Below are 144,179 nucleotides of genomic sequence, written 5' to 3' on the forward strand. Positions count from 1 at the left end.
CTAATGGTTGGGACCTATCTTGAATTTATTTTCATCATCTACATTCTTCCTAAATTTACACTTAACCCATGTGTTGGCGTGTTTCATTTTTGTACCTATTAATTTATTCTCCTAGGTTTTAAAAACATATATACTTAAATTTAATTGAGACCACATAGGAAAATTATTTTCTTTGGTAGTGTTATCACATTTTCACACTTCCACATTTGCTAGACATATAACATTATCAAATTTTCACCTTGAGTGGTTGTTACACCTTTGGTGAATGTGTCAAACTATCACTTTCTCGCCTTAGGTATTTCATAAGGCATCACTTTATGTATTATATCATAGATTATGCTACTTTTCATAATTCTATATCTTCCCATATATCATCTTGACCTATTTAACTAAGGGTTGTCCTATCTACATCATTCCATTGATATATTTAATTGAATTTTTAGGAGGATTATGCTTTTATTTCCATATTGATTCTCTCTTGTCATTATCTTTTCCACTAGGTCTTTATATCTTCAATGGCTATCTCCATAGAAAATTCTTACAGAATGTAAAAAATCAAGAATCTCTTTTAAATATTTTTGATGATGAATGCAAAAACTAGATTTCACTAGGAGAGATAAGAAAAAGACATGTTGGAGAAAATGATGCAAGAGCATCTTGAGTGTAAGAGAAATCTTGTGTCATCCAAAAAACAATTTTTATTTTTCAGTAAGGGTTGTTTTAGTCCAGAGTTGTTATTTGTGGAAACTTACTCTTTTTGGTATGTTGGTCATATGAGCACAAAATGTTTGTATTTCATAGGTGGAGGTTAATCTTAGATATATCAACCTACCAGTCTAGTTTCAATTCCATACTATAAAGTTATTGAGGGTTTCTTGTACAAAATATTTGAGCTCAAATTTGAAGGCCTTAGAGGCTCTAAAACAAGGTCAAACCCCAATTGACAATGCTTATGCAAACATGATATTGTATATTAGGAATTTGCATTTCCAAAAAGTGGTTATAATAGCCAATTTAAGCTATTATTTTAAATTAATGGCCTTCAAAATTTGGGCTACCTGAAATTATAATTTGAAATTATTTTGAGCTATCTCTAATGTAATTAAATGTGAAAATTAAATAACTTAGGGTTGGTCAGCCTCAAGGGTTAAGGCTGAATTCTAGAACCTTCCTAAGTAGCAAAAAATTGTCTATATAAGGAAGGCTCATAGGGTTGTCTAGGTAAGTTATGGGTAGTAGTTCATGTCTTTGTCTTACATAATATTGTATGCGAAATGCTCATGCGGCTTTGCATGCTATATTTCTTAAATATGTAATTACATACTCTTGGAGATAATAAGAAGCCCATTTTCTATCCTTGCAAATTGTTGTTGTCTATTTTTTTTTTGTGTTTGTGGTATTAAGGGGAATACACTTCATTAGGTGGTGTCAGAGCATAAGTTCCTGAGTGTGTAGACAAATCACTGACTATGAAGCAGTTTGCATCGAGACTGTGGTTGTGGGTTGAGTAATAAGTGCAAAAATGCTTCCATGAAAGGAACGTGGCTAAAGAGTTGGAGGTGTCACACCTAAGGGTTTTATAGCCCTCTAGAGACAAGTTCAAGTATTGCAAGAGGAGATCCATGGAGGAATAAGTATTGTAGTAAGAAATGAAAATGACGATGAATTTTAAGAAGGAGATGTTGATCAAGAAGGAGAAGGTGGAGCTAGGAACCTTGAGGATGAAAGGATTTTGATTTCCATTTCCAAGATTGGGAAGAGGCTCAAGATTGATGTTTCCACATTATTTGGAGCTCTTAACCCAGATGAATTGATAGATTGGATTAGTGAATTAGAAGAAAATTTTCAGTATGAAGGTATTAAAGATCTTGATAGGGTGAAGCTTGTGAAGGCCACTTTGAGGGGTCATGTGAGGATTTGGTGGTAGGAGATTCAATTGGAGTGAAATAGAAGAGGAATGGATAAAATCAAAAGATGGGATTAGATGGTGGATAAATCGAAGTGACAATTCATTCATGTTGATTATGAACTTGATTTAATAAAGAAAATGTAAGTGTTGAAGCAAGAAGGAATGTATGTGCAGAATTATACATAATATTTATATCGGGTCCTCATCAGAACATGTTGTGCAAAAGATGGAAAGGATAAAGTTTTATATTACCTTTATGGGTTAAGGACAAGTATTCAAGAGGAATTGAGTCTTGTTAGATTAACACTATTGAAGAAGCATATTAGTTTCCCTAAGAGTAGACAAAAAGTTAAACAAGAAGTCTGAGAGCAGATAATGTGGAAGAGGTCATGGTGGAAGATCCAGTAGACAATCTTATGAAGGCCAAGATAAAGATTAAAAAGAAGGATGAGGCTAACAACAACCAAATTTAGAGGGGAAATAATATTAATCATTTCTATGATCAGAATAAATGGGATTAGAGAGGATGGGGAAGAGGATAAGGACCTAGAAGAGGAGGTTTTTGTGGAACATGTTTTTGCTACAGTGAAGGTGGTCATAGCGCTTATGAATTTCTTCAATGATAATCAAGGACATATAAGAGAACTAAAGGTATGACAAGGTTGTACCTGTGGATGAAGATGCCAAATCATCATATTTTGAAGATTTTGAAAGAGGAGAAGTGGAAAGAATGAACCTAAGAAAAGGAGGAGGTTATTTCACACCAGGCACAAGCATGAGGATAAATGTTGTGATGTGATTATTAATAGTGGAATCATTTGCAATTTAGCATCATGGGAGATGGTTACAAAGTTAAAGACAAAGACAAAGAAAAATCCACATCCATATCAAATTCCTTGGGTGTAAGATGGCCACAGGCTAACAGCAAATGAATAGTGCCTAGTAACATTCAAGATTGGGAGATACCATGATGAGGAATACATGATATCATATCCATGGATGCATTCCATATGTTGTTAGGTAAGTCGTGGTAGTTTGACGAGTGTGTTGTGCATGATGGTCATGCAAATACCCATTCCCCGACAAAGGATGGAGTGAGACATAAGCTACAACCATTGAAGGACATAGAAGAAAAGGTATGTAGTAATTATGCTAGAATATGTTTTGTTGATGGAAGGAAGTTCCTAGAAGGTATGAGGCATGAGAATATTTTTTTTCCTATAATTCTAAAAGATGGTAAAGTAGAAGTAGAATATGTACCTATAAATTGGCTGATTTGTTGGATGAGTTTCATGATATTGTATCTAATAATGTTCCTAATACATTTCCACCAATAAGGAAGACCAATCATCAGATGGACTTGATTCTAGGAACTAGTTTCTTAAATAAGAGTGAAGAGTTGAATAGACAAGTACAAGAGTTATTATAGAAGGTGTTGACTTGAGAGAGTTTGATTCCATGTGTTGAACCAACTGTATTAGAAAAAAAGAATGGAGAATGGAAGATGTACACAAATCTTAGGGCTATCAATAAGATCACAATCAAGTACATATTTTTCTTACAAAAGATGAATGATATTATGGATTGTTTGAGCAGAACTGTGTATTTTACAAAGATAGTTTTGAAGAGTAGATATCACCATATTTAGATCAGAGATAGATATGCATGACTTTTGTCAAGGAAAAGGAAGGTTTGTATGGGTGGTTAGTTATTCCTTTTGGGCAACCAATGCTTTGATAACTTTCATGTGGCTCACGAATGAGGTATCGAAAGAATTTGTGTAAGTTTTTCATTGCTTACTTAGATAATATTTTAATGATCGTTAATAAGGCATTGAAGGAGCATACAAAGCACATTTGTAGGGTGTTAAGGGAACAAAAATCTCTTACTATTTTGAAGAAGTGTTGTATTGTAAAGGAGTTAGTATACCTAAGATTTGTAAAGGCTATCCTTGAATGGCCTAGAGAAAGGAAAGGAAAATTGAATCAGAGGCATTTGAAATGGGTTGAGTTTTTACAAAGTTATACATTTGTTTTGAAACATAGGAGAGGGAAGTCTAACATTGTTGCAGATGCTCTTAGAATGAGATAAATTTTATTGACAGAGATGCATATTGTATAGAACCTATTACTCTAGACAAGACCAAGTGGAACGAATTCATCATCCATGATGGTATATTATTCAAAGAAAGTTAGTTGTTCATTCCAAGGAGTAATATGAATTTCATCAAGGAGAAACATAGTGGAAGGTAGGATTGATATTTTGGTTGAGATAAAACCATTTCTCTGTTTAGTGAGAATTATTATTGGTTGCAGTTGCAGCAAGATGTCAAGAAGTTTGTACAAAGTTGTAGAGTATGTCAGATGGAAAAAGGGCAAAGAAGAATACAAGGTTATACTAGCCATTAGTATACTAGAGAAGTCATGGGAGGATATTAGTATGGACTTTGCTCTTGATTTACCAAGGAATAAAAAAGGGCATGATTCAAACTTTTTAGTGGTTGATAGGTTTTCAAAGATGACATGTTATATTCCTTAGTGAGAATTATTATTGATTGTAGTTGCAACAAGATGTCAAGAAGTTTGTACATAGTTCTAGAGTATGTTAGATGGAAAAAAAGGCAAAGTAGAGTATAAGTTTATATCGTCCATTACATGTACTAGAGAAGTCATGGAAGGATATTAGTATGGACTTTGTTCTTGATTTACCAAGGACTCAAAAAGGGCATAATTCAATATTTTTAGTGCTTTGACTAGTTTTCAAAGATGACATGTTATATTCCTTGAGAAGACTAATGATGTTCATGTGGCATAATTATTTTTCAAAGAACTAATGAGACTACATAGTCTATGAAAGAGCATAGTTTCGAACTGGGACACCATATTTGTGGGGCAATTTTAGCACACAATGTGGAAGAAGTTAAAGACATTTGAAGTTCATCTCATCACATCATATTCAAACTAATGGATAGATAGAGGTGGTGAACAAGAGTTTGGGGAACTCACTGAGATGTTTGGTTGAAGATAAGCCAATGAGATGAGACATTATTTTATTGCATGAAGAATTTACATATACTAATTTTTCAATAGGAGCACTGGTAAGTCACCATTCTAGATAGTGTATGAAAGTAGTCCCAGAAATGCTTTTGAACTATGGAAGTTGGACAAAGGGGACATAAGTAGTGTTGAAGCTAAGGGTTATACAAAATACTTGAAGAACATTCAGGAGGAGGCAAAGAAACACAATATCAAGATGAATACATAGTACAAGGCTAAGGTAGATGAGAAAATGAGGCATAATCAAGTTGGGGATGAATTCATGGTTCATTTGAGAAAGGAACACTTTTTCGTAGGTACATATAATAAGTTTTAAATGAAGAATTTTGGACCATGTAAGATACTAAAGAAGCATGATACAAGAAATGCCTATGAAGTAAATTTTTTCATTGAATTAGATATTTCACCAGTATTTAACATTTCAAATCTAATAGAGTGTCATGAAGGGGGATTTGAAGATGAGGTCATAGAAGAATGATGGATTATTTTGATAACTTATTTAGCTATAGAGAAGATTGGGGATATATTGGACACTTGTGTTGGCAAGAGCACAAGGAATATGACATATGAAGAAAATCTGGCCAAATGGAAAGAACAACCTATAGAAGATGCATCATGAATGACAAGGGGGGAGGTTAACTATCTTGGTTTCCCTATCAACATCAAAGACATGACAAGGTCACTTCTTAAATTACTCCAGGAATTTGATGTAGACACATTTTGGGTGTAAGGGAAATCTTGTATCACCCAAAAAAATTGTTACTATCTTTTTCGATAAGGGTCATTTTAGTGTAAACTTGATATTTGTAGAAACTTAGTATTATTATAGATTTTTATTGTCATACCATTTGTATTAGTGAAGTTATTAAGGAGTTTTGGTATAAAAACTTTGATATCAATTTAAAAGGCCTTAGAGGCTCTGAAATGAGGTTGAATCCTAGGTGATGGCACTTATGCAGTCAAGTGTTGTAGATCAAAATTTGTAATTTCGAAAAATTGGTTATAATAGCCAATAATAGCTATAGTTAAAATATTATTTCCTATGAAAGTTGGGCTACCTAGAATTATAAATTGAAATTATTTTGAGATGAATCTAATGTAATGAAATGTGAAAAATGAAATAATTTAGTGCTGGTCAACCTCAATGGTTAGGGATAAATACTAGAACCTTCTCGGGTGGTGGAAAATTGCCTATATAAGGAAGGCTTGTAGGGTTTTCTAGGGAAGTTTTGGGTAGTAGTTTGTGGCTCTAGCTTATAGAATATAGAAATAAAAAATGTGCATGTGTCTTTGCATGTTGTATTTCTAAAATCTAAAATTCCATGCTTTTGGAGTTAAATTGAAGCTCATTTCTTTTCTTCCAAATTGTTGTTGTTTCTCTATTTTTGTTATGTGTTTATGGTATTAAGGGGAGCAACCTTCATTAAAAAAGATCTTAAATAGTTCAAATGCCTTATCTAAAATGTTGACAACAATGATCCACATAAATGAAACCTATAAAACATCATGGAAATTGATACCTAAAAAACACCAACTACAACTCTACATAATTGATAAACAACCACAAAATCAATTAGCAATCCATAAATGCTAGGATTTCATAGCTTGGTATGACTTTTACATAGATTTGGAAATAAAATGCCCCAAAAACTTGAAAATGAATCTAATAATTAAAGGGAATAAAGCACAAACTTATCTAGGATGTACAACCATTAAGGAAACCTAAGATAAATTGTAGGACCTATTAGGTCTCATCCTTTAAATTGATTGAAATAATCCACTTGATGTAGAATGTTATGCCTTATCAATGCATATCAAGCAAGCTTAGACCACCTAAATCCTTAGAAGAAAACATAATTCATAAACTACATGATGAAATTGAAATCCCTAGACTTGCTTGGAACAAAGTAAGAGAAACCTTTTTAAGAAATTTTCCATTCTATAATAAAAAGGTTCTAAAGGGAATAATTTAAGTAATTTTTATAGTTCATAATAGGAAGTTTCTAAATTAACTTATCATGAAGAGTAAAAAATATAAATGGATAAATAACTTTAGAGAAAAAACTAGAATTTATTAACTAAAGAGAGGTAATTTTTGATTCAATGGCCTATTGTTTTCCTCTATTATAGTTATAATTAAGAGAATTTTTCTATATCATTAGGCTTTATGCATTACTAAATATTGGATATGGAGCTCAATAGAAGTTATCAAATCACATCAAGGATTGGATACAAATAAACTTGAATTCAAGTGGAAAAAGTTTACATAATGCTAAAATTATTCATTTTTAATTTATATGAAATTTTTAAGTGAAAAAAGGTAGAATAGATGCATCCTTATTTGTTTAGGGGTGTAAGTGCCTAGGAGAAATGCACTAGTGCAAATTTAGGGGTAGAAATTTAGTCTTATTTCTTTAATTAACTATTATTCTTTTAGTTCATCAAGTATAATGTCAAAGATATTAAATCCATTGAGTTTGGGTTCCTAAAGGTTATAAAAATAGGAGAAAAAATAGATATTAGCAACGTAGTGTAAAAGAACAATGCGAGTGCATGTAAAAGTCACAAAGAAAATATAAATTAAAAAATTTATATAACACAAAATGAAAGATAATAGGAAGAAATAAGTTTTATTAATCTACTCAATTAATTTGAAAGTTGCATGATGAATTCTACTACAAGGGAAATCATGTAGTTATACTAAAAAGGGTATTGTTTAGTGTCTAAAGAAGGGGCACTAGTGTCTTTCTTTAAGTCACCTAATATTTTTATGCATGGTTCTCCTCAATATATTTATGAAGACTTGAAACGATCTTGTCTATTTATTTTATTCCAATTCTTTGTTAAATCACTTTCATAACTTTTTTTTCTTTTTGAAATCGTACAAGGTGGAAAGGTCAAAGTGGAAACTACCTAAATCAATACCCTAGTGGGCAATTCAAGCACAAATCTACATGGAAATAGTGATGTCACAAAGTATTGAAATCATATCTAAAAATGATCTTATTAAATGAAATGAAATGAAAACTAGATAATATGTTTATCAATTAGAAGACTCTAGAAGTGAAACTAGGGGTTATGGGGAGAGGAAAATTGATAATAGTGGACAATAAGATGATATGGATCTAAAAATGTGAAAGCAAAGCACAAGTTTAGGGGAAAAATGAAGGATCAATAAATATATTTTAAGGGAGGAAGAATATAGGTTACAAAAGGGATTAATAAATGAACATGATCCAAAAACAATATTATATGACATAAGGATGGTGCATGAATGAAATCCAAATATTGATTATGGTACTATGATATTAGATTAATTCTCTTAGATAATAAAATAGTTGCAAAGTCTAAGTAGAAACTTAAGTATATGTTGTAATATACTCTATTATAATTTATTTTAAATAGTAATTTGATATTGATTCCAACTTTTATCTTTGTTGTATATTGAGATTTGGCTAGGTGAAGATTTCCTTGAGGTTTTCATTATCTAATTTTTGCTCAACCTATATTATTAACATGTAATGTTTATAAGTTGGCTTGGACATGGAGGACAACAAATTACTCTTCAAGTTTCTTGCCGATGACTGGGCCCAGATTCTACTTCATGCAAGGGGAAAAGGGGAAAAAGAAATCTAAGTCTTTTTCAGTTCTGTTCAGTTATGGGGATCTAAGGATCCAAAGACTTTATATACTTTTTTGGCAGTTATGGTTTTGCTAGTATTCAGTTGTATTTGAGTTTTTATTAGGCCTGGGTGCCTTTATGGACTATGTGGTTAGTAGCTAGGTTGTTTCCTTTCTAGTTCTAGCTTTCTGGTCTATGGTTTAAGTCTCTGCCTGCTAGTACTCCTGTTCTATTTGTCTGGTTTCGTTACTGGGTGGTAATGTGTTGGTTACCAACGTTTTGACTGTTAAGGGTCGACCCCCTTGTTTTTGGTCGCTTTTAATTTCAAAAACATGTAATGTTTATATACTTGGTGGGAATGTTCAATTACCTCTAACTCCAAATCATGTGAGCCATATTTTTTCTCATATGGTCATAATTTCCTATACTTTTGTGTGACTACCTATTCATCTTGCACAAGTACATGACTAAAACCTTAGATACTTTAAGGATCAACAATGAGTACAAAATGATCTATTGAATTGCGAACTTCAAGAATTGGTGCAAAAGATGGTCTCTCCTTAAGAATGTGGAAAGCCCCATTCACTTTTTTCCCCTTCATTAGGAATTAAGTAATGTGGTTGGAAATCCTTGGAAATTTTGAATAAATTTTATATTAAACCAAGCCAAACCCGATAATATATACTTTAGATAGAACTTTATGTGCAAGGTACTCCGTAATAGCTTTGATATTTGATAGATATATTGTAACTGCTTTGGTGAAAATAATGTCAACTAGGTTTTGTACCTTTTACACAATTAGTAGATTTTAACAAGTTTTCATCCAACTTATGTTCTCATATTTTTTTTTAGTAGATTGCCATATATTCCATTGGTTTTTCTTCATTATTAGAATATATTAAAATACCATCTTTAAAAAAAAGCATAAAATGTTTATGAAATTCATTAAAAAACTATCTATAAAATTAATTAAGATAAAGTGTAACATTATATCTTATCCTAAAATGCATTTTGTAAATCTATTTATTCTCAGTTCTCAATTGACGGTATCTTCTTCTTCAATCAATATTGGAAAATATGGTTGAACCAATTCTTTGATCAAAAGATCACCACTATGAGATAAGAGATATTTACTTTATCATCACTTTGTTAAGCATGTGATAATCTATACAAAAGTGCAAAATTGCATCCCTAGTGGTTTGACCATGAACATCGATTTCTCCCATACTTTGAGAATTCAAGACCATGATGAATCTCCTAATATGAAAGCATTCATCATGTTGGTAATGAGTTACATACTTAAAAAGTCCTATGAATTTATCTTAGTACTTTACTACTTATAACATGTCTCCCTCTAAAGAATTTTGGAAATCAAATAGTTTTTTTAATCAAACTATAGTTGACAAACAAATTCATCTAAATATTACCATAAATTGATCACATGTTAAACTTAGGGAACTTAATCCCAAATTTATCTTTTTTGTTCATCCACCAAGTGATTGCTTCACCAAATAATTGTAGTTATTTATTTGTAGTTTCCTATTTCAAAGTACTTTTATATTCTAGCGAGTCATTTTTCAAATCCATATTTGAAAAACATTCCATCAAAATTTGGTGAGGAATTTTCTTCATATCCCTTGCAAGTTTATTGGCTAGATTATCCCTTAAATCTTCTTAATCTTAGTTACCACTATTTTCTTGGAATATTCCTCATTATCTTTATCATTGTCTGCCCTTATAACTAATATGACATGGTTCCCTATATTTCCTTATATTTTGATAAAATGGAAAGAATTTTGTCCATCTTTACCATAGTGCCTACAAAGTGATGGTTAGATTAATCCTAAATATCAAAAATGTGTATTCATATTCACACCATTGCATGTAGTAATTCAATGTGGCTTAATTAGTTCTACATCTTTGATGTAATATGATACTTTCTCACAAAATACTAAAGTATACACACTAGTTAAAATCCACTCCCAATGAGTTCAAAACCCATAATTTTCCATTTATCAACTAAACACAATTACAAACAAAAAAATAATATTATTCATGTCTATTATTTCATAAATCCTTATTTACATAAGTTTTCTTAGACTTCTATATCACTTTTAGAGATAAGCTTTATCTTTATTAGAATCTAAAACACATATTTTGAGGGGGATAGACAAAGAGGTCCTAAGTAACTACCCCATCACCTTTTTATTACTTTAGTATTGTCATGTTGTGGGCACACTCAAAAGGAATACAAGGAATAATTAAAGCACTTTTTTTTGAAACAAAATGTAAACAAAAATAATGGAAGCTTTAATCTACTGTAAATTTGATTTCAAAGTGTCAAATTAATTGGAGTTTAAGTCATCATTAATAATAGAAAGTAAACACCACATATAACTAAACATATAACATTGTGTTTACATGGGAAACCCATTTAGGAAGAAGTTCCACAAGGAAGAGATGAATATGTTGTATTATTCACAAAATGTGATTACAATACAACAACTTGAACTCCTCTTTTGTCTTCAATCTAGTAGCACAAAATCTACAAATGAAAACTTGAATAGACTTGATATGATTCCACTTCCAAGCATATTTTTTTAAATAAATAATGTGTAAATGTACCAACATAAATTGTAACCTCTTACAATTTCACGCTTCATTTGAGCCCTTGCCTTAGTGTGTCATTTTATTAGTCATTCTAAGAATGTTTGTGCCCTATTACATCGTGCTATTATCAAATACTCAAATTTGAACATGATTTTACATAAAACACCCTAAAATTCCTCACCACCTTATGCAAATCCTAATTTGATAGGTCCATGGTTCTTTTTGTTAAACCTAGCATATTGGTGTTGGTATTGATTGTTATTGATTTCGAAACATCCATAATGATTATCAATTAGTATATATTATTATGTGACATGTTTTGGGATATGTCACTCAAATGGGTGATAGTATGGTCATACTAATAAAAGAATTACTCATAATGAAGATGCCCTACATCTTCTGCTCAGATTGGTCTTTGTGTATTCAGTTTCTTGCATCGATACTCCTAGTGCATTTTCCCTTATACAACTCAATTGGTCATCAACATGAGTATATCTGAAAGAGAACATAGTACATTTCCTATAGTTGGAGAACTTGTGTACCTCATTCTTTGGGTCTTGTTTATTGGTACACTTTTTGACTCTTGGATGGTTGATTAAACTCTCCTTTTCGGGATTGGTACTGATCAAGAGTTTTTTTCTTAGTGAATGACCACCGTGATTCTTGGTTTTGATTTCATCAACATTATACTTTAGGTCACTAGTTTATCCATTGATCATAAGGTTTCCATCTTTTGGTCTTCCTTGTGGCATTCTTGTAGTGTCAACAATTGTCCTACATCATGCTTTATCTTGTATGCGACCTATTTTTTTAATAATGTAACGTGATGATGTAGTTCCCATATTTAGTATGATGCTTATAATTAAATATAATAACTGAATTCATGCATCAGAGGCATCATACATTCTGTTTATTCTTGGCTGACAAAGGTAATCTTGAATATAGGTGTAAATAAAGAAAACTATTATGTATTCAAGTGTGTAAGAGAATATAATTACATGTGAGTATGCATATTTATATGCATGTTGATGTGCAATATATGACACTTATAAGTTACATGTGTTGATTGTGTAATGGAAGTGTGAACTATGTAGACAAGTTGACTAGGGAGGTGCCAACAGTTCTAAACTAGAATTTGTAGAGATGACTTGAGATATATAATACAAATTAAGTTCCTTATATAGAAAAATAATTGGCGATTAATCAACATTTGGTATCTTTATAAACTTTGTCAAGTATGTCTCATAAGATTATAATAATGTGAATCAAAACACACATGAAAAATAAGCATAAGAGAAACATAACCACAATGATAGATGATGAAATGTGATAAAAAGATAAATAGGTCTTCTCTAGTTCCATATTATCCTCAAGAGAAAGACTAGTAGAAAAATATCTAATAAAAGCATAGGTAAAAGTTGTAAAGGAAGCCTATAAAGTATAAGATAAATTATTGTAATGCTATCACTAAAGTATAATCTAATCTCACTAATTAATAAAATGCCGTCATCTCATGTCAACCTTAAGAAGAATGAATTCAATTGTAAGGATGCATCAATAGACCCTTTGTAGTCATTATTCAATCACTCTTTGCAAAGGCTTACAATATTTCTAAGCAATCTAGATCAAGGCAATGCATGAGAGAAGATATGTTATGAAAAAGTTGAATCTGCTTATATAAGCTTATCATGACATGTAAAAGGAAGATCATCATGGAACACAATAATATCATACTATTTCTATATCGTTTATGTCCATCTTAGAAGGTGTATCATAAGTAGTCCTTGTCTAGGCATATACTCATCACAATCACAACCCATATGACCATCAATAGCCCCATGGATGAATAATATGTGGATTCAATTGGCATTGATGAACAATAATAAACTCCAATAAGAAGATAAAATATGATGTAAGAGAGAATATAGTCTTCATAGAAAATATATCAATAGCTTTACTAACATATGTTATGAGAGTACCAAGGATAGAAGGATATTGCACAATTCAAGATAATAACCTATCCAAATATAAACTACATGTTTTTATATCTTTAAAACAAAAGTCCTTGAGTGGTTTCATGATGATGGAACAACCAAGTTTGAAGGTGTACCCTCCTATAAAGTTATCATCCATGATTAGATGCTCGATTAGGACTCCTTTTAGTAATTTCAAGATTTGATGTCCATTATGCTTTATCCTAATGACCTAATTCCTCTTTTCCTACATCTTTTCCACCATCCCAACACCCAACTTGAATCTGGGTCGAATCTAATGGGTAAAGAACATTTGAAACCTTCTATAACAAGGAACGTGACATTTAAAACATTATTTACACAGGAAAAAAAAAAAATTAAATATTTTGTTCCCACACTTTTTGGGTCTAATTTGGCCTGAGCACTATGCCAGGTTTCTAGTAGGTAATTAGATCTCATGGTCAACCTGGTTTATTTTTTCATCCCAAAATGATGGATGAAGTATATAACAACCTATTTATCCTCATTTTGATATCAATTACTACTCTCAAACATTTGTGATACAAATACATTAAAGCAATCAAGAGCAACTGGATTCAAGATTTGGAGAAAGGAATTCATGATCTATTTTATCCAATTCATTCAAGTCAATTACAAGACAATATTCTTTATTGAAGGTTTTTTGTTCTCCCATGATGGCTAATAAGAGGAATTCTCAATCAATAAAGAAGATCCTTTTTATTCGCATTCATCTCTCCTTCATTGCAATCGCCTAATATCTACATTGAAGATCTAGAATTGTTGCTCATAAATCTATGTATTTATGTGGGTATCCTTGATTGTTATTTACATTTCAAGGTTCAATCCTTGAATTTAAGCACATTTGAACATCTTCATGACTATGATTGATTTTTACATCTTTCCATGAGGGTTTATGCAAGTTGAATCAAACATATAGTTTTTTTTATGCAAGTCCCTTTCATTTTAAACCTATTTTACCCATTATCCCCTATTTTTCTCTATATGGGAACCCGTTATGGAGTTGTGTAATCATTTTCAGGATAATAAGAGTCGAAGAACTCCTAGACATTTTAGCCAAAAGTACTAGGTACACAATATCTGAAAGATTTTGTACCCAAGCACAAAACATCCAAAATTGTACCCTATAAACCCATTCCAAACCGAAATAACATGTTAGTACAACATTCTATGCCCTAATTCAACTTAGATCTGGTTTCTTGTGATTAATTATGAATGCGGTATTTCCAATTTTAACTCTATTAGCCTATTTTGTCATCTAAATTGCATCTTTCCTCTTTTCCATGTTCAAATTAAATATTTAGTGAATGATTACTATCACATTCAATGTTTAGGTCCTCACTTAAGCCTATTGGAACATCTTCCTTCTAACTGTACACTTTGAAAAAGGAATAATTGACCCTATTGTGTTGCTTGATTTTTCCTCATGTACAAAAGGGTAGGATAAAAGATAAGGCACAATTATGCATACTCAAATATTTTCAAAAGGTGGAAACATATACAAAATAGCCCTAAATAAACTTGAAATGTAAGAAAAACTAGAATCTCTATCAAATATGAGATGTGAATTAAAAATCCTAGTGATGAGATAAGGTTCTATAGGAGCTAACTAACTCTGCCAAAAATGCAAAGGAAAATAATGTCTCCCTGGCCTAATTTAAGCTAATTAAGTAAATGTAGAGAATTGAGAATAAATCAATCAAGATAAATAGTAATGTTAGCAAGGTTTGCTAACCTAACAATTTGATGCAGGAGCATCCAAAGGTATCCAAAGGTATAAGGGCAATCCTGTGTCACCCAAAAAAATGTACTTAGACTTAGTTTATGTTTCATGTGTTTTTATTTTTCGACACCCATTTGGGTCAAATAAAGGTTCCACCTCTCACAGTTCCACTATCAGTGTGCTAGAAAATTCTGAAAAATAGGAGCATGTAATTGGGTCATCATTTTGGTAAACTAGAAGGTGTGAATTGGCCAGATGAATGTAATTGTGATTTAGAACATTCCAAAAAAAGAATCAGGTCAAAAGGCCCCACGGTTTGAAAGTTATTACAGTTTTTCAAGTTTTGGAGACCTCCTAAGAATGCTTCAAAGTCAAGTTAGGGGCATTAAATGACCTCGAAAAGGGCCAAAAAATGGGGGACGAGCGAAGCTTGTCCATAGGGCTATAGAGCGTTTCGAGAGCTTTCCGAAAATGTAAACGGTTCGTCAATCAGAGCTACGGTTCAAAAGTTATGCCTCCTGAAAGTTCGGTTACCGTTTCTGAATTCTTCTACATTTGCGCCAACTTCTAATGCTGCTTCTAGAGCCTTCTATTTGATCAATGGATGCCTACTAGCACTTTCTAGAATGTATTCCTAGTCCTTAACCCTTCGGGGTCTATTTAAGGAGATTCCTGGCATTGTAAAAAGCAGTTCGGAGTGAAGTTTGAGAGAAGGTACTGAAAGGAGAAATTATCTCCAGATTTATGCTATTGTAAGCCCTTAGGGCATGTTTTGAAATTTATTTTCTCTATACTATTTGTACTAGCTTATTTTCTTAGTTAATATAATTTCCCTTTTCTGTTGTGTCCATTATGTTCGTGGGTTTTGTCCTCATCACAATTTCCAACAATAAATGTAGGAATGTAAATAATGACTATGGTACATAGGTCTCTATACGTAGGGACAATCACAACCATGGATCTATCATATACCCATGAACTTGTATTATGAAATATACAAATGTGTGCATTTCAACTGATCCACTATTTTGTTGAGTTTGCTTCTTTTGATATCTAAATACTAATGTCATTTATAAAAACCTTGGTAGGGTTGTTGTCATGTTAATATTCTCCTTGGTCAACTAGAAAAATGCATACACGACATAAAACAACTCTTTTAAAACATGCAAATGCTCCTATGTTAATCATGTAGATCCAAGTTCCTTTTAGTGCAACAAATGAAATGTGTAATACTAATCATATGCAAATATAACTCTCAAATCATGGACATTTGGAATGAATACATTGAATGTGTTAAACTACAAGGACATAAGAGTAGGTTGTACAAATTTGTGCTTCACGCAAGAAGATTATAGGTATGAGGTACCCAATTTGAAATTTTAAAAAGTGAATATGAGAAGGATGAGTTTCCAACCATGAGAACATCACTATGGCTATGAACATTTTTTTGGGAATAAAATGGGTACAACTTAGAGTAATAGAGCATGTGTGAAAATATGTAAAAACGTAGTTGTAATAAAACGTTAGTAAGAATGAATATTTAAGTGTAAACACATGGAAAATGATAGGTTGTAAGTGTATAGAAATATAGTTAATGATTAGTAGGTAGCATAGTACAAGTGACCCATCTTTATATATAAAATATCTTGTCTAAATGTGTTGGGAGTCAAGACCCTACTCTCAAAGACACAACACTAAATGAAAAAATACATGAATATGCAAACTTTACCGTTATAATAACATGATTGCATCATACATGTACGGAAGGGAGCAATAGGTGATAGGGGTACCAATACATGTCATGACATAGAAAAAATATATTCTATAATGATAAACAAGAAATATCATAAAACATGACTTAATGTATAATAAAATATGACTTAGTAGACACATTATTCTTCTTACCTTTTGATTAAAAATATGGTGATATGACATCATATTTCACTCTATAAACTTAAAATAATATTTTTAATTAAGAAATATGGAAAATTTATATGAAATTGAACATAATTTAACTTCCACACAAGATTTTGAAACATGCTAAGTTAGAATGTGCACTTATTGGACCTCCCCAACTTTTTAAAATTCTACAAATCAATTCTATTTGAAAAATGTCACGACTCTCTTGTAAGGATAACATTTTGTTTCAGAGAGATAATTAAGAAATATAGAGAATTTATATGAAATTGAACATAATTTAACTTCCACACAAGATTTTGAAACATGCTAAGTTAGAATGTGCACCTCCCAACTTTTTTAAATTCTACAAACCAATTCTATTTGAAAAATGTGAGGACTCTCTTGTAAGGATGACTGTTTCAGAGCAACGTGCATGCCTGTCAATCGCGTACGAGGGCTTTGAGGTTACCCATTCGAACATTTTGGCATAGCAAGCCAGATGACAATCGGGATGTGCATCCCTACAATGAACTTTAGAAGGGATTTGGCAGTGCCCATGTAAACTCGACACTATATATATAAGATAAAGACGTCTTGCAATCAACTCCATCACAATCGATCGCTAGCAAACCACCCCCGTCCCCGCCCCCTGCCGCCAAACTAAAACATTAAACAAAAAAAAAGCTCAATCCAAACTTCCAAAATCTTGTTCTTTGGATGCAAATTTCTGCTATGCGAGAAATGGACTTTTAGGATTAGATGCCAAGGCTTGACAATCCGCCCAAAACGATACTCAACCTTATCTCTTTGACGCACATCAAGGCTTATCATGCCCTTGAAATCTAATTCAATGGTGAACCACAACAAGAATATGGTATGCTGGATAATTGATGAGTAAAAAACAATTATGACAGTAACTTTTTTTTATCGAAAAGCTTGCTGGATTTTACCACAGATCACTCTGGAGATTTGGACATATTTCCTCACAAAAACATATAAAGAAAGACTATTTGAAACTACTGCAAAACAGATAAAAATGTTAAACTGAGATGTCAAAATACATGTGTAGGATTAAAAGCATCCAAGGAGCTGGTACCACAAGTCTCTATCTGGGTCCAATTACTATACTTCATGCGTCTCCTTTCCTCTACACTACGACTTCGAGGTGGCTAGTAGTGGCGTCAGATACAACTGAACTGTGCTATGGTAAGAATCTGATTGATACTCTTTTGGTTCTGAAGGCTTGTCATTTTGATCTTTATAAATTCATTAGTACCTATCAACAACTCTCTGCTTGTTTTGTAGATTTTGCCATCACACCAAAAGCACGTGCTAGTGGTGGAGATCGCTCATTCGGGATATAGTCCTACGCCAACACCCCCCACACACGATGGAGCCGGATACAACCATTTATCATGTGGGATTTGCACCCACTACATACCATGTTGATAATCCAAGCCTAAGCGGGCTAAGGGTCAAAGGGCTTGAGGGACTCACACCGATGCCCTGTGCTCTGATACCACATAGATTTTGCCATCACACCAAAAGCATGTGCTGGTGGTAGAGAGGGCTCATCGGGAATATAGTCACTACGCCAACATGTTTATGTTTACAAACTTCCAATAAGGCATTGGAGTGCTGGTCACCAACAATATTTGTTACTGTCTTTAAATTCATTTCTAATATTTGGATACAGAACCAATTATACTGTATGAAGTTTACGAAGTCCAGTATCAAGCACCAATTTATTGGACGCCATGAACGAACAGTCCTCACTCATACAAAAAATTGAAAAAATAAAATATCAAGGAATTTTGAATAAGATTCTGCACATTTCTCATATTGCACTGAATTTTAAAATTACAAGCAGAGTTTCTTTTTTGGTCTCGATTAATATGATATTTGCTCAGCATAAGCATTAGATGGATGCTGATTGTGCGGTGTCCCTATCATGGCAAATGACGACTGAGTAAACCATCAAAAATAACATATAAATCTTTATTATCCGAGCCAAAAATTTCATCTGCCTTGCGCAATGTTTCCTGCAGTGGTAAAATGTTTTTAGAAACTACAAAATGTTAAAAATTTAAAATCCATACCATGTGATAGAAAGTTGGTTTAACATATTACTTAAGGCGCTCATTTGCTTCATACAGTTAATTTCAACGAGAAATGAAAATACCTCTCTGGTTTGATGATGTGAATTAAGCTCTTTGATGTTTGCAAGAAAAGCACTGAATTGTTCAAAAGATAAGCGACTCCTGAAAGACACCACTGAAATCTGTCAGAATGTTTGTCCTTGATTCAAGTAATGATTCAGATACAGATTTTCAGCAATACATACCTATGCAAATCACATCATCAGATTTGTTCTATTTTATATGGTACAATATCTGACAAAGTTTTGTGCAGTCCGAATGAGGTAATAAATGATGGTTTCACAATTATATACAACGCTTTTCTGCAATATTCGGAGAATGCTTTGCAGTTCTAATCGATCTTGACAAGTATGCAATCCTTCATTTATAATAGCAATGTTTTGTTCCTAGTCTGCACGATATGTTAAGTTCAGAAGACGGAAATTTGGTTTTCAAATGACAGTGAAAATTATCGAATATAAACTTTGTTTCTTTCAATGATTAAAATCGGTTATGATATAGTCTTCAATACTTCTGTTGCAATCTGACTTACAATATATCCAATATTGTATACATCTGATTTCATCTCCATGTTCATAGTATTCATCAATTGCCCATATCAGAGAAAATGGGCAGGTTGTTTAATCGTTATCTTTGTCCTTAAGAATGTAACTTATCAACTGATGATTATCAAAGCACTAGAAGTTGTATATGTTTAGTTCTCTTCGGTGGTTTTTAGGTTAAGTCTTTGCAACAAGAAGTCAGTAACTACTTTGTAACTTCCTTAAAATGTCTTACAAACTGAAAGGACATTATTTAAGAATGCAAGGAAGTTGATGGCGGAGAGTTGTGAGCAATGAATGTCTGTATTGTTGATAAACAGTGTTCTGATTAAGTGTGGAGGCATCATTAACAAGAAGGCGGCATGTTTAGAATACTTTGACTAAGGCTGAGAAAGAGAAGCGTGTTTCATTGAGAAGATATATGGCTTGATGTAAGATAAATGAATGTTGCTGTCAAAAAAGAGTTGTTCTATTTATAATGGAAGTGCTATACTGATAATGAACTTTGCTGTGATTCAGATCAGGTATAACATTAAATTGTATTTATTTTAACTCTTCTCCATTTGTGTAGACAAGATTTTGAAGGGCGCTAATTATACACTAGATGTTCATCTGCAAGTATATAATAGAATAACAGTTGGAAGCATTCAAATTCCATTTGCAGATTTCTAATGTTATGACAGTTGACCAGATCCCTTGGAGTTGAAGCTAAAACTTTGTAAGCATTTTTATCTGTGATGTTGGATTAGCATGGTAGATCCTAGCAGCATTTCTCGCCATGGTTTTCCCTATCCTGAGTTTCCATACTTTGGTTTTATTGTGTGATTGCTTTCCAGTCAGATTCCAGATTAAGGTTTTTAAGTTCATCAGAAGATTTAATTGGTTGAGGATCAGAATTTTACATCTTCTACTAATTCCCCACCTCTCACCTTTCTCAGTAGAAAAATTATGTTCTACAAAATCTAGTTAGATTAAATCTTTGGATCTTCAAAATAGGAAATTCTGTAACTAACCATGGCTGCCAAAGACAATTATAATGTCTGACCCTACCATTAATAGTCTATACTTGAATTAGCATGGTTACCAGGAGACCCGTCTCCTACACCTGGGGACACGTCTCGGAGACCCCCAGTACCGGAGACACGTCTCTAGGTACCAGAGACGTCCCCAAAAATGTTTGGATGCAAAAGGTTTTGGTTGCCATCTCCAAAGTCCCCCAACCAACAATTGATGTCTCCCACCAAAAATATTGAGCATAAGGCATCATAAAACTCCTAAATCTTATCCTCTATCATCACCCCTTAAAAAATTGTTATTACTTATATCATATATGTTAGTAATTATAATGATAGCCACTATAGTTTTCCAATCAATTTGCTTAATTACCTCTAGAAAGACTTGTCAATGATGTATAATTATTTCTTTATTAAACAACAATTAACGTCTCCAAGTACCCCCGTCTCCTATTTTTGAAAATTAGCCGTACCAGTACCAGTACCAGTCTCCAAGGTCTCCAAGTACCCCAGTCTCCTGGTAACCTTGTGAATTAGGATAACCAAAATGTATTAGTGGAAATTCCCATACCTGGCTTGGCGAAAGAACTCTTTTCCATCCATTCGTTGAAGACGTCCTACAACACAGCAAAAATCAAAGTAAATCCATAAAAAAATTTGAAAGTAGACTCATTGAATCAACAGATTGACAAATTTAAAAAAAATCAGCCTCCCATACTTAAACGATTAACAGCTTTATATTTCAGGATTCGAGTTTCATGACAAACCAGAATGTGATCCAGAATGTGGAGGAGAGTTTGGAGCAGTTGCGTGGCTGCTTGCTGGCAATGAAGAATATGTTGGAACTCGTCCTTCAAATTGTCGTACTTCAAATTGGTGTCTTGAAGGAGATATTGAATGGTGCCTTGCTGAAGCAGAATATGAATTTGGAGAGTGGGTTGGAGATGATCCTTTGGAGGATCTGGTTGAATGTTGTCTTGGTGAGTGGGTTGGAGATGTTACTTTGGGACTTCCAGTAGGTGAAATCTGTGGCGGAGTGATGTTTGGCATTGTCAGTGAAGGCAATTTGGATGTGTTTCTTCGTGAGCCTGCAAAATCCCATCCAATTTGTTATTAAACAAGTGGATTCTATAATATCGTCACTTCAAACTTGAGGCTACCTTGTGGCCTATGGCCAAAGTGACAAGGACATGTCGTCCTAGGAATCCTTTGGTAGAATACAAATATTCAGACCTGGCAGGTTACCTGAATAGAATGAGTAAAAACAGTACCAAGTGAAACCAGGACATGTTTCATATAGCCTTCTCAACGTAAAAAAATAGAAAAAAATCAGTTCTTTGACCAACCATGTGCTCTACTCTGATTCTCATCTTCAACTGAACCTCCCGTCTCCAAAAATGCATTTGAATCCAGATTCTCTCCTCCAGTATGGATATTACTGTCCTCATCTGCTCAACCAGTGTATTTCTTAGTTGCTAGGAAATTTATATTTTCTTCACATCAGCAAGGGCACTATTTGAATGAATGGACTAGCATCTAGATCCACTCTTCGATTGGGACCACACCAAGACTACCAAAGATCAAAATCAATATTTTGAATGCTTTGAAGTAGTCAAAGTAATTGATTGCTGAAATCAGTGCAGTATTAAAACATAAAATCTCAATGCGAGACAGTTTCATATACTGTGTCTCATTCAATGCTTACTGAAGGCTTAGATTGGCCTCTGAGAGTAAAGTACTATCAACTAAATTCACCACATGGCATAAAATTTGTTAAAAGAAAAATTAACGATACCTTTTGAATATGTTCTTAAAGAAGCTTTGACAGTTTCTTGTCTTTGAGCAGCTGTACTCTGTGTTGAGTCCACTTGCTGCCGGAAGAAACAACCAATTCTAATAATATTAGTATTATAGACCTCTAAATACTAAAAGAGAACTGAAATTCTACTTTATCACATCCTTCATGATATGGATATGTATATTGCTCCACTCCTTAAGGAAACATAATAGTTTGTTTCACATTCTCAAACTTCAACAAAAAGTGAATATTCGAAACTGTTTTTAATATTTTTCTCTAATCCTACTGTTTCATTCATCATTCAAAAATTCAAAATATGATCCATACTTACAGAAGTTTCATCCTCCTCTTTGAGTGATTGCATTAGGGTCTTCTTAAATGTCTCCAGCTGCAGAAAAAGATGACAGATATTATCAGATTATGAACCATGTAAGATATCACTAAAAATTAACAATTTTCATTAAGAAGCAAGGTAAGGTAAACTAATTATGTATCTTGGAACCAAGCCAGGTTGTGTACATAACCTCCTTGAGGGAGCGAGGAAAATCTTATTCATTGTCCAAATCGTACCTCCTTTTCCTCTGACAAAGCTTGGGATAAGTCAGATTCGTAATTTGTTTAGTCTAAAGAAATAATGCTTAGAGCTTTTTCTTTTTTTACCACTGATGTTTAGTGAGATTTGAAATAGTGACTTGCAGATAATAAGATGTAGCTTTGACCAACATACGTTACTTTTGAGACAAACATGGAATATACAACCAATGAATAGACAATTGAGATGAGATGTACTAGAAAAGCAAAGCTGAAGGTTGACTCTGTGTCTTGAAGGTTGACATGGTAACAATTTTATGAATAAACTAATATTGTTAAATGTGACCTAGATTTCAAAAATAAACAAGACATCACCAGGATAGGCTTTTCCAGAACTGAAATAATCGTTATGTTTTACAAACAGGCCCAACTATCATCATTATTAGCATTTAATTTTCTTTCAATGCAAGACAGAATAGAACTGCATATTCAGTCTTTGAATTATGAAGAGAAGCTCCCTTCAAAAGAATGAAAGAAATGATATGTTTCCTTAACATTGAAGTTTATAAAATACCAAGGGTTGCTGGGGATCTTAGCATGCAATACAACCAAACTTAAAGTTAAAACTTATCTTATTGCTCTCAGTAACAAGCCGATTCAACACTTCTGCACTAGAAAAACTCACACTTAACAGCTAAACATGGTGACTGAAAATCAAGATATACTATGATTGAATTCAATAAACGCATAGACAAATTCCTATCAGAGTATACAAATATACATCACTTTAATAAAAACTGCAATATAAAGCTTGCAACAATTACCAAATTATACTTACAAAACAATTGAATGTGAAAATTAAAAGCCTCTTTAAATGACAATCTTTGCAGCAAGCACACAATTATTCTATGTGAAGGGTTATAATGATAGAAGATTCATCCTTGAATTTACCTTTACTCATTTAACTTGGATACTCGTGGTTCCTTTTTCCACACTACCATTCACATTTTTTAACACTCTTCAATAGCAGTTTCTTGTGTTTTATATTGTGGCAGAGTGAAAAGTAACTCTATTGCCTCCAAATAAAGGTTGCCCCTTTTTTCACTTTGCAGCAAAATGGATTTCAATCACCTTAATCCTCTCAAACCAAAATTTTCTCCTCTTTTACTTTGTTCCAAAATTGAATCCAAGCAAGTGTTAGAGATGAAGAATGATGAGTTGAGGCCAAACTGATTGATAACAAGGGAAATGTTGGAAACTGTTGAAGGGAAAGCCAAGTCATGTTTGGTGGAAATCCTCTGACCAAGGATTCCCACCGTGGAAATCCTCTCTCCAGAGTATTGCACCACAATACTCCTCCCAACTTGGAATTTCTCCCTTTCTCTTTATTTTCCTCATGCAAAATCAAAGACAAGTCAAATGAGCAAAACATAGAGCTGTAGAAGAAAGGAATTTTAATGCTAAGTAACTAAAATTGGGATAATGTTTCTATCATACTTGGCGGAAATCCTCTCTCTAGAGGATCCTTACTATAGGAATCCTCTTGCCTTGGGATTTCCATCCAAGATCTTTTTCTTCAAACCTCTAGAAATATCCGAGACATTTGTCATTGCAAGAAGATAGAAGGCTTTTTCTGAATCAGAGAAATCCATTTTGTTTATTATTGATATGATTTTATTTTCAGATATTTTTCATGAATTTAATGCTTTCCTCCTCTATTTTGCAAGGTGAATTCAAGAAGTTAAAGCTAGAGAGCAAGGTGATGATCAAGGCCTCAATACTTCGAGTGAATGCTACAAGGAGTTATCTCAAGCATAAGGATTCAAGGGAGAAGGAAAGATTCATGTTCAAGCTATCAACCCACAAATTCAAATTGGAATCAAGAGGAAATTCAAGAAAGCACAAAAGATCTAACTACATAAGGACATATTCAAGGAGAATCGAGAATCAAGTTCATGGGTTCACAAAGATGCAAGTGATTCAAGTCAATTCCATGTGGAAATTTCCAAGGAGAAAATTTCAAATGTTGAGAGATACTTTTGCAATTTTAACAAACATTTTCTCAAGCCAAGACTCCAAACATGTGATAAGAATGATAAGGTGGCATTTGTTTGTCTCCCCCAATAAGAAAGTTCCAATTCCAAACGTAATCAAATCATGCCAAGTGTTCCATTTTCTCATTGGTTGGAAAAATATTTGTAATTTTCTTGTTGGCCCATCAATCAGTGCCCTCATGTAATTGGTTATAAGTTTGGCAACCTTAATTAGGGTTTGTAAGATTAATTCTCAGCCCTTGATCTTAAATCGACCTTGTCCCTTCATCTTAATGGAACTACTATAGAAGGCCAAGGCCTTCTCATTTGTAGTTGATGAGCTTAGGAGATTAGAATAGGAGAGAGCTATTAATGGATTAGATTATAATAGGCTAGCTAAGAGAGAGACTTGATGAAGTTGTTGCTATAATGCTTGTCAAAGTTATTGATAATTCATTGTTGGTTCTTAATGGTGGATTACTTAATATTGTTTTGTAGTGTTCCATGGTTTCCTCAATCTTTCACTCGGAGTAGATTTCTTTCCATGTTGAAGTAGTTTAGTTGTTGTGGATGTTTATTTGCTTGACTCAAACAAATCCAAGCCACTAGCCTCTTGCTGATGGTAGAAGTGCCTTGTTTGGTAAGTCGATGATTGAATGCACTTAATTTCAATTGATGTTGAATCTTTTGTTTTCATCCATTTGATGGAATTGGAGAGGAGATATTGATTTGAAAACCATTCGAGTGTTCCTTAGAAGCTTGCACTAGGTGGGTGCAGTTGTTGGCAAGACTACATCTAGTAGAGTCTAATTCATCCATGATTCCTTGCATTCATAATTGGTAGTTAGAAGTTATCCAATTTAAGTTTGGGTTAAAGTGAAAAGGTTTGAAGATCAAAGCTATATTTTCATTGTTCATTGAAAAGACAAATATTTAAGAGAAAGAAAGGATATCCATTGAATGAATAGCGGAAGTCCCTTTGTGAACTAGCATATGACATCATAAAACTGAGTGAAGTCCACGATTAAGAATGAACCTTTAAGTCATTTCATGATCTTACTTTGCAAGCTTAGCATGAGAGATGACCTTATATCAAGATAGAATCGAGTGTTTTGTGTTTCTCCTTGAAACATTAAATTTGATTTTGTATGTTATAGTGCAACAAAACTCACATCAATAGAAATTAGAGCTAGAAGGGCATGAACAAAGTTCATTCATGGAATTATCAACATGAGTGAGATCTTAAATATATTTGAGATAGGATATCTTTTTAAAAAATTGAAAATTTGAAAAAACTTAAAATTAGAAAACTCAAAAAAGAAGAAAAGGTTCCAAAATGGACATGCAGGTGGATGCTATTCCCATTTGGTTTGTTTTGAACAAGAGGTTGCATCCATGTGGATTGTCTCAACTGGAAACATCAGGACAATGTAGGATACATGGTACAATTAAGCATGAAGAAATGCATTGTTTGATTTTTCTCTTGAGGGTGGACTTGGCATTACAAGGGAGAATTCCATTTTTACAAGTACATGAGCTTGTGGTGCTTGTCAATTCAAAAGAAGAGTTCCTTGATTTCAAAGAAGATATCAATGGAAAACAGATGAGTGGATATGGAGGAAATACTTTGTATGGTATGCATAGCTTTTCACATTTAGAATTTACTTGTCCATCTTGCAAGGATATCCAATGAAGGTTTTAGTCATCACTCAAGTTGGGAACCAAAGGTTAAACAAAGAAATTAGTCGTATCAATGAAGCATGGTTGAGTATAATGACAATGATAATCAAGAGGAAAAACTTTAATGCATCATGTCACAAGAAGATGTTGAAAACAAAATCAAGAACGTAATCAATTTCATCCAAGGAAGAGGAGACGTGGAAGACAAAGACCAACATCATGAAGAACTAGAAGAAGATCACTACAAGTTTGAAGTAGTCCTTGATGAACTTTCCCTCATGCTGCAAAGTCAAATTCTCAAAGATGACTTGCAACAAACTTCATGTATGCTAGAAAAGGAAGTAAGTTGGACAAGCTGAATGGGGAATTACAAGATGTGCAGAACGATTTGATAGAGCATTACACGCCATCACCACCACCAAATTCTTTGGGGAGTGCTAAACGATTTCATGAAAGTTTTTGATTCATTGCCAAATACAAGTGGCATGGTTCACCACCAACTTAGACCTCCAGAGATATTGCCACTTAATATTGAATTTGATGATAAATTGATGAAGATTTTGGATGCTATTCCTTCTAGTCACAAGGGTGCTATGCTTGATGGGATTCTACATAGAGAATTGCAAGATGTTCCTAAAGAGAAATCTGCATGCACTCGAACAACTTTGGAAGATATTTTAAGAAGACCTTGTCAAGGAATCCTTGATTTTTGAGGATGCACTTAGAAATAGACACAAGGATCTGTGGTTCATGCTATACAAGGACAGGCCACTTAAAGTAGTATTCCCAAGGGCTTGGTCTCAAGAGAAATCTTGCCTTGAACACCCATAAGTTCGATGTTGACACTAGAGGAGGAACCAACCACCAATTGCGACCTCCTGAAGCTATGGATAATCAAGAAGGATTTCATCATGAATTACAACTTGAGACATGCCCGATTGTTTCTTTCCTTTCTTCTAATGTTGAAAATTTTGAAAGTTATTATTTTGATTATGGAGGTCTAGGAAAGGAAACTTGCATTTGGATTGACCATGTACCACATGAATTGCCTCAACTACTGATCTTGCATGATAATTTTCTTGAGTTTGAAAATGGGCTAGTAAATTTTTTTTGGAGTACAAGGATAAAAATCCCAAACTGAGAACCCTTACACAAGCCTTGCTAAACATCTTGAGAAACCATGTCAGATCAAGTGTATATATTAGTTTGGTTTGCATAATTCCCTTGGGATTCTTATACATAGTTAGAGTAGGTTTGTCTTGAACCACTTGGTTCAAGAGGGTTATTGTAAGTTTCCTTTCCATTGGTTAGAATAGTTGTTTCCTCATCGAACTGGGAAGTCAATTTGCCCCAAGTCATTTGACTTGAGATTTCTTTGAGTGGCTCAATTAGTTTGCATTAGAGTGTCAAGCTATTTGTTTGACTTGAGTCATTTGACTCGAGTAGTTTACTAGTTATTTTCTTTTGTTGTCTAGCCTCCTTTAGTTTAGTTGCTTGGTTGGTTAGTTTAGCTAGAGGGATCCAAATTTGAAAGAAAGGTGAGGTGTTAGACAATGCACTCTGGCATTTCTCCTAGTGAATTTGTTTGGTATATTTTCTAGACATCTCTTTTTTAGGTTCCTTGAACTGGAGATTGGATTCCTAATGGATTTATCTTTCAAAAGGATTTGTATGGAATTTGGATTGAATCCATTCATTGGGTCTAAGGCATCCGAGTCTTTCAGTTACAACATTTTACTCACACTTAATTACTTTGAGTTCTTTGAGAGTTCTCGAGGTAAAATTGGGATTAGTAAAAAATATACACCTTCTTTAGCCCCACTGTGGTTTTCCAAACCCTCTATGAGATTCACTGCTCATAAGCCAAACAAAAAGGTAAAAAAGAGAGAAAAGAAAGCAAAGAGAGAGAGAGAGAGAGAGAGAGAGAGAGAGAGAGAGAGAAGAAAAATGGTGTGGCTTTCGGTCTGCAAATATTTCTGTTGAAGTTGATGAAAGTTCAACCCCACAACTCCCAAGAATCACCTGCATGCAAACACCTATCATAGAAAGAGAGAAGCAAAAGCTATAGAGGCTAGAATTCCCAAATCCACAGATGAGACATTCTTGATGTGCAAATAAGAAATTGCAATTAATCAAAAGTGAATGAATGTATTAGAAAGTGATCAATCCTTATAAAACAAGATCAAAATCCTAACAAGTAAAACCTAGGTTGCATGATAATAATTAATAAATTAATTAATTATTATATGCCTAAAGTTTAGCTTAAGTAAATTAGAGATAATAAGTGATTTAATAATTAAATCAAAATGATTTAATTAATAAGGCAATATCTTATTACTCAAACAATTTCTATTTTTGCTACTAAATAAAGTCACTAAAGGTAGAGCAATGTTCGTCGTTGACCACAATGATAACCTCATCGGGACTATGGACACCTTACTAGTAGCGATGCTCTATCCACAAAATACCTAAGTCCGATGGATCTAAGAGGCTTTCTAGATTCTTGTTGAGAGGGGAATTGAATACACTTGTACACATGTAATCGAGGATGAAGGCACTTAGTGTGGTTTCTTCCATTTTGAGTGCATTTTTAGTTATTTGGTAGGTCAAAGTGGAGTTGGTCAAAGGTTATTGATTGTGCACAAGTTTTAGCCTTGAAGTGTTCAAGAAAATTTATTTGGGTGGGTACTACATGTTGTGGGGTTTTTAAACCATCGCCCAATTGCAAATGGGGACCCCCTCTTTTTGCTTTAGCAAGTAGGAGTCAATTGTCTTAGATGGTTTTAGTTGGCAACATTTTCACATCTCCAAGTTTGGGGGCGATTTTGAGTAATTTTGGCTTGCTAGAAAGTAATATTTCTCTAGGGATTTGTGTGAGGGTTTTGATATCCTCTTGAGGTATTTTCTCAACCTAAGTCCTCACACAAGTGTAGAGTTTTACCTAATTAAGAAAGGTTTACATGCTTGGGAGATGGGAGAAGGATTGTGGGTAAATTTAGAAAGTGGTTGAGATCCTCTGACCAAAGGATTTTCCTTGTGGATAAATTTAGAAAGTGGTTGAAATCCTCTGACCAAAGGATTTTCCTTGTGGAAATGCTCTAACTCCAAGATTTCCACCAGCTATCATTTCTCCCAAATATCTGAAGGTTTTGCATTAGGACAAAGGGATGTGGTGCAAACTTGGTTGTGAGGAATCCTTACCGAGGTAGCAAATTGATTAATGCAATGTTAAAACGATGAAGAGAAGGAACAATGGTAATTATCTTAAGGACAACTGTTGCAGTCATGTTTGCTGGAAATTCTCTGACTAGGAAATTCTCACTGTGGAAATCCTCTCTCCTTAGGATTTCCACCAATCCCTTCATCAACTCAAAACTTATCCACAAAAGGCATGGAAACTTGAAATGAATAGCATGAGGGATGCGAGATAAGTCCTCACACAAGTGTAGAGTTTTACCTAATTAAGAAAGGTTTACATGCTTGGGAGATGGGAGAAGGATTGTGGGTAAATTTAGAAAGTGGTTGAGATCCTCTGACCAAAGGATTTTCCTTGTGGATAAATTTAGAAAGTGGTTGAAATCCTCTGACCAAAGGATTTTCCTTGTGGAAATGCTCTAACTCCAAGATTTCCACCAGCTATCATTTCTCCCAAATATCTGAAGGTTTTGCATTAGGACAAAGGGATGTGGTGCAAACTTGGTTGTGAGGAATCCTTACCGAGGTAGCAAATTGATTAATGCAATGTTAAAACGATGAAGAGAAGGAACAATGGTAATTATCTTAAGGACAACTGTTGCAGTCATGTTTGCTGGAAATTCTCTGACTAGGAAATTCTCACTGTGGAAATCCTCTCTCCTTAGGATTTCCACCAATCCCTTCATCAACTCAAAACTTATCCACAAAAGGCATGGAAACTTGAAATGAATAGCATGAGGGATGCGAGATGGCAAGTTTTGGGAGCTTAAGTAGCAAAATCATGTTTGGTGGAAAGAGGATTCCTACCATGGAAATCCTCTCTCCTTAGTATTCCACACCTTAATCCTCCCAAGCCCAAAATTCCACCACCCTCTAAGGCACTTAAATTTGGTGTAAGGCATGAATCCAATGTCAAGAGGAAAAATGGACCAAGAAATTATCAAGGAGTTTGAAATGGAACAAGTTTGGGTAATAACATTTCAAGGATAAATCATGTTTGGTGGAAATCCTTTTTTTAGAGGATTCCCACCATGGAAATCCTCTCTCCAAAGGATTTCCACCACATTAATCCTCTCTAACCCAAATTTCCCCCTTTTCACTTTGTACCAAAATGGATTTCAAACAAGTGTTAGAGATGCAGGATGTTGAGTCGAAGTGAAATTAATTGGCAAGGATGAAGTTTTGGAAGGAAATGAAGTGCTAAGTATATTTAGTGGAAATCCTTTGAGCTTAAGATTTCTACGAACAGATTCCTTCTACATCAAGAATTCCATTGCTCCATTTTATCATCCTAAACAAGAGTTGGAGATGAATGATGTCACTTGATACGAGATTTAATGATAATAATAGAAAGGTTTGAAATACTTAAGGGAAAAGTATATATCGTGTTTGGTGGAAATTCTCTCTTTAGAGGATTTCAACCACCTTAATATTCTTGAACCAAAATTTTCTCCTCTTTTAATTTGTGCCAAAATTGACTTCAAGCAAGTGCTATAGACGAAGAATAATGAGTCCCAACAAAATTTATTGATAACAAGGGAAGTGTTGGAAATTGTTGAATGGAAAGCTAAGTCATGTTTGGTGGTTTTGACCAAAGGATTCCTACCACAATAATCCTCCCAACTTGGAATTTTCCCCTTTCCCTTTAGCCTTATTTTCCTAGTGCAAAATTATAGACAAATCAAATGGGCAAATCAGAGACTTGTGGAAGAAAGGAATTTTAATGCTAAGTAACTAACATTGGGATGATATTTTTTTAACATATTTGGTGGAAATCCTCTCTCCAGAGGATTCCCATTGTGGAAGTCCTCTCGCCTAAGGATTTCCACCCAAGAACTTTTCTTCAAACCTCTAGAAATACCTAAGACATTTGTTATTGCAAGAAGTTAGAAAGGCTTAATCTGAATAAGCGAAATCCATTTTCTTTATTATTGATGTGATTTTATTTTCAGATATTTTTCACAAAATTATTACTTTTCTCATTTGTTTTGCAAGGTGAAGCCAAGAAGTAGAAGCTAGAGGGCAAGGTGATGATCAAGGCCTCAAAACTTCAAACACATACTACAAGGAGATGGCTCAAGCCCAAGGACTCAAGTGAGAAGGAAAGTTTCATGTTCAAGCCATCAACCAATGACTTTAAATTGAAATCAAGAGAAAATTCAAGAAAGCTCAAAAGACCTAGCTAGATAAGGACATGTTCAAGGAGAATTAAGAAAGGTCAGGTTAATGGGTTCACAAAAAAGCAAGTGATTCAAGTCAATTCCATGTGGAAATTTCAAAGGATAGAGAAAATCTCAAATGTTGAGAGATACTTTTGCAGTTTCAACAAACATTTTCTCAAGCCAAGACTACAAACATGAGATACAGATGATGAGGTGGCAATTAGTTATCTCCTCCAATAAGAAAATTCCATTTCCAAACATAGTTAATCAAACCATGCCAAGTGTCCCATTTTCTCATTGGTTGGAAAGGAAACTTTGTAATTTTCCTATTGGCCCATGAATCGATGCCTTTCTGTAATTGGTTATAATTTTAGCGACCTTAATTAGGGTTTATCTTGGCCCTTGATCTTGAATTGATCTTGTCCCTTCATTGTAATGGAACTATAATAAAAAGCTTTTTAACTCATTAACTTAGGAGATTAGAGAAAGAGAGAGCTATTCGTGGAGTAGATTAGAATAGGCTAGCAAAGGAAGAGACTTGATGAAGTTGTTGCTATGCTTGTCAAAGTAATTGATAATTCAATTCTGGTTCTTAATAGTGGATTACTTAATATTTCTTTGTAGTGTTTCATTGTTTCCTCAATCTTTCACTTGGAGTATATTTCTTTCCATGTTGAAGTAATTTAGTTGAATAAAAGCTGTTGTGGATGTTTATTTTCTTGACTAACAAATCTAGGCCACTAGCCTCTTGTTGATGGTAGGAGTTCCTTGGGTGATAAGACGACGACTTAATACACTTAACTTCGATTGATGTTGAATCTTTAGTTTGCATCCATTTGATGGGACTAGATAGAAGATATTGATTTGAAAACAATTGGAGTGTTCCTTAGAAGCCTCTACTAGGTGGATAGAGTCACTAGTGAGACTAGATCTAGGAAAGCCGTTTCCACGATTCCTTGCATTAACAATTAGGAATAGGAGTTAGTCTATTTAAGTTTGGGTTAAAGTGGAAAGGTTTGAAGATTAAAACTATATTTTCATTGCACATTGAAAAGCTAAATCTATAAAAGAAAGAATTGATGGCCATTGAATGATTAGTGTAAGTCCTTTTGTGATAACTAGCTTATCACGTCATAAAATTGAGTGAAGTCCACGACTAAGAAGGAACCTAGAAGTCATTTCGTGATCTTACTTTGCATGCTTAGCATGAGAGATGACCTTGTATCAAGAGAGCACTGAGTTTTTTATGTTTCTCCCCAAAACATTATGTATTTGATTCTGCATGTTATAGTGGACTAAACTCACATCAACAAGCCCTCAAGTCAAATATAATAACAGATGCTCTCGACATTAATATAGAATAGGAACCACACATTAAATCAACATGATCAAATTCTACTGAGGAGAAATGAGGAAACGATATTCTCAATAGCTTAATGTCCGCTAATAGATGAAGTGTCTTCAAAATAGTCGAAACAACACTCACTGACCGCTAAGAGATATAGAAGAACACAATGGCAAGAGTTCTTTGAGATACTCCAGCACATGAAGCGGATGGTAGACATTAGAGATAAAATAGTAGAGACGAAATAAACTCATCAGCGGCCATAAAAACGAGATAATCTGCTTAGTTGATCACATAGATGAGAATGATTTCTCACATTGCTTGAAAACACTAAAAGTCCCTCTTAGCAAGAGAGAGATCATTCATATGTCTTTCCATCTCTTAACATAACAAGAATAAGAAACTACAACCAAAAAGTATCAAAATCAAAATCTCATCACAAAGTCCCTCAACATAATATTGTCCTCTCAGTATGACATTCACCATGGCTACTCCCAGATGGCGAATAGACAAAAGTGCTACATCATGGAATTTATTTCATGGCATTTACCATGCCTACTCACAGAGGGTGGATCCACCATACCTACTCGTAGATGGTGGAGCAAGGAATTTGAACTCCAACTTCTCCCAAAGAAAAGAATGCATCTCCACCATGCCTACTCGTAAACGGTGGATCCACCATACCTACTTGTAGAGGATGGAACGAGGGTTTTTACCCCATAATTCTCCCAAGAAAGAATGCATCTCTACCATGCCTACTCGAACAGGGTGGACTAAGGGATTTTAACTCAAACTTTTCTAGCAAAGAAGAATTCATTGACAAGAGATTTCACCTTGAACTTCTCTTGCAAAGAACTGAGTAACACTATGAATAAGAATGAATGAGACTCTCAACATAGAGACTCCCTCTTAGGAAGAGACACACTCTCACTGCTTTGATTATCACAATAAGACAGTCGATTCCAAGTTTGACTAATCAAGGAGCTTTAGCAGGCATACTACTAGACGAGCTTGCAAAGAATCAAGCGTTCTCCCCCAATTGCATAAGCTCTCTCTGAATCTGATTTCTAAAGCTAAATATTCTCCCACTAAATGTCATTTCTTCCTCTAATGATAATCTTTATAGGGTCTTCCTTTGTAATAAAGTTGAGTAACCAATTCCGGCCTATCGTTGTTAGCAAGATTTCCCATGTTCATGACTTTGCATGTAATTTCACACCATCTCATTGCTTCTTGATCTATCGTGGACGCATTTTACGGAGATTAGTAATGGAATCAACAGACTAATGTTAGAAGCATACATGATTCCCTACTCTCAATTATATTGCATGAATTAGATATATAAAAGTCATGATCAATAAAAAAATACTTATCTCTTCATAGTTTAATCTTCCTCACAATATACCAATAGATCTTTCACCATCACACAATTATAGTGCTATTGAACCCGAATATAGAAGATTGCATGAGAAGCCTCACTAGATGAGATTGAAACACCCACAGCAAAACAACTTATCCAATATGCATTAGATATCATGATTCTTTTGGAATTCAAATGTCCTATTCTGGTTTGGATCATTTCCTTCAGCCCACTCCGATACCATGCTAATATTTTTGAGCCAAAATAGTATAAATGCAATATACAGAAACTTAGAAAAGTGTGAGAACAGATGACACAAATATTTATCTTGGGAAAACTCTTGCTTTAGGGAAAAACCCAGCCACAATAGGAAAATGTCACTTAATCGAAATAATAAATGAGTATGGATCTTTACGAAGTGCCCAAGTAAAAAACATTAACAAATGTTCTCAGCATTAAAAAATATTTAAAAATATAGAATAGGAATAACAAATTGAATCATCATGATCAAATCCCACTGAGCATATATATGATAAGCACTAATAGTCGCTTTTTGTAGCTTCTAAATCTCAGAATTGATTCATTTTAGATACAATGATTATAGATGCTATGTAGTCACATCTATTTTTTCTAGCATAACACCACGCGCTATATATTGTAGAAAATGACTTAGATGTGGAAACAAATATCTAAGTAATGTTAACTCAAGGGTCGCCCATTACACCTCTTGTGAACCGACTACAATTACTATAACAAGTTGATTTGATTCCTCAAGCAATCCAAAAGCCACGTGGTTAGAACACCATACACGATCATCACACTCCCATTCTGAGGAGGTAATAAATGACATCAAAGATGACTAAGGAGAAATGAAGCCTTGTGGAAATTGCAAAAGGTAGCTCAATAGCTTAATGTTCATCAAGAGATGAAGTGTCTTCAAAATAATTGAAACAACACACATAGTGAGTGCCAAGATTTATAGAAGAGTACAATGACAAGAGTAGTCTGAGATACTCGACACATGAAGCTGACAGTAGACATTAGAGAATGAATAGAAAGGATGGAATAAACTTGTCCACACCATAAAAACAATATAATCTGCTTAGCTGATCACAAAGGTGAGAATAATCTCTCATGCAACTACAAATCACTAAAACACCATCCTTCATGCCTTGTGATCTCCTAATCATCTTGGCTTGGCCTGCTTGAGGTAGTATTGGGAAATTCAATTTGAAGTAGGCATCAACTAGCCGTTCAGCAATGTCCACCACGTCTTTAGGATCGTCCTCAATCCACTCTTCATCAATGTCTAGGAGAGTTGGAACCTCATCCTATGCATCGCTATCGTTGTCCAACTTGAGGCCTTCTTTATCCTTGTAGACTCTAGTCAAGCCTCCATTGGGTTGAGGGATAATGTGTGCCAATCTCTATAGGAATTCCAAATTCTTGTTAGTATCCCCTAAGCGCTACTTCAATTCGTCCAAATCCAACATCACAATGAGATGGAACCTTTTTACCTTCTATCCCCGGGTGATTTAGTAGTGTTGTGGGATGGGTATCTTGTTCTCCTTGTTAGCATTTTCCAAGACAACATCTATTTCGTCAATGTAGGCATGTTTGAACAGCTTATGACATGGTAGCTTTGCCTCACCTTTGGTACACCTTGCACGAGAGAAAAGGACAAAATCATTGTTGGGATGTTTATATCAACCCTGTACCTGTGGTAAAACCACAAAAATTCTGTGACAAGCACCTCCTTAACTACAAACAATACTAAAGAATGCTTGATCAATAGCACCTTCCTTAAGCATTTTTCTAAACCTCTAAAGACACTATCGTCTTTGACTCTAGGATTGTTGGCATGTTCATTTCCACATTGATGTGTCTATGAACTATTGTTCTGTAATGTGACTCTATTAGCATGAATGTTGATGATATTCCTATAGGGGAGTATACTAGCATTTCTGAAGCATTTGGGAGATTGTTAGCATGACTATGTGTTGCATTCATGATTGTGTTTTTCATTGATGTCAACATACTAGTTATTCTGTGAAGATTGACAGAGCAACAAACAAAGATTGAGGTCGCACAGTTCCAGGATTGAAGATGTGGCTTTGCACAGTTGTGGACATGTTCTACAGAGTGTCCTCGTGATGTGGGTGTCTCTGCCTTTCGCGACTTCAACTTTTTTCAACATCCTTGCCTCCCTAAGGTGGATGATGCTTATACCCATAGCCTCAACAATGATGATGAAAAGAAAGGGGGTCCCCCTACCTAATTTCCTTGTTTGTAGGAGTGAAGCCATGAGTTGCTCCATTTAGTAGAATTGATATTCTACAATTCCCAATGCATCTTTCTATCTATTGTACCCATTCATTTTTGCATCCAAAAATTCTAAGTACTTCCAACATAAATTGCCTATCATCTAAGTCATAGGCCTTTAGAATATCCAATTTGAGTATCATACTTGGAGATCTTAATTTCCTAGCTATGTGTATCATTTCATGGGTGATTATGATACTCTACAATTGATCTCCCTGGAGAGAAGTTTCTTTGTTCATTTGATATTATTTCTTTTAGAATTTCCTTCACTTTGTTTGTTGCTATCTTGTTAATTATTCTATATGTTATGTTGCAAAGTGCTCTTGGTATAAACTCATCCATTGTTTGTGCATCTTTCTTCTTTGGGATGAGTGCTAAGAAGTTGTAATTTATTGCTCCAAGAATTGCCTTTCTTTTACTTGACTCCTCAACTGCCTATGTCATGTCATCCCAACTATTTACCCAAGATGTTGGAAAAAGTTAGTTGAAAATCTATCTTGCCCAGGTGCTTTACCTAGATTAAATTCAAAAATTGCTTTCATGACCTCTCCCTTGGAGATTTTTGTGTATAGTGATTTTTTCTTCACTTCTATGATCAAATTGGGAATTGTGCTTAAGATCTCTTTTCTATTTAGTGTGCTTGAGTTTCCGTGTTTAGTATTTCCTCAAAATATCTTAATTGCCTTGACATTGAATTCCTCTATGAATCTTGTTTCGTTGCCATCCTATTTCTTGATCTGTAAGATTCTTTTCTGGTTTGGTTTGTCACTGCAACCTTATGAAACAATTTTGAGTTCCCATCACGATCTTTGAGCCATATTTACCTAAACTTTTGTCTACAATTTCATTCTTCCCTTGCATGAATTTCAGTTAATTTTGTTTTAAGTGATTTTTCTTTTTCATGCTCCTCTTTCCTCATCCCATTAGCTATTACGATTTTATTTAGATTCATGAGCTCTTGTTCTATCTTTTCCTTTTCCTCAAAAATGTTTTTTAAAGTCTCCTTATTCCATGGTTTTAGCTTACTTTTGACATATTTGTGTTTTATCCTTATGTAGTCTTGAGTTATATCCACATCCACTTCTACCCAACACTCCTTAAGCAATAACCTTAAGAAGGAATCCCTTAACCACATGTTTTCAAGTTTGAAAGGACTACCACTCAGTAGAGTTCCTGAAGATAGAAATATCTCATTTAGACAGTGGTCTAAGCTCATAAGGGCAAGAATGCTTGCTTCCTAAACAATCATGCTCTGGTACCAAGTCCCTACAACTAGAAATATGAGTCTTTCTACGATGTTTGTAAAATCCTTTCTTCTGTTAGTCAATGTAAATATCTTGTTTTTGGTTTGGATATCCATCAAGTGATTCTAATCAATGAAGGCCTGAAAGTCTCTCTAGATGTTAGTGAATGTTGTCAGTCCTGATTTCTTTTCATTTTTTAGAGTTGCATTAAAGTCTTTTCCAATCAATATTTAGCTAAGTTACCATGGTACCTCGCCCCCCCGCCCCTTGCACCAAAAAAAGTTTGAACTGATCTGCGGCTCTGGTCTGGTTTGGACATGGTTCAGCCAAAGTTTGAATTTTGCCCTACGGATTCGAAATGGGTTCGAACTCGAATGAACCAGCACCAAAAATTTTGAACCCAGTTCAATTTTGCAATGAACTGGGCCCCATGGATAGTTGGGAAGTGCTTTTTTGGGGCAAAAATTAAATGTTTTTTGTTAAGTGCTTTTTTGGGCAAAAATTAAATTGGAGCACCTATTCTTTCATCCACTCGGTGAAGCGCAATAGGTCGCAATCAAAAAAAGTTGAGAATCTAGTATTTGTGCATAGCAACTTTCACCTTCTTTTGCACAAGAGTTTTTGTTGCTGATCCCATTGGCCTTAGCTCAAGTAATACCGAAGAAGAAGAAGATGAAGATTGAAGACCTTAGAATATTAAGAGTTTTTTTTTTTTTTTTCATTCCAGTAGTTGAACAATGAATGTGAAACAATGATACTTGATCTTGATATTTATTATGTTTTGAATCTTTGATGTTGAAGTTGATTAAACTATATGATGGTATGATCACTATGATTCCAAGTTTAACTATTTATGGTGGTTTTGTTGTTTAGACATGTTTATGCTACTATGCTACATTCTAATTTTAACCCATGCTTCATAAATACACACACACACACACACATATATATATACACATCTATATATACATGTGTGTGTGTGTGTGTGTGTGTGTGTGTGTATATTTACATGTTTTTGGACTAATGAACCCAAACCCCTTGCCAAAGTTTTGACGAACTTGCGAACTAGTTCTCAAACTTCGAACTTGGAACCGAACCCAAACCGGCAACTTAAATATTTAGTCATGGCCCATCTTCACAATACTTCTGCAAGTTGTGCCCAAACTTCTCTCTTGTCTCATGTAACTATGGGGTCATCGATATTAACAACGTAAAATGAGACATTATTTTGAAGTATTCTAAATCTCATCAGCATCCATTTATTTTCCTTTACAATCACTATGCCATTTCTTGTCAAAGGACATAGTATGCCTAGACCTTCATACACCCCCTCTGCCTGTACAAAGGAGCCAACCCATTGTCTCCATACTTTCATTCTTTTTTCACTATTGTTACTATCCCACTTTATTTGTTATTATCCTACAACAAAATAATATGCACTCTGGTTTGGTCAATTCAGCACTTGATTAAGTGTCATCTGTTAGGGGCCTTTACATTCCATCATATGCACCTCATTGCCCTCGGGGAAGGAGGATGTCCTTCCTTGATCTCAACTTTCTTTGGCTAGTTGCATTAGCTGTTGCTGCCAGTTTGGCTTTTGTTTATTTCGGTACCATTTTCCTCGTAGCTTTTATGTTTGAAGTTTTCAGTTTTGATGTAGATTGTTCCAGCATTTGCTCTTCCATCATGATTGTTTCAATATTCTCTTCTTATGCCTCTTCTTTTGAATTTGATGCATCATCCTTTAATAGTTCCTCATTTGTAGGTCGCCCTTATTCTTTTGGGTTGTTGGACTCTTAGTCCAGCCATTTGTTTCAATGAATGCAATCTGCTCCAATCGTATAGTTCGCATTTCCAATGTAGCTTTTGGCTCCTATTCTCCTACTATCCCCTCAACGCTATTATCTCCTTTTGTCTTTGTATGTGTGGTTGCTTCTTTGTAGATTTTTGTTTCCATGGTAAACCAGTTGGGTGTTATTGGTTCTTTTTTATTTGTTCCAACCAGTTGTGCCTCACCATCATTGTTTGGGATTCTCGTCTCATCCATTCTTCCTTCATTTACTTTGTTTGAGACTTCCTAGCTCTTTCCCTCCTTTTGTTTTTTGCTTCCTTGGGTTAGCACAAATAATTTTTGCATTCCTCGGATGAACATATTAGGCATATTTTATTCCATCTTCCCTTACCTCTATTTATTTCCAAATACGCCAATCGTATGTAGCTCAATTTCACTAGGGAGTTGGGTAGTAGGGAAAACATCAAGGCACTTCCTGGCATAATGTCCCCCAAATTTGTCATAGAAAATTCCTTCCATATGTTGTGGATCCCTTGTATTCTTGCCTATCTCAATAAGGATATCTCTCTCCCAATATTCTATTGGTAGGTTGTATAGCTGGATCCACATTGGTTTTCCTTTAGGGTCCGTTTGGTTCGTGGAATTGGAGAAATTGACATTTCTACTCGCCTCAATTTAGCCAAATCAAGGATTTGCAAATCTTGAAAATGATTTTCATGATTTTAGAACTGTTTGATTCACTTGGAAGATGAGTGGGAAGATATATTTTTATGTGTTTGGTTATTCAAATTGGAATTAGAATACAGAGCTCACTGGCACAACCTTCGACTGGGTTTTTTCTGAGAAATGGGATTGCTTTGGATTGAGAAAGCACAATACCTTTGATTCCAAACATAGATGATTGAAAAGGGATTTCTATTAATATAATTTATTTAAAAATTGTCTTGGTTCAGCCAAGGAAGATAATATTAAAATAATTAATGATCTTTGTCCAATCAAATTATCAACCCCTGTAGCACTCTATTCAACCACTTGAGTGAGTTCATATGTTAGTGGTTGGACAAAGCATGTATACAATGTGATGAATTTTGGCCTGTCCAAACAGCATATATTTAAGCCCTGTGTTGTCAAATGTCCATGTGTTCTAGGTGATGTTTACTATTCTGGCTCGAGCCTTTGGCAGAGCTAGCATTGTCATCAACAACTCTAATGACGATCTCATCGCAATTAAGTCCATGGCAGCGGGATTTCTTCTTTAGAAAACAAATTTAACATTCTCAAGTCTCTGAATGCTTCATACATTGTGAAATACCTCGAGAAGGAGTACAACAATGAGAATGGTAATTTGATGGTAGAGTTCATGCCAAATGGCAACGTGGGAGACCTGCTTAGTAAATTTGGGGGACAGTTGGACCGATCAATGGGAGACTTCTCTGTTAAACAATGTTTCATTCTTATGGGTGGACTCCAAAAAAAAGTCCAATGTCATTTTGAACAACTCACAAAAAGTAAAACCATGTTTTAATTTTCAATTCCCACTCTAGAGAGGGAAGATTGGAAATTTGATTTCGAGATAAAATTAGAAGTTTGAAATTGTAATTCCATTTTCCTTTTTTGAAACTAACACAAAAATATTCATATCTGGATTTTGCAAATGTCAATTCCACTCATCTTCCACCTACCAAACAAACCCTTAATTTTTTGTTGCCACAGGCTGAAATTGGATGTCCATTTTTCCATTTAAATGAAATCTTCCTAGCATAATTTTGCCAAAGAAAGTATTTCCAAGAAGGAATCATTGGAGAGAGCTTGTAACTAGAATTGATCCCTTTGGTTTGTCTAGCACCATTCAAATATTTTCTCATCACTAATTTTCCCTCCCTCCCATTTGATGATTATTTCGACCTCCTAGTTTTCTACATCCTGTTTAATCCAATCTTTATGAAGAAAAATGGAACAACTTGAATTTATGTCTTTTTTAAGGGGACTTACTTGGCCGAGTCTCCTATGTTTTGGCTCCTTGACAAGGGTGTGGTTTTGGGTTTTTTATTTTCTATATGCTACTCATTTTTCTTCTTAATTGGTGGGGTACTTCCTTTGCCAATCTATTGATGTGTCCACATTGAGTTCTTGCCAAAACTACCTATAGTTTTTTCTAAGATTTGAACCTTTTGGTGTTGTCGTTAAAATCTATTTTGAGTATGATTCCTTCTTGGTGCCTATGATCATAAGTTTTACACCTTAGAATTTGAAGCAAGCATTCTAGGCATGGAAGCAGAGGGAGATGCCTGTATAGGTGGATTCCAAGGTGGAGGCGAGTGGAATCCACCCGAAAAGTGCCTCTAAGGCATCTAGAGGCAAGCAGAAGCCTGTCACTTGCTTCCACTCACCTCTAGATGCCTGGGAAGTGCTTCCAGGTGGCTTTCATAGGCATCTGGGCACTTTTGGAAGCCTTCATAGGCCCAAGCCCTGCAAATGTTTTTTATTGTTTTTTGCCACTTAAACCTTAATTTAGCACATGCAAAAAAGACTTTCTAAACCTATTTTTAGCTCCCAAACCCTAAAACAACCCTCAAAGAGGCCACTCAACCACTCTTCATCTCATTTTGTTTACAGCTAGACTCTCTTCTCATTTGATTTCCATTTTGGCATTTTGAAGGGAAGGTGATTATTTTCAAAGAGGGTTGTTTGTTGGGAAAGCGATAGCTTCCACAAAGGATTTTTAAGCATCTAAGGTAAGAATTTGATCCGATTCTTAAGCTCTTACATGATTTTTTTGAGATTTGGATGAATTTTTCAAAAAAAATTTAAAGAAATAAATAAACAAGTTTAGTCATCTATTTTAGACTTGTATGCTTGATGTTCATACTTTTTTTCTAATATACATTTATTTAACCTCTTATCATAGGCATAGAAAGAAATTAGATTGTATTGTGCAAGAATGGCCACCACTAATAGTTGAAGTTCAGTGGGAGGGCAAGGAGTCAATAGTTTCAAAATTGATGTTCGATCTTCTTTATGGGGACATACCACAAGAATCTCACGAGTTTTCAAAGGTGGCTCACATATTTGTAATTGTCGTTAAAGTAACAAAGGCAAAGTATTCAAAAGCTCATATTCCCTGGTCAAACTTCATTTTATGGGCCCTGCTAGTAAAGGATTTGGAATGTGCAAAGACACAAATGGGAGGGGGCCATCTAATGGACAAATAGCTTCATTTGTAAAAGAACAAGTTGGTGATAAATTTGTACAAAGATCAAAACAAAGATTTTATCAAACCCCATCTGGAAATAAAACTATACAATTCCCCACCCAACCAATTTTATCCTCCAACCATCCATTCTTGCAAGTATATGTACCAAGAGAGGAAGAGGAAGAAGTAGAAACTACCGCCCACAAAAGAGGTCCATTGGACACCATATTCAAAATGGAGGCAAGAAAGCTAGTTGATCAAGCCATTGTATGTTGCCTCTATGCCAATGGTCCTCCTTTCAACTTCGTGAGATCACCATTTTGGAAGGAAATGGTGGCTGTCATAAATAAAGCACCAATTCACTACAAAAAGAGATGGCTTGTGTAGAGAAAGCTATTCAACCGATTAGAAATTCATGAAAAACATTAGGTGTTTCTATTGTTTTGGATGGATGGAAAGATATGAGAAACTGACTATTGATTAATGCTATTGTAGTGTCACCCAAAGGGGCAATGTTTTTGAAGGTTGTTGATTGTGACGGGGAAGTGAAAGATTCACAACTCATTTCCAAAATTCTTATTGAGGTCATAAAGATGGTGGGTAGTGAGAATATAGTCCAAGTGATTACAGATAATGCAGAAAATTGTAGGGGTACATGTGCTCTAGTATAGGGCTGGTATGACCATATTTTTTGGACACCATACACTGTACACTCCCTAATATTGGTCATGCAACAAATTGACACTCAAATAGATTGGATGAAGCAAATTTACCAAGAAGAGGAGGAGATACAAATGTTTGTGATGAACGATGACATGTCACAATCGATATTTAGATCATTCTTCAAATTGGACATGTTGAAGGTAATTTGTAATTGCTAAATGTAATTTATTTATCTAATTTGATTAATTTTATGTCATGTCAATTCAAATTGTGTGTAACTCTGCATTATATTTATTGACATATTGTTATGATTAACTTACTTAGGTGACTGAAACCCAATTTGCATCTGATACTATTATTATGAGACAAGTTGTCAAGGTGCAAGGGGCACTAAGCCAAATTGTTATTTCTATCTAGTGGGGTGTATGGAAGGATTCAAATTCAAAGGGCACAAAAGGTCAAAGAATTGATCTTGGATGACAATTGGTGGGCTCCTGTGTAATTTGTATTAGATTTCATGGACCCTATCATGACTATGCTTTGCGTTGTTGATACAAATCAACCTTGTTTGGGGGATGTCTATGATGAAATGGATACAATTGAAGAAAAGGTAAAACTTTCTATACAAACACATGAGAATGACCCCAAAAAATGTGAAGCTTTATGCAATCAACTAGGAATAATCATTCGCCATAGTTGGGAAAAGATGACCACCCCATTGCACCTCCTTGCATATACCTTATCTCCAAGGTACTATAGCAAGAAAGTACTTGGTATGCCAGATAGAGGAGCACCATATGTGCATGAAGAAGTTGCTATTGGGTGCAAAGCTTTTGCAAGACTCTTCCTAGATGATGATATTCACAAAAAGTTAGCACAAAATTTAGATTATTTGCTCTGGGAGAAAAACTTAGTCCACATGCAATAAAGGACCAATGTGACATAGGAGATATTACATCGTGGTACCTCTATGGTCAACCATTTAAGCATCTACAACCTCTCATAATCAAAATCCTCTCACAAGTAAGTTTTCTTTGTTTTTTTAACCACTTGTATTTTACAATTCTTCAAATTGCTTTTTATTTTTTTGTTTAATTTTAGTAATTAATTTTGAAATTGTGAACATTGTCCAAGTTGCAAGTTCTTCAGCTGTTGAATGGAATTGGAGTATGTAACGTCCCCAATTTTTAATAAAATATATTTTAATTAGGTTAATTAATTAAATGGTCCTATATTTAATTGATTTAATTAATAAAGGGGCCCAAATTTTATTAATAATCCATAGTGTTTGTCATGTCATCATTCTTTGTAAACCTTTAGAAGTTTTTTTCGAAGGGGTATTTATGTGCGGCATGTAGGAAGTTGTTAGTATGTGATTTGGATTATTTTTATTGTATTGCGAATTCTTGTTCGCGTTCTGTATCGATCGTCATTTCGGAAGTGGAAGATCTTCCTTATTTGGCTATTCTGATTTTGGTGGGATTCAACCCTCACACTATTCTATTATTGTATTACTTTGCTCGGATCTAGTAAGTTTGAGAAGCATCTATAGAAATTCTTGTTCCATTCTGGCATATATCTTGCAAACATTCTCTATGTCTGATAAATTATTATTATTGGTGGAATCAATACGATTGTAAAAATATATAAATATATTATATATAACTGTGCACTTAATCAAGTATTGGCGAACTCGTGGCATGAAGACAACTCTGCACATGACTTGCAGATTGTATGCCTCCTCTTGTCTGTACCATAGGCCCCTCCCGCCATCTCTACCCTCGCCATACGGCATATCAAATTCACCATACTACCACCCCATACGACAATCCCCAACACTTGTTTTCCTACCATAACAACCACCATATAAGCATCCCATTCACCTGACATACATCTTGTACGGCCAATCTTGACTACCATATGGTCATCAGGTAGACACCGTATGAACTAACTTCACCATTATTATACGGCCTGTTTCCATTGCCAATGGAGCATCCTCTACCTTCTCCTTTGTGTATGACATATCTTGCACATGCCCCTCCATACGACACACATAATTGGCCACTTGAGCAATCAAGAATCTCCCCTCCAATTCCTCACCTTCAATTTGTATTTAACTCCTAGAAAATTGTGAATATTATAGAGTACATACCTCCATATCCACTCAGTGAAGCGTAACTAGTTAATCTCTAAAAAAGTTGAAGACTTGGTTTACGTTCATACCAACTTGTGTCTTTTGTCACATAAGTAGGATCACTACAGGGAAGGGGCAGCCAAGCTTTGGGATGTAGAACCTAAATGTGCAAACTTGGATGCAATGATTCAAGATCTCACTACAATCATGGATGATGATGTTGATTACATCATGACACATGGTGCAACTAGTGCAAGTGGAACCATTTTCGGTTCAAATGATCTTAAACTTGCAGCAATTAGAGGAGTTGGAGATGATGAGGACTTTTTCATGAATCCGAATGATTTGGACTTAGATTGAAGAATATTTAATCATGAACTATATTTTGATTTTGTAACTTTGAAAATTTGCTGATTTGCATTGGAATCATAAACATAGACATATACAGTATGGTTTATAATCTTATTGAATATTTGAATTTCAATTTGAAATGTATTGGGGACGTTACAAGTATCATACTATCAAATGTTTTAATTTGATATGTTTCGTTCTTTTCTTTGCAAAACCAAGATTGCTTTCCCAGGAGCAAATCTTAAAAGAATTTGATGACTCTACATAGGCTCTAAAGGATAGACTAAAGAAGTTAGAAAATGGATACCAAAAACAGATGGAGAAATCAAAGTCTTGTGTGAGTACATCAACACCTTGCCTCATCCAATAAGAGGAATGTCCATCATTTGTCCCTCCAATAGGTGTTTCAGTTGAAGCAATGATGATATTGATAGGATCAAGCAGACTGCTCAAGGTGCAAAGGTTTGGGTTGAAGGAATTTAGGAGGAAGCATTCAAGCATGCAGATGAATTGATGCAAGTACATACTAAGGCGTTAGCTATACTCTCTAGAATCCAGTGCATGGAGGAATTATGGAAGGATTTTACATATTTACCAAGATGAAACGATTTCCGATATTCAAAATCTAATGGAGACCCCAAAGCAAGCATTGATCGATGGTCGAGTTATCAACAAGGGGGATATGTATGATTTTCTTCGATGGTATAGTGCAATGATCATAGCTAAAGAAATGTTTGAGAGCTTCATCGAGGAGTCTGCTCGATGGAAAAAGATGGTTGAAAACATCAAACAAGGAGTATCCTATATAGTTGCATCCTTGTTGTCACAAAAATTGGTGGAAGATGAAATGACAACTGAAAATTTGAAAGTAAAGTTAGAGGAATTCTTTCGACTAAGTGTCTATGAAAGAGATAATTTTGAGAACTTCTACATCTTCTCGAATACAATGCACACCACTCAGGACTTGCTACCAAATTGGGAGGAAAGCTTGGGAAAAGAAGAAAGAACAATTGCAATTCTAGAATTCAAGCAAGAATCGACACCAAGCATTAGTATAGAAGAGTTGGAGATAGTGTTGGACCGATTCCATGCCTTCAAGTGGGGGAAATCAAGGATAGATGAAGTTAATGCACAGTGGGTATTCTAAGTAGTCATTTATTGCACCCCACTCCCTTCCTAAACAAGCATGCATAGTGGGCATTTATTACCCACTATAGTAGTGGATTCCTTCTTGTGTTAATGTAGATTCCCTTTCTTTTCCCTAACCTTAATTAGGGCTGATGTGGGGCACTCTTGGCCATTGGTTATAGTGATTATCCAGGCCACCCATTGTAATCGAGGACATATATAAAGGCCTCACTTCTCATTTGTAAGGGGAGGATTTTCTGAGATTGTTTCTATGAGCTACTGAGATGATAAAGTGTTCATTGAAGCTTGGTGAGTACTTGATGTGTCTTGGTGCTTGCTTGTTCTCTTAAATTCCCTCATTTAGATTAAGTTTAGTTTAGTTTGAGTGTTGTGATTTCATTGGAGGATGTGATGGTGTATTGATGAATTCCTTTGGTTCATAATTTTGACAATTTAGTGATTCTAAATCATTGTGCAAAGTTAGCGTAAACCTCTTTCATGCATATGTTTAACTTCTATCATTTATATACATTGTTCTTTATGATGGTGTATGTGGTGGTATGAAAATATTTGGCATAACCCTTGAAGATTGGACCAGCTCACTTGTAGTTGTAGTACAACTTGGCGAAGTGTTGCTCGCTAAATTGAGGAATTTGTCCACCAAAGTAGCATCTATTGTCATCACTACCCTTAAGATTAGAATAGAATTCCTAAACCGTATCCTATTTCATTTCCACAAATTTCATGAAACCCAAAAAGTACTTTATTGCAAAACCTTTAGATAGCTCCCACATCTAGTATGCCTTGAAATGAATCTAAGTAAATACATGTAGGGCCTCTCATGATCATTAGCAAATCACATCAACCACCGAGCTTATCCACAATCAAGACCTAACATTGAAGGAACCTTGGAGTCATTGTATGATCTTCTAGCAATCTTAGCATACACAAGACTTTGTTCAAGAGAGGAGAAGATATTTCAGTATTTTGTTCTACTATTTGGTGGGTCATAAAATAGGCATCAACATATCCTTAATATGAAAGATGTCTTATAATTGGTCTGCACCTTGTACATTTTTCTTTAATATATTTTTCCATATTATTTCCCATCTTCTTTGATGTTCTTTGGTGCATTTTTCGGTAATGACACAACTATATTTATTATTGATAATGTGTTCATTGGTTATGAACTTCTCTTTTTCTGCCTTTTGACGCGGTAGTATTATTAAAGGGTTTGTGTACTAAACTATCAGGTCAAGCCAATAAAGGCACCCATTTCCTTTTTTAAATTTATTTTATTTTATATGCTTCCTTGATGACATTATATTTATACGCACCCAAAAGGTATGAGTCCATCAAATGCTATGAATAATATATTAATATTTTGTTAATATTTTACTACAATGTTGATATCTATTTATGATTAACAATTAGTTATCTAGTTTACTCACATTTATCTAATTATCACATATTAGTTGCTTAGTTATTTGATTAATTTATTTAGATTGAAGGTGTAATCTGATAACTATCTATTTTATTAAATTATTATCTAACATAAGTATCTATTTTCTTTGTTTAATTCAATATCTAATATAGTTTGATATGTTAGTAATTGGATTATTTATTAATCTATCTAGTGTTTTATTAGGTATTTTATAATATATATATTCTTTTGATCAATCATAAATAGGAATATTAGATTATTGGAGGGATATTACAACATTTCCCCCAAAAGTAACAATCGCGCATCTGCACATTGGCTTCTCACATCTGCACTCAAATCAGTAACTAAGGTCTGCGCCCTGGCTGTCATCCTCTTGATTATGTGTTTCCCATATTGTGTTGAGGTGTAGCCATCTAGGAATCATTCACTGTGTTCAATGGGAAATGCATTTGTCCACCCACTTTCCATTTTCAAATACCCATTGTGGATTGTATTTAGTGTTTGTTTTCCCTTGATCTTGCATTTCACCATAGGCCCTCCATTCACTATGTATTCTTGCCCTAAATTCTTCCATTGGTGCCTCCTCAATTTCTTCTCCTCATCTCTTTAACTTGTCTTGGTTCTTCCATGAATCCTACTCTTTTTGCACTCCTTCATTGTCCCTTTTGTGTTCTTCTCTTTGGTTCCCACCTCTGAGCTCCTGGCTGCACCATTGCTCCTTGCATCTCTGCTCCCCATGCCATTGATTCCCACAAATCTGTTCTTTGCACCCTTGGTTGTTGTACCTCTGCTCCCTGTGTGCCATTTTTTTTAAAGTTGATTAATTGTATAATTTTTTGTATTTTGTTCCATTTTTTTATTCTCATCTAAGTTCAAGTCTTCAACATTGCATGGCACAAACTGGCTTCTATGATGTTGGGAAATTAGTTGCTTGACCTGATTAAACATCCAATGTTTGTCATTGGGACTTCATTTTGAAGACCTAGGGTTTGATGGAAAGCTACTGTCTTGTCTTTTTGTAGATGTGATTGTTGACCAAAAGTTCTAACAACATTGTTGCAAATTTTTTGTATTGATGAAATTTATCAAACCCTCAGAAAAACAATCATAAAAAGAATATCTCAGTTAAAGTTGAAATTGGTTACTGTTATACTACTGATATTGGTTCGCCAGTTTCCTGAAATGGTGACTGAGCTCTAGACAATTCTGAAGCAGCAGAATAATGAGATTCTTGATGCAAATGAATTCAAACCTTAGGCACTGCATGAATATTGAAAACTACATTTTGAAGATGTAAAACCCTGCTGCAAATAGTGAAATCTTGCTGAAAACTGATCATCATCACTGCAATGATAAAAGTCTTTGCAACTTCTGTTGTTGATTGAAAACCTATCTAACCTTTGGAAAAGAAAGGAAGAATGAGAATGGAACAATGAAGATCGCTGCATTCTTTTTCCTTTTGATGTGCACCTATATATAGAGCAATCTATTTTTGTTTCTATTTCTTTACAATGAAAATCTGATTCTTCCTCAAAAAGTGTATCTATCTCTAGATGGTGTTTCTTTGATTTAAAAACATACCACTCACATTGAATCTTTTTTTGCACTAATACGCACATACATATTTCCGAAAAAAAACTAGTCAGCCTGTTCGATGATGTGTGCTTGCGTATAACACTGCAAAATTTAAACTTGGCAATTTTTGTGCTGGCCGTAGTGCAGTCCACTTATATGATTGCACATTTTGTTTTTTGAAAACACTATCCTTTGTATATGGCACACTCCTTTCTAAACATCTTCCATTTGAACTTTATGAATATCTAATCGGTCTTTATGTTGTGCAGACCATTGTCTGTGACTGCACCTTTCTTATGACTTTGCGTATCCTCCCTTTGTCATGTATAGATTCATATGAAAACCAATAAATTTTAATGTTCTGAGAATCTATTAACTATACCAATGATGTGCACCTCGATATAGGTTAGTGTAGAATCGAAAATTACGTACTTTGCAATTTCTAAATTGTGTTGACCACTAAATTTATCATCCATTCCAGTATTTTGTTTTAGAACTCCATCAACTTGTTCCTTGAGCCTATTAGCTTCACTATCTCACTAAATTAACTTCAACCTGTTTCTAGCTGGACTCTACTGGAAACACAAAGGTATCGACAATGCACCACATTTGTAGTAGCATCCTAAATGCTTAAATACAATAACTAAATTCCAGTCCCCATCTCTTCCAATGGACAAATCTAACATTCACATCATTTAAGTGTTTTCTAACAATTCTAATGAATTATTTAAATGATGCCTCTTAGTCATTAAAATAAATAAACTCTCAAATAGTCCAAACTATTCCTCTAGCCTAGATAAATTCAGTCTGCATTTCAAGATATCCTGAACAAAATCCATTTCCAATGTACCTGGATGATATTAGCACTCCAATTTTATCATTGTAATTGACCAAAGAGCTCAAATTTTCTCTGCAAAGGTCTATACTGCTTTCCTTATTGGCTTCTAACTTATCAACTGTCAAATCGCAAAACTTGTCTTCACTCTTTTGTCTCATTTATGCATTTCCCTTTCCTAGATTAGTCTATTTTCTGTACAAAAAAGCTATGTATTTTTTTTAGGGAATTGGTATAGTTTTTCATAAACATAAATATATTTAGATAAGGCAACTATCTATTGTTGCATTCTTTTAAAATCTACCTCAAACTCTGATACCATCTAAGAACTTGCCTAAGGCAAAGAATGAAAATCCCAAAATCTAGGAGCTTAAAATGGATAGTACAAGAGAGATAGGAAAAATGATATGATCAATTGATTAGTCAACAATAATCAACAATACAATGAATAAGATTCCCAATGATTTAGAATGTAGATGTGCCTGAATATATATAGGTAATGCATGATAACTAGGAGATATACAAGTGCTAACCTATCAGTCACACTAGATGTAATCACATGTCCTCCAAGGGTGGATCATCCTCCATTGTACAACAAGTATGTAGAATATGTGCAACACTGAGAGGATGTGTAATGTGATAAGAGAAATAGGTAGATCTCACATAGAAAGAGGCATGAGATGACAACTAACTCCACCTCAAGTGGATTTCTCCAACACTATTTGCTAAAATGAAGTCCAAACTCCCATGTGTCTACATGATAGACAACTAATATGCAAATGCACTATCCTGAGTAAAATTAAATGAAGTGTAATTAGTGAATATTTAATTACACCAACACCTCCCCTTAAGTGCAACTTAGGGAAACACCTGGCTACTAAGGCCATGTTAGGTACATCAATCAACACTAAAAAATAAAAGTTACCTGTCCCACATCAAGAAAAATAATTTCCTTTCATTTTACATAACAAAGGGCTCTATTTGAAAAAAGAAAGGAACTCCTATGATGAATTTGGATTAACTATCAAAGGCTAGAAACCACACCTTTGCCACGTCCCTGTTAAGCTTCTTCACAGTTGCTGCTAGAGCACTCTTCTCATTGGTAAGCTTTGCCTGCCAAGAATTAAACATTTTAAAGATGTTCCATGAAAAAAGAGAGCAACAAACTGTAAAAACTAAGAAAATGCCCAACAACTAAAATTAGCATATTTTAACCAAAACAGAGACTTAGATATAAAAGAATGGTACGGATATCGAAGTTGAAAAAAATAGCCAAACTAGAATTTGAACAAGAATCTAAACATTTTGCTGAAATTCCTTGAGGCGGTACTGCTAAGAGCATGTAAAGTGGTGGTTAAATCCAAAAACTTGAACTACCAAGATTAATAATAAAAGAAAGCTGATATATCTGGAAACATTGAGAGCTGACCTAGTATATAGAAAAAGATACAACAAAATGTCTGAAATTTCCAACTACTAAATATCACTAATGGAACAAGTGAACAACTCTACTGAATGCAACCATATCAACTATCAACAAGGAAAGAACTAAATAAAATTAGTGAACTATTGAGAAAATTGGGGGAGAGGAATCTAAGACATTAAGATATGTTTAAGGAGGTTGAACCACTAATTTACAAAAGCAGAAAATACAATTCGAGCTATTGCAAAAAGGAAAAATGAGATAACAAACTGGCCTAAAAATAGAAACAATTAAAATGCAAGTGAAATGGAAAGAGAATATAAGAAAAGGTACTTGTCAGTGTGTTTTAGAAATGAAAATAAATGCAAGTTTCTTTATCCGCAAAAATCAGAATGTCAAGTCTTAGCCTAACAGCAGTACATATGGAAACATGAAAAACAATCAACATTAACCAAACTATTCAAAAGGTTCAATTGCCTTTTCAATAAATAAATAAAATGGAAGGAGGTTAAAGAGGATGTCATTGATATACAATTTTTACTTAGATTACTAATCATCTACCTCAAGAATAGAAAACACACTTCAAATTAGTTTAAGAAGAAAAGTGAAAAACTAAAAGTCAGCATAAAATAATGAAAATGAAAGTGCAATGGAGAGAAAATCTTTAAAATATTGTATTGAGATTATTGGCAGTTTAGGTTCAGCAATAAAGATAATCAACAATAATCACTACAGACAACAGATATTCATATTTTGAAATGATAATTGGGGCGAAATAAGATAATGCAGCAAGTTTAAATTTTTTAAATTAAAAAATTAATATGAGCAAGCCAGGGCAGATTTAAAACTAGTATTCTAAAGTTCACTTTTTAAAACAGCACAGAAATATATAAATGTTGGAATCATCAAAGAAAGATGGAATCTTTCTTTAAATTAAGAAAACAGAAACAAAAATTCTGAGTTACCAGTTTGGCTTAGGGTTCAGGTAATGCTGGTATGGTGAAAATTTTTAGAGGCTGTGTTTTTTTTGGATATTTCCGTATAGTATTGATGGCAGTGTATAAGTATTAACAGATGAACTCGTCCAAAAGTTTTAGATAAGCACTCTGCTCCAATCCCAATTGCAGATGAGAACGATGGGAGCTGTAACAGGCCATCCTCTCTGCATAATTTCTCTACTGAACCAATCTAATCTGATATAATCAAATCAAGATTAGTCAAATTATAGTTAAAGTTGGTACTGCTCAAATTTTCAGTCAGCTAGCTCAACAAATCTTTAGCCAGGCCAACCCTCAAGAAAACTTCACTCAGGTCAGCCAGAATAACAGAGATCTCTTTAAAATTTATATTAGCCGTTAAAACTGTCAATAATAGGCAATCACTCAACCCTTCAAACAAACAACAAGCAGTTGTTCCTTCAAAAGAACAGCAGTTTCTTCATTAATGTCTCCTTTTAACAGCGGTTTTCAGCATTTTTTTCCTAAAAATGCCATTTGAACCCTTTGAACAACCATTTGATGCCAAACAAATTTGAGGATGATTTTTCCTTGCTCCTTTCAATCTTCATATTCATTGAATTGGGCTAACATACCCCACTCCTATGTTTTCCTTGCTTTGAATCAACTTACCCTTCCTATGGCATCCTCACTCTGATGCCATATGTTGGAAGAATGAATGAATAAAGTTTGAGAAAACTGCATGGCACACACTTCAACAAACATATGGTTGTATCTAATACTATCTATAGTACGGGTAAATTGCATTAGTGCTTCTAAATTATATTGTCTATTAGTAATTACTTTCTAGAGGTAACTAATGTGGTGTTATTACATCAACATAAACAATAAATGCTTAGGCATACCAGATGTAGTCTAACAGAATACTATGTATAACAGGTGCTGCCCCAACACAAGTTGGAAGTTAGTTATTGGATAATGGGATTTTTTGCTAGCAGATTGTTATTACCAAAACAACTATATAGCTAGACAGAAAGAGGCCCTTGGTATTGTATATGCCGTGCAATTTATGAATTAATTGCTGGCAACATCATTTGAGTTTTTTGTGGATTATCAAACATTATTATACTTTTTAGTAAAACTATCATTCAAGGTTGGTGCAAAGATGGCTTATGTTACTTCAAGAATTCACATTTAAAATGATTTTAGACTAGGAAAGAAACATATTATGGTTGACACTCTCCAGAATCAGGTCAGGTGAACCACCAAAAAGTGTGAATGAAGAATTTTTGGATACACACTTCAAATTGCTAAAGTACCATCCAAGACTATTTGTATATGTTCATAGCACTGTTTCAAAACGAATTACAGGCAAGCAAAAACTAAAGGTTACCAGCTAGTCAATGAATTGTTGTTCAAGCTGGGGCCCACCAAGTGTTAAAGTGTGTGATGTGATAGGAGATTGGGAATAAACTCCAGGAGGCCCATGAGGGTCTTATTGGAGGCCATATGGAACTGGAAATTCAAACCACATGTAATGTACTCTCAGCCAGCCTATGGTGGCCTTGATGCCAAAGAATGAGTAACAGAATATTGAATTGGCAAACCACTAAAGAAGACTTTATACAGTTTTGACCATCCCAAACACAAGAACTATTTGAAAGATGGGGATCGCAATTCATTTTGCCATTTAAATTCAGCCAAACATGTGTAAGTACATTATGTTCACACTTAAGTAAGTGACTAAGTGAGTTCAAGGAAAAGCCATGTACAATAATAGAAAAGCCAAGTCGAGGCTGCAAACAAAGCCCTCAATTTAATGATAATATGTGGATTATCTTGGTTTGGTTGAAGATTCTATTATCCCTGTTTTCTTAAATCTAGCCCATTTCCCATCCCCATTCCACTTAGTCTTGTGGAACAAGGGATACCAAGACAAAACACTTTGTCTACGAGAATAGTATTACCATCACTAAGTTCAATCAGGCTTGGATTTGAGGGATTTTTTATGACAAATGCATGAATGTCAAAGATCTTTTTCAGTAGATCTGAAACTAGATGTTGGCGACCTCTCTATCTTGAAAAGTTAGTTATCACATTACTTCCTCTATGTTCCAACCTCGTTATTTTTCGTACTTTTTTCCAATGTTCCCACCATGATGATGGTCATGTTGTCAACATGGCCTCTTGGGTTATAATTGTCCACAGAAAGATGAGGATGACATTAAACAAATTGTCTTCAAAAAATAAAATGGGTTAGGGTTTGGCCTTCTAAGAATGAGAATGTTATTCTATAGAATACCTAGTCTCCTAAACTTGATGCTAACTTTGACGACTTCAAACTAGGTGTTGATAGTCTATTATTGTGTCTAAGACATGTAATTGGTGCCCTTGTGCAATAGAAAGTCTTCAGAACCTTCACCTAAGTATGGTTATCCTTTTATGAAAGACAAGGTTTGCGATAAAGATCCTGTTAGGAATTAGTGTTCATATAGGGGTTTGAATTAGCTATAAAGTTGTTGAGAAACGACTTCATATTATTATTGTGGTTTGTTAGAATATCATATATAGGATATATATATTATTAGTTGTAGAAGAGATTGTAGGTATATGTCTACAACTCATCTTATGAAGAAATGGTTCCCATGATATGGTATTTAGAATCCTATATAAGTGTGTTATGTATTGAATGATATAAGAAATTTAAGAAGATATCACTATATGTTCATTCTAAAATTTGATTTAGTATCAAAGCTAGATCGGGTGTAATCCCCTCATCAAACTGCCCAAGAAGACGAGAGGATGAGATTTGTAATTTGTATGGGATAGTGTGGTCAAAATTTTAGGAGAACGAATTGAACTTTTTGTGTTGTCTATCTATTGAATGTGTATTATTTTGAAAATGCGATGGGATTTGTCAATTTGGATTTTAATTTTGTTTTGGTTCCAAATGCTATTATTGTGATGAAGATGAGGGCTCCTATGAAGATAATGAAGTATTTGATATTTGCAAGGAAAGCATTTCATGTTCGAAAATTGATCTTTTTATGCAGAAAGGTAAGTGCACATTGTCATGAAAATGGATAAAGATTATGTGCAAGAGTCCATTGTAGGTGTTTTGTCCATTCTCAAACACTTATGTTGTCTTGAAAATTTCTTCTTTCATTTTTGATCTCCCACTAGAACCTACATTTGCACATGATGATGTTCAAGGAAAACTCCAATACTAGAATCTATAACCCGCTACAAAAACCTTCATAGGGGAGAGAAACATTTCACTAGGTAGAATAAGTATTGACTATCGAGATTCAAAATAATATACAAAATCTTGCTTATAAAGGCAAGGAGAAAGAGTCAAAAGATAACAAGAAACTAACTATCAAAATTTTAAAAATTGAAATGCAATATAAAACTATGCCTAAGTAAACTTAAGCATGAGTAAATGAACACCCACATAAGTGCAAATTAGGGAGAAGAGTATTGTGCATAAAGAGCAAGATGCAATGTGGGTTCCAACTACAAAACCATTTAGGTGCCCATGTACAATGCAAATGCAATTAAATCTCTCACAAGTGGAGAAAACAAGAAAATCACATCAGATAAAACTCCTCTCCAAAAGAGAGAAAAAGTAATGCAAGACGATGCATGGATTCGTGGACTCAATTATAGCCCCCAAGGACTACATACATCGAGTATGTACAATCAATGATTCCCAATAGGAACGAAAAAGAGAGAGAATATGTCCCTCCCATAATGAAGAAGCTCTAATGTTGATGAAGAATTCCTCCACCCAAAAGATGATGCAATGTCTATAAGAAACACATCTCACCTTAGGAAGAAACAAGTCCACCAAATGATGAGGAAACCATTGAAGGTCCAACTAAAAAATGGAAACCTCTGAGAACTTACTAGGAGTCTCCAAACACAAAAAAGCCTCCACATACTCATGATCAAACTCAACCAAGGAATGTGACTCAGCAAGTGAATGAGGAAACTCATCAACACCAACCTCCAAAGACAAGGAATCAACAAATGTACTATCACCAAAGAGGAGAGAAAACCCCTCAAATATGTCTTCCTATCTATGAAACAAGACTCAACAAAAAAATGTGAAATACCTGCCAAATACTCATCCCATATAGCATGATTTGGAGTATGAACATGTGATGACCCAAACTAGACCCAAACAGTAATGCTGATGCACAAACTGATTTTTTTTCTGATTATTTTTTTTGTAATTTTCTGAATATATGTTTTTTTCTCCTTTGTAGAAATGAATAACAACTTCAAAGAAATACGAAATGGAAAATATGGAATTAAACTATAACTATAGAATCCACTTTGCAGCCTCTATTGAACAACTAAAATTGGGATTACAAATTATAAAATTGACACTTAAATAAGTCTATTTTTCTTGCAAGCCGTGAATTCCAAAATTTACCCTCCTTGATATAAGCGCTGCCTCACCAATATAGTTCTGCAGCCCGTGGTTTATTATCAACTCCCAACATAAAACCAAAACCCTTACTACTGCCAAATACGGATCAGAATAGGCTAATACAGGTTGGCCACGTGCAGGAATATCTTGGACAGTCAACATGGGCCTCTGAATTGTAACCGCAGGTGCCAACTCAAATCGCAGGATGGGGAAATTTGATCACTGGCCCTTGTGAAGAAGTCTGCAGACCCATAGTTGAATCGCTGCCCTTCAAGAATGCAATTCGATGCTTCCAATGACCAGACGCTGCCTGTAGGTATACAGCCCTTCAAAAATTATCACCAATCTCTTCAAATCAGAACTCACAAGCTCAATTTGATATTCTAATTTCCAATTCAATTGGAATTCTTCAGCAACCAATAACTCCTTAGCCACAGTAATACAGTAGGAGGACTTAGAAAATTGTATACAACAGCACAACTTGCAATGAAATTCTCAAAACGATCTCCAAAGCACAGAAACCCTCAGCCAAATGTCAAAGCAAATTAAATATTCAAGGACCCTTATCTCTCTCAAACGGAGCCATACTTATAATGCTTTTCTGTGCAACTTAGCTTCACCATGACACTTTTCACTTAGAGATTGCTTTATAATATAAAGTCAAACTACTTTATAATATAAAGCACAATAATAATTACAAATGCATTAAACAATCATAAAGTCTCATTATAATTGAAATAAATTTGACAGCCAAATTATTTCATCTGGAGTCCAAGAGCAAAGTGACAAACAGCCACCAGTGCCAGAACTGCCTTGCCAAAATTAGAAACTAGCCAAAAGTGACTTACTAAAAATAGTAAGTCTAAAAATAGCAAAACCACAACAAAGACCCCAAATGCCAAACGTCAACTCACAAGGGTCGCAATGATGAGCTAACGAACCCATACTCCAGGATCTTGCTAAATTGGGAACATTACACATCAACCTACTAAATAGAAGCAATCTCCAAATCTGAAGAAGCGGGTAGTGGAGGAGGAAGAAACTCAACACTAGTCTCAAGAATGCCACAACTCAAATAACCAAATTTCTCATCACTAACATAATGTACCCTTGGTGGAAAGATATAGACATCATTCAAAGGAACATAACTATTATAACGAGCAAAATGAAAAAAAATACAATCAAGATATGTGATCAACCAACCAGTAACAAGGATCTCTTTAGTCTCCATATCTCTAATGCATGATCAAGAGTGAACTCCACTATCTTACCTTATGCATAATGTGTAATTTGATAAACTGAAAGGAGATCACTAGTCAAGGAGGGTACAAAAAGAACATAATAAAGTTATATCTCACCCATATCCAACCCTAATACATGTATTGTTACCCATCAAAATCTTAGGTGAAGTACAAGGGTCAAACGAAAACACATCCATTAAAGATGTCATTTGTGAATCAAGAACCCATCTACCACTCTTAGGAATAGTGGAAGCCAAGAGTTCTTTACCTTTCCCATGTACAAATCCTCCAGTTCTTGTTTGTGTGGATGAAAGATGGAGAAGTTATTGATTGTGAAGCTGAAGAAGTAGACATTGACGAGGGCAATTGGATGTGGTGCATTTGAAGAAGGTATGAAGTTCATCAATCTTCTTAAGATAACACTATGCTTATCATGTCCTAATTTCTTGCAATGGGCACATTTCTTCTTTTGTGATGACTCCCCTTTGGAAGTGGGGCTTGGACCCAAGAGTAGGTTGTAAAGGAAAATCCTTAACTCTATCATCAGAATTAGAATCCTTATTATGTTTCTTGTCCTTGCCACTTGACACCTTGGGATTCAGATCTTCAAGTGTATGGAACATCAAAGGCATCAATGTGCTCATCTAAGCCATTTTTTCTTGTTCCCTTGTCAGTTGAGCTACAAAACCATCAAAAGAAGGCATTGTGTATGTACAACCTAAGCATCCATACTAGCATAAAATGTAGAAACAAATACTAAATAATCAAGAACTAGCTTAGAGAGAATGGGAAGTATCAATTGCACATCATCTTTTGTAACCCCACATTCTTCAACTACAATCTAAGAGACTTCGGCTTTGTGAAGAAATCTTGAATATTGTCAACATCTAAGTTATTAGTGGTGGTTTGGATTCAGATTCAGGTTTAGGTTCACTTTGGGTTCATCCATACCAAAAGTAAAAATATATAAGATTTTATTATTATATAAGGAATTAAAGATGCATTAATATAATTATATAAACATAATAAATATTTAATAATAATATGACTAAAATACTAACTCATGTTAATATTTAAAATAATTTAATATATTAATAAATATATATTTTAAAATAACATAAATAAAAGGAATAAATGTTCATATTCAAAAATAAATAAGCAATTTGAAATCATATAAAGTCACTCCACATCTTGTAAATATAATAATTAAAATGATGGGGATCAATGTAATACAAAAATTAACCAAGATACTATAGTATTAAAATTAATTGCAAATGGGGTGTATGAAGTTATTAGTCGAGGAATTCAAATTGGAGTTGCCAAATCAAAGATGGATAGTTAGAGGAGCAAGCTATATATCCGGACAGAATTATAGATGCAATAGAAGTATAGTGAGGGTGTGCCCATTCAATTAGGAAAAGGATTCATTGTGGGAGCAACATGCAGCTGGGAGTGGAGCTTCTGTAACTAAAAACATCAAAGATTCATTGTCGTTCATTAAAATTCACCTAGGGATACTAAAATAATTCTTATCATTCATCAAGATTCATCATGGTATGCTAGATACTCATCACTCACTCTTCAATAGAAACCAATAGGAAAAACGTAGGGCCCTATCTGGACCCGTTGCGGACCACATCTAGACCCTTATTTGAGTTGGACTAAACAAGACCCTGAGCATATAAGGAAGGATCTAGCAACTTAGTTAAAGTGCCTAGGATCTACACTCATTAGTTCATTCTCCAATCTAAAATTCCTCATATTATCTAGCTTACCAAAGAAACTCTCTAAGGTAGTCCAAAGTTCATTAGGATGTTTACAAGATATAGCATGATATGTCAAATCAAGACGAACAAACTTAATGAGTGTACCAAGGGCTTCATCTTTTCTATCAAACCAATTTCTCTTTTCTAAAACACCTGTTGATTCTTGATCTTGGCCAAAAGTTATTCTCTTCATTTTTAATTTTAACAATAAATTCTCTATATCAGATTTCCACTTATGATAGTTATGTGGAGTGAGAGGTTCTATCTTAGGAAAATCCATAATCCAAGAGAATGCGGAAAGTTTTTCCTCATATTCAACAGTCAGCCCCTTTGAGAAAAACTAGTAACTTCAATGAGTCAATGGAGTAGAAAACAGTAAAATTTTGAAAATATATCTCATCCATAGTGAATTTGGCAAAAAGAACTTCTGACAACATATGGTTTTCCAAAAATGGACTTCCTTTGCAAAAATTGTGCAAAAATGAGAAAAAGCCTGTATTAGGCACATTTAGAATCTATATAGCTTTTGAATGCAACATGTGACCACCATAGAAACAAGTGCTAAAAAAGGTAGCGCCCTTTGGGCCAAATGGACTTGATTGAGATAGATTTGTGGTCGGTTCCCGCATCACTTAATCATCAAGTCCATAGTCACCTTAATCACCAATCACCCTGTCAACACGCTTCAAGCTTCATAACTAACTTAAAGATTACTCATCACACGTTATAGAGTACTATATAGTCCAACATAGGAGCAATGTGGGATACATCCCAAGATCAATGTTCAAGCACTACACACGAAGGCGCCAATGTGAACTCTTAGGGAAAATCACCAAATCTTAAATGGTGATAAAAGAAATATTTGTGCAAAACTATAGCCAAAACATTCAGTTCACTTGAAATACGCTCACAAAAATGAAGATTACATTACTCGGCTGAATCAGCAACCTCCACACAACTTGGGCAAGGTATGAGCTTCCAATCAAAGCGATAGAAATGCTTGAGAAAACCAATACAATGCAATCTAGAGACCCACAATAATAACCCACATAAGCTGATAGAAATAAATTTTGTTTGTTCATATCTCAATGTCATAGGATGAAGAGCTCTAGCTGACAAGAAATGATGCCTTGCAACTAAGAGCCCCTCAAGTAAAGGAACACAATGCACAAAATAATACCACGAACAAAAGTAGAGACTTAATGTAATGAGCCTTGTTTTGAGATATATGATTTTTTTGCAATTTCCAAAATATATAAATGCTCATAAAAAATAACACAATTTGAAACTACTACAAAGTGCCAGCACAATGTTTTCAATTGCAATTATCAAGTTTGCAACTATTACAAGCATAGACATATAACCAAATTAATTATTAAAAAGACCTATATGCAATTTGGCGTTGGGAAGTTTGTATGAAGAAATAATTGGCGACTCCATGACAATCTCAGTAATTTGTAGCCTTAGTATCACACACGGCCAATATAGATTCCAACGCTGCCCAAAGTGCAAAGTTCACACATGAATTTGAAGCCTAAATACTGTTCTAAATAGGTAACCACAGCACAGAAAAGACACTATCAAATGGCAGTTATAAAGCCCAGCTTGAACGGCACTTCCCTTCAGCAGTTTAAGATCAATACTATGATCAATTTCCTAGTGCCAAATCTGTCCTTTCTCATATTCAAATCACAGCAGGAGTTCTGATTGTTTGGTATACATCAGCACCAAAACAATCCTTAGTAAAGAACACAGATCATATATTAAGTAGATAAAACACAATTCACATAGTGTTTCATGTTGATGTTGTAGCTTCAATCGGATCGAATTGACCTAAAGTGTTAACCATTTTTGCATTTGATTAAATCATCAATTCAGATCTGCACTTGGAAAACACATACATCCCATAGTGCCATTACATTTGCAGCGATCCTACAAAACCAACATCGTATCAGAGCCAGTTTCATTAATGAAAGAAACTGCAAATTTTGAAAAATTATAAATGCACCATGCAACACATGCTCCCATGATCTAAGGCAGTTTCCTGATTGTAGTGTGGTGATATACAATTCCATTGGGAAAAGATATGTTAAGATATTTGGAACATATAGAAGGCAGTCACACGATATACTCTAACTAGTTGAGAAGAGAAAGGAAAACAATGTATTTCTCCTTTGGAAGTTGGGTTTGATCGACTGTTAGTCTGTTAAGCATTAGTCGTAGGTGTTGGATTACTTGCTGGGCAGTCAAAACACACAGCAGATGTGCTGCCAAATTTGGAGATCTGACTATATGAATATGCATCATCATGGATAAAGAACAAGGAATAAAATTTTTTTTTACTCCATAATGTTCTTGCAATAAGGATGTCATCGTGGAGAATAGAAAAGAATGAACATTGCTAACTGTCAGCCAGCATAAATGGTAACACGTCTCTTATCTGGAGCTTGATCTATGACTACAGACACACTGCATCATTAGTGTCTGTGGTGCTGATATCATAAGACGTTGTAAGAATATTTTGGCATAATTACTAAGAATGAAACCCATATGCCAAATGGTCTGTGGAAGTATTGGACTCCACAGGCATGTGTTTAATGCAAAAGATAAAAAAAGAAACAAATAATAGAAAGGGTGAATCCATATGTTTGATCCTTACTCTATGCTATTTACACTCGACTATGGCCATCATAAGCAGGAATCAATTTAATTCTGCTCACAAATGAACACTTTCACGTGGATGCCTACTAAGTGGGACCCGGAGGGACGTATATCGAGAAACAAGGATTAAGAGTGCGAAATACAAGTCAAGGAAAGGTCTGCAAACAAAGTACAGTCAATGGGCCTTACATAGTACCCCAAGCATTGAACGTGGACAAACATATGAAAAGGAGGATTATCGAAGGATGGCATGCAAATAAGGGTAATAGCTTATGCAACAAACAGATTTTCATAACAAAATAAAGACAATTGATAAAGAGTTTTCCTGAACAAATTATTGAACAAATAAACTGAATTCCTTCTCATGGGACATTAACTGCTTTTAACTACCAACAGTTAACTGAAATAACCAAGCTCAACTAAAATAACTATATCAATGATCAACTAAAAGAAAGCTCAACTGTAATCAATATAATAACAATTAACTAATATAACTGTATCAATAATCAACTGTATAACTAGAATAACGATTTACAATCTTTCCATACATATAAGTAAAGTAAATGCTTAACATGAAAAAGAAGAACATACAAGAAATATTCGGTGAGTCTTTAGTTGGTTGTGAAAGCCTCAGCTCTCAATAAAAGGAGAAGCATTGACTTAGGCTTAACCTCTCAACCTCGGATCTTTTTATCCCCATACATTCTATTGATTAGAAAGGCCCTCCCTACCCCAGGATCAAGCTTGGGATACTTTTAGTCCAGCCACCTGAGCATACCGGTGTTTAGAATGTCCACACAGTTATAGACGCACATGTTTGAATAACTGGCTCTACTGACATTAAGTGATCATACATGGAAAACATGCCTTAAAACGACCTTGGCCAAAGTTTTCTTATGGGTTCAATGACCCGATCACCACCGCTCAACTTGACAATAGGAAAACAATAATATGGACGAACATGAGCTATTAAATGAAATTTATTTAGATTATTGTATCATGTCTAACTTTTATTTCCATGTCTTTGCAGATTCCATCTCACCTCTTCACCTTTTCCATGGCTATACAGCCGATGAATTCTAGGTGGTCGAATCTCAAAGAAATCGGCTTTGTCCACTAATCCTCAACTGATTCATGTATTTTTACATGTTTCAACTTATCACAATCTGTGATTTGAAAAATATGTTCTTAAAAGACTTACAGAAAAATATCATTTGGTTCTGACTATCAATGGCATAAATAAATTACGATTCCATGCCATGGATACTTTAACATTATTTATGATAAACAACTCCTTCTTAAGAGGATCTAATCGACGATACTTAAGCATAATGAACATATAACTATAGCTTATTGCTATGGTAATCATTATACAGTAGAAACTGATAATGAAATTCGTAACATTACTTGGAATTTGATGGACCACATAACCTGGTATAATTTGGAAATATTTGGGGTCCTACTAAACACTAATGATTCAGCTCTTCCTCTAAATGATCTCTAGGTGCATTCACAGTGTGAAATATAATCACATCTTCAGCAATGAAGAATAATACGAGGCAGAAAAGAGATTGGCAATGTTATAAATGTAGAGGTTTCGGATGGTATCTACAGAGATATAGGTGATAGAAAGGAAGTCGGAAATGAGTTGAATGTCCTCCGTCTTTCTCAAGCTCATGGATATATATAAAGGTTAAATGACTCTTTGGCTTCCAATAAACCGTAACATAAAAAGAAGAGTCTTGGCTCTTGGACACCAAATAAACATGCCAAGTATCATTAGGTTTTTCTAGCAAAAAGAATGAATAAAGATGGAAAAAAATTTGAAGGTTACAAATCGAAAATAATTATGGTTTATATCTATCTACATGCACGTAGATATACTTATGAGGTAGCATTATATTATTATAAACGAAATAATAATATTATGGTGTCACTTTATTCTTATATCTATGTGTACGTACATAGGTATTTATTATGATTGTGTGGTAGAAAGATCAATCAAAATCCTTTGAGGTACGTATTTAAATTAAATTAATTTATGTTTTAAAATGTTTATTTAATAGGTCATGCGTGTCCTTCAATTATATCCTGAAGTTCAAGTCACTAGGTCCTTAACAATGCAATTTAAGGTCATACCTGTCAACCTGATAATTGGACTAAGCTAGTATCCCATTTCGTTGATCCCGTTCAACAATGCTTCCCCCCTTCATCTTCTTCCTGCAATCACCTGTGCAATATTTCCATGATAATAACAAGTTCCATAATAATTTTCATAATAACATTTCATATAGATAAAAAAATTAATTATTAACCATAATTCCAAAATCAAGCAACTACTAAACATCACATGACAAATAATGAATAACGACCATCTTCACTAAACAATTAACCTAATGAATACAAGTATAAATAACTACCTACTTCACATGATTATGAAAGAAAAATATGTTCAATCTAACGGCTATAAATAAGTTTAAAATTAGGTCAAAATTTGGGATGTAGCATACCCTCCCCCTTAAATTTTTCATTGTCCCTGATGAATATCACAACAAAACTTTAACAATATCTATTCAGATCATTTCAAGAAAGTAAAGGTTCAGGATCTAGCCCTGGAGAAAAGATGAGGGTATTTTTTTAAAAATTTGTGATATCTTCCTAGGTAGCATTATCCTCTGCATACTGATCCCACTGGACCTTGCATTGAATCACCTCTTGATTTCGTAAGTGTAGCTTATGCACCTCGAGTATTCTGAGTGGTTCTATTTCCACCACTCCTGGCTCTCGCACCTGTAATAGGTTCCAATCAATTATATGATCATGGTGTGATGTCCCCTTCTAGCTAGAGATCACTTTAGCTGGTGATTAGCCTATCAGAGACCCTCGTAGGCTAATAAGATTGGATAGAGGGTCACCTTGGTGTGGAGATCCTCCAAGGACCAGAGCAGAGTACTCTTCTAGCTTGCCAGAGTTTGTTTATGATGAGTTTTCCTTTGAGTTTGGCTTGGTCAGGCTATTTTTAGCAGTTTTGGAGTTATAAAGATAGACCCCTGCTATTTTTAGAAAAGGGGTATGGTCATATGCAGTTCTATCATGTTAGCTCCCAGTCCAAACGACATTCAAAAATGTTGAGTAATAATGGAGATATTAATGTTTATTTAGTTAAAATAAACATTATTCGTTGTAAGCCTATATTGTTAAGTTATAATATATAACTTAAGTGAGGGTCATGATATCATAAAAGGGGCCATCGTTTCAATTAATTGTGAGTCCAAGCTTATGGAAAAATTAAAAGGAATTTTCTAAGAAATGTAATAACATTTTTTATGTTATTATTATATCTTTTATCCCACATTGAGCGTGGAGACTCATTCTGAAGTTGAGGAGTCCTTATAAACAAACCTTGTCTTCCTTCAAGAGGAGGTTATGAGAATTGCTTAAAAACTTTGCCTTGTGAAATTTCTTGAAGTTGTGGCAACAAGGGTTTCTACAAGTTTGAGAAGAATTCAGACTGTGGAGAACGTAGTATCTTCAGAGTTGATGCAATTTGAGGGTGTGAAATATCACTTGAATTTTGCCTGTGAGTTGACTTCATTCTGGAGTCAATATTGTGTTTCAGTAGGAAAAAAGTGGATGAATCTATTTACAGGTTGGAAGGGGTTATAACAGCAGCTACAGTGCTGTGAACAGTACAGCGCTACAGTGAATTAAAAATCAGAGATTTAATATTGCGGTTTTTGATAGGCGCTGCCCAAGGAGGAAGCAACCAGCAGCGTGGTTGCATATTGGAGACAAAAATCAGGTTTTTTTCAACTATTAATGATTATGTTTTTAATGTATTCTTCCAGCAATAAGTATTGTACATACATTAGGAGCCATCCGAATAAATGAATTTGATTAGCATTATAACCAAATTTGAGTTATAATTTTAGGTAAGATTAGTTTTCAATATTTGTATTTTCTTTTCATCAACTCAAAAACCCAAAAACAGCTTAAAACATTAAAAAACAAACCAAAAACAATCATTACACCCAGGGAAACAAACAGTGATCAGCGTAGAGCCTATTTGGGGTTCTTACATTGGTATCAGAGCCTCATTCCTGCCACCCTGAGGGTTTGGGGAGTCATATGCAGCCACTGGAAATTGGACCACACAGGTACCATACTCGTAGGAGAGCTCTGATTGAAAGAGAACAGTTATAGGAAACAGGAAATATGGAAGAGAGGCATGATGGTAGTCCACCTAGAAACAGGAGGAATAATGATGATCAGGATACCAGAGAATTCTACCGTGCCATGGTTACAGGGCAGCAGCAGATGGTACAGGCATTACAGGCACTCACTACTATGGGAGAAAGGATGAACCCACCTGTTAGACAAAATGGGGAGCCAGGAGAACAGGGAGATAACAGGAGTGCTATAGGTAATCAGAGACCACAACGGACCCATTCCAGAACAGCTGATAGGCCTACACGCCCTACATTTGTTCCGAAGGAGCCAGAAGAAGCTCCGATAGAGGAGGCGACAGGAGACCCCATATTCGCAGATGCACTCATGGCTGCAAATGATGAATGGGAATTATTAGCTCCGCAGGTTCGGGAGAGGATGACCTTTGAACGCTTTGTAAATCAGAGGAGAGAGCATTACAGGTCACTCAGACAGGATAGGAGGCCTAGAGGTCAAAATAGTGAGCTGAAGAGGGCTACAGGCAAGCTTACTATGCCTACATTTGATGAGAGTGGTAAGATGACAGCTCAAGCTTGGATTCATAAGCTTGACACATTTTTGGCACTGAGGCCAATGACAGAGATTGAAGTTATCAAATATGCCACCTTGCATTTGGAGGGAATAGCACATGATTGGTGGTACCATGGTATGGTAACACTTCAGCATAACCAAGTGACAGAATACCAGGACTTCATGGATAGGTTGGTTGAAAGATTTGACAAGAAAGATCCAGAGATTTACTTCCGGGACTTAGCACAGCTGAAACAAACAGGCAACTTAGAGCATTTCATTGGTGAATTTCAGCGGTTGGCAGTCATGGTGCCAAACATTTCAGAGCATAGATTGATAGTTCTTTTCATTGAGGGCCTATCCGAACCACTGAGAGGTTGGATAAAGGCATTTGATCCTATTTCTTTACAGGAAGCGATGAGAAAGGCAAGAAGTATGGAACATGCAGTCCCAACAAACAAATTTCAGTCCAAAGGAGCATCTTCTAGTAAGGATAACAAACCATTTTATAAAAAACCAGAGAGGACTGATTTTAGAAATGATTCTAAAGATAAAACTCCAGCACCTTTTGACAGGGAAATATTAAACGATTTGAAGAAGAAAAAATTATGTTTCTACTGTAAGGGACCCTATGATGCAAACCATGATTGTCCTCTTAGGCCAAAGGGAAAAGCTAACAGAGTTCTGTGGGCATACTATGAGGAATCAGAATCAGATAATTCAGATCAGCAGTCTGATATAGAGGAAATAGATGGTGAAAAAGAGGAAGACAAGGCTGAAAACTTGTCTAAAATGGAGTCCAAGGATGGGGAAGGAGATGGGCAACTTAGGGAAGCTCGTCTCACTAGTATTAAGCAAGAAGGGTCATTCCGGATGAGAGGAGTACTTGCTGGACAGCGAGTCATAACCTTGGTTGATACAGGTGCCACTCATAATTTCATTGATGCTAGGATGGTGGAGAAGCGTGGCATACAAACAAAGGAGTTTGGGGGAATTAGAGTGAGGGTAGCGGATGGCTATGTCCTCAAATGTGATCGTAGGATCACTGGACTCCCATTGAAAGTTAATAATTAGGACTTTAAGGCAGATTTTTATGTTGTACCTATGGGAGATACAGATATAGTTCTTGGAATGAGTTGGTTGCACGATATTGGTGAGTTCACTCTTAACCTCAAGGAGATGGAGATGAGGTTTAAAGTGAATGGGAAGACACATATTCTTAAGGCAATCAGGGACAGTGATCTCAGGATGGTCTCTTTTCGTAGAATGGCTAGATTGATTCGACATGATCAGGTAGAGTGGGCAGCAGAGTGCATGTTGATGCCATCATAGGAGGGACAGCATAAGATTGAATATCCTCCTGATATTCAGAAGCTTAGAGTTAAACACTCTAAGGTGTTCAGTGACATTCCACCAAGTAGACCACCAGACAGAGGTATTGAGCACATCATTGAGTTAGAGGAGGGGGCTAAGCCCATCATGATTACACCTTACAGGCATCCGAAGAGGTTGAAGGATGAAATTGAGAAAACCATAAAGGAGTTACTTGCTATGGGCCACATTAGACCAAGTAAGTCTCCTTTTGCTTCTTCAGTGGTGTTAGTAAAGAAGAAGGATGGGACATTGAGGATGTGCATTGATTACAGAGTGCTTAATAGAAAGACGATTAAAAACAGATACCCCATTCCCAGGATCGATGAGTTGATAGATGAGCTTCATGGAGCTTGCTTCTTCTCAAAGATAGATTTGAGATCAGGTTATCACCAGATCAGAGTTAGAGAGCAGGATATTGAGAAGACAGCCTTTAGATATCATTGTGGCCATTTTGAGTTTGTAGTTATGCCATTTGGGCTAACTAACGCACCTGCTACTTTTCAGGCAACAATGAATAGGGTTTTCCATCCTCAGTTGAGGAGATTTGTACTTGTCTTCTTCGATTATATCTTGGTATATAGTAGATCTTGGGAGGAGCACTTGGTTCACCTGGACACGGTGCTGGGTATATTGGACAGAGAATCCTTGTATGCAAAGGAGTCGAAGTGTGATTTGGGCATGACAGAGTTGTTGTACTTGGGTCACATCATCAGTGCAGAGGGCGTGTGCATGGATCCTGAAAAGATTCGTGCCATTGTGGAGTGGCCTTCACCGGTGAACCTTACACAATTGAGGGGCTTTCTAGGACTATGCGGTTTCTACAGAAGGTTTGTGGATGGATATTCCAGGCATGCGGCACCCTTGACAGATTTGATGAGAAAGGGAGCTTTCTTGTGGACTCTTGAGGCACAGGAGTGTTTTGAGAAATTTAAGGGGTTGATGACTTCTTGTCCAGTGTTAGCATTACCAGATTTCAGCAAACCTTTTGAGCTACATTGTGATGCTTCCGGAGAGGGCATTGGAGCGGTGCTTATGTAGGAGAAGCACCCTATTGCTTATGAGAGCACGAAATTGAGAGGGCTAGAGCAGAGCTTCAGCATATATGATAAGGAGATGTTAGCCATTATGCATGCTTTGGCCAAATTCAGGCAATATTTGGTAGGTAGCAAATTTTGTATCAAAACCGACCATAATAGCCTAAGACACTTTTTGGGGCAGCGAGATCTCAATGATAGGCAGCAAAAGTGGGTGAGCAAGTTACAGTCCTATGACTTTGACATTACATATTTTAAGGGGACACAGAACGTAGTTGCTGAAGCCTTATCACGTAGGCCCCATTTGAGCTTACTGACAGACATATCGGAGGATTGGAGACACTTGATCCTTGCAGAGTATGCAAAGGACACTTGGGCAGCTGGATTCATAGATGGGACTATTCAGGACATCAGATACACCCTTGTGAATGAGCTCATCATTTACAAAGGATGAATATTTTTGGTCCCAGGATCAGTAGTGAGGAGGGTGGTTTTGAAATCTTTTCATGATTCACCTATGGCAGGACATCCTGGTTACTACAAGACATACCGACAGATTAGAGAGCGATTCACATGGAAAGGGCTCAAAGCAGAGGTACTTCAGTATGTTAGGGAGTGTCCCACTTGCCAACAAAATAAGCAAGAACACTCCTATCCAGCCGGTTTACTTCAGCCACTTCCGATTCCTGATAGGAAGTGGGAGTGTTTGTCTATGGACTTCATCACAGGACTACCTAGAGCCCAAGGCAGGGACTGCATATATGTGGTTGTGGATCGCCTTACGAAGTTTGCACACTTCTTTCCGATCATTGCTACATACACTGCTACATAGGTGGCAGAGTTGTTCTTCAAAGAGATATTCAGATTACATGGCTTACCTCGGAGCATTGTAAGTGACAGAAACAGCAGGTTTATGAGTCACTTTTGGCAAGAGCTATTCAGGTTGTGTGCGACAGAGCTCACTCCGAGTACTAGCTACCACCCTCAGACAAAGGGTCAAACAGAGATAGTAAACAAATGGGTGGAGGGATATCTCAGAAATTATATAGCAGGGCAACAGAGGGCATGGGTAAAGTGGATTTATCTTTGTGAGTATTGCTACAATACCACTTATCACATGTCTATTCAAATGTCACCCTTTATGGCCCTATATGGGTATGAGGCACCCAATTTTATGGATCTTCTTTTGAGTGACAATAGAGTGCCCAGTGCAGGTGATTTGTTACAAGAGAGTCAAGACCTTGTTAAGACTCTCAAGGATAATCTAACTAAGGCACAAAATCAGCAAAAGCAGTATGCAGATCAGAAGAGGACTGAGCGGACTTTTGAGGTTGGAGACATGGTGTATCTTATGTTGCAGCCTTACCGTCAATCCACTCTCAAGAAGAGTGGTGCCGAGAAACTCAAGCCACGATACTATGGTCCATTTAGGATTATCAGGAAAGTGGGAGAGGTGGCTTATGAGTTAGACTTGCCGACGGAGAGCAAGGTGCACAATGTTTTTCATGTGTCACGCCTCAAAAAGGCACTAGGGCATCATGTTGTGCCTTCTACAGTACTACCACCCCTGGATGATGAGGGAAAACTTGTTTTGATACCGGAGGCTATCCTGGATTTTAGAGAGAGGAACTTGAGGAAACGTACCATCCGAGAATATTTGGTGAAGTGGAAGGATTTTCCAGTAGAGGATGCTACTTGGGAGAGCGAGGAGATTTTACAGCATCCAGAGTTGAGATTGCTTGAGGACAAGCAATTTCAAGGAGGGCGGACTGTGATGTCCCCTTCTAGCTAGAGACATCATTTTAGCTGGTGATTAGCCTATCAAAGACCCTCGTAGGCTAATAAGATTGGATAGAGGGTCACCTTGGTGTGGAGATCCTCCAAGGACCAGAGCAAAGTACTCTTCTAGCTTGCCAGAGTTTGTTTATGATGAGTTTTCCTTTGAGTTTGGCTTGGTCAGGCTATTTTTAGCAGTTTTGGAGTTATAAAGATAGACCCCTGCTATTTTTAGAAAAGGGGTATGGTCATATGCAGTTCTATCATGTTAGCTCCCAGTCCAAACGACATTCAAAAATGTTGAGTAATAATGGAGATATTAATGTTTATTTAGTTAAAATAAACATTATTGGTTGTAAGCCTATATTGTTAAGTTATAATATATAACTTAAGTGAGGGTCATGATATCATAAAAGGGGCTATCGTTTCAATTAATTGTGGGTCCAAGCTTATGGAAAAATTAAAAGGAATTTTCTAAGAAATGTAATAACATTTTTTATGTTATTATTATATCTTTTATCCCACATTGAGCGTGGAGACTCATTCTGGAGTTGAAGAGTCCTTATAAACAAACCTTGTCTTCCTTCAAGAGGAGGTTATGAGAATTGCTTAAAAACTTTGCCTTGTGAAATTTTTTGAAGTTGTGGCAACAAGGGTTTCTACAAGTTTGAGAAGAATTCAGACTATGGAGAACGTAGTATCTTCAGAATTGATGCAATTTGAGGGTGTGAAATATCACTTGAATTTTGTCTGTGAGTTGACTTCATTCTGGAGTCAATATTGTGTTTCAGTAGGAAAAAAGTGGATGAATCTGTTTACAGGTTGGAAGGGGTTATAACAGCAGCTACAGTGCTGTGAACAGTACAGCGCTACAGTGAATTAAAAATCAGAGATTTAATATTGCGGTTTTTGATAGGCGCTACCCAAGGAGGAAGCAACCAGCAGCGTGGTTGCATATTGGAGACAAAAATCAGGTTTTTTTCAACTATTAATGATGATGTTTTTAATGTATTCTTCCAGCAATAAGTATTGTACATACATTAGGAGCCATCCGAATAAATGAATTTGATTAGCATTATAACTAGATTTGAGTTATAATTTTAGGTAAGATTAGTTTTCAATATTTGTATTTTCTTTTCATCAACTCAAAAACCCAAAAACAGCTTAAAACATTAAAAAACAAACCAAAAACAATCATTACACCCAGGGAAACAAACAGTGATCAGCGTAGAGCCTATTTGGGGTTCTTACACATGGTGAGTAATGTATTTCTTAAGGTATGACACATGAAAGATGTCATGCATCCTTGCAAGAGCTACTAGTAGGGCAATTCTGTAGGCTATTGGGTTCATAATTTCCAATATTTCAAAGGGTCCCACATACCTTGGGGCTAACTTGGCATTTTTACCAAACTTGATGGTATTCTTCTGAGGTCTTACTCTTAGTAGCACCTTTTCTCTCATTGAGAATTCCCTAGGTGTTTTTTTTGCATCTGCATAACTGTTTTGTCTATCATTGGCTTCCTTCAATCTCTGACGAATTTGGATTATCTGCTCTTCCATTTCCTTAAGTTCTATCTTCCAATCGATTCCAACTCACAAGAGTTCTACATTTGCAGCCATATAGAGCCTCAAAGGGGGCCATTTTAATGGTGGATTGATAGGAATTGTTATAAGCAAATTCTACCAAGGGTAAATATGTTTCCCACTGGTATTGTCGATCCATACAGTAAACTCTTAAAAGATCTTCTAATACTTGGTTTACTCTTTCTGTTTGACCATCTATCTCAGGATGATAAGTTGAACTGATGTTTAGTTTAGTCCCTAAGCTGAAAATAATGTTTGCCAAAATCTGGAAGTTATCCTAGCATCCCTATCTGAGATAATTTTCTTTGGAACTCCATGTAATCTGAAAATCTCCTTTATAAATTTATGAGCAATTCTGGTGCTCCATCAGTTAGATTTCTTGATATAAAGTGAGCAACTTTAGTCAATCTATCTACTACTACCAGAATGGTGTTGTGTCTATTTCGTGTCATAGGTAATCCTCATACAAAATCCATGGTAATTATCTACTATTTTGAAATGTCCCTTTACTGATTTTATATGATATTTCACACCTCTAATCAGATTTTCAAGATCAAACAACTAATATCACAAAGATCCACCAAATTTCTCAAAAAACCCCAAATCGGGTATGCCGAAAATAGTGCCAAAAGCTTCACAACTTGACCTATTATTAATAAATCTGAAAATGGACATTTTTACAGAAATTTCAGCAGCATAACAGCCTACAAAATGACATTTCCAGATCTGTATAGCCTTTACACAACAATTCACAAATGTAGGACAAAAACTATGCTCATTGAGCTCCCGAAATTAACACAAAAATGCTCGGAAACACCACAAAAACACTAATAATCTATCTCAAAAGTTTAATCACGTCCCAATACATATATTCAGCTCTATTTTAACATCTCAAAGTCTGAAATACAGCAGCAACCCAAACTGATATGAAATACTCAACTAAAAACACCAAACTCATACAAAAAACACACCCGAAAACCCACCAATCTGCACTGTTCAGCACAAACGCAAACTCTGTATGAGCATGCACATGGAATGGCTTCAAACTCCCGTCCTTAGCCTTCCTGGAAACCTGTAAACTCCCGTTCTTGGGTCTCCTTCTCCACAGGTTTGGCAACCTCTGAAGAATAACAAAGAATGAGCAAAAATCAAGTTCTAGAATCAGCCCAAAATGCCTCTAAACCCCTTAAAAGAGGGCATAACCCTAACTCACATCCAAGAGGGGTTAATAAAACATATTTTAATAATAATCTTCATTTATTAGTCCATTAGCTTCCAAAGATTATCCCCTTTTTCCAAAACTTCACTTTTTTGGGCCTGCCTGCCTTAGCAAAGATTATTATTTTTTAATTATTTAAAAAGGGGACATGACAAGTCCTCCCCTCCCAAACATTGCTTGTCCTCAAGCAATGGCTGAACAATAAACCAATCAATCCACCTGGATCCCAAATGTAGTCATGAACTCTACTACTACCAATTAACACAGGCTCCTGCAATATCCTCTGCAATATGACCAAGAGGAATCCATAATCAAACTGACAATTATAGCTCAACCAAACTCCAAAATCACCACTACCACAGTCAAAAACCCATGAGACACAAACTCTTCGAACATCAGAACCCAAGTAAAGTGGACAAATCAAACTACCAACATAGTAAATACCATCAACGCATCCCACTGGCCTATACGGAATGTACAATCCAACTCTGCAACAATGGTGAACGCTCTCGAATGAAACTGTACCAAGTATGGAGAATCCACACACTATACAACTCCTACAGTCAACACAACTCTACAAATCACCGGCCACTATCTCATAACCATAACTCCCATGCACTGTTGATGGTGAAAAGACATTACAAGATAAAGAGTAAGAAATGGAATCCAAACCAAATTTGCCTACCATCAACTCCTCAAAACAAGGATCAAATGCTAACTGATGTACATACCCTGCAATATATTGTTGATTAAAAAAACCAACCTCAGTCAACAGCTCACCATGAACAAGTGATACAACCCACTGTGACTGATCACTAGCTAAGTCAGGAGATGTCATAGCCAAAGGAGTAGAATCAATAACAACACCCACTGAAGCATCACTCCCAAACTCCTGCTCTAAGTCACATATTATCAAGTTGTCAACTACAGAACCTATCACCATGTCATGCCCATCACAACTCTCATCTTGAGGCATCAAACTGTCCCATAACTAATGATAAGCACTAGGAACCAAAGTACATCTCTGTATCATCATCTCATCAACATGGTCATCAAAGGTAAATTGATGAGCGTACCTCACAGTGTAATGCCGATAGAATGCACCAATCTCAGTCAGTGGCTCAGACTGTAATCCAGATGAAACTAACTGCAATTGATCATTAACCATGTTGAAACTGACTACTACCTCCGAAGATATCACCAAGGGAGTAGTATTACTAGCAGAAACCATGCCAACTGCCGACTCACCAACATCACACATGATCTTTGATACATCTCTAATCTCCGTGCCATGAGTACTAGAGGCCACCACCATGTCAGGCATACAACAATCTGCTACAACACCCAACTCAACTGAACCTGACTCTAGTGGGAATGAACCTGATATGCCAATGTTAGTATCAAGGATGGATGCATCCCCATCTCCACTGTCTCTGACAATCTCGGCCATGGACATCCTCGGATCACCAAACACCACAGCTTGTGACTGTATAGAATCAGGTAAAGACTGTAGTCGCTCTAACTCCATGGTCACCTTAGCCAAATGAAACTGTGACTCCTTGAAATCCAACTGTGTACTCTCAAGAATCTCAGAAGTCACCTCAAGCTGCTGAGTAAGCTCACTCACCTCATCTTCCTTGGCCAACAATGCATCGTATGCTGTACTGCCCCACTCCATAAGATAATCTCTATCGGCTACCAACTGCATATAATCCTGTCTCAAAATTCGGATAGCCTCCCATAAAGAGTGGAACTCTGTCAAGGAAAGATAACTGCCTTCCTACTCATCACTAGTAGGAGAACCCCATCCATAAACTGCTAACAACTGAAGAGCAGCATCGAAATGCTGGCAAGTGATAGCAATGTCTTGGTCACTAACTCTCAACTGATTAGATACGTGATGGCACTGGCTTGACTGTCTCCTACAAACCTCCTCTGATGCACTGTCTAAAGGAGTATCCTCAAAGTTACTAGTCTCTAGAGTATTACCATTCATGTCCTGTGAATCAACTCTAAAGCTCATATCAACATACGAAGTATCAAAAACTGTAGCACTGCTGTCCAACTCCTCTGTACCCAAAGAAACTAAGTCTTCAAAACTGCCCACTGCATCCTCCTGGATGTCATCAATGCCAATATGATCCTGGGACTCATCTGTACACACTGCCAAATATGAAAGATCATCAACACATTCCAACAAGTATGGTCGACTGGATATATGAACAAAGCCCAACACCGGTGTATAAAAACTAATACCAACATCGGACAAGTTGCTAGCACAAGAAAAGACAACACCATGCAATCTGCTAATCAAATCCATGATAGCACCCAAACAAACACTACTACCAAAAAGTGTTAAAGATCTCCTGTCAACTGAATCCCAAATGCCAATATAACAATCTTGAGTCCATATCTGTAAACTAGAATCAGCTGGTAACTCAAGCAAAATCCTCACTTAAGTAATATGACCAATACCAACTAACTCCACATACCTGTCATGATGAGATAATGAAGTCAAAATATTGTCTTCACTCACCTTCAGCTGGCGGGATAAATCATGTGAAGTACTACTAGCCTCAACCTCATGTGACGAAGCATCTAACTGTGCCTGGTATTCTCTCTCAGAAAAGTCATGAATGCTCAATGTCTGCTCATCTCTACCAGGTATCTCACCATCATGCACAACAACATCCTCATTATCATCATCCTTGAGGTCAAATCTATCTATCACTCTTTAACTAAAATCATCAAATGTAGTTACCTGATCATGACCTTGAGTAGTCATTCCATGATACCACCAATCATAGGCTGCATCTTCCAAGTGTAGACTTGCAATTTGAACAGCATCACTCTCCTTCATGGGGTTAAGTGTGAAGAAGGTCTGTAATTTTTGTAGCCATGCTCTAGCTGAAATTTTATTTGTTCCATCAAAAGTAGGTGCTATAAACTTGCTTATTTTATTTTTAAGCTCTCTTTCACTTATGTCATGCTCCCTTCTGTACTCTTTCTTGGGCATCAAAGTGTTCATCATATCCACATATTCTCTAAAAGGAACTAAACTACGAAAGTCATCATCTAAACCATTGTAAGTAGCTCTTAATGCAATCAAGTTACCTGTAACCTCTTCCATGGGATTAAAGGCTGGATTTGGCACTGGTGGCTCATCTGCATGCAGAAAAATAGTTTTTGTTGATTGAAAGGGTGTGAGTTTTCTTGACTCCTCTAAAGTGCTCCCTTTCTCATTAATAGATGCAACTCCTTGCAATTTTTCTGTCAATATTCGCAAAGCCTCTCTAGTTTCTGCCAAACTATCCACTATTTGCTTCTGAGTATTTTGAATGTCTTGGAAGAATTTCTTTGCCATCTCATCTAGCTTAGCCATACTTTTTCCTTACTTGAATTTTATACTTTTACTTTCAACTGGAAGTTTGATCAAAATTTCTTTATTCTTTTCTCACTGTAAATATCTCTTTTCTCTTTCACTTAGTTGCATGCAACCATAAATTTTGACATGCAGCTGATTAGAAGCAACATGCAACCACCAAATTCACCAAGAACTAACATGCAAATGATTAGAAGTAGAATGCAACCATAAATTTTGACATCCAACTGATTGGAAGCAACATACAACCATAAATTATGACATGCAAGATTTGGGTAGTTGTCTAAACTGACATGCAAGATCTGGGTAGTTGTCAAAACTGACATGCAAGATCTGGGTAGTTGTCAAAATTGACATGCAAGATATGGGTAGTGTCAAAACTAACATGCAAGATCTGGGTAGTTGTCAAAATTGACATACAAGATCTGGGTAGTGTCAAAACTGACATGCAAGATCTGGATAGTTGTCAAAACTAACATGCAAGATCTGGGTAGTTGTCAAAACTGACATGCAAACTTCTACAAACCCTCAGGCTGGCAAGATCATGGCTCTGATACCACTGAAATGTCCCTTTACTGATTTTATATGATATTTCACACCTCTAATCAGATTTTCAAGATCAAACAACTAATATCACAAAGATCCACCAAATTTCTCAAGAAACCCCAAATCGGGTATGCCGAAAATAGTGCCAAAAGCTTCACAGCTTGACCTATTATTAATAAATCTGAAAATGGACATTTTTACAGAAATTTCAGCAACATAACAGCCTACAAAATGACATTTCCAGATCTGTATAGCCTTTACACAACAATTCACAAATGTAGGACAAAAACTATGCTCATCGGGCTCCTGAAATTAACACAAAAATGCCCGGAAACACCACAAAAACACTAATAATTTATCTCAGAAGTTTAATCACATCCCAATACATATATTCAGCTCTATTTTAACATCTTAAAGTCTAAAATACAGCAGCAACCCAAACTGATATGAAATACTCAACTAAAAACACCAAACTCATACAAAAAACACACCCGAAAACCCACCAATCTGCACTGTTCAGCACAAAGGCAAACTCTGTATGAGCATGCACATGGAATGGCTTCAAACTCCCGTCCTTAGCCTTCCTAGAAACCTGCAAACTCCCGTTCTTGGGTCTCCTTCTCCACAGGCTTGGCAACCTCTGAAGAATAACAAAGAATGAGCAAAAATCAAGTTCTAGAATCAGCCCAAAATGCCTCCAAACCCCTTAAAAGAGGGCATAACCCTAACTCACTTCCAAGAGGGGTTAATAAAACATATTTTAATAATAATCTTCATTTATTAGTCCATTAGCTTCTAAAGATTATCCCCTTTTTCCAAAACTTCACCTGTTTGGGCCTGCCTGCCTTAGAAAAGATTATTATTTTTTAATTATTTGAAAAGGGGACATGACACATTTCCATTCCGATACCTCATTTGGGTGCAAAAGGCCAGCTGAGTAATGATGTTTTGCTTTTACTCTTTGGCATTCCAGACATCCTGCCACAAATTTTGTTATTTCCCTTTTCATTCCTTTCCAAAAATATAGGGGTTTTATATCTGACAACATTTTAGTTACTCCAGGGTGTCCTGAATATGGAGCTGAATGAGATTTTTCTAGAATCATTCTCCGAAGTTCAGTTTTGTTGGGTATATAAATCCTGTCATGATATCTTAATAATCCATCCTCTTCTATCCTAAATTCTCAATACTTGGGATCTTGTGGGTCTCTTATGAGAGCTAGGCTGATCTCTGCATAAAATTCATCATGCTCTAAATGCTATAAAATCTGATCCTTTACTCTGAAATTTATAGTGGCCATTGCAGAAATGTGTCTCCTCCTACTTAAGGCATCTGCCACTTTGTTTTCCTTGCCCTTGATATAATTTATGTCAAATTCATAGTCTGCTAGAAATTTCAGCCATCTCCTTTGTTTAGCATTAAGATTAAGTTGAGTAAAAATGTATTTTAAGCCTTGGTGATCAAATTGAAGATCAAAAGGTTTTCCAATCAAGTAATGTCTCCACATTTGAAGAGCATGAAAAATAGTTGATAATTCCAAATCATGAGGGGCGTAATTCTGCTCATAATTCTTCAATTTTCTAGATTCATATGCAATTACTTGTTCATCCTGCATTAGCACACCTCCTACTCCTCCTGATGCATCAGTTATAATGACAAATTTCTTTTGTGAGTCAGGTACTCTTAGTATGGGTGTTGTAGTTAACTTTTTCTTCAAGCATTCAAAAGCTGATTAACATCTTTCAATCCATACAAATTTCCTTCCTTTTCTCTAAAGTGATGTAATCGGGTAGGCTATCTTGGAAAAATTTCTATCAAACTTCCTATAGAACCCTGCCAACCCCATGAAACTTCTAACTTCTGTCACACTTTTAGGTATAGGTCATTCCTTAATTGCTTTGATTTTTTATGGATCTATAGCTATTCCCTAAGTGGATATAATGTGTCCTAAATACTAAATTTCCTTTTGATAGAAAGAGCACTTAGACAATTTTCCATATAATTTATGTTCTCTCAATCTTTGTAAGACTTTTTTCAAATGTTCTTGATGTTCTTTCTTGTTCTTTGAATAGATTAAGATATCATCTATAAAGACTAGTACAAACTTATCTGGACAATACTGGAATATGCTATTCATTAAGTTCATAAAAGCTGCTTGAGCATTGGTTAACCCGAAAGGTAACACTGTGAATTCATAATGCCCATAGCTAGACTGAATGTAGTTTTATAAATATCTTCGTCCTTAATATAAAGCTAGTGATATCATGACCTCAAATCAATCTTTGAAAATACTATAGCGCCTTTCATTTGATCAAAAAGGTCATCACTCCTAGGGAGTGGGTACCAGTTCTTGATAGTAACCTTATTGAGCATGCTATAATCTATGTGTAATCTCATAGCTGCGTCCTTCTTCCTAACAAACAATACTAGGACTCCCCATGGTGAAACACTACGCCAAATCAGTTTCTTGCTTAACATATCCTGTAATTGTATTTGCAACTCCATTAATTCTGTGGTGGTCATTCGATAAGGTGCCTGAGAAATGGGTTCTGCTCCTGGTAACAAATCTATGGTAAAATCAAAGACTCGGGATGGAGGTAGAAAGGGGAGTTCTTTAGGAAACACATCCTGATAATTCTTTAGGTAGGGATATTTTTCTTTGAAAGATTCCTTTAATTTTTCTCTAATTTTCCCGTCTTTGAAAATGCAGTCATCTCCATATGTGGTGTTTATAGGATCTCTCATATCTTCAACTCTTACTGCAAAAATCTCGCAAACTTTTCTTCCACATTTCTTAAGTTGTATAGCAAATATCTGTTTTGATTTAATTCATGTTTAATCCCTATAATGCTTACAGGTTTGCCTTGGTCATCCAAACAATCTACAGTTTTAGCATGACAATCAACCTTGGCCTTATGCTCACTAAGCCAATTAATGCCTATAATAATATCGTAAGACCCAAGAGGTGCTACAGATAGATTTAATTCAGTGGAGAAATTCGGAAAATCAACCCGAGCCTCAAATAGGCACTGCTCTACCTTAGCCCTTGACTAGTTTGCATCCTCGACTGTCCATGGTTTTGTCGTAAAAATAGATCTCTTTGGAAATCTACTTAGAATTATTGGTGATATAAAACATTCAGAAGCTCCAGTATCAATTAAAATTGAAACAGGGTTCCCATAGATCTTACCCGGAGTCTCGATCGGGCCTATCTATTGTTTTGCTTGTCTATTGTCAAGGGCTGCATGGATCCTTTGCTAATAAACATGTTGCTGTTGTGGAAGGGGTGGTCAGGGCGACTGATTGGTGTTGGTCTTGACAGGGCATTTATTAGCATAATGATCTTCTCCACAATTGAAATATCCTGAAGGTGGCCCCTTCTTTTCATTGCTCTTATTATTCTTACTTGTACTGAAATTACTTTAACATCCTTGATTCCATTCCCGTTTGATTCTGGCTTGCTAAATTTATAATCCTTAAACTGTTTCTTCTAAGATCCAGTATCTGTATCTTCTACATTCGAGTTTTTTTTTCTTTTATTATCTCAGATGGAGTCATCTCTCTTGATTTTATATTCCTGTTGAACAGCCTTCTCTAAAGCTTCTTCCATGGTTCAAGGAGTGAGAACATCAATTGCTCCTATTCTATTATTCAGACCCATAATGAATTTCCTCGCTTTCAAATTTCTATCTTGTTGAGATGGTGGTACATACTTCAGTAATCGAGTAAATTTCTCCTGATACTTGTGTACAGTCATGTCTCCTTGCTTCAGGTTTTGGAAATCCAGCAACTTTTGGTCATAAAATGTTTGAGGTAACCAACAATTCTTAAAAATATTTACAAATTTTTCCCAGGTAATCTCAGTGGTTTTAATGTTTAGCTCAACCTTGGTGTTTCCCCATGTAGCAGCTTCTCCCGTAAAGTGATATATTCCCCAAACTGTTTTTGAGGTTTCTAAAAAGTTCTTAATTTCAAAGTAATGTTCCATTTTGGTTAACTAGGCCTCTGCATTCTCTCCGGATTCAAAACCAACAAATTTGGGTGGTTTGATCTTCCTAATATCTATGGACAGATCACTCACTATTTCTTGTTTCTTTTGTTTTTCAGTTTGAGTGGGTGAATCTTGTGAGGTTTTCTTGTTGTGTTCGAAGACTTCTTTGTTCTAAGAGTAGGTGAGGATTGCATTTCCTCTTGGTTCTACCATATCTGGGCTGCCCTCTCATTCATTCTTTTTTCCATATTATCCAACTTCAGTTGCGTTTCTTGCAAAATTTGAAGTAATAAATCAGTGGATGATTGTGTGTTTTCATGGACCATGTCATGACCTACAATGTTCTCATCATTGCTCATTTTGTTTGTTTACTGGTTTGACCTAGAAATTATAAAAGCATTCTATGTCAATTTATCGTATACATTTTTTTAAGTGTGTACAATAAATTTAAAGAGTTTGCGAATGAATATGACACACAAATAAACCAATTTATTTAATTAATTTTAATACTTTTGCTACTACATTCATAGAAGCCTTATTTACAAAAATTTCCTCTACTGACGATATTTACATTGTGGAATCTAAATTTTGCTTCTCAGCATTCAGTTCTGATTTAGATTTGTACATATCCCGCACCATCCAAGATCTGTGGAAGTGCATAAGAGAGTTGCCATGACGAGCGTTCCAATTTTGAATTAGTTTGTTCCTATATGCTGCTTTACTAGTAGGAGTCCACTTGACTCTTTCTTTCTTTATTCGTTGCAAAGCCTATTTCAAAGTTTCATTGTCTTGGAGCATGAGGTAGCAAGTGAAGTCAAAGTTTGGCATGTTTTTAATTAAGTACACGAGGATGGGATGTTGTGCCTTCTTACGAGGTGTTTTACATACTTGCATCCTATATAATTATTCTAAGAATTTCCAGATTTACATGGAAAGTAGTGTGCCCTAGGTTCAATGTCGAACCAAGCGCTCTGATACCATATGTAACAAACGGATTTTCATAACAAAATAAAGACAATCGATAAAGAGTTTTTCTCAACAAATTATTGAACAAATAAACTGAATTCCTTTTCATGGAACATTAACTACTTTTAACTACCAACAATTAACTAAAATAACCAAGCTCAACTAAAATAACTATATCAATGATCAACTAAAACTAAGATCAGCTATAATAACTATAATAACAATTAACTAAAAATAACTGTAACAATGATCAACTGTAATAACTATAATAATGATTAACTAAAATAACTGTATCAATGATCAACTGTAATAACTAGAATAATGATTTACAATCTTTCCATACATATAAGTAAAGTAAATGCTTAACATGAAAAAGAAGAACATACAAGAAATATCTGGTGACACTTTAGTTGGTTGTGCAAGCCTCGGCTTTCGGTAAGAGGAGAAGCATTTACTTAGGCTTAACCTCCTAACCTCAGACCATTTTTATCCCCACACATTCTATTGATTAGAAAAGCCCTCCCTACCCCCAGATCAGGCTCGGGATACTTTTAGTCTAGCCACCTAAGCATACTGGTGTTTAGAATGTCCGCACAGTTATGGACGCACATGTCTGAATAATTGGCTCTATTGACATCAAGTGATCATAGATGGAAAACATGCCTTAAAACAACCTTGGCCAAGGTTTTCTAATGGGTTTAATGACCTAATCACCACCACTTGACTTGACAATAGGGAAACAATAATATGGACAAACATGAGCTATTAAATGAAATTAATTTAGATTATTGTATCATGTCTAACTTTTATTTTCCATGTTTTTGTAGATTCCATCTCACTTCTTCACCTTTCGCATGGCTATACAGCCGATGAATCCTAGGTGCTCGAATCTCAGAGCAATCGGCTCTGTCCGCTGATCCTCCACTAATTCATGTATTTTTACATGTTTCCAACTTATCACAATCTATGATTTGAAAAATATGTTCTCAAAAGACTTACAGAAAAAAATCATTTGGTTATGACTATTAATGGCATAAATAAATTACGATTCCATGTCATGGATACTTTAAGATTATTTATGATAAACAATTCCTTAAGAGGGTCTAATCGATTGTACTTAAGCATGATGAACATATAACTGCAGCTTACTGCTATAGTAATCGGAATACAATAGCAACTAATAATAAAATTTGTAACATTACTTGGAATTTGATGGACCGCATAACCTAGTATAATCTGGAAATGTTTGGAGTCCTACTAAATGCTAATGATTCAGCTCTTCCTCGAAATGATCTCCAGGCACATTCATAATGTGAATTATAATCACGTCTTCAGAAAAGAAGAATAATATAAGGCTAGAAAAGAGATTGCAAATGTTATAAATGTAAAGGTTTTGGATGGTATGTCGGAAATGAGAAGGAAGTCAGAAATGAGTTGAATGTCCTCCGTCTCTCTCAACTTCATGATATATATAAAGGTTAAATGACTCTTTGGCTTCCAAGAAGTCGTAACATAAAAAGAAGAGTCTTGGCTCTTGGGCGCCAAATAAACATGCCAAGTGTCATTCAGTTTTCTAGCAAAATGAATGAATAAAGATGGAAAAATATTTGAAGGTTATAAATTGAAAATAATTATGGTTTATATCTATTTACATGCACGTAGATATACTTATGAGGTGGCATCATATTATTATAAAAGAAATAATAATATTATGGTGTCACTTTATTCTTATATCTATGTGTATGTACATAGGTATTTATTATAATTATGTGGTGGAAAGATCAATCAAAATCCTTTGAGGAACATATTTAATTAAATTAATTTATAAAAATGTTTATTTAATAGCTCATATGGGTCCTTCAATTATATCTTGAAGTTCAAGTTGCTAGGTACTTACCAAAGCAATTTAAGGTCATACCTGTCAACCTGATAATTGGACTACGCTAGTATCCCATTCCGTTGATCTCATTTAGCAATGCTTCCCTACTTCATCTTCTTTCTTCAATCACCCGTGCAATATTTCCACAATAATAACAAGTTCCATAATAATTTTCATAATAACATTTCATATGGATAAAGAATTTAGTTATTAACAATAATTCCAAAATCAAGCAACTGTTAAACATCACATGACAAATAATGGATAACAACCATCTTTATTAAACAATTAACCTAATGAATACAACAGATATAAATAACTACCTACTTCACATGATTATGAAAGAAAAATCCGTTCAATCTAATGGCTATAAATAAGTTTAAAATTAGGTCAAAGTTTGGGATGTAACAGCTTACCTCATGCCAACTACGTAAGGGCACCCATTGCTAGGCAGACAAACTGCCACATAATTGAACAAAGAACATAGCACGCTCCCAAGGGTAACATTAGCACGTAGAGTCAACAGTAGAAACACGCCAAAACTATATAGTAAGGGAGGTCAATAAAGATGTGGAACCCGAATCCCATCAATTTAAGTTTGGTGGTAAGATGAGTTTCCTTTGATATTTATATTTTATGCGGTGTATTATTTAATGTTCCTCTAAATTTTTAATGTCATTTTATATTTATATTTATATTTATATATCTGGTATACATATATATTGACTTAAATATATTTATACATATTTTCATCCTATCAATAATGCAACTGGACCTCAATTGGTGGTCAAACAATTATCGAATACATCTAAAATGAAGAGTTCTCTTATAAAGTTACATAGATATATAATAATATTAAATTTCTAATAATATCATAAAAATTACTTTTATTGTGTTCCTATTGTAATAAATCTTTCTTGTATTTATTTTTATACATACTATAAGAGCTATTTTTCTTTATCTTTTCCTCTGAGTAAATTCAAAGGGAGTTTGACACTTCTTCAAGGTAAAGGAGCTCAAAGGATTGATGTTCAGAGGGAGTCTAACACATCTATCAGAAGGAGCAGATAGAAGATATGTTTTAGTTGACTTTTGAAGATCTTAATCATATCATAATCAAAGGGAGTTTTGACTTCATGTAAACTTTTTGTGTCATATCTACATGATTGTATAATTTGATGGGCCTAACCCCTATGTACATCATGAGGAAGTGACGACTTCCAAATGATTATCACTTGTATCTGTAGAAGTTATTGAAAGGTGACGATCTTTCAATAACTTAACCTTCTATTGTGATGGACATCTTATGATGTCTAAGAAGATCATGATAGATGATAACTTGCATGGTGGTGGTTTAAGTTCCTTAAATAGACCATGACCTTCTACTGTGATGGACATCTTATTATGTCTGAGACAAATCATGATAGATTATTGCTTGCATGGTGGACAAGTTCCTTAAATAGACCATGGCTTTCTATTCTGATGGACATCTTATGATGTTTGAGACAAAGCATGATAGATGATTACTTGTATGGTGGATTAAGTTCCTTAAATAGATCATGGCAGTTCCTATGTAAGTATTATTCAAAAGACCATTACTCTACATATCATAAACGATAACAAAATGTAAAATATCTTCTAATCAAAGATATTCTTATATCACATTAAGGTATTATTTAGTCATGTGTTTACCATCCCTGGCTAGGAGGGAATGTTGATGTTGTAGCCCCAGTCAGATTGAATTGATCTAGAGTTGATTCCCTGTGATTATTGGTTAAACATTATAGCCTTTGATTATATTGTCAATTAGACATACACACACACACAAACACCCACACACACATAATTATTGTTGTTAATAATGTCTAATAGAAATTAACTTCAATAACCAATATTGATCAACATAGAGACATGTCTCTTCTACTTCTATATATATGCATTTGTATCTGCACTTGGAAAATACATACATCACATAGTGCCATTACATTTTCAGTGATCCTACAAAACCAACATTTTACAGAATCAAAGTGCTGAAAATGATGATGAATTCAAAATTCTCCAAAAACCCTTGTTTTAAAGCACACAATAAAATTACATAAGCAATAGAATGAATTCCTTTCTCACTGAGCATTTCTTTTATAATAATAATAAATGACTTCTTCAAGACATCTTTTGCTAAAAGCCCTTTCTTTATACTTAGGCACATATTTGAATAGTACAATTTATTAACTCCCTTTGGCTCCAAAAACGACCTTTTCATCAATACCATGATATTCCGACACACAAGGCCATTTTCCCATGCCCAAGATTTAAAACTTTTCAACTTGGTTCCAATGAGCTATGACACTAAGGTGACCAATATACAATACCGACAAAAATAGCAACCTTAACATATTTAATAAAATAATAATCATAATTCACCCCTCTTGCGAAAATGACTGTAGAAGCATCAAAATTGAAATGTGACAACACGAGTGATCCTGATAATAAAAAGAAGATGAATGAATCTAATAGGGTGACATACTAAAAATGGGCGCTTCCTCCAAGATTCTTGGAGCCCAAACCAGAAGCCAAAAATAAAAACTAAGAGCATCACTCAACTCCTCTAACTCATCTAAGCTTATTGGAATCATATGTTGGCTTACTATAAATAGTAAGTCTCCGAAATGGAGCCAAAACTCACCATTAGCAACTAGAGAGACTAATAACATCACAACAAGGACCCAATGATAGATTGAATCAAACAACTAAGTCGCAACTCAAAATTGGGGGCATTACACTTGATCTAAACTTGGTAAAATGCACTTGTCAAAAACAATTTGATTAGACAAATCTAGAAAGAAATCCTAGCTTACTTATTAAAAAAATTGACCACCAAAATATTCGTTTAAACAAGAAGAATTGTGCATGTTAATGTGTTGACCCAATTCACAATACAGGCATCATCAATAAAGGTAAAGTGACTGAGTAATAACCAAACCTTTGATCAACAGATGTTCACAAGCTTCAAACAAAACAATGTGTTGGCCTAGAATAACAAAAAATCTAGAAAACCGCTATGAATGATAAATAATCAAATTTGTGCAGTGATATAAAAAAATTAGAACCTTAAAAAAAACACAAATACAAGAAAGATATACAAATTTTTGTGTGTCCAATGGAATGATGCAAACAAGACATAATAATTAATATCTTCCTACTGGCAAACTAATGAGATCTCAAACACTAGTGAGAAAGCTCTTGGATGTAGAAGGAGATGCAAGAAGACTGCTCTAATACTATGTTAGAGAAAAGCTCGAATACCATAATCTACAACCTCGTACAAAATGTTCATGGTGTAGAAGCACCAGAGTTAACGAGCAATCAACACCACCCTTGACCTGTCTTGTCCCCTACTTTTTATTAGAGATAGGAAAAGGAAGATGCTATCAAGGGGATATAATTTGTTTTGATGTTGTATGTACTTATTGTTTCACAAAGACAATTTTCTATTTTAATTTTGCTTCAGACTATCATGCTACCCACCATCAACATTCCATCTGAGGATGTTATTTTGTACCTAATTTGTATTTTGGTATTTTTAGACTTCTTGCATTTTTTACTCATTAACTGACTTATTAGATGCATCTCCTTATTGACTTTTGTGAAGCAAATGCATTTCTAATTAAATTTAAGCACTCTTTTAATTTGTCGAATTTTTCCCAAAATTTGTTGAGTTTATTTTTGGGCCTTGGTGAGAAGATGTTGAGAACGAGATTTTCAACTATGCTTGATGGAATATCTCTTAGAATTTTCAAAAGTTTCATCATGAATGTGAAAGGTGAAAGGAAAATTTTATAAACTAGATCTGATCATGTGTACAAATGCAATAGCCCTAGTTGATATGCATGCAAAACATGGAACTTTGGAACAAGACATGAACATCTGTAACTGTAGTTTAACAAAAGGTTGTAAGATTACAACCCCTTAAACCAAGAGCGGGGCTATCTTACAAATTTGAATTAGCTTGTTAAAGAAAGCTTGTGATTCAAATCACCAACATCAAAGCCACAACTAAGTGTTTCAATCAATAACCAAAATTTACCAAATGATAACTATCAATTGTGCCCGGTCAATCACCAAATCAAGATGCTGAACAGAATTTAACTATCAAAAAATGCAGGGCATATAGACTGTAACAAAATGACTCCCAATTTTTAATGATGCAGAAAATGGATCAATAGAATTTTTCCAAAAGTTGTAACTACAACATACATGTGGAAAAGGCCAGAGAATCAGTAGATAATCAGAAACTAACTACTAAAACTGTGAAAAAATAAAATTCAATAATAAATAATGTCTAAGAGAACTTAAGCATGAGCAAATGAAAACTCGGTTACTCCAACATATGATAGCATCAAAAAGCTATGGAAAATTAACCCTAGGAAAAATTGAAGGAGAGCACCAGAGTATTACCAAAACAATCTAATGAGCTATTTCACTAATGTCTTCTTCTTTAACACTCACTTGGCTAAATTTTTGTGAGGATGTCCATTCTACTGATGTTGTCTTGGATGTTGCATGAAAGGAGGCTAAAAATGGTGATTTCCTATAAGGGATTCAGGTGTGTCAATCACTTCAAGGAGGCACAAGATCTGATATGAAAATGTTGCTTATTTCAAAGATTGAAGAGTTGATAAAAAAATTGCTCATTTGCAAGATGCTCTTTCTGTGCAATGGAAAGTGACATTAGTTTTTTATGAAGGTAACAGTTCCCTTATAACAAGTACCATGAATCCATGCGGGCCTTTTGTCTTTCTCTGAATCTATGAGTTGTGGAAAGCATCAAGGTAGTAGCCAAGTTTTCCTCAACATGGATTGCCAACTATACATTTTGGTATGCATGGCTTAACTATAGAAAAATAGTGACAAGTGTGTTGATGTTTGATAGTTTCAGTCGGATAAACCTATATATAATAATATATGAGATATAATTTGTATATATGTGTTCTTTATATTAGAGATATAAGGTCATTGTTATATGAGAGAAATTAATATAATGTGTGTGTGTGAGAGAGAGATTAAATTTGTTAATATATTAATTATCTGATTAACAAATAGACATGTCTCATGAAGTGGCATGTCTATTCATGGCCTATGGGCAATATAAATATAAGAGGATGCTGCATTTGAAAAACACATACCAAATACATGGCAGTGCTATTACATTTGCAGCGGTCCTCAAAAAATCAACATGGTATCAGCACCTAACTGCAAATGTAAGAAAAAGAAAGGAGTCAAATATTTAAAGTTGAGAGCAGTTGTGAAAATATCTGATTTAAATGACTATAGATTATTTTGAATTAGTGTCGATGATAAAGGATGTCACCATTTTGGACCATCATGTTTTCACCAATTGTTCTCCAGAAGTAAGTGATCAAAATGGACTGAAAGATGGGTCACTAAAAGTGGAACGAGAAATATCCAAAGCAGTGTTGATGAATGCCCTAATTTGATTTGGTGGTATCATGTTCGGGACTCACAACTTGTGAACATAAAAATTACATATTTGCCAACATGTACCTTTTATTAAATTGTTTATTCATCTCCAACATATGTATGTTTGTGTGCAACAAATATGTGGAGATTGTGCCCAGAAACAATATCTACAGTTTTTCTAAACAAATTTATTTCTCCAAACATCAAGCTTGATTCAAAGTTATTATTAAGGAATAACAGAAAAAAAAGTCCTTGGTTAAAGTATGTCAGCATTTATTCATGATGGGATTGGGCTTCCATTTATGCAGGGTCACTCGGGTGGGGTTTTATTCTTCAAGGTGTCTAAATGCAAAGTCTGGTGTGAAATCGACATGGAAGAGCACGTCTGTGGTGATGCAACTATTGTTGCCTCGCTTCTCTGCTTTTACTATCATGACTTCTTTACTCAAGGTTGTGACAGGTAAGTACCGACTTTGGGCCCGAACACCAAACAACTTTATGAATTCTAAGTCCTAGTTCAATAGATTGCAGAGTGCCTACATTGAGAGTTAATGTTGAGAGGAGGCAATGGCCTAAAGATGAAACTGAGAGCCAGGAATGAAAAAAAAATACACCATTCGACAACAAATAAGGATGATCTACAATGGCAATATTCAATTTACCAAGCACTTTTCATGGCATCCACGTAGAAAAATAATATAAGGGGAAATTTCACAGTCCAACAACAACCTAAAGATGAAACTGAGAGCCAAGAGTGAAAAAGAATACACCATTTGACAACGAATAAGGATGAACTGCGGTGGCAATATTCAATTGAGCAAGCACTTTTCGTGGCATCCATGTAGCAATATAATATAAGGGGAAATTTCACAATCCAATCCAAACTGCATTCACCACCTAAGTCAAATAGCCATCATGAAGAAAAAAAAAAGTAAAACTTCGGACATCGCATGCTCATGTAGTAGAAATCAGCACACAAAGTAAATAGAGTCACGTGATCCCCATAAGTTAGAATGGCTTGTTGTCGATGGCAGATTAGAATGGCTTGTTGTCAATGGCAAAGGATTTCAATGCCCACACGCGAGTCAAATTGCACTACTACGGTAATGCAACTGCATTAAGTTACTAGCTCATCAATGGCTATAAAGTTACTGCGTGCCCCACATTGTGAAACAATGTGATTTTTCAATCACCTCTACAAGCCACAGTCCAAATTGATATATGTTTTTCAATGAGTAGCAGACAATGACATTAAAGCCATGTCACTATTGAGGCAAGGTAAGTATGTGTGAATATATTATAATAGTGTTTATTTCCTTATGAATATATTATAATGTTCTTATTAAGAACATTAATAATTAATGAAATTATAATTGGGATTTATAATTATAAAAATGATAAATTATATTGGAGTAATGGAGATCATTTTATAATTATCTATATCCTATTTGACAAGATCTTATATTGATTTAATATGTACTATAAGATCTATTTATCTTGATCTTTTCTGAGAATGTTCTTGCAGCAAAAAGAGGGAGATTGAGATTCACAAGGAAACTGACATTTTATTAGAGGCAACCTTGAAATAGAGGGAGCAGCTAAAGGATATGATACAGTCAACTTTCAATGATCTATAGATCACATTGATTCAGAAGGGCTAACTATGTTGAGATGGATTCTCCAGTGATCAATAAATTGCAACAGTCAAGAGGACTGTGATTCATGAATATACCTTGTGACTATGTGATTTTAATAAGCCTACCCCCTGTGTACATCATGAGGAAGTAACAACTTCCAAATGATGTTACGTGTATTTACAGAAGTTATTGAAAGGTGATGATCTTACAATAACTTAATTTTCTATTATGATGGATATCTTTCGATACCTATGGCGATCATGATAGATTATACTTTGCATGTTGGATGTTTATATGGTAAGCATTATGAGAATGTGTGTGCACATACCTTATGAACATTTTTTGAGTACATGGTGAATGTTATGCAAATTGATGTTTTAGAGGGCCATTACACAGAGTACTTGGTGAATATCATGTGACTTGGTATTCTGGAAGGCCATTACACACAGTTCTTGGTGAATATCTTGCATCTCGAACATTTTGGAAGGCCATTACTCAAAGAGTACTTGGTGAATATTGAATGTCAATATTCTAGGAGACCTATACTCATGATGTCAAATGTGATAGAAAAACCTTTTGAGCACTTGGTGAATATCAAATGTCGATATTTTAGGAGACCAGTACTCATGATATCATATGTAATATCAAAACCTTTTGAGTACTTGGTGAATATCGAATGTTGATATTCTAGGAGACCAATACTCATTATATCAGATGTGATATCAAACCTTCTTTGAGTACTTGGTGAATATCATGTGTTGATATTCTGGGAGACCAATACGCATGATATCAAATGTGATATCAAACCTTATTTGAGTACTTGGTGAATATCATGTGCTGATATTTTGGAAGACCAATACTCATGATATCAAAATGTTACTTAGAGTATTTGGTGAATATCATATGTTGATATTTTAGAAGACCAATACTCATGATATCAAATGTGATATCAAAATGGTGGATATCTTCTGGTCAAAAATATCCTAAAAATTTGTCATTCCTAATATTACCAATGGTGTAATATATGTCTTGTGTTTATCCTCCCCAACTAAGAGCGAGTGTTGATGTTTGATAGTTTCAATCAAATAAACCTATATATAATTATATATCAGATATAATTTGTATATACGTGTGTGTGTGTGTGTGTGTGTGTGTGTGTGTTTTATATTTGAGATATAAGGTTATTATATGAGAGAAATTAATATAAATTATGTGTGTATGAGAAATTAAATTTGTTATTATATTAATGATCTGATTAACAAATAGACATGTCCCATGAAGGGACATGTCTATTCAAGGCCTATGCTCAATATAAATATAAGAGGATGCTGCATTTGAAAAACACATACCAAATACATGGCAGTGCTATTACATTTGCAGCAGTCCTCTAAAAATCAACAAGCTGCTGTGATGTCCCCCCTTCTTACCTAGCATATCAATAAATAAATAAATACTAATGCTAGTCTATTATCTATTCTCTCCATAGGTTAAAGCATTAAGTCAATAAAGTGGGTTTTAGTGCTTAATTGAATAGGAGGAAAAAGCTATAGTATTGCTAATATGAATTTAATTATTCAATGGCAATTATTAAAAAGCACCCAACTTAAGTTATCACTTGACTCGTTCCCCATGAGGATGAATTATTAAATGGGGCAAATATTATTATTTTTCTAAGTTGCCAAAAATAATTAGAACACAGAAATTGATAGCTTTTTAGCTAGGATTCTTATAAAAATTCCTATCAGGGTTTTTAATCTAAAATGTTGATTTGTTACTTAATAATTTCTCCATCATTGATGGTTTGACAGAAGCAAACATATTTGAGGATAGAAACCCTTGAATATTTGTAGGTTGGATAGAAACCCAACACTATATGGGATGTGGACTCACTCCAGGTTCATCATTGAGAAAAATTTTATTGTTTTGAATAGGCTTTGAAAGAAAATTTATGCATTTTCTACCATTGTGACAACAACATATTTGATGTAACAACCATGCATGTTTTATATCAAAATAGATTTCTGTTTTTAATTGTTTATTTCCTTGGAAATCTATATCGTTTCCTTTACATGTTTGCATGTTGTTATTTTGCAATGAAATGAAGAAAAACATGGCAGAAATTGAAAACCCAAATCAGATTTGAGGCAATATCCTAATTTGGGATGCTTCAGATGTTCATAAGGCCAATGTCACAATAAAGCTTTGAAACCATTGCATTCTAGGTTGCAGTAATGTTCCCTATCAGTATTTTACTTAGTTTATCTTAAATTTCTTAATTAGGATTTGGATTGTAATATCTGTGATAGGATTAGTCATTTATTTCATTAGATTTAAGTTATCCTTAACACTCATATCCAACCTTGTCACTATTTCATCTCAATGAAGGAAGGAGCAGGTGTTATCCAAGTTGCCTAGACACCAACTTCACAAAGGATTCCCTCAAAATTTATAGGTCCAAGTCTATATTGAAGGCTTGCAGAAAGTTGACCCTTACCCTATCTTGGGACAAAGATCCATTGCTTGGATTTATACAAGTCCCTCGTTGGTAACATCCAAACTTCCCCTGTTAAGTCAAATAGTATATAAAATTAATTGTGGTCTCAACACATATATAATTATAAATATTTATTTATGTATTTAAATGTAATTATTTATATATAAATAGTCATCACTTATTAATCATGGTTTCAGGCTGCAACATGTGTCTGATATAGTATAGAATAAATTTGACAATGTATTTTTTATTTAGTACTGTGAATACTGCTGATATGTATTCTTTTCTGAATACCAAATAATAATTTTTTCTTTCTCTTTCTGAGATCCTCCTCAGTTAATATTATATATATTATCGTATATCCCTATTAATCAGTGTTTGAGGTTTCATTTATATTTCCATATCTTAAAGATCTCATCTCTTTGACTTGACATATTTTCTCATCATAGTAATCGCACTTCTTCTTTCATAAGTAAATCGATTAGTTATTCTAATTGCATCTCTTTATCCTTTCAGCACATCATTATCACTAGTTGTCATTAACGGTGGAATTGAATGATTAGTCTACTCTCTTCTAATTCAATGTTCTTTATTGATCATGTAACTCTTGATAACCTTAATGGCATAGTTGCTGCCGTTGAAGATTCAAGAACTGCCATCTCACCATATGAAATGGATATTATTTCTAATGTGGTGACATAGGTTGGTAGAGGCTAGTACCTTCCTTGATAACTAGTAGCTTCTCCATAATCAACTTTTGTCAATGTTTTGCCTTATATATATTTGGGGCAGAATATACAATAATCACCATACACAGTATATTTTCGATGTGGTTAGAGGCAATATGATTATGCATATTTAGAGGATTTATCTGTGAGTATTAAGAAGTGTTGACGGTGTTTGCAACTGACCAAAACTAAGGACATGAATTTTGTCAATGATAGCAACATAATCATTTGGTAAGGTCACTTGAATTGATGATCAGTTTTGGTTTTGGTTAATCAAGAAAAATTACTAAGTATATCACAGGAAGATAGTCAAAAGACAATGTTTTATGAGTGACCTTAGCAGAGTAAGTTTTATTGGCCACAGTTTTGGATATGATTAGTGTGATGTCCAAATATGATGCAAATTCGCTTGTGTTAAGATGTCAGTTTGCACATGTTTTAGATGAAGAATACGGAGACAGGTTTATATCGCAGCATTCAGAGCAAGTGACAAAGATCAGGCAATTTGGCCCAAGGAATTGAATTGCCTTGTCAATTCAATTACTTGGCAATGTAGGGATAGCATCCTAGATGTTAACCCTTTGTAAGCAAGTTTTAATATTTAGTTTTGGATAATGTGCCACATTTTTTCTAAACAGTTTTGAAGGCCAACTGGACAAAGTAATTGGAAAGGTATTAAAAGGAATCAGTTTTCACATGTGAAGTATGGTAACAGTATGAACATAATATATGTGAGCTTTGTGAATGATGATATGTCGTATTGCTGGTCATATACAAGTTTTATATGAATGGTCAAAATCAAATGCGAGATATTTAGAGGACTAATCAGATATAGAGATATCAATACAGTCAATTTTAGATTGTAATTATTACTCATTGTATTGATTGTATATCATTATAGAGCAGTGAGCTCCCACTGTAATACAACTCCTAACAGGATTGAGACCTCTAACAAGATCTAGTCCTCTTACAAGGACTATTGTACTAAATGTATGTAATGACTCCTAATAGGGTCAAAACTCCTAACAAAGAATTTCCAGATTAGTACATAGTTGTGAGTACCATCCACATCGGGGTATTCCCTTGGCCAGGGTTTCCTCAAAAACAAATCATAGTGTTATGTGTTTCTTATTGTTATGTGCTTTACTTTTCAGTATTGTTATTTGTGGATGCATATGGTTAAGTTTTGAATTATACAGTTGGTGTAAAAGTGTTGCAATATTGATTCACCCCCCTTCTTGCTCTTGGTACTATTTCTAACAGATGGCATTAGCCAAATGCTCTGTCCAGTCAATAGTTCTTAATGTCTCCTTGCCAAGTCAGATTTGTATCTCTATCAATAATATTATATTAATAGTAATAAACTATTATTATTTATTTGTTCATCTATTTCCATTAATTCAGATTTTATTATTATTATTACTATTGTTTATTATTCAATCTTACTTTCAATAGGAGGATATTACAGTTTCATGCCTAGTTTGTTCATGTTTTCACCTACCATCACCACCAATGTCATGTGAAGTAGTTTGTACACGCCATGAAATTTCTGATCAATATTTTTAAGCATTTAGGTTTTCATTATATGTACCTATTTTACAAATAATGATATCAGACTATGAGTGTCATCAAATCAACTAAAACATCTAATTTAGTTCACATCAAGATACTGTCTTAGCTTTCAAATTCAATCTGATCCAAATGAAGTATGTTGATATTGTCATCAAAAGAAAATTCTCATTTGTAAAGAATCAAGATGCATTTTCAGGAAAACCTAAGATTTTGGAGACATCAAAATTGTGGGGAAAGTTTCTTCTAGAAATTTGACATGTGACAAGCCTCAAAGATAAATTTTCTAAGTAGCAAACCTAATTAGAGGATGGAGGATACTCAATCTCCTCTAGTCAGTCACTAGCAACGGGGCTATAAAAATGTATTAGTGACAAGATTGTTTGTACCAAATCAGTTTAAGTCAAGGGTAACTGCTAGTGACAGTTTCGTATATTGTTAGAAATCGGGTGGCAATGACCAAAAACAGTGGCTACAATTAAGAACACTGAATATATTCACTTGTTTAAAAGGAGAAGAATGTGAACGTCGTTGATGTTGTAGATAGTTGTATGGGAGAGCACCTAGTTATAGAGATCCTTTGACTATTGAACATCTTGCAAGTGTGGTCTACTAGAGATAAGTTCAATAGATGTGAAAGAGAGATAATTTATCATATGTGTGTGATCATGTGCAATAGGATCCAGCTAGCAGTATGCAAACCAAAAAGTATACATAGACATATAATTCTCTTTCCAATTTATGTGATGTACATTCTTCCCACGTTCACACTAAGGTGGGATTTTGGGAATTAGTGTTCGCAATGGTGTTCACATTAGGTATAGAGTTGTTGAGAAACAACTTAATATTATTATTGTGGTTTGTTAGAATATCACATACATGGTGATATATATAATTATTTGTACAAGAAATTTTAGGTATATGAGTCGTTGGAACAATTCATATTATTAAAAAAGGGTTCCTGTGATGCAGGAGATTGAAATCATATATAAGTGTGTAATTGAATGACATAAGAAAATGGAAAACATATTGTTATGTGTGTGTTCTGAAATTTAACAGATGGTTAATGGGATGATGTGAGGTAGAAGCTTATGATAGAATTTATCATCCAATGTGGCATTGGTTTTATTACAACTGCACAAATGAGCTTGCAACCTTATGATTCTTGTGTGTTCTTGTGATGTGATTAATTTTTCAAGGTGTGCATCCATTATGACCAGCATTGAAATATGGACTCAGATTGGTTTTCTAGCAGAAGTTTTGTTTTAAACAGCTGGTTTAGACTGACTGCTGAATACATCTTCGATTTATCATTTTTATATTTTGGTATACATAAATGTCAGACACCAAACAAGTAGTGTCATAACTCGAGCTATTGGTTTGCCTGCAAAATCAGATTTATGTTTCTCCAGTCTATTGGAAGGCTGATAGATTGATACACTCTAATCTTGTATTCAACCAAAATATTAGAAAAATTTTAAACTAATTTTAAATTTATAATAAAAAGACTATAATGTATTCTTGTAAGGGACCAATAAATAAAGGTAGAATTAGGCTAGCTCCATATTTTCAGACTCCTTATTTTATTTTTCTAATACCAACATAAAGTCATAACCAATCTCAAGCAAACATAATTTAATTTGCTTTCTCATCTTGAAACTACTTTCTTAACTAAAAATAACCGATTATGCAAGTCATGTCTTCAAGCTCCAAGAAAATTAATGCAAATTGGATTGAAACTGATATATTTCTTGTCTCTAGTATCTACAGCTGTTAGTTTCTAGTATGCAACCAGTAGAAAAAAAGGAAGGAAGACACCAGTTCCCCTCCCACCAATATTCTTGCACACTGAATTTGCACTGCATCTCATTTTGTAGGACAGAAAAAATACTCCTGAATCCCTGATTATAGCAATCACTCCCCATTGCTCGAAGAGCTATCCCTTGTGGAAATATATCAACTTGCTTAGCGCACCATCTGTATTTAAATTCATAAAAATACTGACACGCTTATGTGGCAGGATGTAGCAATTCTCAAACCTACTTCTTCTAATCCTCCTTTCTAATCATGCAAACGTATAATGAAGACGAAGAGCAGGGATGCCACCAACCCAACCCATGGATCTACTTTAGCCAATGTATGATGAAAAAATTTTAAAAATTAAAAAATTGTTTCTGCTTGGCATCTTTCGAATATCATACATTAGTGGAAAAAGAAAATTATCCATCCTACCAGCCAAGTCCGAGTGCAGTTCAACTGGAAAACTTCCCACCTGGTTACTACAATTAAAAAATTGTGAAAACACAAATGAATGTAGAAAGAATTTAACAAAACATCTGTTTTCTTAATCAACATCCAAATTTCAACAATGAAAATAAAAGCCATGATTCTCATTCATTATTCCACCCTTGAAAAAAACCAATAGAAATGGCAGTAAGAAAACAATTAAAGAACTGAAGAAGTTAAAACAAAAGCTTCTATGCAGTTTATCCAAAAAAACATTGGCAATTTAATTTAACCAGAATTATGACAGAAAGCTCGTATTTACTGTTGAATATTAAGATAAGAGCATTTAGAAAAGAGGCTGACCTGATATTAGAACTAAGCTAAGGGTTACCACAAAAGAGTAATGAATTTGCAAAAAATTAGAAACGAGGACAAAAAGGAGAACAATTTAATTTGACCAAAACTATCAAATACTTAAGGTTAAAGCTGAAATGTGCATTTCGAAATCAGGTGATCAAGTTTTGGTACAAAATAATACAATTCAAAGGAAAATGCAATCAAATTGTTTGAAATAATCGAGACAAAACAGTTTCAATTAATTTAAATTTGAGAAAAAAAAGCGGGTGACATAACCAGAACTGATAAAAATAAATGAAAATTGAAGGAACATTGAATTTGAGAGATTGCTGAAACCAACTACTACAAGGGGATTAGATTTTACTTTCCTTATAAAGTAAAACATGAAATTTGAGAACAAAAGCAGTGAAGTGCAGGCAAAGCAAAAAAGGATTAATTTGAAAATAGGACTAATTTCTCTAGACCAAAAGCACTCGACTCTAACCAAGACATTACAAAAAGCATAATGTTTAGAAATACAAAAGCGAGAATCCCTTAGGATAAACTAAAAAATTCTGAGCTAAAATAGATGAATTCAAACAAAACAGTGCGAAAAACTGTTAGATCTGATATAACAGTAACTTGAAAGCACGAAACAGTGGAATTTAACCAAAATTATTATGCAAGTGCTGAATTTCCAGATGACCGTGAAATTGAAAGCAAAAAGGGTTGACATAATCGAGAGAGAGAAACAGTTGAATTATCCAAGTCTAACTAAATTTTAGTATTATTTTTCCATATGAGAACCACAAAGAGAATGAATTTAACCAAGGATATGACAACAAAATGTAAACGATTTATTTTCGAGGCTGAGTAAAAAAACAGAGAATCTCGACGTTTCGAGTCGATGATAAATATACATTTAAAAACAAACGAAAAGAGTACGTCCAAAGATAATCTGACCTGTTCTTGAAGGGCGTAGGAGAGCTTTTCATTGGTCTCACTCAATTTGTGCTCTAAATTGCCAATTTTATCGTTGAGGGAATGAATTACTTGATCCCTCTCACTGATTTTATGCCTAAGTTTGGCTGCCCCTGACTCCAACTTCAAAACGCGGGTTCCAACCGCAATTGAAGTAATTTTTCGCGCCAAATCCAGCTGCTCGTAAGGGTCTGTTGGCAGAGCATTCAGAATTTCCACAGGTAGCTCGAAGTCTGAATCGCTGTTCACATTATTGCTGCTGCCGCTTCTCAGCATTTTTGTTCTTGTTTTCAAAATAAATCCCCTGCTATTTCAACTTGGCGTGTTTATCTTTATGAAGTTCTGTTTTTCAGCTTGTTTGTGCAGAATTATGAAATGTAGACATGAATGTAAGGATTCGATTGAACTGAATCTGCTAGGCCATGTCACTGCTGTTTGATGATTTTGTGTTCGCCAGCCAAGTGATTTTGATGGGACTATCGTTAGTGTGTGGTAGAGACGATATGTAACTATGGAATTAATCTTTAACTTGCCCCATTTGCACGTATTTGATCAAGTACAATAAAGGAGAAGGGGTTCTAATGGGAAGGGGTATTCTTTTTGTGGTAGTGGCCACGGTATTCAAACTAGTGTTAAACAGTCTTCAAGTCTTTTATATACAAATGAAACACACTCAAAAGAGGTGCATATAAATTGCACCAAGATTAGTGTTAAATAGTCTTAAGTCTTTTATATACAAATGAAATACACTTAGAAGAGATGCATATAAGTTGCATCATAGACAGTGCTTATTTTTGTTGGGATCATGTTCAAAATACTTTATAGTACATTTTGCAAATAAAAGTTTATATGAAAAATTATCTATGAGTTAATAGTTTTTTTTTTTTAAATAATTAGTAGTGCCTTCTTTAAAAGGCTTGGCCCTTGATAAAGATTTGGTATTTGATATGTTACTTTCATCTATGAGTTAATATGGGAAATACATTGGTAATTATTGTAGGTACCATATAGAGCCTAAACTATACATCTTGGTATACAACTAAGAAAAAAATTATAGCTTCCGAGTAGTAAGAATGTTCCTTGCAGAATTCATGAAGTATCGAAGGGTTAACAAATGGTCATCTCAAAGTCTCACTCAATAACTACTTAAAGATGCCCCAATATCAAGATAAAAGTCCTAATATTCATGCACAAATATCCCAATTGTGGTGTACAAATTGGTCAATTATGAACTAGAAAAAAATTCAACTATTGGTAGATGTGAAACTGATTAGGTAATGGGTATTTATTTATTATTATTTTGCTCCTTTAAAATTAGAAATTGGGGGGTTGGGTGCACAAAAAGTGCATGGCTATTAGAACGTAAACAACTATTGGTGTTCTTCCCCTAGTTACTCATTAAATACAATAGTGATTAAATCAATTGTGCAAGTTTGTTGGTTCCAATAGTCCACAATTGTATTGGAGTATATGTGCAAAACTATTTAGATTAATTCTACATTTATTCTTGGTTGTCAAAGCAAGCTAGTAAATGGCCAATAAGAAATGTGTTTCAAACAACTCTTTGAATGGGAACTTTTTTACTGTTGCATGCATAACGAATCCCACAACTTTTGTTGTATTACTCGCAACATAAAATAATAGCTATAAATAGTTAAGTCACATACAAAGATAGACCCAAAAATTTATCAAAATAGTTTAGCATTTGTGGGAACGTAAAATTAGCTATAACAACTATCAATGCACTTCCTCTAAAGAGACTTGGGAAAAAGAGAAATTGTGTTATTGGATTAAATAAATATTTTGTGTGTTCCTTTTTTAAGATTGTGGATTTAAGTTGTATTTTTTTATATGATTTTGAAAGTAAATTCTTGTTATTAAAGAATATTCTGAGACCTCAGATCTTCTAATAATTTTGAGCTTGAAGTTTAAAATTTTTATGAAAAAATAAAATCATGAGACTTAGTCAATGAGCACTTGGTGTACTGGTGAAGTTGAATGGTTCCAAATGAGCCCATCGAGGATCAAGTATTCTTGAGTGCAAGGCTTCCATATCATAAGCACTAGTGTTGGGATTATGCATTGGGTGAATTTAGCAAAATGGATACCCCTCAATCCTTGGCTCTTAGCTAAAAAGGGTTTAGTCTATATGTGCTCTTGCATCAAGTAGCAAAAGTACTTCGTGGTGGCCTTATTGGGTTGTTTTTCTCGCAAGCTTCGTGCCTCTATTGGGCAGCCATGCTTGTGGGTTTGAACGTCTTATAAAAGCTCTTCAAAATTATTGTCAACAATAATTGAGATATTTTAAACCCTTTCCACAAGATTGTAGCCTTAAAAAAACTTGCAAATAAGGTAGCTATTTTGTCTTTGTGTACTGATAAAAATACAAGTAATGTGCACTTTAGTTCAAAGTTGGCATGTAATTTAAACCTTGTTTGTTCTCATTGACATTTTTTTAGGGACCATTCTTCAGCCTTAGTTTGATATTGATCTCTCTCTTCTTATGTGTAATATATGATTGCACGATTAATTTATATTAGTGTTCAATAACAAAAATGACCCTTAAGCTTTTATTTTTGAAATTCACATATAATATTGGCATACAATTTTTCTCATTGTTATGTATTGACTCAAATCATGGTTTCATATTTGTGTCTAATGAAGTAATGTGAGAGGAAAAATCTTAGCTCATTTGATTCATCTTAGAAATCATCCAACAAGAGCATTCATGAACACTCATTGATGTGGTTAGAGTATGTATTATTGTGTTACTTGTTTGTATCAACATTTATGACATGATTACTTTCTCAAAAAAATTAATAAATTAATGCTCTGTCTAATGAAAATGATGAAATTTTTGAAGAAATCAAGAAATACAATTAATCCCAGACATAGACCTCCTTTAAACTATATGGCAAGTCAATATCAAACTATAGGAGGAAGCGCCCTGTAAGTCAAAATTTGATTTGATGTACTTTCTGTGATCCAAGAATAACAACAAGATTGCAAAATACCAAAAAAGATGAATGATTTTGAAATCCTAATTAGGCTTCATGCATAATGAAATGCAGTAATTTACAAAAACCAGAAAAGCATCGAAGAAGATAGGTGAAAGATAGTTTAAAGAGAAAGTATAGCAAGCATGGCAATGAAAAATAGATCTCAAAACCCTATACCAAGAATGAAGGCCTAGATCAACAATTGAAGAATCAAGAAGTTTTTTTCAAAAAAACCAAATATACCAGCAGAGAAGGTAAACAAAATAAGTCTATGTTGAATCATAGAAAGCAAAGCACTCAAATATCTCAACCCATCCAAATATTTGAACCTAATAATATACCTCTAGGATCTTCGAAGCCATATCCGATTCATTCACAAATCCAAGTAGAAAAGCAAAAATCATTTGTGTTTATACTAAAAACCCTATTGATAGATCAACCAATAAGGTAACAAAGATATCCCAAGCAGCCATGTATATTCCCCCACATTGGAAAAAGCAGTTTGAATCAAATAAACAAAGTGAAGTTACAAACCCTAACCAAAGAAATATAGACAGTGTTGAAAACATCGAAACAATTATCATTGACAACAAATACATCGAAGCAAAATGGCAGGAATGCTCTAATCTAGGTATTTATGCAATATGGAACAATCTCGAAAAATACAAATCCAATATGGAACAAAACCTAACAAAAATCTACAGAGCGAAGGTAAGTAACATAACACCTCATGTAAATCAATATTGGCATCTACAATGTCAGGATATTAAATTTAGGAATGAACTAATAGAAATATCAAATTGTTTTTACAAAGGGCGTCCTATTAAGTTTTTAGCATGGCAGCCCAATTTTAATGAAACCTATAATAAGCAGAAGTAGGCAATTAAATGGTTGGAATGTGCAAACATTCCATCAGAATTAAATGATATCAACATAATAAGAAGAAAAGGGCAATATCTAGGAACTTTAATAGAATTTGAAGTCAATCAATTTAAAACAAGTAAGATAAGATTCTTAGTCTCAATAAAAACAAAACAAAGTGAATCCATAAATAGAAAAATCATAACAAACAGATCTGTATATAAATTTACCTTTACTAAATATACAAGAGAAACAAACAAAATTATAGGAGCAAACTTTAAAAGTATAAACATCGAGAATAACTTAAAGGAAATATTAAGGACAGTCAGGAAAAGGGAGGAAAAGGTAGAAGAAAACAGGGAGAAAATAAAAGCAGAGAACAGAAGAAACCAAGACCTAAAGGAAAAAGAGGTAGTTCAAGACGAACAAAAGCATAATACAGGAAGAGAAGAAGATACAGAATGCAAATGGAAGACAAATACGGATTACTAACATTCAATAGAAAATTATAGAAATTGTAAAGATTGCAGAATAGAAAAGGAAACACTAGAAGAGATGAGATCAATGTTAAAAAATTGAATATGCTTTTCCATGAGGTACTACTCCTACAAAATGATTTGGAAGACCAATTCATCAGATAGCAAGCATATAGAACATAAAGGCAATACAACTTTGAGGTTAGATTCAAAAAAGGATATAGAAAAAGAAGGCAATATAAAGATAAAACCATTAGAAGAAGAGACAAACACATATCAGAATGAAGAAAATTGCAATAGAGAGTCAGAAATAGAAATTCACATAGTAATGGAATTAGAGGAAGAGGTGAATCAAGAATAAAATCAAATAGGAAGAGGAGAAGAATCATTGGAGAAAAATGATCAGAGCCCCTATATCCTACCAACAGAATCAGTCCAATGGAGTAATGTTACCATCAAGAAAAAATCAAAGAAGAAAAGTTACAAATTCTGGCAAACACTGAACAATGGGAAGGATATGTTTGATTTGGATAAGGAAGAAACAAGCAGGACAGAAGATAGAGGAGAGATAAAGTTAATGATACTAGTGGAGATAGAAAAAATAGTCAAAGAAATAGAATAGAACAAAATACAACTAACTAATTCAAGAACTTTTAACAGAGGATGATCGGGAAACAAAAGAATCATAAATTGCAAAAAAGGTAAGAAATCAACTAAATTTGGAACAATTGGGTATATCAATTAATCAAGAAGGGACGAAGACACCTAACTATGGAAAACAAAAACTAAAATGAGGATGGAAATCACTCAAGGAGCTCAGGGAGGCAATAGGACAAGCAAAGGAACAAACTAAGATTAGAGAAATTCTACAAGGCAGGAAGGGGAAGAACCTTCCCAAGGATCAATGAGAATTACAACATGGAATACTAGGGGTCTAAATGCCCCTAGCAAGAAACGCTTATTAAAGCGTGCTCTCACACTATTTGAAACAAAAATTCTATTAATTCAAGAAACAAAATTAAACAAATAAGAAGGTATAAAGTTAGGACAGAAATTAGGCATTTGGAAATTAGAATTCAATACATCCCATGGTGCTTCAGGTGGATTGGGAATAGTATGGAATCACCAAAAAATCAACCTAGAAATAATAACCTCAAATTCTAATTGGATGGGAAGCAAAGTCTCAAGTACAAAAAATAATCTCCAGATTATAGTAATAAATGTCTATGGGCCTACAATAACAATAGAAAAATTAGTAGTATGGAACGAGATCAACACATTTTTTAGCACACTACAGAATGAGAACATTATCATTGGAGGTGATTTTAATGCAATATTAAAAAGGGATAAAAAAATATGGAGGGATTCAAAAAATACCAAGAGCAACAGAAGATTTTAGAGAATGGATAGAAAGAAATTCACTTATAGACATTCCAACAAAAAATGGAGTATACACATGGAATAATAGAAGGAAAGATGACTTTAGCTACATAGCAGAAAGATTGGATAGATTTTGTTTTAAAAGAGATCTAAGTAGCCTATAAAGAGAAATCAATGTAGAAATCCTACCAATGGCAGGCTCAAATCACTTTCCAATAAAAATTGAAATCAAGAACTTTCCAAACCTAGTAAAAACCCATTTAAGTGTGAAAAAATGTGGTTTATTGACAAAAGCTTTATGAATAATATAAAAAATTATTGGCAAGAAGAACAAATTTAGGGCTAAAAAATGTTCTATTTCATATCCAAAAATATTTTGTTTCGTATCCAAACTAAAAATGATAAAAGAAAAGATTCTAAAATGGAATAAAGTACAATTCAAAAATATATTTAAAGAAAAGTTAGATATAGAAGAAAAATTGGAAAAATTAAACAAAGAAGTTATCAAAAAAGGAATGAATAATGAAACTTATCTGCAAGAAAAAGAATACCTACTAAAAAAAAGAAATTTTAGCTAAAGAAGAGGTGTATTGGAAGAAAAAATCCAGGGAGAAATGGCTGGCAGAAGGAGATCACAATACCAAATACTTCCATACAAGTACCCTACAACATAGAGCCTATAATAATATATCAAAAATCAAAAACTCGCAAGGTAATTTTTTAGATAATCCAGACAAAATAGTTGAAAAATTTGTAGATTATTTCAAAGATATCCTCAATAATTATGAAACTTCTAATAGAATAGAACAAGAGGAGATGTTGAAAGCAATACCTAAGGTTATCACAACAAATGATAATAAATCCCTCAAAAACCATTCACATTGCAAGAAATTAAAACAACTCTCTTTAATATTAATCTGGATAAATCACCAAGACCAGATGGATTCCAAGCTTTCTTCTTCCAAAATGTTGGGGAATAATAGGAGTAGACTTGTGGAAAGCAATTGAAACATCAAGAAATGGGAGAACACTTTTAGTGGAAATCAATCACACATTCCTAACTCTAATCCCAAAGAAAAATAAGGCTAAAGAACTAGGTGACTTCAGACCTATCACTCTTTGCAATACTATCTATAAAATATTCTTGAAAGCTTTAGCAAATCGATTTTAAAAAAATCTCCCTAAATTAATATCTAAAGATCAAACAAGATTTGTACCTGGGAGATTTATTCTAGATGGCATATCAATCATTCAAGAAATAATACACTCTGCATCAAAGAATAAAGAAGCATGCATGCTATTAAAATTAGATATACAAAAAGCATATGATAAAGTAGACTAGAGATTCCTATGTAAAACACTCAAAGCTTTTGGATTCTCAAATCAATGGATCAATATCATTTTTTAGTGCATCTCTACCCCAAAAATCTTGCTTCTTATTAATGGAACTCGAGAAGGATTCTTCAATATATCTAGGGGGCTTCAACAAGGTGATCATATCTCTCCCTTTCTATTCATCATCATGGCAAAAACCTTTGGGAGATCAATCAAGGCAGCACAACTCCAAAACAAAATTAAAGTTATAAAGGTCACTAAAAATGTGGCTAATAGCACACATCAGCAATTTGCTAATGATACAATACTTGCTGGAGCAAGCATCAAAAAAGAGACATACTATATTAAAACAATCTGAAACAATTATACAAAAGCTTTAGGTCAAACAATCAATGCAGAAAAATCTGAATTTTTTTTCTTAAACACAATAGTAGATAGAGAAGAATACATATGAAATGAACTAGGATATAAGAAAGGTACCTTCCCTTGTAAATATATGGGAATATACTTGGATAAAGGGTATAAAAATAATCAAGCCTGGGAGCATGCACTGGAAAAAAATGGATAACTAGACAAAAGCTTGGAAAGGAAAATGGCTAACCAAAGTTGGGAAAGCAAAAAAATCAAAGTTGTTCTATCAACTATACCTACTTATCAACTATTATATTCACAATTACCAAAGAATATCAATTAGAAAATTGAAAATAAATTAAGAAACTTCTTCTAGAAAGGCATTAATAAGATGGGAAAAAATATGTAGGCCAAAAGAAGTAGGGGTCCTACTAGGAATAAAAAATTTAGATTGGCAGAACGAAGCATTAGGTGCAAAACAAGTATGGAGAATGTATCAAGAAAGAGACAACAAATGGGCTAGAATTTTGTATAATAAATATTTGAACACATTAGATAGTACATTGCTATTTAGAACTAGGAACCCTCCCAAAGGCTCTGAAACATAGAATTTTTTATTAAAATGTTGCCCCCTAATCACTAAATATATGACATGGGATATAGGGAAAGGAGATAAAGCTCTTATGGGAAGATTCCTAGAATGGTTATCCCCCCCTCAACCATTCTGACATAACTCACAATGCAAAAATTCAATTACAAACAATTTGGGGAACTAAGATTGAAGATTATATTCAACTAGACCAATCTAATGAAGAAATGACCTGGAAATGGAAATACTTAGGAAATTGTGGTCTCAATCATGCAAATTAGGAGATCTTAGAAAATACCCTTAGACAACGCCTGATTAACTTCAAAAATAGGGAGGACAAACTTATTTGGGCAGCTGTTAAAGATGGAATCTATAAAGTAAAGGAGAGATACAACCAAATTATAAATTCACAAAGATGGGAAGCAATAGACATCCTGGTAAACCTTTGCTGGTATCCAATAGGTCTTCCCAAGGCAATTATCTTTCTATGAGCAACTTCCCAAAAGAGGATTCTAATAGCTGATAGAATTAGGAAAATGGGATATGAAGGACCATCAAGATGTACTCTCTATAAAGAAGTGTCATGCCGAAAATACGAGGGCAAAACACACGTGAATTTTTATGTTTATTTTTTTAAAATCCTTTTTAAAAAAAAATTTATACAATAAAAATTAAATCCACTTTTAAAAGTTAATCACACTACTAAGTTTGATATTTTTATCTGAACATGTTAATGTATAGGCATAATGAGAAACAGGTAAGTGATCTCCTATCGATGTCCTATCCTTTTCCATTTAAGTTTATAAACAATGAGAAGAAAGGTCCCTAAAATTGAGCATGCGTTATTACATTGATTGAGCCATTTGTTTTGTTATTACTCTAATTTTAAGGTAATCTATTACAACTAAAATAATTACATCAGATCATCTTATCTCGCACTACTAAACAACTATCAAGATGTATAATCTACACTTAAAATTTAATCTAATAATCTAACTTAATTTTTTTTTCACTTTTACCAATATAAGACATTTTAAGATAACACAATACTAACTTTCGATTTAAGGACAATATAGACACTTATAATAAATCTCGATAATTTAAGACAGATTAAATATGCTAACCAACTTATCTGAGACAACATATTACCCAATAATGATAATAACTTTTCTTAAAACATAGAACTTTACTAAATGCCAAATTAACTTTATAATCTTCTCAACAACTTAATATCAGAATGCGAGGTCAACTCAATAGATTTAAAACACTTATTATTATCCACTATAACGTTTAACAAATCCAATATCAATAAACAATATAAGTGAATTCTTCTAATCACAATTTAATTAAATATAACTCAATTTTTTTAAGAAATCATCATCATAGAATTAACTATCTAAAATAACACCTAGCATAAAATTGACTAAACTTTATTAATTCAACTAGAACAAGACCTCTAACCTTGAACACACTTTGATATTCTACACCCCATTAATACTATCTTATTATTTAAAAAGAATATTGATTAATAATGATTCACTAACATTAAAATACCATCTCTACCCTAATCACGTTCTACTCCCAATAATAATCCTAATGCTTAAAACATACTAACAACTTTAATACATACTAATTTATAATATTTAAAGTATATCTAAACTCAACAAGAGTACATTGAATACTTAAATTTAACTAGTATAACTAAAAACTACATACCTTTTCAGTTTAAGATCTATTCAAAATAATAATAATAATGGTGATAATAACAATATATCTAAAATTAAATTAGCTGAAATCTTCACTAATTTATACTATGATAACTTAAAATTTAAAACATGATTAACACTAAAGAACTAAACTATATAAAGTGACTTAGACACATTTAAACTAACTATCTTTTAACACAACTAATTTAACCATCACTAAATCCTAGTAATAATTTCAAATCACTACTAAAAAAAACTTAATATAACTAATGCTAAACTAACAATATACAAATATAATATAACAACCATTTAAAACTAACCTAACCATATGCTACTGACTACAAACCCTTCACTAACTTAAACCACTAAACACTCACTGAAAAACTTTTAAACCAACTTCCCTTCCTACTTTCCAAGGCCATGCGCTTCCCAAGCGTTGACTGAACAGACCCTTTTTAAACATCAAGCATGCCTTCCAAGTAGTAAAAAGGCCAAAGGGTATGGTCATGTTTTGAAAAGTGGCCAAGTAAACCATTAAAACACTTGCTTTTGTTTTGTTAATACTCCAACTCATACCTAGACATCAGGTGGGCAGACATGATAGGGTATGTGGTCCCAAGCAAAATCTCATGTTTACTGGCCAAGACAACTCGTAGGCCAAGGAATGAGGTAATAATTTAATTTTGTCATGATTCAAAACTTGCCACTTTAAATGTTCCCCCCCCCCATACAAATCGCTTCCTTGCCAAACACAAGGTCTAAATAACCCCTACGAAATTCTAGGAAGATGTAAGGGTCATATCACCCATAAATTCATTGACTTGGGTTATAAGTCGAATCTACCCCCTTGCCCTGCCAAAACTAACGCCAAGAAGATTGAGTGGAGGGGTAGGTGAAAAAGTTATTTCATAAAGATTAGTGGGTGAGAATTTGGAAAAAGCTTATGGGGATATATGATTTAGTACTTATTTATTAGGTTAAAAGCTTCTCTCTCTTTTTTTAAATTTAGAAAACAATTTCCTTCTTTTTTATAAAAGAAAATTTATAAAGGAGTCAAATAGAATATTCTCTATTTCTAAAAGGGGACTAATTTGCTTTCCATACAAAGTCCAGAGAGTGTTTTTACTCTTGGGGAATTTTTTAAATTTTCAAGTCATGATATTTTTCTAAGTGTTATGTTTTTTTTTTGCAAGCTATATTTTTCTCTTAAGTCAAACATTTTAACACAAGGGGGATGTTTATATTCAATTTATATTTTTCAATTAATCTTATAACAAGGGTGTATGTTTTCTCCCAAATTGGATTTTAAAATCACTTAGTTGGCACACAGAGAATTGAATTATTTGTGTCTATCAACAAGGTAAAATTATTTGCTCCCAATTATCAAAATATGAATCGAATTTCCAACATAACATACGTTCTTCCACCACATATTTGAACTTGAAAACTTTTAAAATTGATCATCACCCTTTAATCTATTTTTCCACACACATATGCATGAATTGATATAACATAAGATGCAATGCAAGAAGTTTTCTCAATATTTTCTCCTCTATTAATCAACCTGGTTCAAAACTCCATCGGGAAAGAACCAGTAAGAAAACTTGACATCCTTGCCAATACATCAAAATTTAAATACATTTTTACATAATGTTAAAATTCAAATGAATCCTCTTCTAGGTCCTTCACAAGAGATCCTTTCCAATAACTTTAATGCATCAAGGGAATCATGGAGAAGACGAGATCGAACCCAGAGACCAATCAAACATATCATGAAACAAATCAAGCATGCATTCCCATCCTGGTTTGTACAATAGGTTCAACATAGAACCAGACTAGGGAGAAGGTCAATTTTTCTAATAGGAGACATCAACCACAATACCATAACATAGCCCTTTCGAGGCTAAAATCTCAAGAACTTTCGTTCTTCCACAAATGCCCTTTCGAGGCCAATAAAATCAGGATTTTGATTCCTTCACTTCTTCAAATTTCACAATTTCAAAACATGGTATGTGATGACAAGTAGGGGCCCATAACACCCTACCCTCTTTCCCTCTTCTCATCATGAGAAGAGACTCTACACTATCAGGGTCCAACTAAAGCCCTTCCCCCATACATGGCCACTTCTTCCCTATCCAAGGGTGAGTAATGCCAAAAAAAAAACCCACAAAAATCTCTTCAAAAATCAAGTAAAACATGAAGAAAAAGCATTCAAGAAAGCATGTTTCAATCCCTCCCAAACATACCCAACATACATAAAAGCATACCAATGAAAAAATACAATAAAATAAGCATGAACCAAGCATGAACAACATGAACTGCACAAACAAAAGGGATGAAGAACTCCTACCTCCACAATAAGGTTATGGTAACATGGACAAGTTTGAGATGAGCTCTTCCTTCCTTTCTTTAATCTTCAAAACTTCTCTCTAAAACTAGAGATTGGGTAACAACAAAAACTTTTTCAAAGATGCCTCTAATATGATCCTAACTCAACTAAACATTAGGTAAACATCAAGGTGGAGTTAAAGTCACCAACTCATGGAGGAGACAATCAATTTTCGCAATCAACCAAAAGTAGAGTTTTTGAGTGACCATAAAAGTCAACCAAAGAGGCTAGGGGGGTGGAAAATACTCCCAACCCATACCCTTACCCCTAGGGTACTTAGATTTAATGTTTTTAGGCCTTTAGGATTAACTAGAGACCTATCAAAAGCTAGGAATATTTTAGGATATACTAACAACCTTCAAAAAGTAGATAACTCACTAATATTAATAAGGGGGTAAATAATCTCAATTATTAACTGATTAGCAAGGAGGTCACTACTTTAATCCAACTTAGATCTTTAGGTTACTTGGTTACTTCTAACTATCATGCGGGAATGCATATACAATTCACAAGTGTCAAGTGACACTATAAAAAACACTATTACAAAACATTAGCATTTACTGATTACAAAATGATACATTTATTCAATCCACAACACAAATAAAATACAAAAGAAATGGGGTTTGCATCTTTCATCAGATTTAACCCTGGTTTCCACAATTGATACATAGGGTTTAGTTTCGTTCCTCCATTGGGTCTCCTGGCTAAAGTATCATGCACACTCATTGAACACATCAATAGCTCAAGAAAATCACATGCATATATTCAAAACTTATATGTATAGTTACATAAATCAAAACATGAATCTTTCATATAACCAACTATTTAATTCATTTCTACCCATATTTAATCATATGAATCACATAATCAATATAACATAACTTATTCATTAATTCATATTAAAGTACCAAAATAATCATCGTTAGGCATGCATACACCTAATCATCATAACAACACCAATAAAAGAATATTGAACTATCTGAAGCATACAACTTAATCATCAGGATACCAAAATCAACACCCTTATCATTAGGTGAAAATGCCTCATAGCATTGTTAATGAAATTTCAATGTTTAAACAATTGAGTTAATGTAGAAGTTCTTGAATCACTAAGTATTTAAAACATGGATGTGTCAACTACTTCTTAATTTAATTAGGACCTTCACAACATAAAACATTACTTCAGATCCATTCAAATATCCTAGAACAGATTTAACAAGAAAATTCATATTTAATAATTACATACAAGGAGGGTCCTTCCAAGAAGAATCAGAAATTGCAAAGCATCTTTTATACCAATGAAAATTTGCAAAGGAATGTTGGTTATGGCTCAAATCCAAACTAAATTGGAGAGCTTCTTTTCTAGAAAAATAGCAAGATCGTCTGATAGGGTGGCCAAAAAAATCAAACAATAAAGTATACAGAAAACTCTGGAATATCACTCCAACAATCTTAGTATGGGAGATATGGAAGGAAAGAAACAAATGAATCTTTAAGAATGAAGAACTCAATCTACCATCTCTTTACAATAAGATTGACGCTAGCATTGTAGAGGTCATAAACTACAATCTTGGGAAAACAACAAAAGAAGAAGGCTCCTTCTCAGAGTGGGATGCTGAAATTAAAAAGAATTGCAAACATCTAATCAATCCAACCCTTATTTACAAAAGAAGCAATAGTATTGCCAAAAAATAATGAAAATGGGAACCTCCACCAAAAGGTTGGAAGAAACTTAATTTCAACGGAGCTTCTATAGGTAACCCCAACAAAGTAAGAATAGGGTGTATAATCAAGGAGGAATCTGGAAATTGGCTCATAAAAAGAGCTAAGCCTTTGGGAATAGTCTTTAACAACATGACAAAACTAGAAGCAGTAGAAGAAGGACTAAATCTTTGCATTAGCTTGAAAATCAAGAAAATTATAATCAAAGGAGATTTTCAAATCGTCTTAAATGCACTTAGGAATGGAAGAACTCCTAATTGGATACTAAACTCTAGACTAGAAAAAACCATTAGACTAATGGAAAAATTTGAAGAAGTAAGATTTACACATATATTTAGAGAAGGTAATACTAAAGCTAATATTTTAGCAAATAAAGGTACAGATGGAGAAAACATGCTATTGTTTAATCATAGTTAGTTAGGGATGATTATTATAAGATCTAGTCCTCTATTGTAATCTCCCTTGACACTTGGATCCATGATTATCCCTATTGGTGCAAACCCCGGCTCATGTATTTCCACACATATGAATCTAGTACCTAGAGATATTGTGATCATTGGCATCATTTTAATTTTGATTATGAGTGGATGAATATTCATCCAGTTGAATGGAAATGGTGTCACCACCTGATTTTCTAGATCCTTCCCTACTGTAATTCTATAAATGTGAACCAGATCAATTTCTCTCCACATTTCTCCCATATCATATGATATTGGTTTTGGGTTGTCCCCTTCGTGGATACCAATATTTGTCCGTGTCATGCCTCTAAAATTTGAACCATGGCCTTTCATGGTATAGTTAAAACTGAGAGATGGAACCAATTACTCGAGCCCATAGATGACATGAGTACGGTTGTTGTCAGTAGGGTTTTGAGTGAAGATGTCTTTAACTATGATTATTCATGGCATACCAATAGTGACAACCTAGGGACATGGATTGGATGCCTAGCTAGGGCTAAAGTAGAGAAATAGGATATAATCAAACTCTGCTATAATCTATTTGACCCTAGCTGATTAGCAGGTTTAGAATAAGTGGTCTTTAGTATCAATGAGAAACTTAAAATCCCACTGCCAAAAGCCTACATGGCACACCAACCAGGCAGTTTCAAGCTCACAATTTTTCCTAGGTGCCCCAGTTTGGTAATCAGAGATGATATTCTCTTCTTCTGATAATGGCCCAAAATGGAAGCCAGTGTGCAATTTCTGCTATGATGGAGAGGCATCAAAGAGGAATTTGCGACAAAGTGGCTTTTGACTTACTTTTAGGCCTTTGATGCTTACATTCACCCGAACATGGACTTCTCTAACCTAGATGTCATCAAATACTACCTCCCTAATTTTGACAAATCCAACAGAATGAGAAATGCCTACGAGTTCCCCTGTGGTTCTAGGGAAATAAACATTTAGGAAGCCTCAAAAATCATTATGGTCTTTGGTAAGAAGACTCCTGAAGAATAATCGGGGTCTTGGGCATGGTGATGATGGTTTTTTGTTTTTTTTAAAGTATGGTGGCCCTTACTCCCTCTTATTAAGAGGCTTTTGGGTGTGGATCTAGATGTATAATTTTTGGGTTATATTAGGATTAGGTTTGCTACATTTTCCCTAAGTAGTGAATAGATTATCTTAAGATTAGGGCATCCTTAGTACTCGATGGATTATGGTTAACTCTCTTATGTAAATATATTGTTTATGTTAATACTATATCATTTATCTAATCTATGTATGTTTTTCGACCGATATGGGTTTTTGGGCTCAGCCCGTTTGTATGGCATTATTCTTCTTGTCTAAACATGGATACCATATTTAGCTCTCAGATCATATTAGAATTTATTGCTCAAATTATTAAATCTACAAAAGATGTATTTTATCAGTACTCGTTTGCTACTAATTTATTTCTTTAGATCATATTACTACACACTCAAAGGTTAGACTCTGCTTTTGCCTTCTCATCTTTCACCTTATATTCTCAATCTATAGCATTTAAAAACTACAAGGGATGCTAAGGCTTTTTGATGCAGGAGCATCCAGAGGTATAAGGGCAATCCTATGTCACCCAAAAAAATGTACTTAGACTTAGTTTTTGTTTCATGTGTTTTCATTTTTGGATACCCATTTGGGTCAAATAAAGGTTCCAACTCTCACAGTTCCACTATCAGTGTTCTAGGTTAGAGTATTTGAACACCTTGGGATACGTGTAAATGCCAGGAAAATAGGAGTATGTAATTGAGCCATAATTTTGGTAAATTAGAGGGTGTAAATTGGCTGGATGAATGTAATTGTAATTTAGAGCATTCCAAAAAAAGAATCAAGTCAAAAGGCCCCACGATTTGAAAGTTATCACAATTTTTCAATTTCTAGAGACCTCCTAAGAATGCTTCAAAGTTAGGTTAGGGGCATTAAATGACCTTGAAAAGGGCTGAAAATGGGGGATGAGTGAAGCTGTCCATAGGGCTATAGAGCAATTTGAGAGCTTTTCAGAAATGTAAACGGTTCGTCAATCGGAGCTACGGTTCAAAAGTTATGCCTCTCGGAAGTTCGGTTACCATTTCTGGATTCTTCTAATTTTGTGCCAACTTCTAATGTGACTTCTGGAGCCTTCTATTTGGTCAGTGGATGCCAACTAGCACTTTCTAGAATGTATTCCTAATCCTTAACCCTTCGGGGTCTATTTAAGAACATTTCTGGCATTGTAAAAGGCAGTTCGGAGTGGAATTTGAGAGAAGGTACTGGGACAAGAATTTATCTCCAGATTTATACTATTGTAAGCCCATAGGGCATGTTTTGGAGTCTGTTTCTCTGCGCTAAGTGTACTAGCATATTTTCACAATTAATTAAATTTTCCCTTTCTTGTTGTGTCCATTATGTGCTTGGGTTGTGTCTCCATCACTTTTTTGGGTCTCTCAATACTACGAATACTCTTTAACATATTCTCTAGAAATAGCAGTTAACTGCAAATCAATTAATCAATTTAATCTCAATAATCAAAAAAGAATATTAAGAGGCATCAAAATATCAATGCAAATCCAAATTAGGATTATCCTTAAAATTATCTATTATTCATTACAAATACATTCGTTTAGTGAAGAACATTATAGTTAACCCTTTGGTATAATTTTGCATTGCTCCTTAACTTACATTCAGAACTTGAATGAAACATTGTCTTATGATTATTCTATCCAATTAGGTATTGGTAGCTATCTTTTTTTCACTATAACTCATGCTTCTTGACCCCTTTGGATGTTAGATATTTTTGCTGCAGTTTTGTTCTCTTCCTTCGATGGGTTTCTTGTTCCTCCCAGTTGATTGTTTGTTATTTCTGGTGCTTGGATGTTTTGCACTTCTTAGCTTTTCATTTGAGCATTAATTTATTATTTTGAACTTGTATTCACACTAGGGAATACCCCTTTTATTATTTGTATAATATAGGACTTCGGTCCCAAGCAAGACTAGAGGTTTTCTTACTCCATTCTTTCCTATCAATGCCCATTAGAATGAAGAATGTTGTAATCTCTTTTGTTTATCTAATATAATATAAGTCTTTGGTCATTTACCAATAATAAAAAAACATTTATGACATGATTTATATATTTTCATGATATCTTTGATGATTTTAAAAATACATGGACTTAGCTCCTTACACTTGGTTTGACATGAGAGAGAAATGATATCCCTATCATGTGCATATGTACAACTAAACAACCATTTTTTTATTTTAAAAAAATTGATATAGACTTTGAAGACAAACATTCATGAAATTTACAAAGATTAGATTCCAAGTCAAGCACAAGTTAGGTCAATAAGTTCATAGTTTGTCCCATAATTGTAAATGTGACATTGATTGATAAAAAGTAACTTTGTGTAAATTACAAATTGTTTACCCAAACATCATAAAAAATATTATGCATTAATGAATCACTTCCAACCATCTATTACAACACATTTACAACAATTTTTCATCTAGTCTATGTTAACTTCTCTTGGGGTAATTGTTGTATCATGTGATTGAAAATCTATCTTTGAAGAAAATGTAAAGGGTTTTAGGGGCCCTTCAAAATCTATTTTTACCATTAATCAAAAACACATCTACAAAAAATTTCCATATGTGTACTAGTCTTATATGAACATTTATTTTGTAAACATGTATTTCAAGATACTTATCAATTTCAACTCTTTTACATAAAGAAATTGTTGAATATTTTGGTTATTTAATTACTTATTTAACTTTTATTGGTATAAATTGTTTTCTTTCATCTTTTATTTTTTGGTGATTCTACTTTTATAGCCTCTTAAGGGAGAGGAACTAGTACTTGAACGTGCTTCAATAGTTGTGATAGGAGTTGTTGACTTGAAACCTACACTTATTGACTTAATGCCCAATTTTTTAGACAACATTCTACCAATACTTGTGACTTTAAAGTTGTTAGTACTATGTTGACTACCCAAAATTGAATAAAATGTATCCTTAATTATAAAAATTAACCAATTATGTGATGCCACATCAGGTATTCGAGTATGTTTACCCTTTATGCATGACCATTGGTCTCACTTTTTATTTGGGCTATTTTGGACAATTTGGTAAAAATCATGTTGATGTGGCATCATAATGGGTGATGTGGAATTAAAACCTTAGTTATAAGTAGGTGACTCACTGTTATCAAAAAAAGGGAGTGATTAAAAATTTTCACATAAGATTTTGATGAGCGTAAAGTTAGGGTGTTGAAGTATTGAGTCCTCTCCCTTAGGCCTTGGCTTGTAGAGTTGCAATCTAATGGCTCACATGCACATTGCATCTTCTATGGTTTCCTTTGATTGCATTGTGACTCCAACATTCTCTATTAGATCCTTGTGGTGGATAAGTTTACCTTGTCTACTAGTCATGTGTGTGTGGCCTCCCCTGCAGTTGATGGTGTGCAACTTTTTGTCAATTGTGTGGTCTTGATGAGTCTACCTTACTGTTACATGATCTTGGATCTTTGATGGTCATTCCTACATTTCTGAAGCCTAGTCATGGCCCTTCATCTAATAATCATTTGGCTAAAAGATCATCTTTGGTGATGAAGGATTTGGTTGGAGTGGACTCTATAGATTTTGATCATGTGTGCCTTGTGTTAATTGCATTGCTTGGGGCATTTCCTTCTAGCTCAACTAGTGTGATTGTGTTGTCAATGGGTGATGGTGCTAGGGGGTCTTTTATCCATCTTGCAAGCTCTTATGGTGCGATTGTGTTGAGATCTATTGTTTTGCAACACAAGAACCCTTTACCTTGTTTGCAAATCTACTACCTTCAAGATTTCTTCAGATATTGAGTCAGAGGTTTCTCATAAAATTGACGTTGTTGCCTCTCATGGAGTTATTAGTAGATTTAGGAGCTTGTGTTCAAGCTTCCCATAACTGCACAATTAAATTTCCCAAAAATGGGAGCCTATTTTATCTAGCATAGTTTTTTTTTAGTAAAAAAAGGTTATTTCATTACAAAGTTCGATAATGTTGAGGATAGAACTAGGGTCTTGTGTGATTGCTTCTTTAGTTGGGATGATAAATATACGTTGATGATTAAACCACAACATCCTAATTTTAATTCCTTTTCTGAATTGTTTAGCAAGGTTCCTATATGGATTAGACTCCCTAACATTTCTCGTCATCTATGGATTGATTCCCTCTTTAAGGAAGTGGGTAAGGCTTTCAATATTTTTTGATGTCAGATAATGAATCTTCTTGTATTTTTCACTCCACTTATGCTTGCATTTTGGTTGACCTAGATGTCTCTAAAGGTTTCTCTAATGAGTTTAAGATTGATTCCTCCATGGGGTCTTGGATTTAGTCATTGAAATATGAAGGTGTGCCCTTTAGATCTTAAATATGCTTCCATACTGGTCATATCTCTGCTCTATATGAACTAGAGAAAGCAAAGAAAAGTGTTTCTTAGTGGAAGGGGTCTCTTTTGAGCATTATATTGTTAGGAAGAAAATTTTTCCTGGGTGGTTGCACAAGGTTTCTTGTGTATTGATGATGCAATTCATGATGTTGGCTCTTCTATCTCTATTGAAGCTATGATTGGTGGTATTTTTTATGGTGTTACTATGTTTTTGATTATGCTTAGGTGATAACCAAAGTGGTGTCCCCCTATAAACCCTATAAAATGATATAATTAAGATTTACCTTTGAACTTCCACTTGTAGGAATGAAGGGTCATGTCGAAGAGGATTGAGGAGATTTCACTTTCTTTTTAAAAATTTAATCCAACCCTCTTCCACCCTAGCTGCAATATTCTCCCAAGAAATTGAATCTAATACAAAGAAACCCCCCCAACCTAGGACCCAAAGGTTCTGAGGGAAGGGTCAATCGAAACTAGACTAGAGACAACTAAAGAGGAGCAATCATCAACTGTTACTCAAACAACAACACTTGCAAGAGGTTCATCAATAATAACTCCAACAATAGTATCAACATGACCAACCAAAATCTATGAAGCTAAGATAGATCCAATAGGAGCTGCTAGAATAAAGACATTCTCTTACATTGCTTGAACATGTTTATTTGTGTTGGATTCATTTCTTTATGTTTATTTGATTTGGAAAAAATCTTTTTTAGATTATAATTTCTTTTATAGTTTTTAAAACTTGAGGCATTGGAATCTTTATTAGTTTATGTTTGTAAAATTGTAATATTATGGATAATCTCCTTACATTAATGGTAACTTATTTTATATATCGGCCTATTGGTTATGGTTTTAATTGGTTTGAAATATAAATATTTAGGTTTGATCTTAACTAAGATCTTAACATGATTAGTATCCTTAAAATTATCTGTAAAACCTAAAAATTCTCCAATTGAGATTCATATTTGTTCTATTATATGAAAGTGAAATAATTCAACAAGTAATATTTTATTGTGATCCATGTTGGGATGCTTCTTTTGTCCACAATTTTCTTAATCGTATTAGGACTCCATCGAAAGAAAGTCACACTATAGCCTTTGTAAAAGAAGTGGGGTTCTGAAAGAAGGTTTTGTCTAACAATCTCATTTCTACTTTGAAGAAAAACTAAATACTTTGAGAGAGCTGAAATGTTGATCTATTTGCAACAAGATTCCTTTAGCCATTTACCCAGATTAGGATTTATTGAATTGGGCCCATTATAGTATGCAAAGAATCCATTATTCTCACATTTACACCATCACTTTTCACTAAATTCATTGCTTATAATTAGGAAGTTTTCATTTTTATTATATTTATTAGCTACCATATCATTTGAGTAACTAACCTTCATAGATTCTTCTAGGTTGGTTATGGCTAGTTTTTGAGATTCAACTTTCAATTTTTTGCTAAAATAAATGGGCTTAGGATAATTAAGTTGCTTGCTATCTGGATTTATTATGGAAGTTTTAAATATGTTTGATTGAAAATGAATACCAAGAATTTTCCTTGAGTGATTAAGATATTTTGTGTTTACTTTGTTTACATGTTTTGAATTTGTAAAAGTCCTTCTTATCTTCAATTTCTAGGATCTATGTTTGTTGTATATTTTATTCAAAGGGTTTCTAAGGTTTTTCAAAATGAAATTTCTCTTTCAATCAACCCTAACCAATTCTAAATCTTGGTTTGGCATATTTTTGACAATAAAACTGAGATGCAGAATACTTCTTTGAGATCTTAGGTACGGTGGATCAAAAATTTTAATATTATCATTTTTTCCTAAATGAGTCCTATTGACTTCTTCATCCTGCTTAGTATTTTCATTATCTATTAAAAATGGTTTTCTATCCAAACAACTAATCTTACTAGTATGTGACTTAATATCTAATCTATTTGACAAACTATATTCTATTTTCCCAAATTTTGGATTTTGGGTTTAAGTACATACCTTTTCCTTACCATACCTATTCTACAAATTCTTTTGATTTTGTAGACTATGCCTGTGAGACAACCATGAATTAGCCATTTTTCCCATCCACATTTTCTAAGCATATTTTCTTTTGGAGTAAACGACATGTTGACTTTAAGAGTTTGTTTGTTGAATATTGTTTGTATTCCATACCAATAGTGGAACAAGCTTTGACTTGCATAAATCATTTTTTCTTAATGCTTTAACATCAAAAGATTTCCATGGATTTTTTTGACGCATGTCTAGTTTGTTTGTTACAAACCCTCCCCCCGTCTTCAATATCACCTTCCTTTGCATTCCAAAGTTGATCCAACCCTCTTCTTTATTAATTTCTTTATTTTTTATTGCCGATCATATTCCGACATGGACGAGGCTAATTAATGTCAATTATGGGCACTTTCTTGATCCATTTTTCTTTCAACTCATCAATAGATTTATCTGGGACATCAATTTTATTTGAACATATTTCGTATGGGTAAAGAACTTTTCTCGTCTCACAAATCTTTGGACGTTGTTATTATTTTTTACTTTTCCATATGTAGCAGAGCTATTTTCCATTAACTTGATTTTTAATCCAATAACCTATAATTGATATTTTTGCTTTCAATATTCCTTATTGCTATCTTTTCTTTTGAATATTCTTGTCCTCTGATGTGAACTATCTTCCTTATCCTACTATCATGTACACTTTATCATTGGGTTCAAATTTATTTTGAAATTGTCTATCTGAAATTGTTTATTATTTTTAAAATCATCTTGCTTGATTTGAATGCACTTCACTGCCAAAATAGAGAAGACATATTTGTTGCAAAGTTGTAGTGTAGTGCCTACCCCTAGTTTATAGTTTCTTAGTTTACATTTTTGCTATCATTTCCAAACTCTTTTAGGCTAGTTTTATGTTTGATGATTAGTAGCATTATCTTGAGATTATTAGATATTGTTTCAGACTCAGTTGATATATGATGAGATTACTTAGTACTCTATACTTCATGTGTGTGTGATGATTATTACAATGTTGTTCAGTTATTGATGATGTGTAGTTGGATGGATTATCACATGTGTTTTATTATGGATACTTACCCCATACTGCATGTGTATGGTGTGTGTGTTTGTTTTTTTTATGTATGGCATTTCTAATGTGGTTAAGGAAGGGAGTCGTAGTCACCTGCTAGTCGAGATCTACACGATGCACCACTTCCTGCCATTAGCTATTTAGCTTAGTATATATTGGGTATGTACATGCATGGATTTTATGTAGGTTGCAGGTACCGGGTATCAACTTCTTTGAATTACCAGGATGAGTGTACCCTATCGCATTATCTCAATGGTAAGAGAGGGGAGATAAATTCTTAAGTCCAAATCCTAAACCTTTGAGCCATTTGTCCTAATTAAAAATTAGGATAAGTATCTGAGTCGAGTACCCTCCAAATGCATTAGATGATGTTAATTCATGATCATAACCTTTTAGTTTGATTTGGTATGTGTTTTACTATGATGGGTTTTCATATTTTACTTGATGAGTCTTTGGTGAATTTTCTATTAGTTAAGTCTAATTAAAAGATTAAATTAATGATTTAATTTAATGGGAAATTATTATGATATTTTAATATTTAATTATATTTAATTAATTGAATAAAAAGAATTAAATTTGAAGATAAAAGTCATAAGTATAAATTTGGAACGTGACAATATTTATTTAATTTAATAATATATTTAGAGATCATTTTTAAATAAATGCTAAATAATATTATTATTTAAGTTAATAAATAGTTATCAAATTTAATGTTCAAAAATAAATTTAGAAGTGGAAAAGAAATTAATTTATTAAAAATTTCATGATTGCATGATACGTGCATGAGAATAAATTTAATAAATTAATTTAAAAAGAGTCAAGTGAAATTTAAATAAAGTAATTTAATTAATTAATTAATGTGCATGGAAAAGATAAAAAGAAAGATAAAAAAAGTTAATAACGAGTTAAGAGTTGTAAGCAAAGAGTTCTCTAGGGTGAACGCATAATTAGTGCCCCAATTTTTGGGAAAGAACTCCATATCACAACTTGGGGGTTCATTTTTCAATTCACCGCGAATTTTTGGAGAAGGAAGGAATTTTTGGAAAAGAGGAGGTTCTGAAAGGAGGGATTTTTCTCTACAGTCTTCTAAGGCATAGTGATTAGCATCAATGTCCATGTAGACGCTTGTGATTTTCACATGTCTTAAAATGCTCTCTTTCTTTCCTATATTCATCGAGCCTGTTGAATGTTTTCTAAAGAATTATGTGACGAATGTTTTTAGTATTATGCATTCTTAACATGGATAATTGATCATCTGTTTATTGGGAAATCAAAGGATCTGTATAACCCTCTTCATTAGATTAAGGAATGAGAAATTTATCGGGTAGGGTTTGTATTTAAATGGAAAAATCTTCTTAGGGAAATAAATTAATAAATGGGTACGTTGTATTCCTCCTTCAAATTAATTCTAGGATTTGATTATATATATATATATATACATTAAAAAAAAAATTGTGCCCTGAAATCCTTTATTTATGAAATGGGGATTAAATAAATTTACATGGGAAAAACATTTATTTGAAAAGACATTTTTTTTAATAAAAAAAATATTAATGGAGGGGGAGGGAATTACCCCATACCCCCTGCTACAGCTACAACAGTGGCCTGCGTCGCAAGTACTAGGATGACAGGTACTGTGTACTTGCCACCATAGGCACTGCAACCGTAGGGTACTACAGCAGGCCACAGACCCTTTTTGATAAGCCGACGGGCTTTTAAAAAAAAGTGCTTTTAAAATATTTTTTTAAAAAAATTTTTTATTGTTAATAAAATTAATTTTATTCAAAGTTGTTAATTATTAATTATTAATTATTTAATATTATTTTATTTAATGAAATCTATTAAAAGTTTTAATTAATAATAATTAATTAATGTTATTGAATTATTTAAAATAAATTTATTATAAATAATTAAATGTTATATATATATATATATACTAGTTTATTTTAAAATAAATTTTTTTAATCAATTTGTTATGAGTATCAGATAATTAGGAGACTCTTGTAAATGCTGAAGATTATCCCAAATTCTAACTTTAGTAGTATCATAACTATTTCAATGGAATACAATATGATTTTAACTTAGCAATTTCAACGAGCATATAAGTTACCCTTAGTAAATTTTTAGAAAGGTTGATTTCAAATATTATGGGGGTTAAACCTTAATTTATTCAAATATATATACGAGATAACTATAGGGTAAAAGAAGGCAAAAGCCTACAACGCAATGGTAACTTGCGAGCCTCTCATGTGGGAGGTCTTGGATTTGAATCTACCTTCACTTAACATATAATAATAATTAATCTAGGCTTTAGCCATTTATTGATCAAAAACAAAAAAACTATAGGGTAAAAGTGGATTCTTTTAACTTGAAACATACTATGAAACAAATACTGAAACCTTTATTTTTAACCCAACTAGGTGATTCAAAACAAACCAGAACATGTACTTGCATCTTGTTTTCAATATGCTATCTATGTTTGGGGCTTGGGGTTGACTAGATTGTTGACTAGTTATAGGATGTCTACCAAAGGCTTGGGAGTTTTGTGAGTGCGGTTTCATGCTAACTCGATCTTGATTACTTTTACTTAACCATGATATGTGATGGTATGTTCTATGTGAGTGTGTTTATATTGTTGGTTACTATGTTTCAGTGTTTTGTGGGATAGCGTGATTTATGCTATGAGATACCTGACTTGACCTTTTGAGTACTTGATCACTATTGTTGGGATACCTTCTAGTTGCTTGTTGAGAATGGATGGATATTATGAATTATCTTTGATGTTTTTCAGTTGCTCATAGAGAACTGATGTGATTATTATGATTATCAAGTTATGACGCTTTCTAGTCACCTGTATAGGATTGGAGTGATTTTACCATGATTCTATGATTTTTGATTTCATGAGCCCAAGGTAGGAAATCTATATGTAGTGTCAGGAAGTGGCTTGCAATGGAGGTCGGGGCCCTAAGTGGCTGCCAGGGTAACTCATTGTAAGTTGTTTAATAAGTGAAAACATTACACTAAATGAGAGTAAAATGAACCTAATAAGAGTCTTTGTATGTTCTTGCCCATGCCTCATGTGCTAGTATAGACTAGGATGGGAGTAGAGAGAACACTTGCTTTCAACTTTGCATTCCGTAGTATGCCTTGTTAGTATGAGAGGATACTAGTGGCCACATAGGGATAGGTAGGGTGTCGAGGTCCTGAGAGACTACCAGCGTAACTCTAGCGTGATTCATGCGATGAAACTTGCTCGCTTACATAGTAGGTTTCCTACGTGTCTTTGTGTGCCTCTGGGTATAGATGTCAACCTATCTTGGAACCCTTTGAGTTAGAATACTTTTAGGTTTCCCTGGACTTGGAGAGTACTTGTGATATGTGATTTGATATCCTATTTGGTACTTGAGACTATATCCTTAGCGCAGTGGGAGTGGGCCATTTAGGTACCACGTGGTTAGGTGGTAGTGCTTTTTCACTCTTACCATTGAGATCTATCCATAGTCACCGTGGTTGGAGGATTCCTTATCTACATTTACTTTCATTCTCTATATGTATCATTTGATGGATGGATATACTTTAAGATGGATGGTTATATTTCATGGTGGATGTTATATCTTTTATGATGGATGGATGTATGGTGTATGGTGGATGGTTTCTTTTATTTGCATTGTACTTGTATCATGGATCCAAGGAGGATGATGTATTTTCATTTCTATATATTTGTATTCTTTTAAGTATTTCATACCCTGTGACATGTACAGTGGATGATTGAGCATTTTGAATTAATTTGCCAAGAGGCATTCAGAACAAATGTATATTAAATGGACATTGGAATTTATGATTATTCTTTCATATGGGTGTGGTATTTGATTGATTTAGTATTAGATTAAATTCATATGTAATTCAATGTCATGGGATCCTTAAGAAATGTAACCTGTTATGTATGTTTTAGTTGATTGTATGTTATTGCTTCCGCTACTATGTGTTTGATGTGAATGATGTTATTCTTTCTTACTTCAAAAAAAAAAAAATGTTGCCAAACTTAGTAAAACTTTAGCTCATTTCTTTTGGGTCCCTTGGTGGGGCGTTACATCTGGTATTGGAGCTAGAGTTTCTACATTGGGAGCTCTGGGTATATTGGAATGCCACTAGTGTTAACTAGTTGAACAAAAATGAAAACTTTAAACTGTTATATATACCTATATCAAACTGGGACTTGAACTAGTTGAACTAAAATAGAACTTAAACTTTTAGTTGTATATTTTTCATACTTCAACACTTAGTTGTCAAAACTAAAAATTATACTTAAACCTAAACATAGGCAAAGACTGAACATTGAAACTTATTCTATTTTAAAAACTACGTGTCTTTTATATACATGCTTATAGTAGTATGCTTTATGGTTGTTTTAGTATCTTGTATCTTGGATATTATTGTAGGATGGTATCTAGAATGAGATCTTTTGTTAGAGGTCGTAGCCTTGGCCATGGTAGAGGTCGTGGGTGAGGTAAAGCTATCAGCATACATGAGTCTGTCCATGAGGCCTCATTTAGGAAGAGAATAGGGAGGAGCATATCAGTGAACATCAGGAAAAGAATAGGGAAGAGCATATCAGTGAACATCAGGAGGAGATCCATAGAGAGCAGCATGTTGACTTTGAGGAGGTGGATCTGAGGCAAATGATGTAGACCATTGTTGATCGCCTACCTCCTATTCATGATAAGGATAGAGCACATCAGGCAGGACATGAGCATAGACCCAAGTCTAGGAGCCCTCAGAGGGATCATCATAGATCCATAGTATTTGCTCAGATGAAGGACATTATGAGGACCAACGTCAAGCCCTTTAATGGGGATGGTTCAGGATATGTAGCTGAGTAGTGGCTTATTGCTCTTGATAGGATTTTTGCTATGCAGGACTTTAATAGTAATGTCAAAGCATAGTTTACCATTACCAACTTGGAAAACTTTGGAGGTACTTGGTGGACTATCGAGGAAAAGAAGCTAGGCATAAATATGAATAGTGTCACATGGGAGATAATCTTGGAGATCTTTTGTGATCGATTCCTACTAGAGGAATGGAAGCAGCATAGAGCAGATAAGTTCCATAACCTGAGATGGTATGCTATGACTATTGTAGAGTATGAGCACAAGTTCTATGAGCTCATGCCCTTTTTAGGATTCATTGGAAACCCAACATAGTTGGCACATCATTTCATTAGAGGCTTGAACAATCGTATAGTTGGGGGTGTTAAGGTATTTGAGCCTAAAAACCTCAAGGATGCGGTACATCAAGCCATCCTCGTAGAGTATAGTGTCAACCTTGGACATGGAGGTTTTGTGGGAGCACCTACACCATCAAGATCTAAGGGCAACCACAACTTAGGTGAGAACAAGAAGCCTCCTTTTCCTAAGAGGAATCAATATCAATAGTAGCAGCCTCAACAGTCATAGTAGTAGAAGGGATCTAACCCTTAGGCACAAAGTGGTGGTGATGGTTCTAACTTCAAGAACAATCACAATATTTAGTGGAATAAATGAAATCAACACACTCAGCCTACATAGAGTAGCCAATCTTTTACTAGTAGGGATAGCCACCAGTGGTCAAATACACCACCTATAGGGAGAGGATCTAGCAGAGGCATAAGATGTTATAATTGTGGCCAAATTGGACACATTGCAACTCATTGTCCACAACAAGCACCTCAGTATTTAGGTCCTAGGCTAATAGCATCTAAGCCTACAATAGGAGATGTAGGTAGAGCTCATAGGGTTTTTGCAATAGTTGATCATCGTTAGGCAGACCATCAGGGGACCGTAGTTGAGACTACGGTAGCTATCTAAGGCACACCTCTCTCTGTATTGTTTGACTCAGTTGCCACAGATTCTTTTATTTCACCATCATTAGTTGCTAAGTGTAAGCTAGAAGCAGTTAAGCAAGATCATGGATGGCAAGTGGAACTAGCCTTAGGCACTAAGGTTTCCACAGATTCTATAGTTCATAAGTGTGGGCTTAGCATAGGAGGGTTTGAGACAGCAGTGGACCTTCAAGTTATTCCTCTTGGCTCTTATGATGTAGTCTTAGGCATGGATTGGCTTGGTTCTCATAGAGCTAGTATAGACTATAGGAAGAGGACCATTATGTGTCAAGATGATCAAGGGAAGGATGTGGAGATTGTGGGATACCGGGGCCTATATCTCTATAGACAATTTTTGTTATGCAATTGAAGCAGATCTTTCACAAGGGATGTCAGATATTTTTTGTTATGGTGAGATAGATGAAGAAGATCCTACATGAAAGACTTTGGACCACCCTATTCTATAGGAGTATGCAAATGGCTTTTTGAGTGAGGTTTTGGGCATGCCCTCGAAGAGAGATATTGATTTCAGCATTGACCTTATTCCAGGAGTGGAGCCTATCTCTAGAGCTCCTTATCGTATGACCACTTAGGAATTGAGTGAGTTACACCTACAACTAGAGAAAATTTTGGTCAAGGGTAGTATCTAACCCAATGTATCACCATGGGGAGCTCTAGTGCTCTTTGTGAAGAAGAAGGATGGTTCTTTGTGCCTTTGCATTGATTATAGATAGCTAAACAAGGTGACAATAAAGAATAGGTATCCTTTACCAATGATTGAAAATTTATTTGATTAGATCAAGCAAGCTACAGTGTTCTCCAAGATCAACCTTAAGTCAGGATACCATCAGCTTTGCATCAAGGAAGTTGACATTCATAAGACCACCTTCTAAACTCAATATGGGCACTATGAGTTCATAGTGGTACCCTTTGGGCTAACAAATGCTCCATCAGTTTTCATGAGCTTGATGAATGGAGTGTTCGATTCCTATCTTGAAAGATTTGTACTTATTTTCCTTGATGATATAATGATATATTCTAATTCCCAGAAGGAGCATGAGGAACATCTGCATTTGGTTTTGCAGTGCTTGAGAGATAATCAACTTTATGCCAATGTGGTGAAGTGTGATTTCTTTCAATCAAAGATACAATACTTAGGGCATGTCATATCAGGTGAGGGTATCTTTGTAGACCCAAAAAAGATCCAAGAAATAGTATATTGGCCTACAACCACTACTGTGTCAAAAATTCGTAGTTTCATGGGTTCCAGCTAGTTATTATCATAGATTCATCCAAAACTTCTCCAGAATAGCACATCCTATCACTTCTCTTCGGAGGAAAGGAAAGAAGTTTCTATGGATGGAGAAATTTGAGGAAGCATTTCAAAAGCTCAAGGAGCTTTTGACTAGTGCACTAATCTTAGCGATACCTAATCCAGTAGGTGATTTCATGGTGTGTACAGATGCTTCCCTTGAGGGGATTGGAGTAGTTTTGATGCAGGATGGACGGGTGATTGCATATGAATCATGCAAGCTCAAGGATCACAAGTTGAATTATCCTACACATGATCTTGAGTTAGCAATAGTAGTTCATGCCTTGACAAGATGGAGACATTTCTTATTGGGACACAGATTTGAACTACATAGCGATCATCGCAGTCTTCAATACATTTTCACATAGCCTAATCTAAATGCTCGATAGAGGCGATGGATGGAATTCCTATGTGAGTATGACTTCGAGATGAGGTACATCCAGGGGAAGGAGAACATGGTAGAAGATGCTTTGAGTCATAGGAGACATGTGATATCATCTATGACTCTTAGTGTCGATTTGAGGAATCAGATACTTCAGGCACTCTCTACCAATTCTTGGTATCAGGAGGTGTGCAGAGAGAGATTCAGTGAGACCTTTAGAGGGTAATTTTTTAGACTATGTCCTAGAGTTAGATGGCCTTTTGAGACATTCAAGAAGGATTTATGTGTCACTACAGGATGAGCTTCACACATTGATCCTATTAGAGGCCCATCGTGCACCTTACTCAACACATCTAGGTGTCAAGAAGATGCAACAGATTTGTGACATTTATTCTTTTGGACATGGATGAAGTGTGACATTTCTAATTTTGTGGCTAGGTGCCTCAAGTGTCAGAGAGTTAAAGCAGAACACCAGCATCCAGTGAGACTTTTGTAGCCAAATCTCATTCCTTCATGGAAGTGGGTCATCATCTCTATGGACTTCATAGTAGGATTACCTATGACTGCTCATCGTCATGATACTATCATGGTCACCATTGATCGATTGACAAAGGTGGCACATTTTTCATCAATGAGGTCTTCCTACATTGTAGCTTTTGTAGCTAATGCCTTCATGCATGACATTGTGAGACTACATGGTATTCCCTGAAAGATCATTTCGGATAGGGATCCTGTTTTCACTTTCACATTTTGGACATCACTGCAACATGATCTTGGAGCACAGTTGAATTCAGTTCGACCTATCACCCAAAGACAATAAAAAACTATTCAAACCATAAAACTAGCTCAAATATTGAAAAACAAATAATTTACAATTTAAAAAAAATAAGGGAAGAATAATGTGTACTTGGTATGCAATATTGTTAGAAGAGGTCAAAAATGCTCATGACATACTGATGCTGAGCTAGGACATTATAGGGTTTGATCTAAAACCTAAGGGTCCAAACATTTAGAAAATAATAATGGTGAAAATGAACCCCGTAACTGTAATTTCTAAAAGAACATCTAGCGCCCTTAATTTGAATGTACTAAATATACATATTCAAACAAAGGAGTATGGGCTCATTTGAACATGCCACACAAGAATGTTCAAATAAAACCCTTTAGGACGTTTGAACAAAGAGCTTGGATCATTTGAAGGGTTTAAAAATGATTTTTTTTATTATTATTGGATTTTCTTCATGGAAAAAAGTGGGAACTACTTTTGTCGGATAACCCTGGAGTTCCCTCTATCCCTTTTCCAATTTTAGCTTGCCACTTCATTTGTTTATATTTTCCTTTTCATGTAGCAACTCATCTAGGGAGGAGTTTCTCTATTGTTCCCCTTTTTCATCTACTTGTCCCATATCTTTTTGTTTCATTTCATGTAGTGAGTAGTCTTGAATATCTTTAGCTTTGGGGTTTTAGGTCCCTCTAAAACTTTCTTAGTCTAGGGTTTTGGTGTTGGAAATATAAGATGAGTAACTAAGAGAGGAGGGGTGAATCAATTACCACAAAATAAATCCCAGATCCCTTAGATGTCAATACAAATCAAAACATAAACTCTAATTAAGTTGTATTCTGTTGTTACTCGGCAAACACATAGGCACTCGATTAACACTAGAAAATATTGCAACTCGACAAGCACTGAGAATGAACTATAACTTGGCAATAACTAAATATACTGATCTTAATGTGATTAGTTGTGGTTAACCTTAATTGTAACTTATTTTCATACACATAAAAGAAATAGTATGAACACAAGTGACACGAAGATTTAACGTGGAAACCCAATTTCAGAAAAACCACCAATTGCAACTAGTTACTATTTTTCACTCTTCTGAAGTGAGCCCTATTAGGAGCCAACCCTGTTAGAGGTTACAAAAGACACTGTTTTAATCACCCTATTAGGAATGACCTTATTAGATGTCTTTAGACACTTTAATCTAGAAATGCCACCTTGTTAGAGGATTTACAAATAGTTGTTAAGCCAACTCTATTAAGAGATTTTGAGCACTGCTACAATGGTTAGGGAGTAACAATGAGATGACCTAATTTCTAATGCAACTAAATTGTTGATTACAAATCTCAATTCTAGCTTGTATACTTGATCCTTTTTTATCAAATGTATCTTTGTAGCTCAAAAAGGATATTTTGTTTATCCTTCTAATTTGCTTCCTCCAAGCATCTTCAAATCTTGTATTGTCTTCCACACATTCAATCTTCAACTTGACCTTGTATTTATATCTTACACATTTTCAAGTTGACTTGAATACAACTTAGAATACTTAATATTTATCTCCTCAGTCGGTTAGAACTAACAAACAAATCAATTGAACTCAATATGCCAAAACAAGAAAATTCTTCATTGGCCAACCTTGCTCAGTTGACACTTACTCAGAAATGATTTTCCTATGTTAACCAAGTGAACTCAGTTAACACTATATATTCACAAAGTTCCTTAGGTAACTGGGTGAGCTTGGTTAACACTGGTTCCATCCAACATTTCCTTTATTAGCCAAGTGGGCTCGATTAACACTTATCTTCTACGATCTTCCCTTTATCACCCGAGTGAACTTGGTAGACATTATCTTCTAAACTTGGAAAACTCTAGAATGCTTGGAAAACATAGGAAACTGTCTTCATCACTCGAGTGAGCTTGACATACATTGAATAGAAACAATATGAAATTTTGTGTAACATCAAAGAAAATACACAATTAACCAATTGTTTTCAACATTTGGGTCCCTTCAAAACCTGTTTTTCACTCAATCAAAAATTAAATTTTAGGGATCCAATTACATGGCTACCCTTGGTCTAATCATTCTAGATTTTATTTATTGTAAAACTTGGTTAAACCTTATCTTGCCTCTATGAAAATTCATAAGGATTCTTAATGCATTGATTCAAAACCCCAATAGAAGATAATCATAATGACTAGATTTTATTTTCCTTAGTGTATATATAGAAAAGAAAAATCATTCTCTTAATGCTCAATTTGAGTTCTAGAACTTATTAGAATGTGATGATGATGGTTATCATTAATGTCAAAATATTTCTCTCATCCTTTGGTTTGTTGGTAGTTTTGTACTGGCAATTTTGTGTATCAATTGGTTGCATATTTATCATCTTTCACCAATTGGCACTTGTGTATCAGGTGTCATATCTTAGTTCCTTAGTGTGGAGCTTAACTATTTGAGGTAGATCCAATGGCACAGAAATTAAATGTCCTTATGTTTGATGAATCAGACTACAGTTCATGAAAAGATTAGATAAAAGTTTACATGGTATTGATTGGTTGTTACAAGACTTGGAAGCATGTAGAGACTATGTATATATTCTGTTAGAATGGCATAAAAACTACAAATGCAATCAACGCATATGAGAAGAATGAGAAGACAAGGTATACAATTACTAGTACTTTATCAAAATCATAACTTTCTAAAGGTATTTCTATGGAAATAGTTTATGAGGTTTGGGAAATATTGAAATAAATCTATGAAGGGAATGATAAAGAAAATATTTCAAAGACCTTAGTGACAAAGAGACATTATGAAAATCTTAGAATGGAATATGGTGAAGGTATCAAGAGTTATTTTCAAAGAGTTGAGAGTGCAATGAATAAAATCAATAATCAAGGAGAAAACATAATAGATTAAGACATTATGGAGAATATCTCGATAATATTACCTAATAATAATAAAGTTTTAGTTACTAAATAAATTTATGATCTAAATAATTTTACCAAGGAACAATTGTTTAGCATGTTAATAGAATTTGAGATGATTAAGTTTTACATGACAAGAATATATTTGAATGACTTTCAAAAAACCAAAATTGAAGAAGATCCTAATTGTGACGATGAAGAAGAGATTAAAGATAACTTTGCAAGAAGATTAACTAAAGGTACCAAAAAATATAAATGTATTATCCCTAAAATGCTTTAAATATGGAAAGTTGGTCACTTTTCCAATAGATGTCCTATGAGAGGTCCCAGACAGAAGTATAAAAGATTCGATAAGAATGATTATTATGTGAATAAAGATTTTGTCATTTTCTATGATGAATTAGAAAGTGAATATTATTTATATTATGTTGAAGAAGAGGAAGAGGTTAAGAAATTTGAAATTGATATCTATGATATTTGTGCTAAGATTCATGACATTGAAACTCATTATATGTTAGAAGAAAAAAGAATGAATGGTTGTTATTTGGCAATGGCTCTTCTCATCCTATGACTAGAGATAAAACAAAATGTGTTTCACTTGATAAGTATGATGGTGTCCTCGTTTAATTTAGTTATGAAAAAATAACATATATTATAGAAAAATGATTAATTACTTTTGATGGTAAGAACTACACTGACAATGTTTATTATGTGAAGGGTTTGTATCATAATTTGTTTAGTGTTGGACATATGTGTGAAAATGAATATGATGTCATTTTCAAAAATTACAGCTGTAAAATCAGGAAGAGATCAGGAGCATTGATTTTGGCTAGAAACAAAATTGGAAAAACAACTAAAAGGAGGTATAGAATGATGCTTGATATCCCAAGTTTATGGAAATTAGCTTTGCCACTGAAAGATGTGCCACATCAATTTTGTAATTTGGTAAGGATTATTTCATGTTAAGTTGTTACAGACTTACCAAAACTGAGCAAACTAGACAATATGTTATGCAAAGGATGTCAAGAAGGAAGAAAAGAAGAAAACATTCAAGGAAAAATATCTCTTATCTACCAATTTACTAGATCTTGTGTACATTGAAATTTTTTGGTCCTACCAAAATAAGAGGTTTATAACTAAGAGATGTTTTGTGCTATTCATTGATGATCATTATAGCTACACACATGTTGCATTTCTAAGAGAAAATTTTAAAGCATTTAATAAATTCGAGATATTTAAAGTGAGAGATAAAGATGAATGTGGGAAGAGGATCATTTTGTTTAGATTTGATAGAGCTAGAGAGTTTAGCTATGATGAGTTTGAAAGGTATTGTTGGAAACATGGAATAATAAGACAACTATTTATAGTTAGAAAACCACAAATAATGGTGTTGTGGAAAGAAAGAACATAAAAGTTCAGGAAGCAACAAAAACTATGATAAAGGAAGAAAATATATTGGAATTTCACTAGAAGGAAGTTATGCACACTTTTGTGTATACTTTGAAAAAGAGTTATGTATTGAAAGAGATACTAGATAGTAATTTATATGAATTCTAGCATGGAAGGATACCTACTATAAAATATTTCAAAATCTTTTGAAGTAAGTGTTATATATTGTAACATCCTTGTGTTGTGCACAAGTATTATGAATGATGGATTCCTTGAAGAACATAGGATTTAGTTTCTTTGAAGTAGTTCCTATACTATGTGATAGTACTAGTGCTATAAGTATGTCAAGGAATCCAATACTTAATTGTATAACAAAACATATTGTCATCAAATATCACTTTATCAAAGAGAAGAGTGAAGATGAAGAAGTGAGATTGGAGTGTGTACTACAAAGGGGAAGGTTACAGGTATATTTACAAAACCTTTTTCTAAGGATACATTCAAAGATTCCATAGGGAAGTTGGGTGATATGCCTCTTTCTCATGTTTGTTAGTGTGAACCACAATACAGATAGTGCTAGTGGTTTTGCACATATGTGTCTTTTTGCATTAGTTTTGGAGGGCTTGCTCTCATGGGGAACAAAGTGTATTAGTAAGGGAGAAAAATATTTATTGTCTTGACCCCTTTTTATTATTGTCAATGAGGATATTTTTTTAGAGTTCTTTAGACATGGTGTTTATATTCTTTGTTATTGATGGATGTTGTCATTAATGACAAAGGGTATATTGTTAGAGTGTGAGGTTAATTACTTTCATTAATGTCAACATCTTACTCTCAAACTCTAGTGTATTATTAGTTGTGCACTCATAGTTTGATGTATCAATTAGTCGCATATTGATTATCTTTCACTAGTAGCTTACTATCGGGTAATGTGCATTATTGTTGGTCGAGCATTAATTTTATTACCATTTCATGCCTCAATGGTGGCCTGTAGCATTTTGACGGATCATGTTTTTGGTTGATAATTTGTGAAGCATGCAATTTTTATTATGATCCCAAGCCCTTTTTCTAGTGTTCATTATAACCGTTGACACTGGATATTATTGTAGCATGTTAGAGTGCTTGAGGATCATTATGTTGCTCAAGGAGTGACCTCTCTCAAATCTTTTGTAGTCAATAAATTTTTGGCATACATCTATTATAAATAAAGTATCATGTCATGTAAGGTGAAAGCAAGATTGGGTATACAAATTCATGTGATCTTGTTTGCTTATATATGTGAACTATATGTAATGTAAGCATGAACTTAATTAGTTAGCTAATTTGAGGAGTTATAGGTAGTAGTAGACTATAACTGAAAAAGCTTAGTATAAATGTTTTGTCACAGTTTCTACTTCATCTATCATATACTATCTACAAGCCTATGGTAGTGAGCCTTATTGTATATGTGTGGCATTGTCACTTTGGTAATGAAGCCTACTGATAGTACCCCTTCTTGCTATAGTGATAATTTTCAGGAAGTTAACCTTGTTGTCCAAAATCACCTTAATGGATCTCACCCTAACATGTTTTTTTTATTTCATGAGAATTATCTTCTTTGTAGTTTTTCTAATATTGGGTTTTCCATGTAAATTTTGGTGTTGATCATGTTAGTATTTATGTGCTTCATGCTTATCACGTACTTATGATAATTAATGTACTTTAACTAAAAGACCTTAAGTGGTTGTTGATGACTATCAATTGTTAACTGATAGATTAAAAAAAATATATGTATGTGGGAATAATTAACTCATCCCCCTCTCATTTATTCATCCTATCCAACAAAACTTGTCAATGTTGTCTCTCATATTTCATAAGCTACATCTTTACATAATTTATAGTGTGGAGTTCATTTTAGCATTAATACTATCCACATTATTAATTCTATTATGGCTTCCTTTTCAATTTTATGCGCATCTCCTTTTATCCATACCCAATATTCCACTTGTAGTGATTCTTCATCTTCTCATCTCATAGTACATCTCTTCATTAAACCTACCTTCTATCCTAACACTTCTAGTATGTTCATCATTCATTATTGGGACAAGGTAGCATTAACCTTCCAAGTCCTATAATACTCATGTGTCTCAATCACATGGAAAGTATTCACTAGGACATGATAGGCAAAAAAAAAATTCGTAATATATACCATATTGTAATTGAAAGGAAGAAAATGTGTGGAAAACACTTCTTAGCACTAATCTAGTGGGGAGATAATGCAAATTATCTTTATGAATATCAACTATTACAAAATAGTAAACACATTTATAAGATTATAATAAACATGCATAAATATATACTACAATGAACATAATATATACATGGGAAAACCCCTTTCGAGAGGAATACAAAAGAATATTATTTTGTATTCTAGTAAGTAAATCAATTACAATAAAATATCATAAATTAGTTTCTTCAATGAGAGTATGCAACCAACCATGTACACGAATCTAGATTATTCTAGAAATATAGTATTTCACCTACAAAGACATTACATACATAATGATGTTGAAGACCACCTTATATAGAGAGATACAACAAAGGAAGAATCTTATAGATGAAGACAAAAGAGGGAGTTGTGCAAAACACTTGGCACACTTTTTAATCACTTGTAATCATGCAAATAGCACATGTGCATTATCAAATGCTCCCCATTCAAACCTCTATAGTTGGATGCTAAGAGTTTTGCATATTAAGGTATGATGAATGCTCTTACACCTCTTACATAGATGGGTAAAAGTACAAATCTATGTCACATTTTTATAAAGGAAAAGGTTAATAGCTCCAAACAAATTCAACTTCAATGACATTTCTGTTTGAAATTTGAAGATGATGCAAACTGATGAAATGTGTAAAAATGGATGAAGGTAGTTCCTATTATTTTTAGTAATTTTTTTGAACAAAAATTGAAATATTTTCTTTTTAATTTTTAAATCCAAATTTTGAATTGCTAAAAAATGTTGAAAATTGAGGGGTCTAGTTCCCATTAAAAAAACTATATGTAAATAAACTTTTCCCCTCTAATTTCAAAATGTATAATAGAAGATATATGCGAACTAAATTTTTTTAATTTATTTCCATATATATCCAATGCATGAAAAGGAAAAAATGGTTTTCAAACTAAATTTTCACCATTATAATAATTCAAAGGACAACTTACTTGGAATCAACAATTTTTGTCTCCCACTATATTCTTCCTATCAAATCCATTTCAATGAAAAATAAATTACACATTCTTGACCCCAAGCCCTACGAAATATAATTTTTATTTTTTTCAAAAAAATTAATTTTGATAGAGAAATTAGTTGTAGACATCATAAATTATGGTCTTCTTAGACATTTGGTGATATGACTTCCACCTAGGATGCCACCTAGTGGGTCATAACAAAAATTGTTCTAGTTAAAACCTTGCGAGTAAATTTTTAGCAATTTTTAAATCATATAAAATATTTGGCTTATACATATGCTCAAAGGTTTTTGGATGAAGCTATTTCTACCAAAAAACCCTGACATGAGGATTTCATGTAGTTGTCACATGGATTCATCTAGAAAACTTCTAGTTGAAGCATTTTCAGCCAAATTCATTTGTTTGCTTATCCTAAAGTGTGATGGGGATTCCTAATTTTACCCATATATCATACAAATAATCAAGTTTTACATTACTTAAAGTTGAAAGAAAATGCATAAGAACTTACTATTTTAATAATATGTCCTTTAATCTTTCATAACACAAATTTGATATCCACCTTCTCCATACAAAGATGTCTCTTGCCACTTGTCCATTTTTCCATAAGAGTTATCATTAAATGACACTTTTCACCTACATATACTTAATTAAAGATCTTCAAAGTGGGACACCTACCTCAAAATGTACATAAAATATGGCATATAGTTATTGCCAAGTAGGATATCATGACTCACTAAGCTTATAGGTGTCATTAGACAACTAGAGAAAATGATTAAATACAATAATAAATAAATAAAATAAACCAATAACCAATGTTAATATTTCCAAAGGTTAATACACCTTAGTCTCAACATTCTCTGACTTGTTTAAGAATTTTCAAATACAACATAGATCAATTGTAGAGGATTGAAAGGCTCATAGAATTGGAAAACCATCTTAACTTTTTGGTATTCAAAATATTTGTCAATACATATGAAACACTTATCGAAGTGTCATTCTTCTCAATTTTAACTTCCCATCCCCAACCATATCTCAACCAAAATAATATTAAACATAAATGTGTTGTGTTCTAGCATGGAAAGTTAGATTCTTTGTTAAATAAATTGCACTCTATCTATGACAACAAATAGTAGTCAATTCCACATCAAACCTAATATCTAAACACATCTATCTAATAAAAGAGGCTTCCTTGCAAGCATGATTAATAGATAGTTATTATGCTTGTATCGAAAAAAATGATATCTTGTTTCTTACATGTCCAACTAATAGCACCACCAAACATAGTAAAAATATAACCACTAGTAGATCTTGATGTATCCATAAATATTCACATAATGTTTAGGACTATTAGAATGGATAACCATAAAAATACAAGAAATAGTATGAAGTAATCCTCAAATATCTAAGTGCTCTTAATTGCATTCTAATGTATCCACCCAGGATTATCCATATGTTGACTTGAGACTCCAATTATTTTGGCAATTTTTGGCCAAATACAAACCATATCATATAACTTAACATTGCCAACAATTCTTGCATATTTCATTTCCTCCACCTTAGTGGGAGTTTTGGACCATCCTCCATGCATAAATTCATTTTTAGTGTAACATGAATCATCATAGATTTGCATGTTTTCATGCAAAATTATTATATGCATAATGGGCTTACTAAAAAAGCATTTTTACAATTATTAATACCACTCTATGTAATCTTGCACATGGCATTGATGTTATTACACTTTCAGAATAAACAATTATGTTTAATAATTTTTCATTAAAGGATTAATTGATTATGATACTCATTGAAAATAATGTTTGCATTATCTTGAATTGTTATAATTCATTAAAGATATTTTGAATTATATTTTAGTATATCAAAATATAGGTAATCTAATTCTCTATAAGAATCATATAATGTAAATGCACATCTAGGTGAAAGAGGAAATTTTAATCCTAATTAGTTGGGTTATTATATTATGACCTCTATTTAGAGTTTTCAATCCTTATGGTTATCTACAATAGAAGGCAAGCCTCTAAAAGAACTTATAAACATAATTGATCTCATATGATATTATGTTTAATATTATTTATGTGACATCTATATTACACACCTGTATGAATTAATGTTGTTTATCTTATTCATTCATTCATGAACATATTTTATTTATGTTATGATGCGTTTATGCATTAATTTAATTTCTTAATTTATTTTTTCTATATTTTATATGTAAATAGTACATTAAGAGAGCATTGTTTATTTAATTAGAAAATAATATTATTTATATTACTACCAAAGCTTTCTATCATTTCCAATTGATGGATTATATTCATTTACATCTTTGTTACTAATATTGATTGTTTATTTGAAATTGCTTAACCATATCGATTGATTTATGTTGACTTAGTGTAAATCTCATTATTGTTGACTTGGAGTAGATGTTATTGTATTATTTTCTTAAATCATCAGTGTATATAATTAGACAAATATATTAAAATTTTAGTAAATTAGGATTATTTTTAATTAAACATACATCACATTATTTCATGAACACGCATGCATTTATAATATATTTGAAAATAATACATGTATAAAACATATGAACTATATTTTGTACATATCTCAAAATTATGTGATGTTCATATACATTATTTCCAAATGGAAAATATGGAACATATGCTTCAAAATGATCAATAAAAATATCTATATCATTGGCCATGTGTGCCTAATCCCTGTAGTGTAGGAGGATACTCTTAACTAATAGGGATGTTTTTTGATAGAGGTAATCAATTGTAAAATTTCCCTAGACAATTTTTGTAGTGATGCCCATAATCCTTTAATATCCCCTCTCACCTTAGCCACCACCTTCATCAAGGTCATCTTCTATTGACAAACAGTCTGAATGTGTTACATAAGCTAATGCATTTGAGGATGATCCATACTAGTAGGTGAAAATTTGACGTCTCTTAATCAATTTGTATAGTCCACAAGCCTAACATTAAAGAGCATCATGTGTCATCTTAAGAATCTTTTCTCCTTTCTTCATCTAGTCTCTCTCTAGTACTCGTTGATATTGATCTCAAAAGATCTATTATCTATTGTATCTCACTAATTCTAATCTCTGCATAAGAATCCCTAAGTTTCATGATGGGGTCAAATATTTAGATGGATCACTTGATGGTCATATGAGCTTTATGGGACTCTAACACAAGACGCTCAAGTTACACAACTAGTATTATTTTAGCAATGACTTAACTAATAAAGTTGAACCACTCTTTTGTGAACACTAAAAATGTAAAACATAAGATAAATTAGTGACATATTATAATATATAAAAATATATGAAATAATAAATGCTATGTAAAATTATATTCTATATAGTCCTAAAAGGTTAGCATCTATTATTGGATACTGTACTAGGACCTATCAGACCCCATCTTGCCAATTTCAAGTTTTGAAATCCTATTATGCTTGATCCTAGAAACCTATATTTTCTCTCATGCTTCCTTTCTTCCATCCTAGAATCTCCTCCAATTTTTGGGATATTTTTAAAGGTATAAATTTCCAACAATATTTTATCCCTTACAATTGGGTCCTAAACTTTGATTGGGGTTCAATGTCAAGGTAATAGTGAGATTTTTAGATTTGTGGTCAACTTAGACCAAATTTGAATCTTAAAATGAGGGAGTAAACTATAAAAGGACCTTATATCTCCTAATTTTGCATATCACAACTATTTTCAAGCATTTTGGTAACAAGCTATCAAAATTTCAAACAATCAATAAAAAGAGCAT

At 34.1% G+C, this 144,179-nt stretch overlaps 1 protein-coding gene across 2 annotated transcripts; it reads right to left on the minus strand.

Annotated features, from left to right (window-relative positions):
• Positions 1-18,643: 18,643 nt before the first annotated feature.
• On the minus strand, positions 18,644-102,308 carry LOC149538132 (uncharacterized protein At4g15545-like). 2 transcript variants are annotated; one of them, XM_089799510.1, is made up of 9 exons: positions 101,737-102,308; positions 52,375-52,443; positions 22,675-22,731; positions 22,341-22,416; positions 21,892-21,993; positions 21,313-21,633; positions 21,117-21,162; positions 19,014-19,092; positions 18,644-18,873 (listed from the first exon to the last, which is right to left on the minus strand). In XM_089799510.1, exons 1-9 carry the CDS (start codon positions 102,028-102,030, stop codon positions 18,781-18,783), a joined length of 1,137 nt encoding a protein of 378 aa, XP_089655636.1. In that variant the 5' UTR covers positions 102,031-102,308; the 3' UTR covers positions 18,644-18,780. The 2 variants fall into 2 exon arrangements, with proteins under 2 accessions (XP_089655636.1, XP_089655637.1); XM_089799511.1 differs by lacking the exon at positions 21,892-21,993 and having other exon boundaries at positions 101,737-102,273.
• Positions 102,309-144,179: the final 41,871 nt, after the last annotated feature.

Source organism: Cupressus sempervirens, chromosome 9, assembly GCF_028749045.1.
Source record: "Cupressus sempervirens isolate cs-2001-9-10 chromosome 9, ASM2874904v1, whole genome shotgun sequence".
Taxonomy (NCBI): Eukaryota; Viridiplantae; Streptophyta; class Pinopsida; order Cupressales; family Cupressaceae; genus Cupressus; species Cupressus sempervirens.

Bases quoted from the DNA above. Each gene is read 5' to 3' on its own strand.
- LOC149538132 (XM_089799510.1), bottom strand. From the start codon at position 102,030: ATGCTGAGAAGCGGCAGCAGCAATAATGTGAACAGCGATTCAGACTTC. The intron at 22,732-52,374 runs GTGTGGTTTCTA...CTTTTTCTGCAG, and splicing joins TTAACAGGGACGTGGCAAAG to CTGGAGACATTTAAGAAGAC. The intron at 18,874-19,013 runs GTATTTTCATTT...TTACCACTGCAG, and splicing joins CACATCATCAAACCAGAGAG to GAAACATTGCGCAAGGCAGA.